Source organism: Delphinus delphis, chromosome 6 (assembly GCF_949987515.2).
Source record: "Delphinus delphis chromosome 6, mDelDel1.2, whole genome shotgun sequence".
In the NCBI taxonomy this organism is placed as follows: domain Eukaryota; kingdom Metazoa; phylum Chordata; class Mammalia; order Artiodactyla; family Delphinidae; genus Delphinus; species Delphinus delphis.
The window spans coordinates 36,934,916-37,046,522 of record NC_082688.1 but is presented as its reverse complement, the minus strand read 5'-3'; the positions used below and the strand labels follow the sequence as shown (position 1 = coordinate 37,046,522).

The window sequence follows — 111,607 nt, the reverse complement described above, 5'->3', positions numbered from 1 at the left end:
ATTTTCAGAGATGACTCTCAGGTTTCTGTCTTGGGCAACTAGGTAAATGGTAAGACTAGTAACATGTTCAAAGACAGGAAATATAAGAGAAAGCACAAATTTTGGGTGTGTGGGAGGTGGAGAATAGAGATAATTTCAGTTTTGTAAATGTAAATTTTTTATTGTAAAATGCACATTATGTAAAATTTACCATTTGAAAGTGTACAATTCAGTGACATTAAGTATGTTCACAGTGTTGCACAACCATCATTACTATCCAGTTCCAGAACTTCTTCATCACCCCAAAAGGAAAACCCATCCCTATTAAACAGTCACTCCTCAATACATGTAGATTTTGAGGCAATTGTGTGACATCCAAATACAGATGTTAAGTAGATATTTGGATATGTACTACTGAAGCTCAGAATAAAAATTCAGGCTGAAGATACATATTTTTGAAACATTAGCATACAAGTAGGGATTCTCAACCTGGGGCCTATGGAATTGAGTGAGAATCTCTGAATGTCTTGAATTGGATATAAAATGTATATGTATACATATATATGTTTATTTTTATGAAGTGTCTATAGCATTAATTAAATTCCCAAAGGAATTTCTTTTTTTTTAATAAATTTATTTTATTTTTTAAATTGTTGGCTGTTTTGGGTCTTCGTTGCTGCAAGCAGGCTTTCTCTAGTTGTGGTGAGCAGGCTTCTCATTGCGGTGGCTTCTCTTGTCGCGGAGCATGGGCTCTAGGCACGCGGGCTTCAGTAGTTGTGCATCGCAGGCTCTAGAGCGCAGGCTTAGTAGTTGCGGCACACGGACTTAGTTGCTCCACGGCATGTGGGATCTTCCCGGACCAGGGCTTGAACCCGTGTCCCCTGCATTGGCAGGCAGATTCTTAACCTCTGTGCGACCAGGGAAACCCTCAAAGGAATTTCTTAACCTGAACAAAGTTACTAACCACTGACAGACAGACAGATATATAGATATAGATATATAGATATATAGATTTTTTTTTTAATTAGGCCATAGGATGGGTAAGAAAACTCAGGGAAAGTGAATAGTGAGAAAAGAAGAATGAGAATGGGACCCTGGGTAATGTGTAAGGTACAGAGAGATCCAAAGGGTGTTCTTTTTGAGTACAAGAAACAAAATTCATGTCTGCCTCAAGATAGGTAAAGGCTTTTAAAGGCAATGTTGTTTCCTACTTGCTAGATATACGTCATTGGTTGCCTCTGTCAAATGCCCAAACACATACATTTGTGCTGTAAAATAGATTGTCTCCTTACCTGACTAGCTACAACTTCTTCCTGAGTAGTCTTATTTTTGGCTATTAGGTTGGTGGGGAGAGTATCATTTCCAAAGTCAACAGTAGAGAGTTAACTAAATTGCCATAATTTGCAACAAGTGTGTGTGTATCCAGTATAATGTGGACCTTATGATAAACTAGCAGTTCTCAAAGTATTAGACCTGAACCAACAACATCAGCATCACCTGTATTTGTAAGAAATATAAATTCTTGGGCACCACCACAGACCTGCTAAATCAGAAACTCTGGGCAGGGGCGGGGGGAGGGGGAGAAAGGGACCCAGCCTCCAGGTGATTCTGATGCATGTTAAAATTTGAGAAAAGCTGTGATGGACTATTCCTGGCCAATTTTTTCAGTCCATAAATAAAACATGGGTTCCTGGTTTTCTTATTATCTTTTATATAATAAAATCTGCGTGGCAGCATTTTGCAGTGTCTGATGAATTCCTCATGAAAAGGGTTTTTTTGAGTACTCTTGTCCATCTGTGACCTTCTCTATCATCCTGAATCATAGATACAAATATTATTTCCTACATACTATTTTCTCCTTTAGTGTGCAGTAGTTATCTTCAACAACATAAGTTGTAAACTGTCCAGTTACCTAAATGCTGTGGAAAAGAAAATATTATTTCTGTGAATACCTTTTCTTATCCATCTAGTCCTTTGTCTTGGAATCTGCCAGTCTTCTGCTGAGTCATGTCCTTGGCTTTGGAGAGTATGAAATGAATCTCACTGAAATTGCACCATTCTTTCTTCTCTACCTGTATCAAGGAATTTTCAGCTACATGGCCTTGCCTAGAGATGCAGTAGCTATGTTCAAATCCCTTACGTTCCCTAGAATTAATAGCCACAGTCAGGAAGAAATTAGAAGCCACGGACAGAATTTGAAGAGAATTGGACTTTGTTATCAAGGCCAATCAAGGAAGGTTTTCCGTTTCAGCTATTCCAAGGGTTAAGTCAGGCAGTTTGTTTTGTTTTGAATTTTATTTTTTATACAGCAGGTTCTTATTAGTTATCTATTTTATACATATTAGTGTATATATGTCAATCCCAATCTCCCAATTCATCCCACCACCATCGCCCCTCCACACCCACGTTCCCCCTTGATGTCCATACGTTTGTTCTCTACAGCTGTGTCTCTATTTCTGCCTTGCAAACCAGTTCACCTGTACCATTTTTCTAGATTCCACATATATGCGTTAATATACGATATTCGTTTTTCTCTTTCTAAGTTACTTCACTCTGTATGACAGTCTCTAGGTCCATCCACATCTCTACAAATTACCCAATTCCATTCCCTTTTATGGCTGAGTAATATTCCATTGTATATATGTACCACATCTTTATCCATTCATCTGTCGATGGACATTTAGGTTGTTTCCATGAACTGGCTCTTGTAAATAGACCTGCAGTGAACATTGGGGTGCATGTGTCTTTTTGAATTATGGTTTTCTCTGGGTATATACCCAGTAGTGGGATTGCTGGGTCATATGGTAATTCTATTTTTAGTTTTTCAAGGAACCTCCATACTGTTCTCCATAGTGGCTATATCAATTTATATTCCCACCAACAGTGCAAGAGGGTTCCCTTTTCTCCACACCCTCTCCAGCATTCGTTGTTGTAGATTTTCTGATGATGCCCATTCTAACCAGTGTGAGGTGATACCTCATTGTAGTTTTGATTTGCATTTCTCTAATAATTAGTGATGTTGAGCATTCTTTGATGTGCTTCTTGGCCATCTGTATGTCTTCTCTGGAGAAATGTCTATTTAGGTCTTCTGCCCTTTTTTTTTTTTTTTTTGCAGTACATGGGCCTCTCACTGTTGTGGCCTCTCCCATTGTGGAGCACAGGCTCCGGCCGCGCAGGCTCGGTGGCCACGGCTCACGGGCCCAGCCGCTCCATGGCATGTGGGATCTTCCCAGCCCGGGGCACAAACCTGCGTCCCCTGCATGGACAGGCGGACTCTCAACCACTGTGCCACCAGGGAAGCCCCCGCCCTTTTTTTTAAAAAATTACTTATTTATTTATTTTTGGCTGCATCGAGTCTTCTTGCTGTGTGCAAGCTTTCTCTAGTTGCGGTGAGTGAGGGCTACACTTCATTGCGTTGCATGGGCTCATTGTGGTGGCTTCTTTTGCTGCGGAGCATGGGCTCCAGGCGCGTGGGCTTCAGTAGGTGTGGCACTCAGTCTCAGTAGTTGTGGTTCGCAGGCTCTAGAGCGCAGGCTCAGTAGTTGTGGCGCATGGGCTTAGTTGCTCCGCAGCATGTAGGATCTTCCCGGACCAGGGATCAAACCCATGTGCACCTGCATTGGCAGGCAGATTCTTAACCACTGCACCACAAGTGAAGTCCCTTCTGCCCATTTTTTAACTGGGTTGTTTGTTTTTTTAATATTGAGCTGCATGAGCTGTTTATACATTTTGGAGATTAATCCTTTGTCCGTTTACTTGTTTGCGAATATTTTCTCCCATTCTGAGGGTTGTCTTTTCCTCTTGTTTATAGTTTCCTTTGCTGTTCAAAAGCTTTTAAGTTTCATTAGTTCCCATTTGTTTTTGTCTTTAACATCTTTATTGCAGTATAATTGCCTTTCAGTGGTGTGTTAGTTTCTGCTTTGTAACAAAGTGAATCAGCTATACATATACATATATCCCCATATCTCCTCCCTGTTGTGTCTCCTTCCCACCCTCCCTATCCCACCCTTCTAGGTGGTCACAAAGCACCGAGCTGATCTCCCTGTGCTATGTGGCTGCTTCTCGCTAACTATTTTACATTTGGTAGTGTATATAAGTCCATGCCACTCTCTCACTTCATCCCAACTTACCCTTCCCCCTCCCTGTGTCCTCAAGTCCATTCTCTACGTCTGCGTCTTTATTCCTGTCCTGCCCCCTAGGTTCTTCAGAATGGTTTTTTTTGGTTTGTTTTTAGATTCCATATGTATGTGTTAGCATATGGTATTTCTTTTTCTCTTTTTGACTTACTTCACTCTGTATGACAGACCCTAGGTCCAACCACCTCACTACAAAAAACACAATTTCGTTTCTTTTTTATGGCTGAATAATATTCCATTGTATATATGTACCACATCTTCTTTATCCATTCATCTGTCAATGAACACTTTGGTTGCTTCCATGTCCTGGCTATTGTATATAGAGCTGCAATGAACATTTTGGTACATGACTCTTTTTGAATTATGGTTTTCTCAGGGTATATGCCCAGTAGTAGGATTGCTGGGTCATATGGTAATTCTATTTTTAGTTTTTTAAGGAACCTTCATATTGTTCTCCATAGTGGCTATATCAGTTTACATTCCCATCAACAGTGCAAGAGGGTTCCCTTTTCTCCACAGCCTCTCCAGCATTTATTGTTTGTAGATTTCTTTTGTTGATGGCCATTCTGACTGTGAGGTGATACCTCATTGTAGTTGTGATTTGCATTTCTCTAATTATTAGTGATGTTGAGCATCCTTTCATGTGTTTGTTGGCAATCTGTATATCTTCTTTGGAGAAATGTCTTATTTAGGTCTTCTGCCCACTTTTGAATTGGGTTTTTTGTATCTTTGATATTGAGCTGCATGAGCTGCTTATAAATTTTGGAGATTAATCCCCTGTCAGTTGCTTCATTTGCAAATATTTTCTCCCATTCTGAGGGTTGTCTTTTCGTCTTGTTTATGGTTTCCTTTGCTGTGCAAAAGCTTTGAAGTTTCATTAGGTCCCATTTGTTTATTTTTGTTTTTATTTCCATTTCTCTAGGAGGTGGGTCAAAAAGGATCTTGCTGTGATTTATGTTCTAGAGTGTTCTGCCTATGTTTTCCTCTAAGAGTTTTATAGTGTCTGGCCTTACATTTAGGTCTTTAATCCATTTTGAGTTTATTTTTCTGCATGGTGTTAGGAAGTGTTCTAATTTCATTCTTTAACATGTAGCTGTCCAGTTTACCCAGCACCACTTATTGAAGAGGCTGTCTTTTCTCCATTGTATATATCCTTGCCTCTTTTGTCATAGATTAGTTGACCATAGGTGTGTGGGTTTATCTCTGGGCTTTCTATTCTGTTCCGTTGATCTATATTTCTGTTTTTGTGCCAGTACCGTGTTGTCTTTTTTTTTTTTTTTTTTTGGCGGTACGCGGGCCTCTCACTGTTGTGGCCTCTCCTGTTGCGGAGCACAGGCTCCAGACGCACAGGCTCAGCAGCCATGGCTCACGGGCCTAGCCTCTCCGCGGCATATGGGAACTTCCCTGACCAGGGCACGAACCCGTGTCCCCTGCATCAGCAGGCAGACTCTCAACCACTGCGCCACCAGGGAAGCCCCACATTGTCTTGATTACTGTAGCTTTGTAGTATAGTCTGAAGTCTGGGAGCCTATTCCTCCAACTCTGTTTTTCTTTCTCAAGATTGCTTTGGCTATTTGAGGTCTTTTGTGTTTCCATATAAATTGTGAAATTTTTTGTTCTAGTTCTGTGAAAAATGCCATTGGTAGTTTGATAGTGATTGCATTGAATCTGTAGATTGCTTTGGGTAGTATAGTCATTTTCACAATGTTGATTCTTCCAATCCAAGAACATGGTATATCTCTCCATCTGTTTGTATCATCTTTAATTTCTTTCATCAGTGTCTTATAGTTTTCTGCATACAGGTCTTTTGTCTCCTTAGGTAGGTTTATTCCTAGGTATTTTATTCTTTTTGTTGCAGTGGTAATGGGAGTGTTTCCTAAATTTCTGTTTCAGATTTTTCATCATTAGTGTATAGGAATGCAAGAGATTTCTGTGCATTAATTTTGTATCCTGCAACTTTACCAAATTCATTGATTAGGTCTAGTAGTTTTCTGGTAGCATCTTTAGCATTCTCTATGTATACTATCATGTCATCTGCAAACAGTGACAGCTTTATTTCTTCTTTTCAGATTTGGATTCCTTTTATTTCTTTTTCTTCTCTGATTGCTATGGCTAAAGTTTCCAAAACTATGTTGAATAATAATGATGAGAGTGGACAACCTTGTCTTTTTCCTGATCTTAGAGGAAATGGTTTTAGTTTTTCACCATTGAGAATGATGTTCGCTGTGGGTTTGTCATATATGGCCTTTATTATGTTGAGGTAAGTTCCCTCTATGCCTACTCTCTGAAGGATTTTTATCATAAATCGTTGTTGAATTTTGTCAAAAGCTTTTTCTGCATCTATTGAGATGATCATATGTTTTTTCTCCTTCAGTTTGTTAATATGGTTTTGCACATTGATTGATTTGTATATATTGAAGAAGCCTTGCATTCCTGTGGTAAATCCCACTTGATCATGGTGTATGATCCTTTTAATGTGCTGTTCGATTCTGTTTGCTAGTATTTTGTTTAGGATTTTTACATCTATGTTCATCAGTGATATTGGCCTCTGTGACCACTTTTTCTGGTTTTGGTATCAGGGTGACGGTGGCCTCGTAGAATGAGTTTGGCAGTGTTCCTCCCTCTGCTATATTTTGGAAGAGTTTGAGAAGGATACGTGTTAGCTCTTCTCTAAATGTTTGATAGAATTTGCCTGTGAAACCATCTGGTCCTGGGCTTTTGTTTGTTGGAAGATTTTTAATCACAGTCTGAATTTCAGTGCTTGTGATTGGTCTGTTTATGTTTCCTATTTCTTCCTGGTTCAGTCTCAGAAGGTTGTGCTTTTCTAAGAATTTGTCCATTTCTTCCCAGTTGTCCATTTTATTGGCATATAGTTGCTTGTAGTAATCTCTCACGATCCTTTGTAGTTCTGCAGTGTCAGTTGTTACTTCTCCTTTTTCATTTCTAATTCTATTGATTTGTGTCTTATCCCATTTTTTCTTGATAAGCCTGGCTAATGGTTTATCAATTTTGTTTATCTTCTCAAGGAACCAACTTTTAGTTTTATTGATCTTTGCTACTGTTTCCTTCATTTCTTTTTCATTTATTTCTGATCTGATCCTTATGTTTTCTTTCCTTCTGTTAACTGTGGGGTTTTTTTGTTCTTCTTTCTCTAATTACTTTAGGTGTAAGGTTAGGTTGTTTATTTGAGATGTTTCTTGTTTTTTGAGGTAGGATTGTATTGCTATAAACTTCCCTCTTAGAACTGCTTTTGCTGCATCCCATAGGTTTTGGATCGTCATGTTTTCATTGTCATTTGTTTCTAGGTAGTTTTTGATTTCCTCTTTGATTTCTTCAGTGATCTCTTGATTATTTAGCAGTGTATTGTTTAGCCTACATGTGTTTGTATTTTTTACAGATTTTTTCCTGTAATTGATATCTAGTCTTATAGCGTTGTGGTCAGAAAATATACCTGATATGATTTCAATTTTCTTAAATTTACCAAGGCTTGATTTGTGACCCAAGATATGATCTATCTTGGAGAATGTTCCATGAGCAGTTGAGAAGAAAGTGTATTCTGTTACTTTTGGATGGAATGTCCTATAAATATCAATTAAGTCCATCTTTTTTAACGTATCACTTAAAGCTTGTGTTTCTTTATTTATTTTCATTTTGGATGATCTGTCCATTGGTGAAAGTGGGGTGTTAAAATCCCCTACTAAGATTGTGTTACTGTTGATTTCCCCTTTTATGGCTGTTAGGATTTTCCTTATGTATTGAGGTGCTCCTATGTTGGGTGCATAAATACTTACAATTGTTATATCTTCTTCTTGGATTGATCCCTTGATCATTATGTAGTGTCCTTCTTTGTCTCTTGTAATACTTTTTATTTTAAAGTCTATTTTGTCTGATATGAGAATTGCTACTCCAGCTTTCTTTTTTTTTTTTTTTTTTTTTTTTTTTTGCTGTAGACAGGCCTCTCACTGTTGTGGCCTCTCCTGTTGTGGAGCATAGGCTCCGGACGCGCAGGCTCAGCGGCCACGGCTCACGGGCCCAGCCGCTCCGCGGCATGTGGGATCTTCCCAGACCAGGCATGAACCCGTGTCCCCTGCATCAGCAGGCGGATTCTCAACCACTGCACCACCAGGGAAGCCCCAGCTTTCGTTTGATTTCCATTTGCATGGAATATCTTTTTCCATCCCCTCAGTTTCAGTCTGTATGTGTCACTAGGTCTGAAGTGGATCTCTTGTAGACAGCATATATACAGTCTTGTTTTTATATCCATTCAGGCAGTCTATGTATTTTGGTTGGAGCATTTAATCCATTTACATTTAAGGTAGTTATCAATATGTATGTTCCCATTACCATTTTCTTAATTGTTTTAGGTTTGTTATTGTAGGTCTTTTCCATTTCTTGTGTTTCCTTTCTAGAGAAGTTCCTTTAGCATTTGCTGTAAAGCTGGTTTGGTGGTGCTGAATTCTATTAGCTTTTGCTTGTCTGTAAAGGTTTTATTATCTCTGTTGAATCCGAATGAGATCCTTGCTGGGTAGAGTAATCTTGATTGTAGGTTTTTCCCTTTCATCACTTTAAATATTTCTTGCCACTCCCTTCTGGCTTTTAGAGTTTCTGCTGAGAAATCAGCTATTAACATTATGGGAGTTCCCTTGTATGTTATTTGTTGTTTTCCCTTGCTGCTTTTAATATATTTTCTTTGTATTTAATTTTTGATAGTTTGATAAATATGTGTCTTGGCATGTCTCTCCTTGGATTTATCCTGTATGGGACTGTCTGCGCTTCCTCAACTTGATTGACTATTTCTTTTCCCATATTAGGGAAGTTTTCAACTACAATCTCTTCAACTATTTTCTCAGCCCCTTTCTTTTTCTCTTCTTCTGGGATCCCTGTAGTTCGAATGTTGGTGCGTTTAATGTTGTCCGAGAGGTCTGTGAGACTCTTCTCAATTCTTTTCATTCTTTTTTCTTTATTCTGCTCTACAGCAGTTATTTCCACTATTTTATCTTCCAGGTCACTTATCTGTTCCTCTTCCTCAGTTATTCTGCTATTGATTCCTTGTAGAGAATTTTTAATTTCATTTATTGTGTTGTTCATCATTGTTTGTTTGCTCTTTAGTTCTTCTAGGTCCTTATTAAACCTTTCTTGTATTTTCTCCATTCTGTTTACAAGATTTTGGATCATCTGTACTGTCATTAATGTGAATTCTTTTTCAGGTAGACTGTTTATTTCCTCTTCATTTGTTTGGTGGGGTGGGTTTTTACTTTGCTCCTTCATCTGCTGTGTGTTTCTCTGTCTTCTCATTTTGCTTAACTTACTGTGTTTGGGGTCTCCTTTTCGCAGGCTGCAAGTTCATGGTTCCTGTTGTTTTTCGTATCTGCCCCCAGTGGGTGAGGTTGGTTCAGTGGGTTGTGTAGGCTACCTGGTGGAGAGGACTGGTGCTTGTGTTCTGGTGGATGAGGCTGGGTCTTGTCTTTCTGGTGGGCAGGACTGCGTCCTGTGGTGTGTTATGGGGTGTCTGTGACCTCATTATGATTTTAGGCAACCTCTCTGCTAATGGGTAGGGTTGTGTTCCTGTCTTGTTAATTGTTTGGCAAAGCGTGTCCAGCACTGTAGCTTTCTAGTCGTTGAGTGGCGCTGGGTCTTAGGGTTGAGATGGAGAGCTCTGGGAGAGCTTTCACCATTTGATGTTATGTGGAGCCGGGAGGTCTCTGGTGGCCCAATGTCCTGAACTAGGCTCTCCCACCTCACAGGCTGAGGCCTGACATCTGGCCAGAGCACAAATACTGCGTCAGCCACACAGCTCAGAAGAAAAGGTAGATAGAAAGAAAGAAAGAAACGAAAGAAAGGAAGGAAGGAAGGAAGGAAGGAAGGGAAAAGAAAAGAAAAAAGAAAGAAGGAAGGAAAGAAAGAGAGGGAGGGAGGAAGGAAGGAAAAAAATAAAGTTATTAAAATAAAAAAATTATTAAAAGTAAAAAAAATAAAAAAGTAATTAAGAAAAAAAGAAAGAACAACCAAACCAAAAAACAAATCCACCAATGATAACAAACAGTAAAAACTATACTAAAAAAAAAAAACAGGGCAGACAGACCCTAGGACAAATGGTAAAAGCAAAACTATACAGACAAAATCACACAAAGAAGCATACACATACACACAAAAAGAGAAAAAGGAAAAGATATACATATATATATATATATATATATATATATATAAGGAAGAGAGCAACCAAATCAATAAACAAATCTACCAATGATAATAAACTCTAAATACTAAACTAAAATAAACATAAAACCAGAAACAAATTAGATGCAGAAAGTAAACCCCAAGTCTACAGTTGCTCCCAAAGTCCACCACCTCAATTTTGGGATGATTCGTTGTCTATTCAGGTATTCCAGAGTTGCAGGGCACATCAAGTTGATTGTGGAGATTTAATCTGCTGCTCCTGAGGCTGCTGGGAGAGGTTTCCCTTTCTCTTCTTTGTTCACACAGCTCCTGGGGTTCAGCTTTGGATTTGGCCCCGCCTCTGCGTGTAGGTCGCCTGAGGTCTTCTGTTCTTCGCTCAGACAGAAGGGGGTTAAAGTTGCAGCTGATTTGGGGGCTCTGGCTCACTCAGGCCGGGGGGAGGGAGGGGTACGGAATGCGGGGCGAGCCTGCAGCAGCAGAGGCCAGGGTGACGTTGCAACAGCCTGAGGCGCACTGTGTGTTCTCCCAGGGAAGTTGTCCCTGGATCACGGGACCCTGGCAGTGGCGGGCTGCACAGGCTCCCAGGAGGGGAGGTGACCTGTGGTCGCTCACAGGCGTCTTGGTGGCTGCAGCGGCAGCCTTAGCATTTCGTGCCCGTTTCTGGTGTCTGTGCTGATAGCCACGGCTTGTGCCCATCTTTGGAGCTCGTTTAGGCGGTGCTCTGAATCCCCTGTCCTCACGCACCCCAAAACGATGGTCTCTTTCCTCTTAGGCAGGTCCAGACTTTTTCCCGGACTCCCTCCTGGCTAGCTGTGGCGCACTAGCCCCCTTCAGGCTGTGGTCACGCAGCCAACCCCAGTCCTCTCCCTGGGATCTAAGCTCCGAAGCCTGAGCCTCAGCTCCCAGCCCCCACCAGACCCGGTAGGTGAGCAGACAAGCCTCTCAGGCTGGTGAGTGCTGGTTGGCACCAATCCTCTGTGCAGGAATCTCTCGGTTTGCCCTCTGCACCCCTGTTGCTGCACTCTCCTCCACGGCTCCGAAGCTTCCCGCCCCCCCACCGCCACCCCCGTCTTCACCAGTGAAGGGGCTTCCTAATGTGTGGAAACTTTTCCTCCTTCACAGCTACCTCCCCGAGGTGCAGATTCCGTCCCTATTCTTTGGTCTCTGTTTTTTCTTTTGCCCTACCCATGTTTATTTTTCCTTGGATTGGGACAGATCATCAAAGCAAAAGGGAGTTTCTTGCCTTTTGGGAAGTCTGAGGTCTTCTGCCAGCATTCAGCAGGTGTTCTGTAGGAGTTGTTCCACACGTAGATGTATTTCTGATGTATCTGTGGGGAGGAAGGTGATCTCCACGTCTTACTCCTCCACCATCTTGACGGTCTCCTCAGCAGTAGGTCTTTTACCTGGAAGATTCTTTGCTTGCTGCTTGGCCATGGCCACGTTTAGAAATAAAAGCTTGGATTGAACTGCTCTGTGTGTTACCGAGTCAAAGCTCACTCTGCTCGCCGCTCAACAGGCCAATGAATTGGAGACAAGGTGTTGAGGCAAGGAATACAACTTTATTCAGAAAGCCGGCAGACCAAGGAGATGGCAGACTAGGGTCCCCAAAAAACCATCTTCCCATTTGTTTATTTTTGTTTTTATTTCCATTAATCTAGGAGGTGGGTCAAAAAAGAACTTGCTGTGAAGGCAGTGCAGTATTTTAGTTGTCTCTGTCTTTCCAAGAAGATTGTACACTAATTGAGGGCATGGACGATGTCTTATTTTTGTGTCTTTGACCATGTCTTAACTAACACGTACTAGGCACTCAATAAACACTTGCCAAATTTAATTTACTTAATCCAGGAGTTAGAATATAAAGATTTAAATTCTGCCCCTATCTTTAAGCTACTGTGAGTTAACTTAATTGACCTTTGATTTCCTCATTTCTAAAACATGGAAGTTTTGCACTGCCTACTTCCCCTGTATAAGAATCTAAAGAGAGAATGTATATAAAGTACTCTTTCAAGGTGCAGAGAACTCTGATAATATGAAGTTACATAATAATTTTGGTTTGTGCACTCTATACCTTAGAGGAACAGTTGGTTCATTCTGGATTAAGGAGAGCGAACAATACAGCGTGGAGAGCTAGCAGTCAAGAGATACTGTTTCTGGTCCTGATCTCCTTTAAGTTCTTTGGGTCTTATTCTCCTTTTATCTCAAATGAGGAAGCGCAGATTAGGTTATTGCAGCGGTTCCCAGCTTTGGCGATATATTAGAATCACCTGACACTGAAAATTGCAACTCGCATAAACTTGATCTAGTTGGTCTGGGATGCATGCTGGGTTTCGAGATTTTTTAAAAACTCCCCTTGTGGAACCAAGGTTTTATTATTTTAAATTAGCAAAGCCATCTATTCAGATAAAATTTTACACAAGAGTCCAGGTTACAAAACACATACCAGTAGGGCTTCTGCAGTCACTTTTTTAGGACTTTAAGCTCTGACTACCAATTCCTTTTTCTCCTATCCCATTTTAGAACTCCTAAGGCTTCACAAAATAATGGATGATGAAATGTGTGGACATAGTAGAACAGTGGATTTCATCCTGAGCTCAGTGCCAGCTCTATCAAAGAGGAGCACCTGGGCATTCAAGGCTTTAAATTATACTTCTTCTGAATTATGTATTTGACCACAGTTCTCAGTTACTGCCATAGATGCCCACTTGACAAGCACCTCTTCATCTGGGGCCAAATCTATAAGAGGGATGTTACAGAATCATGGTCAAGAGGGGTCAGGCAAACAGGGATTCAAATCTCTATCACTGTGACTCCACCACTCTGTATGACCCTGAGCAAGTCACTTAACCTTCTTAAGCCTCAGGTTTTTCATCTGTGAAAAAGAATAATATCCTCTTTTTAGGCCCAGATGTTAGTGAAAATTGAACAAGGTGATCTACATAAAGCATGTAGTAAAGTGTCCAGCACACAGTAAATTTTGATAAATTGCATAGGTATTATTATATCAGCAGGGCCTGAGCTAACTGACAAGGAGTTTTTGTTTTATTCTTAGGTGATGTTTCTCTGAGATGAAATACATAAACCTTTTATTTCAGGTAAGTGCTCAGTTCATATCTGCTGAGATATCCCAACTTCAACAATCAATAATAGTATTTGCTTAGTACTATACTGTACCATGTTCTACCCACAAAGCCAGGAAACTGACAGCTTCTACTCTCAGAGCATTCATAGGATTGAACTGAAGCTCACCAAGAAGTTTCTTACAATTTTGGATTTCCAAGAAACTTCTTAGTGCAAGACTCAGACTTGACTTCCCTCTGACCTGACTTGAGACTATTTTTGCTGCAAAGGTGGGAGGAAAAAAATTATAAAGTTGAAATTATTATAGAAAGTCTTTGGTTATAACCACTGACGGTGTTAATTCACATTTGAGAGTAATGTTTCAGTGTTCTTTTTAGAGGGCAGTGAGAGGGATGTTCTACCTAAAGACTTGAGGCAGACAGGTAAGTGCTTTAATTTTGAAGGTATTTAAGAGAGAAAGTGAAAGGTCTGCTATGATAACCATGGTGGAAGTGTCTTTAGGAAAAGCTAAAGGTGAGAGGGTGTTTCTCATCCATGAACTTTCAAGGGGAAATAGGAATAGTCCAGCAGAGACTTTCACTGGGCTAACGGAATTAATTGGGATTATTGATATTATATAAGATGAATCATGATTTGAATATTCCTCCTAACATTCTTCGTTTTTCCATGTGAGCTTAAGGTAAGATGATCAAAAGGGTCTTGTTGAACTTGTTTCTCTTATAGAGGTCCAACTTAATAACTAATTTCTTCGATCCCAGGCCATATGCTTTGCATCCTTAGTATGATAATTTATCATATTAATATTAGTTTCTGCTATGGCTATTTTGGAGAAAGCTTGGACTTTCTACCAAGGTCTGGAACTAAACTCTTCACATAATTCCAACCAAATAACTATTGATTGTTGTGTGGGAGGGTTCTCGCCAACAGAAGGAAAACCTCTCGTAGTTTGTTGTGCACATACATGCTTTTAAAGAATTTGAAAAACAGTGAAAGAGTGATGGGAGTGTGTTTGAGGAGGAGAGGAGGTTGCTTTTGGTTTAGTAAAATAAAATCAGTTCCACTTGAACTACATTTGTTGTTATAATTTTAAAAGCTGAGCTTTGAAGGATGGATGGATGGATTTTAGCTAAATAGAGGAATATGAGGGTTATATAAAAGAGAATTAACCTGAGATTGAGAAGGGAGAGTTGTTAAAAATTTCACATGAAACCTTATGTAGTTTCAACTCTTTTTAAACTTATGTATACTCAGTGTATAAGCAAGATGTTATATACATTTACCCACATATTGCCATTAATGTCTGCACTGGTGGCTCTCCAAATCCCATGCTTGAGTTTATGAAGGAAGAACCTTTTAGTACTGGTGTTCGATTTGACCGTAATTCTTCCATAGGGAATTTTACCCTTCTTGGCCTATTCATAATCTGTTCTTGTCTCATGGTGACATCAGCACATTTGTGCCTTTACAGACATCCTATCTGGTTAAGATCTTGAGATATCCAGGCAGATCTGTGCCCATCTTTGTCTTGCTCTCTTTGTCTTTATTGGAATCTGTAGTATTTACCTAAACACATTTTTAGGGCCGAAGCTGTTTTCCTTTAATGTCCTTTAATGTAGGCTGTTGGCATAGTGCCAAAGCATTGTTCAGTAAAAGCCATTCTGAGCTTGGGGCAGAACAATTTGATTGAGGTAAGGCTTCGATGATCTGTCTCAATCCAAGGAACAACAAGTTTTAGAGTACATAAAGATTCTCAGCTCTTCTCTTTTTTAAATAACAAAGCATATTAAGAATCTTTTAAAAGCTTAGGACCCCTCCCCAGAAAAAATGCACAGGTATAGACAATTTTAGAAGATTCACAAAGTTTCTAGAGCTCATCTGTTGAGCCTTGGCTTAGAAAACAAAAAAACAAGCAAACAAGCTAACTCATCCCAAGAAGTAGATAAGCTGTATATCCTTCAAGCAATTCTCCATAAATATTGTTTCCCAAGCTTTTAATATATATTGAACATCATTAAGTTTAGAGTTATGCCTGCAGTAAAGATAGTCTGTATTCTAGAATTGTGTGCTTTATTTCTCAGATCTTTCTTCAGGGGGGTCCAAAAACAGGACCCAAACTGGGAGTCTCAGAAACAGTATTGGATTAAAAATAAGTGGACTGACAAGAGAGCTCCAAGAAAAGGGGAACCTTAGTCTGGGTAAAGGTGAATGTTGAGGGACTCAAGGAGTTCCAGGCCCAGACAAAGTTCAGTCAGGAAGGTTGAGTTCAAAGCACTAGGCCAGGGATCAAAGTGGACCTCATAGAATTAAAAGACTAGCAACATGGGGCTTCCCTGGTGGCGCAGTGGTTGAGAGTCCGCCTGCCAATGCAGGGGACATGGGTTTGTGCCCCGGTCCGGGAAGATCCCACATGCCGCAGAGCGGCTGGGCCCATGAGCCATGGCCGCTGAGCCTGCACGTCTGGAGCCTGTGCTCCGCAACGGGAGAGGCCACAACAGTGAGAGGCCCACGTACCGCAAAAAAAAAAAAAAAAAAAAAAAAAAAAAAAAAGACTAGCAACAGGAAACAGAATTTTTTAAAGAAATATTTTAATTATGGCAAAATACACACAACATTACCATCTTAACCATTTTTAAGTGTACAGTTCAGTTCAGTGGCATTAAGTACATTCACACTGTTAGGTAACAATCACCACCAACCAGCTCCAGAACACTTTTCATCTTTAAAACTGAAACTCTAGGACTTCCTGGTGGCGCAGTTGTTAAGAATCCGCCTGCCAATGCAGGGGACGTGGGTTCGAGCCCTGGTCTAGGAAGATCCCACATGCCCCGGAGCAACTAAGCTCGTGCGCCACAACTACTGAGCCCGCGTGCCACAACTACTGAAGCCCACTCACCTAGAGCCTGTGCTCCACAAGAGAAGCCACCACAATGAGAAGCCCGCACACCGCAACAAAGAGTAGCTCCTGCTTGCCACAACTAGAGAAAGCCCGCGCGCAGCAACGAAGACCCAACGCATCCAAAAATAAATATTTTTTTTAAAAAACCCAAAAAACTGAAACTCTGTATCCATTGAACAGTAGCTCCCCTTTCTCCCAACTCCCAGCCCCTGGGATGGCAACCACCATTCTTCTTTCTGTCTCTATGAATTTGACTACTCTAGGTGCCTCATAAAAGTAGAATCATACAGTATTTATCTTTCTATAACTGACTTATTTCACTTAACATAATGTTCCTAAGGTTCATCTATGTTGTAGCATGTCATAATTTCCTTCCTTTTTAAGGATGAATAATGTTTTGTTGTATATATCTCTATCTATCTCTCTCTCTATATATATAACATTTTATTTAGCTATCTGTCATTGGACATTTGGGTTGCTTCCGCTCCTTAGCTATTGTGAATAATGCTGCCATGAACATGAGTATACAAATATCTCTTCAACTCCCTGCTTTCAATTCTTTTGGGTATATACCCAGAAGTAGAATTGCTGGATAGTATGCTAATTCTATTTTTAATTTTATGAGGAACCACCATACTGTTTTCCATAAGCAGCTGTACCATTTTACATTCTCACCAACAGTGCACAAGGATTCTAATTTCTCCACATCTTTGCCAATAGTTTTCTTTTTTATGTTTTTTAAATTAATTAATTAATTAATTTTTGTCTGTGTTGGGTCTTTGCTGCACGCAGGCTTTCTCTAGTTGCAGCAAGCAGGGGCTACTCTTTGTTGCGGTGCGCGGGCTTCTCATTGTCGTGGCTTCTCTTGCTGTGGAGCACGGGCTCTAGGCATGCGGGCTTCAGTAGTTGTGGCACGTGGGCTCAGTAGTTGTGGCTCACGGGCTTTAGAGCGCAGGCTCAGTAGTTGTGGTGCACGGGCTTAGTTGCTCCGTGGCATATGGGATCTTCCCGGACCAGGGATCGAGCCCATGTCCCCTGCATTGGCAGGCGGATTCCTAACCACTGTGCCACCAGGGAAGTCCTCTATGGGCCTTTAGGTTGCTTCCATGGCCTGGCTATTGTAAATAGTGCTGCAGTGAACACTGGGGTGCATGTGTCTTTTTGAGTTATGGTTTTCTCCAGGTATATACCCAGTAGTGGGATTGCTGGGTCATATGGTAATTCTATTTTTTATTTATTCTATTTTTTATTTATTTTATTTTTATTTATTTATTTATTTTTATTTATTTTATTTATTTATATTTATTCTATTTTTTATTTTATTTTTCTTAAAAAATAAGAAAAAATTCTTATTTTTTAAGGAACCTCCATACTGTTCTCTATAGTAGCTATATCAATTTACATTCCCACCAACAGTGCAAGATTATTCCCTTTTCTCCACACCCTCTCCAGCATTTATTGTTTGTAGATTTTTTGATGATGGCTATTCTGACCAGTGTTAGGTGATACCTCATTGTAGTTTTGATTTGCATTTCTCTAATAATTAGTGATGTTGAGCAAAACAAAACAAACAAAACACCATGTAGATGGATATTCATTGCAGCATTCTTTATAGCCACAAAAAAGTCAGGCAGTAAGGAAATGGTTAAATAAATTATATCTACTTTAGAATTAAGTAGATACATGTTTATTTTCATGGAAAGGTTCCTAAGACTTACTGCTGAGTGAAAGAAGTAAATTACAGAATAATAATATATGATCCCATTTGCGAAAAAAATTCTGAAACTATGTACTGTATTTGTATAAATGTGTGTAAATGCAAAGGAAAAGTTGTAGAAAGATGAATACCAAACCATTAACAGTGATTGCCTCTGGAAGGGGGAGTGGGTTGCAGTGGTGGATATTGTGAAAAGGGACTTTAATGTTTTACTTTATACACCTCTGTCTTGTGTGAATTTTTTAAAATGAGAATGTACTAATGTATTATTTGTGGAAAAGAACTTTTTTAAAGAGAAGAAAATAACCTGAAATATCTCATGGCCCCTTACTTCTACATAAAGACAGGGTAATCTAATTCTCACTGTGTGTAGAGCCTCAGTCCCTAGGCTTTTTGGAAGGTATGCAAAGGGAAAGAAAATATGATTCCCATCCTTCAAGGTTATAGACTAACAAAGAGTTAAGATTCCCAGTGAATGGAATGGCAAAAGGGAAAAACTACATAAACATCATGGGGAAATAAATTATTTTTTTCAGATAACAAAATGTATTTTCTAATCAGCAATATTTCTATTTTAACCATTTTAGATGAAACACTTTCTAACCTTAGCAGCTTAAAATAACAAGCATTTATTACCTCACAGTTTCTGAGAGTTAGGAATCCAGAAGCAGCTGAGCTGAGTGGTCCTGGCTCTCATGAGGTTTTAGGTACGGGTTGTATTCATGTGAAGGCTAGAGCTGGAAGACCCCCTTCCAACACAGCTCACTCAGCTGGCTGTTAGCAGGTGGCCTCAGTTCCTCACCACATGGGCCTTTCCACAGGCTGCTTGAACATCCTCATGACATGGAAGCTCCCTTCTCCCAGAGCCAGTAATAACAGAGAGAGAACAAGGAGGAAGCAGCAGTGCTTTGTATGACCTAGTCTCAAAGTCACTTGCCACCATATTCTCTTTGTTAGAAGAGTCACTGGGTCTAGCCCATGCTGAAGCTCCACTTCTTGAAGAGAGGAATACCAAAGAATTTGTGGATGTATTTTAAAACCAAAGTACTGGTGATATTTGAATTCTTGCATTTTATTTTGTGTAATTTTCTTTCTTTTTACTTCTTGCTCTTGTTATGTCTGCCTGTATTATCCCTTGAATTCTTCTAATTCGCTGTGTCTGGTCTTCTTTGGAGCTATAAACCAGTCATTCTCCTTATTACAATTGTGTGTAAAATAAGTAAAAAATAGATTCTAAGGGCCTAAGAAACTATTCTGTAAGTGAAATACTTAACTTTAGTGCATAGATTTCACGTTGCTACCTTGGCTGTTCATTGGTTACTTGTTGCTTACTGCTGGCTATCTACCAAATATGAAATTTATGGGTGAGAGGTTGTTATAATACAGAGTGACTGCACGTTAGGGAACACAGAATAGAAGAGGGCTTCCTCTCTCTTTATATCTTATTTCTCACAGCTTTTCTCCCACATTTTTCCTGTTACTCCTGGTTATCCCCTAGTTGTTGGTATACATTTTGATATTAATCATAATACGGTGATTAAAAGCACAGGCTCTGAAATCAGACTACCTGTGTTCCATACTGGCTTTGCCAGTTATTAGCGAGTGATGTTGGGCAAGTTACTTAGCCTTTCTGTGCCTTAGTTTCATCATCTGTAATATGGAAATAACAATACAATGGTATACAAATCATAAGGTTATTTTAAGGGTTAAATGAAAAAAGATATGTAAGTGCTGACAACACAGTGAGCTGTGAATTAATGTTACCTCTTTGATTCTTAAATTTAATAATAGAGTTCTCCTGTTGCCTACGTAAGTAAAATGCCTAAGCTTTTAGTTCACAGACACTTGTCATCAGTTTTGGCTGCCCAGTGGTCAACATGCCTTTAATATGTTTGCTTTCATTCCCAAGTCCTTAAGGAGTTTCCAATTTAAACACTTTTGGCATGAACTAAACCCAACATAATTAGGAAACTAAATCTGCTTCTAAAAAAGTCACAGATCCAAAGCTACTTCTGTATAATATTTCATTTCCCATACCACTGTCTTCTCTCTGAGCATGACTACTTGAGGGTTTGCCACGCTGTTACTATGAGACCGACCAAGTACTAAAGATAGAAGTACTAGCACAGGCCTTGTAAGCAGGTATTTAGGAAAGTGAATACCAGTATCATGACCCTGTACAACTCCAGGGACACAGTTCCCATTGTGGTCTGTGAATGGTGACCAGTAAAGATATGCAGTGTACAACCTGGGTGGCCACATGTGGTGGCTCAGGCAAGATAGCCGAGGAGATTAGACCTTCGTTTTCTTGAACAAATGGGAGACACTGTACAGAGCAAAAAGAATCTCTGGTTAAAAGTGGAGAAATGTTCAGCCAAAGGATGGGAATGGGCCTTCTGACTGCAGGGGTTAGAATCAAAAGGCATGATTCCCAGGTCTGTTTTTCTCCACTTACTATTTCTCAGATCCTTAGTTTTCTCAACTGTAAATGGGTAATTATCTTTCCCTATATCTCAAGCTTAATGAGATGATTTTTATAAACTATGAAACCTAAACAAATGCAAATGATGAGATTCTCTTATTTCTTGTTATAGTTTTTGTGCTAAGGAAAAACAAAGTCTTCAAAAGGTTTGTGATCTGTGGTTTATTCATGGTGCACAGATTTAAAGGAGTTTCTTAAAGAGCACTGATTAATCTAGCTCTGATGATCAGATGCAAAGAGCATTACTTAATGTTCTGTATAAAGAATGAGGAGGGTTTGTGAGAGTATGAAATGAAGAGAGATGGAACAGGTGGGGGAGAAAAGTATAACAGTTGAGAGGTTTTTACTCCCTTAGTTACTGCTATAGTGAATTAAATCTTTTCCTACTAAAATAAAAGATCCAGCAGGTTTAAAGCAATAAAATGAAGTTTAATGAATTGTATAATTATAAAATTCTGAAATCCATGGGTTGGTAAGACCAAATATATCTTTTAAGAAATTTTTTTTTTCAATTTCTTGGTCATCCCTTTGAGAGAGCCAACTGCTAAGAAAACTGCTTGACCTCCAAGTGATCTAAGCAAGGAAATCTTTTTTTGAAAATTTATTTTATTGAAGTATAGTTGATTTATAATGTTGTGTTAGTTTCTGGTATACAGCAAAGTGATTCAGTTATACATATATTTAATAGTTTGCATCTGTTAATCCCAGACTCCCAACCCATCCCTCCCCACACCCTTCGCCATTGGAAACTACAAGTCTGTTCTGTATGTCTGTGAGTCTGTTTCTGTTTTGTAGATATATTCATTTGTGTCACATTTTAGAGTCCACATATAAGTGATATCATGTGGTATTTGTCTTTCTCTGTCTGACTTCACTTAGTATGATAATCTCTAGGTCCATCCATGTTGCTGCAAATGGCATTATTTCATTCTTTTTTAGGGCTGAGTAATATTCGATTGTATATATATACCACATCTTCTTTATCCATTCATCTGTCGATGGACATTTAGGTTGCTTCCATGTCTTGGCTATTGTAAATAGTGCTCCTATGAACATAGGGGTGCATGTATCTTTTTGAATTATAATGTTGTCCGGATATATGCCCAGGAGTGGGGTTGCTGGATCATATGACAACTCTATTTTTAGTTTCTTGAGGAACCTCCATACGGTTTTCCATAGTGACTGCACCAATTTACTTTCCCACCAGGTTCCCTTTTCTCCACACCCTCTCCAGCATTTGTTATTTGTAGACTTTTTGATGATAGTTATTCTGACTGGTGTGAGGTGATACCTCATTGTAGTTTTGATTTGCATTTCTCTAGTAATTAGCAATGTTGAGCATCTTTTCATGTGCCTCTTGGCCATCTGTATGTCTTCTTCGGAGAAATGTCTATTTAGGTTTTCTGCCCATTTTTTGATTGGGTTGTTTGTTTGTTATTGAGTTGTATGAGCCATTCAAACAAGGAAATCTTGAGTAACAATAAAATCCTGGGACCACAGAGGTCTATGCACAATTACTAAGCTTTGACACCTTATTTACTTTTCTGCTTATCTTTTCCCTTTGTATCTCTCATTTTAAAAAATGTTTCAAATTATATCCGTAAAGTTTTTCATAACTAGATACAATTATTCATAAGTAATAAATTTTTAATTAATATGACATATCTTTGATTAAAAAGGTTATGTGATTATCAAGGGAAAAAATGATTTGAATCTTTTTTACCAAGACTTTCACTGCTACTGTAAGACAAATGCCACTTTCCCCATTAAGCTTTTCTTGACTTCTCTACTTACAATAACTCCTCCCTCAGAACCATTTTGGCATTTTGTTTACTATCCCCTCCCCCATTTTTATCATTTTTGCATTATATCTGTTTGTATCATTAGATCTAATTATCTTCCCCATTCACACTCTTGATCATTTATGTATCTCACTATAACATGTACATGATTGGTTCTTTTTTTGTCCCTAGCTTTATTGAGATATAATTGATGTTTAACACTGTATAAGTTTAAGGTGTACAGTGTGATTATTTGATATACATATGTAAATTGCATATAAATTTGATTTGTTTGAATTATGAAATTTTATGTATTCAGCCTATGGTTAATTGCCTTTAAGAGCCTTCTCTTTGTAAACTACATTTTGTTTGGATCCTACCCATTTCCCTCTCTGTTCCATTGTGTTTTTCATCTTTCACCTGAAGTTTGTAGGAAGTAAATGGTGACTGAGAGTTCAGTTGTTCCTCCACCTTCATCTCTAAGATCTTGGAAATAAGGGAAATTAGATTTACGACTGAGAATTAAATGGTAACATCAACACAAATCAAGGCAAAGCTACCCAACAATCACCCATAAAAGTCCAGCTGGACAGATTAAGAGTTGACTAAATATATTTGTCTAAAGAATATTCATAGAAGTGCTATTAGTTAACAAAGACAACATAGAAACAGGAGAGTGAGAAGCCTACTTTGGTTGTGCCTATGCAAGTACTGTCCAAGGGAGAGATTGTAGCCCACAAACTTGAACATTCCTCTCTCTGCATTGTGGCCTGATGTTATTAAATGTTTAAAACACACAATTTAATTTCCCTACCTCTAATTCCATGTTGATCAAGCAACCTTCTGATTATGATTGTTTTCTCATATATGTGTTTTTCCAAGGAGAAAATGTCTGAATGTGCCAAAGTAAATATTATAGTCACTGGGGCAGTTAACCTATTCATTGCAAATAATCATCTACCATTCTGGTTTTACATTAGCTTCTAAAACCTTATTGATGTTAATGTGAATTATGGATTCAGTCTCAATGAGCAGCCAAAACCAAATTCCTGAGTCTAAAAACTGAAGTCTAGATCCTGGACTTTAGTAAATTCACCAAGATAAATTCCACTTTGTTGATTTTTACCTCATATATAAAAACTGTCAACTGTAACGCCTTCTCCCCATCCCCATTACAAATGCCTTAACTCACCTATTCATTATTTTTCCTCTGGATTACAAATAGTAGCGTCTTATCTCATTTCCTGGCCATCAGTCAAGCTAGACTCCATTCTGATGCTGTATCTTTCTGAATCACAAGTCTGATCATGTTAACTCACCTTTTAAAGTATGCAGTGGCATTCTGCAGTGTACTTCACTCCATGCCATTTCATAAGTTGTTCCTCACCCCTGCCTGGAAAACTCTGTCTACCATGTTCACTAAGCTAACTTATATTTGTGCTTGAAAACTCAGCTCAGGATGTGCTCCAAGAAACATTACCAGATCCGTACAATCTGTTTTAGATGTTCCACTTTTGCACATCCACAACACACTGTCCTTACCTCTGTCATACTACCCACCACACTATATAGCAATTTTTTCTTGTATGTCTCCCCTACTATCACTTCAAGGCAGTAATAGGGATAGTGTCTGATCCTTTTCTGCATTCCCTAGCCCTAGTGTAATACTTGACACCTTTGATAAAAGAATTAGTGAATCTCTCTGTAACCTTATTCACTTCATTTAAACTTCAACAAGTTTCTGCGGTCTCCTTTCATTTCCCCCAATCTGTATTTTCTTTTTAATCTTTGACCATTCATCCCTAGCCACTTTTGTTGCCACTCTGAACTTGTCATGCTCTTCCTCTGCTTCTTCAGAGCCTTATGGCCAGCCAACCATCATGTGTGTGTATGTACGTGCGTGCATCCATTCATGAATGAGATTGTCAGGTGTCACTAACTTTGTGAATATCATTGTAGTGTGTAATTCTTCCCATAGAATAAAATATAATTGAATAAAAATAAATCAATATAAAATAAAATATAACTGAAAAGGTAAGTAACCTCTGGGTCTTAAATGAAAATTACTACATAAATGATAGCTAATAGACACACACAAAAAGATCAGCCTCTTTGAGATGCAAATTCTAGGCAGTCAGCTAGGCTCACCTACTATCTTGCTGAGTACTGCATACTAACTTCACAGAGCACCCAATTCAGATTTATGCTTCCATAAAATCACTCTACAGTGTGAGCTTTCAAGGTTGCTCATGAAAGCTGACTTTACACAACTATTAAACCTGAGAATACTAGGTTTACAGAACTACTTTTATATGCTAGGCTTGATGATGTATTAAAGCAAATATAAATTGGGGTTTTTTGCCCTCAGAAAGCATACAAGTGTTTCCTTTTATTCAAAAAACTCATGAAATTATACCTTCTCTAGGAAACCCTGATTGGAAAAGGTAGTGAATGAGTGCTCTCTTTACAGATACATTTTAAAATTATTTATTCAAGTTCAGAGAAGTTCCATTGGTTGTGATTACATTGAATTTATGGCTTAATCTGGTGGACAGTTTATTTTTGCAGTGTTGAGTCTCCCTATTCAGGAACATGATATTTCTCTGTTAATTCAGGTCTTCTTCTGTGGCCATCTGTAAAACTTTGTGGCTTTTTGTATAGATCTGTACATTTATTGTTAGGCATATTTCTAGATGTTTTAAATCTTGTTGCTATTTAAATGGCACTTTTTCCATTTTTTTTCCAACTGCTTTTTATAAGTATCTAGAAAGGCTGTTTAGTTGTAAATTTATTTTGTAACTAGGCACCTTACTGAAATCTTGTTATTTCTAATAACAAGAATGATTCCAAGACTGGAAGGGGCAGTAGAAATTATCTTGTCCAACCTTCTCATGTATAGATGAGAAGACTGAGACTCAGAGTAGTCTTAAGAGGGTTGAATTAAAATCTTAGATCTCCTGAGTCTCTAATCATTGTGTTTTACAAAATACCATATTGTTGTGAAGAGGTGAGAGAGTGAGACTGAGACAACAAACTGCTGAGGTCGAGCCTCTCAAATCTATATCCTGATGTAGTCATCACCAATCCAGGGTTTACAAATTTGGTTCAATTTACAGCTTGTCCTAGGAGTGAACAGGTCCCAGGGGATCAGTTCACTCTTTTCTTTCTGGAAAGAACAATTTATCAACAAAACAGCTAATTTAGAAGTTTTACTATGGGAAATCTTGTAACGTTCAGGGCATTGCCTTCTAGTGGTCACCTCTACCCAGGAAACCAAATTCGAGATCGCAGAATTACAACAAAGAAAACTGGATGTATCTGTGTGGTATTTACATTAAGATACGGTATTCTGATAGTGTGATAGTCTGTTCTGTTCTAGTGATATTTCTTTCCAAGTAACCCTGATAGGCATTATAATCATAGAAACTTTTCCCCAGGCAGTGGTTGAAATCGTGATACATGTTTCAGTCTTTTCTGTTCTAAAAACTGTCACTTCTTCACTCTGTCATGACTAGCATGTTGGTTTTAATAAGTAGAGCTTCTCTTAGATTAGTTCTATTTTAACTTCATTCCTCCCTTTCTAGAAAGGGACCTAAGCCCCATGCTGAGATTTATTTAGGCTGTACTTTAATCTTATCGGCACATTTTTAAATCATCTCTTAAGCAGATTACTTCAGAGAATATTTCCATAGATGGTTAAACATTCATGAATGTTGAATTCTTGTTAACTTTCTTTCAAGGGCATGGGTGAGCATGTTTAAAATCTGGCTCGCAAATTCTACTATATATGTCTTTTTGGATCCTGTAGCTTCCTTATCAAGCACCACACCGCTTCCTGAGTTCAATGGTACAACTGACCACTAAGCATAACCCAGAAGTCCATCAGAAGTTACTGAAATTCAGGGTTGTCAGGATTCTCTGTTCATTAGAGTTGCTGAGGAAACCTGTAAGAATAAATAACTGTGCCCACCTGCTCAATCTGTTGTTAGAACTGCAATGAGCAGAACTGTTACTCTTGCTTTAGACAACATTTGTCTGGGTAGGCCCAACCAGTTCAGCAACACATGATTTGGATTTGTTGGACTGGAATTGAAATATGTAGAGTAAGGTTATTGTAAATCTCTGAGAGATAAAATAGAGAATTGAAATCCGTAAAAGGGTTTGAGGTTGAATAAGATTGCAGTGGAGTGCATTTAAGAATCAGGGCAAGACAGGGAGATCAGCTCAGTGCTTTGTCTCCACCCAGAGGGGTGGGATACAGAGGGTGGGAAGGAGACGCAAGAGGGAGGAGATATGGGGGATATATGTATATGTATAGCTGATTCACTTTGTTATACAGCAGAAACTAACACACCATTGTAAAGCAATTATACTCCAATAAAGATGTTAAAAAAAAAAAAAGAAAGAAAAAGAATCAGCGCAAGCAGCAAAGCTAAGATGTCCGAGATCTGTGCTGAAAAACAAGTAAGGTGCTCATAATTCGTTTTATTGGTTGCTGCTCAGGTAGTAGGTGGATCAGCCAGATTTCAGGGCTTAGGACCCTGGGGCACAGCACCCAGTACACTTGACCACATTACCACATGATGGAAGGTGATGATGAGTGAAGGGTAATATATAAGGTAGCACACTCAAGGGCTGGATGCTTGTTCATGTCAGTGCTCACCAAATGGGAAAAGATAAAGGTAGATCCTGGAACTGACTTTAAACACCACCAGATAAAATGTTTGTATTCTTTATGGCAATTGTCTTGATGAAGTTATCAGCAGGAGACATCTTGTAACATGTATTTTTTCAGAAAGGTTTTCCATGGTCTGATATTCTTAATGAACTCACCTGTTGCTGGTCTTTATTCTTTTTTTAAGTTCAAAAAAAATTTTTTTAACTGATCTCCTACTTAGAAGCCAGGCCCTGTGCTAGGGCTTTAGAGGATACAGAAATTAATCAGGCATTTCACACTTACCAATCTGATAGAGGAGATGAAATTCAAAAAGATAATTATATACAATGGAGAAAAGACAGCCTCTTCAATAAGTGGTGCTGGGAAAACTGGACAGCTACATGTAAAAGAATGAAATTAGAACACTCCCTAACACCATACACAAAAATAAACTCTAAATGGATTAAAGACCTAAATGTAAGGCCAGACACTATAAAACTCTTAGAGGAAAACATAGGCAGAACACTCTATTACATACATCACAGCAAGATCCTTTTTGATCCACCTCCTAGAGAAATGGAAATAAAAACAAAAATAAACAAATGGAACCTAATGAAACTTCAAACCTTTTGCACAGCAAAGGAAACCATAAACAAGACTAAAAGACAACCCTCAGAATGGGAGAAAATATTTGCAAATGAAGCAACTGACAAAGGATTAACCTCCAAAACTTACAAACAGCTCATGCAACTCAGTATCAGAAAAACAAACAACCCAATCCAAAAATGGGTGAAGACCTAAATAGTTCTTGAAAGAAAATATACAGATTGCCAAAAAACACATGAAAGGATGCTCAACATCACTAATAATTAGAGAAATGCAAAGCAAAACTACAATGAGGTATCACCTCACACCAGTCAGAATGGCCATCATCAAAAAATCTACAAACAATAAATGCTGGAGAGGGTGTGGAGAAAAGGGAACCCTCTTGCACTGTTGGTGGGAATGTAAATTGATACAGCCACTATGGAGAACAGTATGGAGGTTCCTTAAAAGACTAAAAATAGAACTACCATACCACCCAGCAATCCCACTACTGGGCATATACCCTGAGAAAACCATAATTCAAAAAGAGTCATGTGCCACAATGTTCATTGCAGCTCTATTTACAATAGCCAGGACATGGAAGCAACCTAAGTGTCCATTGACGGATGAATGGATAAAGAAGATGTGGCACATATATACAACGGAATATTACTCAGCCATAAAAAGAAATGAAATTGAGTTTTTTGTAGTGAGGTGGATGGACCTAGAGTTTGTCATACAGAGTGAAGTAAGTCAGAAGGAGAAAAACAAATACCATATGCTAACACATTTATATGGAATCTAAAAAACAATTTTACTTAAAAAATGGTTATGAAGAACCAGGGGCAGGACAGGAATAAAGATGCAGATGTAGAGAATGGACTTGAGGACATGGGGAGGCGGAAGGGTAAGCTGGGACAAAGTGAGAGAGTGGCACGGACTTATAAATACTACCAAATGTTAAATAGATAGCTAGTGGGAAGCAGCCACATAGCACAGGGAGATCAGCTCGGTGCTTTGTGACCACCTAGAGGGGTAGAATAGGGAGGGTGGGAGGGAGACTCAAGAGGGAGGAGATATAGGGGTATATGTATATGTACAGCTGATTCACTTTGTTATAAAGCAGAAACTAACACACCATTGTAAAGCAGTTATACTCCAATAAAGGTGTTAAAAAAGATGATTATAACACAAGAAAAACTATTAGTTTTAGGAAAATAATATCAACCAAATGGTATGGGAGTTGGGATGGGGGAAAGATTATTTCTGGATTGGGGGAGCAGAGAAACTTCATTGAGAAGTTCATGGGATTTGAGCAGGCCTTTGTAAAATAACCTTTGAAAGATTTTGACTGGTATAGAGCAGGGCATTACCCTTGGAAGGAACAGTGTGAGCAATGGCATAGATGCAGGAAAGCATGGGCCATATAGAGGGAAAAGTACATAGGCCAGTTTGGGTAAAGGTAAATAGTGGAAGAGAAAGATGAGAGAACAGTTCAAATTAGAGCATCTTGAATGTGTGGCTGATAATATATCTGAACTTCATTCAGTAACCCATGGGAAGGCATCGAAGGTTTTTGAGCTGCTAAGAAGTCATGATCAGTGTTCTGCTCTCGGGCAGCAGTGGGTACTTTATAAAAGTTGGAAGCAAATATCAGGATATTGAATCCAGGAGGAAGGTATAAAGAATCTGATGATATTAGTGGGATTAGAAAGGAGGCAGTAGCTTCAAGAGACCCTCAAATGTAATATATAGAACCTGAGAGGTGATCAGAGAAGGAATAGATGGTAACTCTTAAATTTTATGAAAGAGTTACAGAATAATAAGGCAGAGGATCAGATATGCTTAAAATCAGGGAAGGTAAGAAATGTCATTTTGGAACATGTTTATCTTGAGACGAGAGTGAGCACCTAAGAGGAAATGTCCAACAGTTTAAGTTTGGGACTAGAGAGTTTTAGGAGCCAGGGCTAGAGTTGCAGTGAGAGGACATATCATAACTCAGGGAAAGCACACACAGCAAACAGGTATAAGAACAACGCCTTGGGGGAAGAGCACCTATTATGTGCAAGGCATTGTAAAAAAAAAAAAGCTTGATATACTTTATTTTATATAATCCTTGCAACAAAGGTGAAGTGATTATCTTCATGTGCGAGATAAGGAGAAGTTCAGAGTGATTATCTCATTAGACCAAGGTCATACATTTGACAGTGTTGGTTGGCTCCAGGGTTTAGAGTTAGGTCAGCGGAAATTTACTACATCACACTGCAGAGCTGTCAAAGAGGCAGGAGGAGGAAAACCAGGAGAATTAATTGTCATGAAAACAAGGGAGAAGACTAAGTGTCTTAATGAACTATGGGGTGACTGTGGGAATAGAAAAGATGGAGGTGAGGAAGTGAAATATCTTCAGTGGTTCCCAGAAGTTCCAGCTTTTGTTGGGAATTTGTGCCAAGACCACATAGATGCCAGTCTTAGGTACATTTAGAGAGGCTGTTTAAGGACTTTGAACTGCACCTGGCCTGGCTGGAGGTTGAGTTCCATCTACAAATGTACATTTTAACTTGCTCAAATAAGCACTTACCCCAAAAGCACCAGCTGATCTTCCAACTTTGTTTTTAGCAGGAGAGACTACTTTTTCAATTTAGGATATAGGAAAATCCCAGATAAAATCAGAGTTATTCAAGTTGAAGGAGAGGGAGTACCCTTTTCCTCCTCCTTGCTCCCCTCTACCCTTAATCCACTTCAGAAAAGGGTTCTGAAACCTCCTTGCTGTACATAATAGTATTTGAAAAAAACCTGCTTTGCATTAAATTTGGAGGGGGGTGACAAAGGGAAGTGACAGGTATTGCCCTTTATTATAGATGAGAAAAGCTAGAGAACTGAAGGAAAGAGTCATTTGCTTTAGGTACAAATAATTTAGGAATCCAGCTGAGAATAGAACAGGAGTTTTCAAACTCCCCAACAGTCAGCACTCTATTATCTCACTCTTGTCCCCAGTTTTAAAACAAATAAAATTTGTTTAGAAAAGAACATAGCACTTGATTTCTAAGATTCCATTCAGCAGATATTTGTTAACTACATATACGTGCAAAACAGTTAAGACCCGCTTAATAAACACTGACTCATTTTTATAGACTAAAAGAAAGGGAAAATAAACTATCCTAAAGCATCAGTATTATATTACCGAATAAGGAGCTTTCTCTGTGAGACTGCAAAATTACAAGCGCCAGAAAGAGATTGTGTGGACTCCAATATTTGTTCAGACCCAATTTAAAGCTCTAGGCAGAAAAGAGGGGTTTTGTAGCACACAGTAGCTTTACAAAGCCTGCCTTATAGGCTGAGCAGGTAACTCCTGGGGAAGACCATGAGTTTGAAAATGAGAGCAGTGGCTAAGAAACTATAGTGTTCTGCAGGTTTTTTTCTACTCCATTTGTGTTTGAAGTTAGTTTTATATTCATCTTCACCTATTTGCTTTAAACCACTTGAAACCAAATCCAAGTTAATTGAAAGGTTACGAGGGGTCCATGAACCACCTTTGGAAGAAGCAGTTTGCAAACAAGGGTTTTGAAACTCTCTTCATTTTCCCTATCTAGAGGAAACAGAATTTCAAAATCCACAAAAAAAGAATTTGGCAAGTTCCCAGAAGCCGGGAATCAGACGTAGGAAGCTGAAGGAGATCTAGTCATCTAAATGGCTTCATAGACTAGTAGATGTTTCAACGTCTTCCTACCCCTCCCAGAGTTTTAAAGTTACTAAGTTTAGAAGATCTCTGTTTTCCTAGAGCGTTTTCCAGTCAGAAAGAATTTATGGTTGAAATAAGGAGTGGATAAGACAGGAACTGTAACTGAGAAGAGAGGTGTAGTGTAGAGTCCTGGCAGTTTTCAGGCTGTGCCGTTTAAAAGCATTTCAGGGTAAGGCTTGCTTTTTATTTTTTATTTATTTATTTTATTTTTTTAGTATATGTGCTTCTGTTGCGTTTTTTTTTTAAAAAAAAAATTAAAAAGAAAACTTTTGATAACTTTGCTAGATTCATGGGGTGGGAATTGGGTTGGGGGAGCATTGATTTCTGGAGTAACTCTGGGGATTTGTGCATCGGATATAATAGCTAACGCAGAGAAACCTTAATGGAGTAGACTGGAAGCTTCCATGATTTTACACAACTGTTTTGGGGAAAACATAGTTCTTATTTTAGTCAGGGGATGATGGGCACATCTGCTTCTATGTGAGAGTCCTTTCCTCAGATTCCCAAAAGCCTTCAAGTCAACCAGGGATTTGTTCCTTTGTTGGTAAAGAACTCTACTCTCTGGAAGACAGATTTGTTCATTGAAAGCCAATAATGACTTACGTGCATGCAGTCTATGATATTCTAGTACTAAGAGTCATTGGCTATTCTTATATCACAAATATGCCATTGCTAGACTGCATTGTGTTTTAGTTTATGTAGTTTTCAGACTGAGCTAAATATATGAAGACTTTCTCTAATACTTTGTACTTAGTAAATTTGCCAGTTTTTGTATATAATAAGTGTGGGGAGGGTATAGGATGTTGGCAGCACAGAATCACAGCTGTGGCTTGGGGGAACTTGAGGTTGGTTTGCAATGTGATACCAATCGGAACTCTATAGGCTAAAATATCAGTAGACCAGTACTCAACCCCAAGTTTTAGTAAGGTCATTCTTGTTTCTATGTTATGTGACTCAGTTCAAGGTCTAGGCTGCTTGGAGATTATCAGCTCAAGGTGGGACCTCTTATTTCTACCTTTAGATTCTCATGTCTAAGTGAAAGAGCTTTAGTTTCTATAACCATGTCATTACAGAGGGAAAAATAGTAAGTTTACAGTGGAGAGTTCTGGCAGACACCATCTTAGCCAAGCATTCTAGGTTCACATCACTAGGAGTCCATATGACAGCATGTATCCCCTGATGATGCAATGAGAAGGGCACATCACACTCAAGTTGAGGCACTTTCTACAAAACAACTGGCCAATACCCTTCAAAGCTCTCAAGATTATGAAAAACAAGGAAAGAATGAGGAACAGTCACATATGGAAGGAGACGTACAACTAAATGTAATGTGGGATCCTGGATTAGATCCTGGAACAACAACAACAAAAAAGGACATTAGTGGAAAGAATTGGTAAAAAATAAATATTTTCTGTACTTTAGTTAATAGTATTATACCAAGGTTAATTTCTTAGTTTGTAATTGTTTAATCGTTATGTAAGATATTAACATAAGAAGGTGGGTGGAGTGTATGGAAATTCTCTATACTATTTTTGCGACTCTTCTGTAAGTTTAAAATTATCTCAAAATAAAAAAATTTTTTTCATGTAGTAACCTGAATTGGGCCAACTCTTTTAGTAAGTGTTAATTAAAAATTACTCTCTGAGGAGTTCCCTGGTGGCGCAGTGGTTAAGAATCCACCTGCCAATGCAGGGGACACGGGTTAGATCCCTGGTCCGGGAGGATCACATATGCTGCAGAGCAACTAAGCCCGTGTGCCACAACTACTGAAGCCCGCATGCCTAGAGCCCGTGCTCCGCAGCAAGAGAAGCCACCACAATGAGAAGCCCGCGCACCGCAAAGAAGAGTAGCCCCTGCTCAATGAAACTAGAGAAAGCCCGCGCACAGCAACAAAGACCCAACGCAGCTGAAAAAACTAAAATAAAATGATAAAAAAAAATAAAAATAAAAATTACTCTCCAGAGTAATTATTCTTCCTCATAGGAAGACTATTTCCTATCTGGTATGTTCACTTTAATTTTTTAGTTCTTTTGTTATTATCATATATTGAATAGATATAAAGTTTATCACAAATGTGTAAGTTGGAAAGAGTAACACCATGAGCACAAATGTAGCTTGAAACACTCCGTATGCTTTTTCCATCCCATCCCCTTCCCTCTCCCTAAACTCTATCCTGAATTTGGTATTTTTAATTCCCTTGTTTCTCTTTATAGGTTTACCTTGAAAGTATTTATCCCTGACGATATAGTTTTACATGATCTTTAACTTTACATAAGTGGAATAATATTTTATGTATACTTTTGCAATTTGTTTTTTCCCTAAATATTATATTCCTGAGATTTAACAATGTTAATATGTATAACTTAGCTCACTCATTTTCACTACTATGTAGCTTTCCATTTTATGAACATACCACAAGTTACTTCTCTATTCTATCATTAATAGCCATTTGGTTGGTTTCCCAGTTTTGCTGTTATGAGCAGTGCTATTGCACACATCTTCGTATGTGGCATATTATGACAGTTTCCCTAGGGTATATAAATAAGATGGACTAGCTGGGTTATAGGGTAAATTCTCCATCAACTTTATTAGATAAGGCCAAATTGTTTTCCAGAGTGGTTTGTCCAATTTTTAATACCACCAACAGTATGTAAGTGTTCCAGTGGTTCCACTTTCTCTCTAACACAATATTATTAGACTTAAATTTTTTTTTACTAAGCTGGTGGGTGTGTATATTAAAATTTTAAAACATTGCCCTTTGTTGATTGACTACTTTGTGTCAAGTACTGTGGCAGACGTTTTCATACATTATTTAATTTAATCCTCTCACAGTTCTTCTTAGCTCCCTAATGGAAACTAATGTTGTACTTAGTTTGTAATACATAATTACCTCTAAACCTCTCTCTGGCAAATTTATTCCTTATCAGATTTTTCTCCATCTTGTATCTGCTAAATTTATTTTCTGTTTCTTAAAAAAAAATTATTCTCACTTTAGAAGAAATTTAAGGCATGAAGTGGTTAATAACTTGCCCCAAGTCACATTGTCGTTAATTAGTAGCAAACTTTGAAATGAAACCCAGTTCTCTAGCTCCTAATCCTTTTTTTTTACTCCATCTCTTCCCTTTTCCCTCCCACATCGCATTTCTTCTTCCCTTCCCTCACATTCTCCTCCTCCTCCTCTGAGTTTAACAGCTTAAATGTATTTTCCAGTTGGCAGCTATGTAATGTGATGTGCGTGTAGAGAGCGTCACAAGATTGGGTGAGTGCCTGGTTCCAGCTAAATAGTCATTACTCAGGTCCCTGGCTGGCTGTTAAGTGTCACAACCATTTCAAATTCCAAGCTGTGCTGCTTGTGTGCATTTGGCCAGGCTACCCTCTCAAAGCTGTCGATGGCCCTGCAGGGGTTGGAGAGAATCCAGAACTTCAGGACCTCCCATCCTTGGCTCTCCTTTCTCAGCAGTAGGAACCCCAAGCCTACTGTGGGGGTCCCTGAGAATTCTCAGGCAACTGAAGGTAGGACTGGGTGCCTAGAGAGTGATGCTATTAGAACTGCTCACGTTCGTTAGGAACACACAGATTCTGTTGACAGAAGAAACAGACCTTAGCTTGGGGTACAAAACTTGCAGCACAAGTGAATTTTTTCGGCCTACACAATATTTAATTTTACTTTTTAAAAACTTTGGATGCTTTTATAGGAAGCATGCACTCACCAATTGGTCACAATGCCCAGCACTTCATTTCTTGTTGTTTTATACCTAACTGCTATTAACTCCCTGGCTCCTAAAGTTATTTGATGCAACTCTGCCTAGATTATTGAAATATGAATTGTATCCTTACTGAGGTCACTTGGGACTCACTGAGGGCAGAACTGGAAGATGCATTCTCATTCCAAAGTGATCACAGTTGCCCAGGAATTTTTTTTTTCTGACAGCCAAACGTCCCTTGGCTGTAAATACTCTTTTACTTAGACTTAACACTCCCCCTCAAAATTATGGATTTTTGTCCCATCTAATCTTGTTTGGGATAATTAAGATGAAAATACATGTAATATTTTCTAATCTTGGCTTATGCATACTTAGTGACTTAGGAGACCTGAAAGAAATTAATTAATTAAAATAAACATACTTTTTTGGCCTTTTTTGAATTGGGTTAAGAATGGAGAGATAGAAGGGTTTTCTGTGTAGCATAGTCATGGGGTTTGATAAAGCATAATTTTCAAAAGGTTAAAAAACATGACTCTCATGTAAATATAAAATGGACAGATGTCACAGATTTTATTTAACTCATTAATTAATGAGGGAACCAGTAAGATGTTAAGACCAGTTCAAATAAAAATTTAGGAGCTGTGTATATATAGGCAATTTCATTAAAAAAAAGTTAAGATTTCTCAATTATATACAAAACTATTTAAAGTCCTAAAGTACATTAATCATAACCTTTGGAGTTATCTTTTCCACCAGAGAGAAAATATTTATATCTATATTAGATGAAAATCTACAAGTTAACTGCTGCCCTATGGGGTTATAGAATAGTCCAACAGAAAACTAATCAAAGGTATAAGCCCAGAACTTCACTAAAAGATCACCCAATAATTTATTTTTCCTGTTTCCAAGTTTCAGCTAATTTTTCTGGCAGATTATAGTTATCAGCTTAGATTTGGTTGCCAGGAAGTGGAATCTGTTTCCCAAGTTTTGAAAATATAACTTTATGATAAGGATGTATGAAATGAATTCTAAAATTTAGCACATGTATTTTAGAGGTAGATTTATTTTGGATTTCAGAGATCAAGTTCCAAGTTTCTTAAACATTCATTTAAGTAAAATGGTATTGGCAATGAGAAATTCTCATTCTAAATTTTTTTATTTCCTTTACAGAAATCCCAGGGAATTTTAACTGGAACTACTCTGCAATGTCTGTATTTGAAAAGGAAAGTGAGGACAAACAAAATGGAGGTAGGTGAACTCTAAGTCTGTATGTCATTATTGTTGCCTGTAAAAAGTGCACACATGCCCGCACATGTGTGTGCACTTGCACGTATGACAGATAAATAGACTGGCCAACCTACCAAACTACCATTTTAGCAAACTGACCAGGAAAGGAAATATACTTTGCAGAAGTAAATACTTTGTACTTACAATTTCAAGCTCCCTTGTTCTGTCATTTGAGAATTCTAATTTGAGTAGTTATACTTGCTCATCTTTTGTTCTTTTATCTGTACTCTTAATTTATTTTGTACTTTTATTTGGAAGTTCATCAGGAAAGCATGTGTTCCTTTTCCTCTCCCCATCCTTCACAACCACCTCCTGCTAAAAAAGAAGTGGTTAATGTGAAAAGCAGTTGCTGAGGCTAATTAAGTCATCTTTTGCAGACTTTTTGCAGACAGAGCAAGTGGATCTGGCTATGGTGTTAGAGAGGATTTCTGTACCACTTCCGTGCTTTCCTGTGGTGTTTCAAAGTACTAAAAGGAGCTGGGGTAATCACACCCAAGCCACCTTTAAGAATGAAACTGCCTGGCATGAAAAAAGAAATCTTTTTCTAACATAAAATTTTGAGAAAGCAAGCCAGACTGTAGTTCTATATTTAGGCTTCCTTTTGAGGAGTGGAGAAGGTGCAGAGAATGAAATTAGGTCACTGATTTAAGGTCACACTATACCTTCTTTACTTTCTGTCATTATGCAGTTGTCTGATTCCTGGAAGGAGCCCATTCCAAGGGCACAGGCCCTGGTTCTAGGAAGAGGAAGTCAGGGAGCTCCCAACAGAAGGAAAAAGCAAGAAGTCCTCTCCTACTCTCAGAACTGCTGAAAGAGAGAGGGTTGAGGAAAACAGGCTAACTGACCAATTTCTCCTGCATCTTCTTATGAACAGAGAATATGGCAGACAGTGTAAATCAGTGAAGCGAGAACACACCCTCACACCATACACAACAATAAACTCAAAATGGCTTAAAGACTTAAATATAAGACATGACACCATAAAATTCCTAGAAGAGAACATATGCAAAACATTTCTCTGACATAAATCGTAACAATGTTTTCTTAGGTCAGTCTCCCAAGACAATAGAAATAAAAGCAAAAATAAACAAATGGTACCTAATCAAACTTATAAGCTTTTGCACAGCAAAGGAAACCATAAACCAAATGAAAAGACAACCTACAGACTGGGAGAAAATATTTGCAAACGATGTGACCAACAAGGGCTTAATTTCTAAAATATACAAACAGCTTATACAATTCAATAACAACAACAACAAAAAACCCCAAATAACCCAATCAAAAAGTGGGCAGAAGGTCTAAATAGACATTTCTCCAAAGAAGACGTGCAGATGGCCAGTAGGCACATGAAAAAGATGCTCAGCATTGCTAATTATTAGAGAAATGCAAATCAAAAACTACAGTGAGGTACCACCTCACACCGGTCAGAATGGCCATTATCAAAAAATATACAGATAACAAATGCTGGAGAGGGTGTGGAGAAAAGGGAGCCCTCCAACACTGGTGGAAATGTAAATTGGTGCAGCCACTGTGGAAAACCAGTATGGAGGTTCCTCAAATCATTAAAAATTGAGCTACCATATGATCTAACAATCCCACTCCTGGGCATATATCCAGACAAATCTATAATTCAAAAAGATACATGGACCCCTATGTTCATAGCAGCACTATTTACAATAGCCAAGACATGGAAGCAACCTAAACATCCATTGACAGATGAATGGATAAAGAAGATACAGATATATATACACACACAATGGAGTATTACTCAGCCATAAAAAAGAACGAAATAATGCCATTTGCAGCAACATGGATGGACCCAGACATTATCATACTAAGTACAGTAAGTCATACAGAAAGACAAACATCATATGATATCAGTTATATGTGGAATCTAAAAAAATGATAGAAATGAACTTATTTACAAAACAGAACCAAACACAAACATAGAAAACAAATTTATGGTAACCAAAGGCAGAGGAGGGGGAGGGATAAATTAGGAGTTTGGGATTAGCGATTAGCAGATACACACTACTATATATAAAATAGGTAAATGACAAGGTCCTACTGTATAGCACAGGGAACTATATTCAATATCTTGTAATAAACTATAGTGGAAAAGAATCCGAAAAAGAATATATATACACATATAGCTGAATCATTTTGCTATACACCAGAAACTAACACAACATTGTAGATCAACTATACTTCAACAAATAAATAACTTTTTAAGAAAAGAAAATATAGAGGACAAAATACTTTAGGGAGCAGTAAGTTCAAGGTTAATGAAGAATGTGATAGTCAATAAAGACTGATTAATTTATTCAACAAATATTTATTGATCACCAAATGCCACTGTGCTACATGCTGGCAATACAATAGCCACAAAACTAGACAGAATCCCAGCCCTAATGGAGATTATGGTTTACTGAGGGACAGCCTTTAATTAAGTAATAAGACATTAAATAATAGCACAGAGAAATGTCAAATTATATCGACGGTAAGTGCTAGGAAGTCAAGGTCATATGGGAGGCACAGTGGTTAAGACCGTGGATTCTGGAGCCATACTGTCTAGGTTTGAATCCTAGCTCCACCACTTACTGTTATTTTTGGGAAAATCTCTTAATTTCTTTATGCTACAGCTTCTCATCCATAAAATGGGGCTACCTCATAAGGATGTTGTGAGGATTAAATGAGGTAATATTTGTAAAGCACTGGCACATGGTAAATACTAGGTAAACGTTTATGTAAAAAGTAATTTATAAGAGCTTGGTGCTCCCATTCAGGAAGATAATTAAGAACTTGAATGTTTATACATGTGGTCATTTCAAAAAGTCAAAATTTTTACCAATGAAAAGTAATTGGAACCAGTTTTCTTGGTCTGAATTCCTTCAGATAGGCTAAGTCTACCTACTGCAGTAGAGTTATTGCTTGTGCTGTTTGGAGCAGTGAGCAGTTAATCCTGGTCCATCCTGTTGGCCTGAGTCAACAAAATAACAGTGGCAAAACCAGTATTTGGCAGGTAACTCTGCCCTTTTCCAGGCTATCAGCCTGTTCTGGTTGGAAAACACATAGTACATAGAGTGGATGTGGAGTTGACTTGTTCCAGCATTTTGCTTACCTACTCTCTCCTTTCTATTTTTCACTACTTTCTTAGTTCAACCTCTCACTGTTTCAAGCATTGATTATTGCAGCAATCTTTTAAGTCTTTATTCTGCAATGTGTTCCTCTGTAAATACGTCATATTAATCTTTCTGAAATTCCAGTTTTATCACATTTTTCCCTGCTCAGAATCTTTCTGGGATTCTTTGTCAGCTACTAGATAAAATTTAAGGTCATTAGCCTGCATTAAAAGCCTGACTTTATAGTCTTGTTTCCTCCCTCCTTCAGACTCTTCCTACCTACTGTACTATCATACAACTTGTCTAGTCTCAGTGCTGAAAATTTCATTAAGTTCTTTTTTTCTGCCTAGATACGTGTTCCCTACATCTATCAATATATTGAATCTATATTCATCTTTTAGGTTTAGTGCAAGTCCTCTATGAAGCCTTCTCCAGCAACTCTAGCCACCAGTGCCCTCCACGCCCCTGGCATTATCTTTCCTTCTTGAATTCCTATAGTGCTTGATTTCTATAATTTTTAAAAATAATAGCCTTATTAAGATATCACTTGTCATAAAATTCACCATTTTAAAGCACACAACTCAGTGATTTTCAGTACACTCACAGAATTGTGAACCATGACCATAATTCAATTTTAGAAAATTTTCATCACCCCAAAAGAAACCCTGTACCCGTTAGGAATCACTCCCAATTCCCCCCACCTCCAGCCACTGGCAACCACTAATCTATTTTCTATCCGTATGGACTTGTCTATTCTACACATGATATATGCATAATATATACACATATATATAGAATCAAGTAATATATAGCCTTTTGTGACCGGCTTCTTTCACTTAATGTTTTCAAGGTTCATGCATATTGTAGCATATATTAGTACCTCATTCCTTTTTACGGCTGAATATCATTTCATTGTATGGGCACACGACTATTTGTTTATCTGTTCATCAGTTGATAGATATTTACATTGTTTCCACTTTTTGGCTATTATAAACAATGCTGCTATAAACATTTATGTACAAGTTTTTGTGTGGACTTCAATTCTCTTGGGTTTCTACAATTCATTGTAAATCTTATTAATATCCTGCCTTGAACTTTTACTTTACTGTTTTGCATATATGTTGAGTTTATCTACTAAGTTATCTACCTAGCCCAGTGCCTACAGAGTTCCCTCTGTCCTGGAGAGTTTACAAGCTTGTCCCATTTATTATACTTCTCCTTTCCCTCAGCTTTACCACCCATACACATATATTGATACAAATATCATCATTGTTATCATCACCACTACCACAACACAACAGTAAAAATTATTAATAAGTATTGATAGGTAGTTAAATAATACTAGGTAGTAAATTCAAAAGGGTGAGATACACTTGTATGTATTGACATGGAAAGATCTACAATACATATTATGAAAAGAAAAAAGCAACTAGCAGAGCAATACATATAGTAGCATCTCATTTGTTTAACAAACACATATAGGTGTTTGTGTATATGTATATGTTTGTAAGTAAATACTCTAAGGAAGGGACCCCCAAAGGATATACGCCAATCTGTTAACTGTGGTTTCCTTAGGAAAGGGAGAAGGCGTGGGAAAGGAAACTTTATATTTTTTCTCTCTATATTTTTGAGTTTGGATCTTTTACAGGTAAAATATGTTTGCTTTACTTTGGTGATTTGAAAAATAATTAAAGAAAAAAGTGTAATCGCAAAGGAAAAAAACTAAGTTGGAGAAACTAGAAAGAAAGGACAGAAGAAGAAATAGTACGAAGGAAGAGGGCATAGATATTGCAGCATGTAGGGCAGAAAATTAATCAGAGCCTTAGTAATAGAATCCTATGCAACACCACATCTAAATAAACACAAAAAAATAGACATCAATGTTGCACAACTCTGTGAACATAACAAACACCATTGAATTGTACATTTTATTTTAAACACATGCATGTATAGAATGTACATTATATCTCAATAAAGTTATTTAAAATAAAACAGACATCTAAAATTTTTAGAGCTAGTTTCTAGAATTCTGTTTATTTAGAAAATTTAAAGCAACAATTGAATTAATTTGTAGGAACTTTTCTTGACCTCAGTAAAAGTCAGGGTAGCCAGATAAAATACATGATTCCCAGTTAAATTTGAATTTTAGTAAACAATGAATAGTTTTTTAGTGTAAGTATGCCCCATGTAATATTTGGGACATATTTTGTTTTTGTATTTTTATTTGCTAAATCTGGCAATGCTAAACAAAGGGAATTAAATTTTGAATCTTTTATAGTTAAATTGTTTCTTTGGCATCACCAGGGTTTGCTCTTAGGTCCAGCTTTGTGTGAATGGCATTTTGTTTCTGATGGCCTTTATCATAACTTTCCCAACCTCTCATCTCCTATCCCAAGGAAGGTTTTATGATTGAGAAGCACTGAAAGTGATGTCTAGTAGTTCAGTCAAACATGATGGTTTTTACCTTTACCACATTGATGAGAAATCATTAGTTCTACATTTCAAATGAGGTCAGAATGGTAAAGCACCACTCTCAACTCCCATCTCCCAGTTGATGTTTCTGTCAGCTTCTCCCTTGGAGAGGAAAGGGGAAAAAAACGAAGGTCTCCAAGAGGAGTAGGGTGAGGGGACTTTGGTTTTGAGCACATTCTGAATTGTGTCAGCCAAATCAATCTTGTATGACATCCTGTTAATAAATGAGGGTTTACTTTTTTTTTTTTTTTTTTTTTGCTTTTTACTATCTTTCTTTTCTTTAGTGTCTTGTCCTTTGAGCAATTCTAGTCTTGTTCTGCTAAACTTGGACAGAAGAATTAGTGAAGCTACAGAGGATGATCAGAGGCATGGTAACAGGAGCGCTACAGTAGTTCAAGAACTAGAATTTTCATGACCTTCAAGGTTTTAGAGAGCTTCCTCTCCAGGTTGTTTTTGACACTGCAACTCTACTCACCCTCTTCAGTCATGCTGATTATCCTCCTGTTTGCTGACCTTAGAAAGATCAACAAAGAATTAGTCTTAGCTGGGGTTTCTCTTTCAGTCCAGCTGTTCTGTGATAATATAGATACTCCCACAAGGAGGAGGAGGTGATTATTCTCCTTTGGAGGGGTTTGGACAGAAATCTGACCATGATTCAACAGAATGTGTTTCTAAGCATCTATTCACTTGTGTGCTTGTTCATTCAACAAATTTGTGTTAAATCCAGGGCCTAATGCTGAGCTAACCAGTGGGATACAGAGATTTAAAGAAAAGAAAAAAGTAAAAAAGACATGGTCTCTATCTTTAAGGAGGTCTTTGTTTAGTGGGAGAAGATGGTATTAGAAGTATTATAAATGAGCTGAATGTAAACCATGAGACATAGCAATGGGTAGACTGAACCAGAAACACGTAATGAAATGGTGATGAGACAGCAAATTAGTTACTGCCTCTTCCGCAGGACCGCTGACCCTGGACTTTCCCATGATGACTCTCAGCTATGTCATTTAGCTATTCTTCATACCATTCTTTAGATAGAAATATCATCTGGTGACTGCACTCAAGATATCTTAGAGATGCAGTCTGGAGAGATGAAATATAAATGTTCTTGTGTACCCAAGACTGGAAGCCATATGGGCAGCTAAATCAACTGATAGCTATAATGTTCCCATTATGCTTTTTGACTACTAGGATAAATTGTGATCATTTGGAATCTAAGAAATTCCAGAATTCCTACTGTAAATTGATTCCAACTAATCTGAGCAGAAATTCCAGAACTTGGTCAGTTATCCTTCCCCTGGCACTCTCTTCACTGATTTTTAGAGATGGGTAAGTTTCAGTCATACGCATTAAGTGACTTGGGTGAAATCACCTAGGCCTGTTGATCTAGAATGACAGCAGGGGGTTATTGCTGAGTTTCTCTCACCAGCACCTGGGCTTCCTTGATCTGGGAGTCTGGTGGTGTAAGGAGAGGGGACCTTGACTAATCCCCTGGTTAGAGACTTGCACTCCTAAAGGTCATCTCACTGCTCTTCTGTCTTTAGTTGGAAAATCCTATTTGTGATTGCTTTCCCACTGTGAGCAAGGAGGTATTTGCTCAGAACCTCCTAAGACTGATTGCCTCCTGACCACCTGGCCTGACTTCCTTTTTCTCCCTCCCTCCTTCTTCCTCCTGCTTCTTTTTCTTTCTGTGTGCCACTTTTTCCAGTTCCCTCTTACAGAGCCCATTTTCCTTTTTAGTTTCTACCATTTCCTTCTCTGGGTGCATCTCCAATTTTCTGTAGCTTTAACTCCTAAAACTTGAGATTGGATTACATCAAGATTGCATAAGAGCTATGTTTTTCACTCTAGCATTTGATTCAAAACTCTTAAGTACATACTTAGAGGCTTCTCCTACTTTGACACTTCTCTCCTACTAACATCCCACCAAGGGATTTTCCATCACTAGACTGTGGCTTTTGTACCCTTTCTTCTTTACTGGCTGAGTCAGCTTAGTATATCCACAGGAGATAGCTGAAAGTTCAAACTCTACTTTGAGCACAGACAACTGTATCAGTGATCCTTGTGGAATCTCCTTGACATAGCATAAGATAAAGGACAAAAAAATATCATTTAATGAGTACTTTTGATGTGTCAGGTATTATGTAGACAGTTTATGAGTACCATCTCATTTAACCCTCATATTAGCAGATAAGGTAGATTTTACTATCCCGTTTTACACATGAGGAAACTAAAGCCCAGAGATGGAAAATGACTTGCCCTAAGTCACTTAACAGTTTAGTCACAAAGCCCAGTCTAGAACTGCTAAAATTTTCTGAGCATTTTTTGATGTATTGGGAATTGTTCTTAAGTGTTTTGCATGCCTCAATTTATTAATCCTCACAATAACTTTATGAGTAGGTATTATTATCATTCATTTTACAGATGAAGAAAATGAGTCTCAGAAAGGTTAAGTAACTTCCTCAAGGCTATGTAGCTGGTGAGTGAAAGACTGAGATTTGAACCCTGGAAGTCTGACTCAATTGTCCATGTTCTTTTTTTTTTTTAATTGAAATATAGTTTATTTACAATATTGTGTTAGTTTTAGGTGTACAGCAAAGTGATTCAGTTATATATATTTTTTCAGATTATTTTTCCATTATAGGTTATTACAAGATATTGAATATGGTTCCTATGTTCTTTTTCTTTTTAATATAAATTTATTTATTTTTGGCTGCGTTGGGCCTTCGTTGCTGCCCGCAGGCTTTTTCTAGCGGCAGTGAGCAGGGTCTACTCTTCGTTGTGGTGCGCAGGCTCCTCATTGTGGTGGCTTCCCTTGTTGCGGAGCACGGGCTCTAGGCGTGCAGGCTTTAGTAGTTGTGGCTCGCAGGCTCCAGAGCACAGGCTCAGTAGTTGTGGTGCACGAGCTTAGTTGCTCTGTGGCATGTGGGATCTTCCCGGTCCAGGGCTCGAACCCATGTCCCCTGCATTGGCAGGCAGATTCTTAACCACTGCGTCACCAGGGAAGTCCCGAGTTCCTATGTTCTTAACCACTGTGGAAGCCTGCCATGTTTTTAACTCTAAGTCAACTGCACATTTTATAATACCAAGTTGCCTTGCTTCGCCAAGATGTCTGACCCTTTCATTTCAGTGATTTTTACCACCCTCAGGCCAGCTCCCAGCACAGGTCTTTGTGAAACCAGGCCTTCGCTGAACAGGCTGTAGACTCAACCCTTAGTTCCCAATGAAGGATGCATTTTCCACAGTCACCAGAGGCTAGAGCTAGGTGTTTGTCCCCTTGAATTCCATAGCCATGACTACTTCAACTAGACCATCTCCTAGACTCTCCTTGTCTAAGCTAATTTTCAATCTTCTGTAGCTCTAACCTCTCATCCATAATTCACATTTTGTCACTCTTGTTTCAGCCAAACAGAAATAAACTTTGAATTAACAAAGTGTTGGGGAAAACACTTGGTCATCCCAGTCTTTTCTCAACAATATTCACAAGCCCTAGGGAATCTTGAATTAATCTTTCATTATCTCATCCAAAAATTTTTTCTGCCTTTATTATCTCAAACATGACTTGCTACCTTCTTTCCTTAAGCTTGTCTTCTTTTTCTCTCGGACTTTTAGTTTCTTCTCCTAGATGCTTGTGCAAACTGAAGTTTTAACCACTTTTCTCATTGTTCCTGCTTTTCCTTTTTTTAGAGGCATCTTATGAAAACCAACTTTATAGCCTTCAGTTGCTCTTCCCTTCCTGGTGAAAATCCTACTTTCCTTCTTCTTTCCTTTTCTTTCATAGCAGGTCGGGGATCAAAGAGCCAGAACTAGGTGTTGGTTAATGCCGTCCCCAACTTAGAAGTCTCCATCTGTCTCCACCAACTCAGGCTCTGAACTTTGGGATCTACCTGCTTTACTTTACTCCTAAACTCAAAGAGGGACGTATGTATTTAGTTGTTTTGCAGAGCCTCAACTCCATGTATCCCTTGGGGTTGCCGGGCTTAGAGAGAATAGCCTGTTGCACCCAGATAAATTGCTGGGAAAACCTGTTAGACCTTTATTAAGTTAAAAAAATAGTTAGTGATATCTAGGATTAAATTTAATAAGAAATGTGAAATTCAGTAAGAAAATATTAGAACTTTATCAAGAGGCGTAAAATAATATTTTTGAATAAATTGAGGGGCTGTGCTGGTCTGTTGGGTATGGTTGGAGGGGCAAATGGCATGAGAGAGACTGATTTTATTCACCAATGCCTGAGCAAATTGAGCATGAACATAGTAGAAAAGTAGCCTGCTTATGGATTGGAAATCTCAACGTCAGTCGAAACACCAGTACTACCCTGGTACTCTGCCCTAATCAGTCAGCCATCTGGGCCCCTGAGAAAGTCCCTGCAGAAAGAGTATAGGTCATGCAGCAGCTCTACATCCTAGACACAGCTAAATTATCTGAGCCATACATGTTCCACTGCTTTGGATAACCTAAGTTATAATGGTTAGCAGAAGCTGTTGTATCACCAGATTGTAAATAAGCCACTAACTAGTCAAAACAGAGTACAAAACAAAACATCCTATCAGTCCCATCTCAACTTCCCCTCTCTTTATTCAGCTAATCCTAGTAATCACAAGAATGAAACAAGAAAGAAATACACTAGTGCAGGAGAACAAACTATAAGCTGCATAGCTGGGTGGTAAACTAGCCCAGGGAAGACTTATAGCCACTTGTTTATGTATTGCTAGCAAGCTGATTGTACAGACATGATCATCATGCACAAAGAAATGGCTTCCTGGGGTCACACCAGTCTCCCTCCAGGGATGTAGTATGCTACTGGATGGGGGACTAATAGTGCAAAAAGGTCAACTCTCTCCAGATTAATCTGTGTAATTTCCAAATCTGTGTACTCAAATCCTGAGTAAAAGGAGGTAAACATCCCAGTTTCACCTTTCCTACAATTTGTGCAAATCTCTGAACTTCAAGCACTGCCCATTGTGCAGACTTTGGCCCCTTATATTTTCTGTAAGAAATTTAGTCTTGTGCTGATTTCATGATGTTTAGTCATTTTTGCTGACAACCAGAGGAGGAATAAAGGAAATTACATGAAGAACTATAAAAGTCCCTGTCTTATCATTGGCTCTTTCCTCAGCTTTCAGAAGTCTACCATCTTAGCCCCCTGAGGAAAGAAGTGTGATTTTCCAGACCTGACTGTTCTTCCCATGGGAGGTAGCTCTGCCTTTTCTAATAACCCACTTTCACTCTATCCACAGAATTTTAGTGAATAAAATTTTATTTGTCTTCATCTCTAGTCAAAACTCTAATCTTGGGGCTTCCCCGGTGGCGCAGTGGTTAAGAATCCTCCTGCCAATGCAGGGGACACGGGTTCGTGCCCCGGTCCAGGAGGATCCCACATGCCGCCGGAGCATCCAAGTGCATGCGCCACAACTGCTGAGCCTGCACTACTCTGGAGCCCGTGAGCCACAACTACTGAGTCCACGTGCCACAGTTACTGAAGCCCGCACGCCTAGAGCCCGTGCTCCACAACAAGAGAAGCCACCGCCATGAGAAGCCCACGCATTACAACAAGGAGTAGTCCCTGCTCACCACAACTAGAGAGAGTCCATGCACAGCAATGAAGATTCAACACAGCCAAAAATAAATAAATAAAATTAATTTATTAAAAAAAAAAAAACTCTAATCTTGAGCAAACTGGACAAAATGATTCTGAAGTTTATCTAGAAGAGAAAATAGACAAGAGTAGCCAAGAAGTCTTCTTTAAAAAAGAAGACTTGCTATCCTATATTAAAAGTTACATAATTTAAAAGATGAATGGAAGGAGGGATAAATTAAGAGTATGGGATTAACAAATAAAAACTACTATACATAAAATAAGCAACAAGGATTTACTGTATAGCACAGGGAATTATATTAAATATCTTGTAATAGCTATAATGGAAAATAATCTGAAAAAAATATATATGTGTAACTGAATAATTTTGCTGTACACCTGAAACTAACACAATATTGTAAACCAACTGTACTTCAATTTAAAAAAAATATTTTTAAAGATGGATAGAACAACGGAACTTAATAGAAAACCCAGAATTATATTCAATATGTTAGAATTTAGTACATTATAAAAATGACATTTAAAACCAGAGTGGGATAAAATATTTGCAAATCACATATCTGATAACTGATTTCTATTCAGAATAGATAAAGAATGCATAGCTCAGTGATTAAAAAGATAATTAACCCAGTTTAAAAATGGGCAAAGAATCTGAATAGACATTTCTCCAAAGAAGATATATAGGACTTCCCTGGTGGCGCAGTGGTTAAGAATCCGCCTGCCAATGCAGGGGACACGGGTTCAATCCCTGGTCTGGGAAGATCCCACATGCCATGGAGCAACTGAGTCTGTGTGCCACAACTACTGAGCCAGCGCTCCAGAGCCCGTGAGCCACAACTACTGAGCCCGCACGCCACAACTACTGAAGCCCGCACACCCTAGAGCCCATGCGCTGCAACTACTGAGCCCACGTGCTGCAACTACTGAAGCCTGTGCACATAGAGGCTGTGCTCCGCAACAGGAGAAGCTACCGCAATGAGAAGCCCACGCACTGCAACAAAGAGTAGACCCCGCTCGCTGCAACTAAAGACCTCAGGCAGCAACAAAGACCGAACACAGCCAAAATTAATTAATTAATTTAAAATTTCCTTTCTCATTAAAAAAACAAAACAAATCAAAAAAAGAAGGTATATAAATTGTTCAATAAAACACATGAAAAGATACTCAATGTCACCATTAGTCATTATGAACATGCAAATCAAAATCACAAAGAGATATTACTTCATATCCACTAAGATGGTTAAAATAAAAAACAGTCAATAACAAGTGTTGGCAAGGATATGGAGAAATTGGAATTCTCATACATTGTCAGTGAGAATGTAAAATAGTGCAAATGCTGTGAAAACCTTTTTGGCAGTTCCTCAAAATGTTAAAACTAGAGTTACCATATGACCCAGCAATTCTACTCCTATGTTTATACCCAAGAGAAATGAAAACATGTTCACATAAAAAGTCGTATGTGAGTGTTCATAACACAGGGCCTGACACCAGCTAAGAACTCAGTAAATGCTTGTTGAATCAATGAAGAATCGAAGAGGCTGTAGGAATGTTTTATTCAGGACAGAAAGATCTATTGATAATATACAGTTTTAATACTTTTCATAACATGATAATGGGCTACTTGTAATAGTTTGTAACACCTATGTGTTTTGATGTGATGATTTTGTATGTGGTGTTGTTATCAGGCTGACTCCACTAAATTGCAAGTCCCTTGAAGTCAGGACTCTGCCTTACTCATCTTTTTATCTCCCCACAGCATCCAGCACACTGGTTTCTGTGCAGTAGATGCTCAGTAATTATTTATTAATTCAAATTTAGTCAAGCAAGTTTAGGAAAGGCTGCCTTAGAATGAACCTCAGATATCTTAGACTATGGCTCTGTAATTAACTTATGAAGGAGAACTGGGTTTCTGTGTTTGGCAGTAATGTTGGTGCACACCAGCTTGTTGTCTGTAGAAACATAATCTAGGATTACTAGAAGCATTAATGGTGGAGAACTCCTCAGAAGTTACTTGTCCTCTTTCCTCTAGAAAGCTTCAACAAACACTTTAGGGTTTCTATTTTTATTGTATTTCTTGATTCTTTGAATAAAGAGACAAAATCCTATTTGTGGGCAGATACCCTCAGTGAGAAAGTGTGAGAAGCTAGTGAAGTCTTCATTAGCAGCCAGCATCCCAGGCTGATCTACAGAGGGGCATCCTTCTCATCATTTTTCTCTTCTTTTTCAGAACAAGAGAGGTATCTGCAAGCCAACAACAGAGAATTTAACAGTCTGTTCGGATATCCGGTGAGTATCAGGTCTCTAGCTATTTCAGGAGGGGGCTGGTATTTTCCTCTAATAATCCCCGTTGTCAGTGAGGCAGGAAATTCTTTGTAGATGTAGATTCTACAACATAGGTTCTACTTTCTTTCAAGCTCCTATACAATGAGGGCTGGTACAGTGAGGGCTCAGAAACCAAATTAATACGGTGACCTAGACTCAGGGGAGAATGTGTCTCAAATTTTGGGTTTTATATATATCTTCTAGAAAAGAAATATTGTAGCTTGCACAAATGAAAGCATAGTTCTACAACTTCCTTTTTTCACTTAGACATCTCTCTATGACAATATGTGTAGACCTTCCTAATTCATTTAATAGCAGCATAGTTTTCCATTGTATCAATATACCTTAATTTATTCAACCAGTTTCTTATTATCATTTTAAATGTCTCCATTTATATGCAGGTGTCCCCTCCAAAAAAATTTCTCCAGTGTTTTGCTATGATAAATGGTCCTAAGTGAGCACCATTATACTACATATACTTCAGCACATTTGTGTGAATATACATTATGAGAGTTTCCTTGAAGTGAATTGGCTGGGTCAAAAGGAAAACACATTAAAATTTTTGATACATATTGCCAGATTGCCCTCTAAAAAGATTATATCCATTTATATTTCTACCTATAGTAAAGACTGCTCACTTCTCCATATTCCTGCCAAACTTGATATTATCAATCTTTTTTATCTTTGCCAGACTCTTAGATGAAAAATGACATTTTGTTATCTATCTTTCCTTAATTTTGAGTGACAGCAATAATCTCTTCATGTTAATTAGCCTTTTGTATTTCTTTTTATGGAAACTACTGTTAATGATCTTTGCCCATTTTCTACTGGATTCTTTTTTCACTTTTTAATTTATTTATAAATAAGTAACTCATAAAAAGATATATGTTTAAAAGTCATGCTCCAACACCCTATTCTTGCCCTCATCTCTGCTCGCTATAGGGAACCACTTTTATTAGTTTCTTGTGTATTCAGCAGTGCTTCTTTGTGCAAATAAAGCAAATACAAATATATATTCTCATTTTCCCACTTTCTTAAACTATTCTGAACCTTATCAGTATATCCTGGAGATGTTTTCATAATTATAATTTCATGATAGCTTTTTCCTTCTTTTTTCAACTGCATAGTATTTCCTAGGCAGATTTAGCATCATTTATGTAACCATTTCCTTTTAAATTGACATTGGATTGTTTCCAATCTTTTATAATTACAAGCAATTTTTACATATATGTTACTTTGTGCACATGTAGATATATATATATATAGTGCTATAAGTATATACTATATATACATAGATATACATATTTGTAGTCTCTGTAGGATATTTATGATTTCTGAGTTAGAGAGGCTCTGGATAATAACAATATTTAGGATATGGCCATGGGAACAGGTTTCCCCCTCTCTACCTTCTAGAGCTACATAAGAAGCTCTATGGTGCAGTAAAACTAGGTTTTGGCATCAGACAGACCTGAGTTTGAACACAGCTCTAGTCTTTACTAACCTTGTATCCTTAGGCACATTATTTAACTTCTTTTCTTCAGTTCCCTCATCTATAAAAAGAGCATAATAATGTTCACCATACATGGTGATTGTTAGAGTTAAATATGGTTGTGAAAAAAAAAATGTTAGTTTTCTTTCATCAAGAAACTATTACCCCTTGACAAAAGGGTACAAGTTTCACTCATCTCTGTAACTACTGTTCCCATCACAATATTTGGCACATAAATGGCATTCAATAAACATATGCTGGATAGCTGACAAATAAATAAACAGGTTTGACTATTATGTACTTAACAACCATTTCATTTCCCTGCCTATCCATTGCTCATTTTCATCCTATTTCTCTGATTACTTCCATTCCTATTCCTTTTCCTCTTCTCAATCCCCTAACTACTGATTCTCATTATATACTTGGCCTTCTGTTCTCTATACCCCGCTTTAGCAGTCAAACAGGTACCCCTGCCCAAATAAACAAATAGCCCAAACCAAAATCTGCCACCTCTATCATGCCAAAAGAACCAAACACTGAGGAATTTCATAGTTAAGCAGATGTTCTACATTCTTGAGATATTGCTTCTGGTTTGACATTTAAGAGTAGAACAAAACACTCTAGTTGCCAAGTTAGTAAAGAAGTACTGCTATATTTATCTTGAACAGAATCGGGATAGCTTTTGTCTTTGTTTTCTAAACAAATGCTACCCAAATGAATAGAAACCTGAAATACATTAACTATAAAATCAAATGGAAAATCAGTAATGAAAGCCAGCTGCTTCAGTAAGGCAAAAGATCAAAAGAACTTTGGATCCAAGTATCAGAGTCATCTGGACTTAGACACCAAGAAATTCAGAGTATCTTATGATCCAAGAAAACTATTTCTATGTTAGAATAACCTACTCTCAGAGCTAGAAAGGACCGTAGAGGTCATTTAGTTAGAACTCCTTTCAAGACATACCTGTGAGCTCTCCAGGATAGATCTTGTTTAACTCTTTTTCAGCCTCTGCTAGTATAGCCCATAATAGAGCTGTGAACAGAGCAAACCTTGAGAAATACATAGTGTTTGATTGATCATTAATTGGAAAATCATGGAGAAACACGAAGGAAATCCTAGGTTTAACTTGGATCTTTAAACTCCTAAGTGCTAAAATGTTTGACCAGCTTCCCTTCCCTAGGGAAATAGACCTTAGGCAAGGCTTGACTGGGTAGCCTATCTAGCCTTCCAAGGCAAGTTTTAGCCTTAGTACAGAATGATGTTGGTTCTCTGACAGAAGAGTTCAGATGTCTTCCCAAGGTAGGACCCAGCAAGAGATTCTTCACACTTGAGCAGTATCTGTATTTCAGGACTGCAGGTGGGTTTATTCTTTCATTAGGCCCTATAGATGGAGATGGTGGGGGGAGAAGCCCTGTCCTTAGGGGATTATTTGGTCTCATTCTTCTGCTTTTCTTGAGCTCTTAGATCCAAACTCTCACATCTTAGGTCAAACGACTGAAGACCCCAAAGTAGAAAGTAAGATGGTCTTGTCAACATCTTGAGATCAGGATTGAAGAGGTAGCAAGTTCCCATTTTCACTCAGCAAAATAATAGCTTAGATGCAGGCCAAAACTATTCAGACCTCTGTCAGGACAGTTAAGGGGCAAGTGAGTCTCCAATGCTGAGAGCAACCAGTGTAGGAACCTTCAGTGGGCTAAGGTTGAAAGACAATAATTTGCTTTTGGCATCTGATATCCTTCAGCATTGAAAGCAACATGTAAAGGCACAACAAAATGGGATTGCCAGGCTAAGAAAAGCTTCACTAGAGAGCTCTGAGTAGAGCTAACACAAATGGCAAACTTGCCTGCTGTTTAGGGCTGAGAAGGACCTTGGGTCATAGGGTAAGATGAAACTGAAAGATTTCTGATTCTAAGAAAAAAAAAGCATTTGGATGGCTGTACAAGTGAACTGGGGCTCAGGGGACAGCACAATCTCAACTCTGCAAGTAACTGTGCGGTCTTGGGCAAATAAATTAACCTCAGTGCCTCAATTTCTGCATCCTCAAAAGTTGGTAGTATATTACTCCCTTCATATGGTGGTTGTGAGAATTAAATAAGTTGCTCCATATAAAATGCTTAGAAGAGTGCCTTACACATAGTAACTATTCAATAAGTGTAAGTTTTTATTGTTGTTGATTTTATTATCATCATTATTATCAATGGCATCAATAAACAAAGAATTCTATTCAGGGCATAAATAAATCCTGCCCCTCCTAAAAATGTCCCATATTGATCAGCTCTGCCAACTTTGCATACTCTAGGCCTCTCTAGGCCTCAAAGAAAAGCTCCCCACTATGTTGGGGAGCTGTGGCTTTTTCCTGTTTCATGAAGTGGTCTTGGTCCTTTTTGTTAAGACTGGGAGGTGGGGTCTTTCATTCGTCTAATTGTGCTTGTGTTCTTTTACTCACAGAACAATAGCATCAAGACCTCAAAATATAATGCCTTTAACTTCTTGCCTATGAACCTGTTTGAACAGTTCCAGAGACTTGCAAATGCATATTTCCTCTTTTTGCTTTTCCTACAGGTATTGCCTTTTAGGGCCTTTTCCACAAAGTATTTTATCAGCCTCTCTGGGGTCAGGTTATGTAATCAGTTCTTCTCCTCCTTAAACTGAGAGATGTCTTCTCTCTTTAGATAACAGGCAAATGGATGGCTGGAGTCTCAGGCCAGTCTCCTAGAGTAGCTGTGGTCAGGATTAGCCAGGGTGAAACAAGCCTCTACAAGAGGAAGGGGACAAGGTCGCCAAGTCCCGAGTAAGGGGTGCTCCCTCATCATGGCTGCACGGCCACAGTTCAGCTTAACCATAAAAGGCCACAGACTTGACTCTTCACCCCAACCTCAGCTGCCATCCCATTCCTCCTTCTTGTCCCAGCCTCCCTGACAGAAAGTTAACACACAGGAGTGCTGAGGGAGGAGAATGGTTTAGAACACAAGCACAGGGCAAGGAAGCAGAGCGGGGTAGGCACAAGTTGGGAGAGAGAGACGGATCATCTCATTTCTCCTTGTGCTGGAGGGGTGTGGGAGGTTATGTGGTTTTCCTGTGTCCACTCTTACAGCCCTACCCCCAGCACCTTCATTATCAGAGGAGAAATGGCTCTTTGCCATCAAGACAAGGGTATTAGAGTTCAGGACAGATACATAGCAATTTACCATCTCCTCTTCTTTAATCCTTTCTTAGGAGGTGTTTCCTGATTTTTGGGTGGTTGTCTGGAGGCTACAACAATGGAAAGCAACTAGGATAGTTGAATTTATTATAAATCTAGGGAGGGGAAAATGGTGGTGGGGTGGGGATTGGGAGGGAATACACTGTCCTTTAAGTTTTTTGACCCAAGTTTCTCTCCCCGTCCGTCTTTCAGTTGATTCCCCAGATCTCCTCCTTGGCATGGTACACGACTGTGGTACCCCTGATGGTGGTGCTGTCCATAACAGCAGTGAAAGATGCCATCGACGACATGGTGAAGTGGCTTCCTGGGCCTCTAGTCTCTCACTGTACCTAGTCAGGCTGTGGGGGGCAAGAAGGACTCCCCAGGACTACCTTTTGCTAGGAAGAAGCACTGAAAGGAAAGAGGTGTTTCCTTTCCCTATGTCCTTATCCATCCCGGAGGAATATGAAATTCCCTTAAGCCCAAGATTGGTGAGCCATACATGGCCAGAAAGGGGTAATGCAAGGCCTTTCTCTTTCTTCCTACTGCCACCTTTTTCCAGGTTTCCTTCCATCTCCTTTTTAATAACCCACCTCTTCCTTCAGTTAGCTCTCTCTGGGTTTGCTCTCATCCTTCTTTCTCCATTCACCCTTCTCCCATTTTTATATTCCCCTTCCCAGCTCCCTCTGTCCCCCCTGCTTTCTCCTGCTCTTATCTCCCCTTTCCACATTGCTCTTCTCCTCTCCAACTCTCCCTTATTTCCCTTTCCAACTTTCAGTTCTATCAGGTACACATAACTAGCAACCCTCTGGTTTTAGAAAGATCATGACATAACAGAGGCTGACTCCTTTCCTGGCCTTGGAGGGAGAAACTGGCTTTCAGTGAGTGCTGCATGGCTTCCTCTTTGCTTCTTTGCAGCAGGTCCAGCAAGGAAGGGTGAGGGTGAGGAACCAGCACTACACCTACTAGTGGGATTTGCGAAGTCCATCCTGTTGACCTGCTTGAAGCTTCCCTAAGAGAGTCCTTCTGATTTTGACAGGATAGATTTTTACACCAAAGTTTGAGAGCAGGGTGTTTCTCCAGCTTTTTAACTCTGTAACTCTTTAAAACCAGAATTAGCACATATAGTGGTTGAAATTTCAGTCACAACTCAGGTGTGCAAAAATATAACTTAATTTTCTGTAACTAAACTCAATGTAGCTCATAACCAGCACCTCACCATCTCAACCGTTTTTAATGAAAGCTGAAAAGTAAACTTGCCAATTCAGGATAACCCACCTAGTTACTTCTGGTTTAGAACTCAGTCTCTTTAGGATAAACCGACAAATTCAGGATTCTTTCTGCCCTCTTCCCAGTCCTACCCTTTTCTCAGGGAGTAATCTCAACTGGAAGGAGGGGATTTGTGTGAGTCGTAGCATCAGGACATACCCTTATTTGTCACCTTATTTGGTCTTTGAATGGACCTCTATTCCTCTTTCCTCACTGCGTCCATGGTAGAGGCTTCTTATGCTGACTGTGATTGTGGGTGAGGGTAGCTGTATGCTTGTGAATACTTAACTTCCCTGCACCTACCAAGGTGTATGAGATTCTAGTCCTACCCCTCATTTTGTATTCTCTCCTCTGTGGCTTTTGACGTAAGTTGTTTGTTCTCATTACCCCAGGCTTTGGCTCTTGATATTAAAGCCAAGATTTTGTCTCTTTCTTCTCTCTTGGTTCTTTTTCTGACCTCCATCCCCAGCTTCTCAGAGACAATCAGCTTCTTGGCCTGGTTTTTATGGTAGAAGGACTTGGGGTTGGGAGGGTGAAGGAGGGGGGTGAGGGAGAATTACAAAAAAGGGGAACTACATTGAATAATACTTCAAAATATTAACCTTCTACATGCAGTTTGCTTTATATCTATTTCCTGAACTTTTTCTTGTATAATTTTAGAAAAGGCACCAAAACGACAATCAAGTCAACAGTCGTTCTGTTCTGCTGCTGATGGATGGCAGGTAAGTCCTAGGGAAGCCAGTTTAGGTTGGACCAACTCTGGGAGAGGATTGGCCTTGCTAAAACTTGATGTGCTGGGTGCTTTGCAAAAGTGATTCAGGACAGTGAAAAGAGCCTCAGGTTGGACATAAGAAGAATTTGTTTCTAGATCTAGTATGCCCTGAACTTCCTATGTGACCTCAGACCTCTCTGGGCCTCATATTTCTTATCTATAAAGTGAAGATAATATTCTCTACCTTAGAGGATGCTTATGAAAATGAAAACAAAATAATATATATTAAAGCAATTAATAAATTATGACATGGTATTAATGTGCAAGTGGTTATTACTAGTACAGTGGTCAGCATGGAGACACCTGTCTTTAGAACATCAATCGACTCTACATGGCTTATTGACCATTCTACTGTAACCTTTGGTTAGGGCATCTTTTTGTTAGCAATCTAAAGAAAATATTGGTGTTGACTCCATTGCTGTAGTGTTTGGTCATATCTATCTAAAGTATTGGGTCAATGTTTGTATTTTTTGTGGGTTCCTGCAAAATTTGAGCAATTTACCTTTGGCAGGGATAGAGGGAGACAGGCATGATTTCTATATAAGGCAAAATGTGAAGATTATCATAAGAGGTACAAAAAATTATCATAGGAATTAATAAAAATGAGCAATCATAGCTGGCTAAAGGAATCAAGGAAGACTTTCTGGAAGAGGTGATATTTGTGCTGGGCCTTAAGGGATGCGAAAGAATTCAACAAATAGAGATTGTATGAAAGGAAAAGTGACCAGTGTTTGCAGAATCATGATTGCAAAGAAGTACAAATCTGAAAGAATTCAAGATTGAGGTCCAGTCTTTTTTCATGGTGACCTTACAGAATACCCAGGAGCTATATTTTAAAAACATATTTTTTAATTGCAGTATAGTTGATGTTCAACATTATACAAGTTACAGGTGTACAATACAGTGATTCACAATTTTTAAAGGTTGTACTCCATTTATAGTTATTATAAAATATTGTCTATATTCCCCATGTTGTACAATATATCCTTGTAGCTTATTTTATACGTAATAGTTTGTACCTCTTAATCCCCTACCCCTATATTGCCTCTCCCCACTGGTAACCACTAGTTTGTTCTTTATCTGTGTGTTTGTTTCTTTTTTTTTATATTCACTAGTTTGTTGTATTTTTTAGGTTCCACATATAAGTGATATCATACAGTATTTGTCTTTCTCTGTCTGACTTATTTCACTTAGCATAATACCCTCCAACTCCATCCTTGTTGCAAATGACAAAATTTAATTCTTTTTTATGGTTGAATAGTATTTCATTGTATATATACCAGCAGCTGTAGTTTTAATCATATGATTCTATTATGTGACATGCTTGGGCATCTAATTCTGTTATTTATTGTGTCTGCTGATTCTTACTCATGGTGGATTATTTCCCTAAGTGTTTTGGTCTGTTGAAGCCTCTCATAAGATACCACCCAAAAAGTCAGTTGTGATTAAAAAGAAAATTAAAAAAGAAAGGAAGGTAATAGAAATAGAAAGAAAAGATAAAACTGAGTGTATAAGAAATTTGCAAGGCTAGGGAGTTACCAAATGAATTTAGTCAAATGAACTTCCCAAGGAGCTTGAGCACTTGGATTTTATAAGATTATTAGAGAAGAATTTGTCATAGAGTGGTTTTAGAGTAGGAGTTCACAAGCAGGGCCCTAGTGGTTAGACTTTGTAAGCCAGTGCATGTTTGACTGATGTAACACTTGAGGTGAGTTGTCTATATTCCAAAAAGTGGCTTTCTTTTTCTAGAGCACATGAGTTTGAGCAAAGCTACTACTGAAAAAACTTTGTTTTTCAAGTTGTGATTTCTGTCATCTTAATTTCTCAGTAATTCTGGCTACAAGCACATCTTTAGTTAAAAGCCACATTTTTTAGCTATCAAGAGGAATGAGCCACATCTTCTATAAGTGTTCTCCCAGATATATTATTAATGAAAAATGCAAAGTACAGAAAATTATGTATCTATTATGTAATTTTTAAATGTTTATCTTGTATGGGATTATATGGATTGATATTTTCTCTAAAGAAATGCAAAAAATTACTCACAGTGGCTACCTTGGGGGAAGGAAAATTAAAATCTGGGGAGAGAAGAGACTTTACTTTTTCCTTTTACATACTTCTTTTTTTTTTTTTTTTTAATTTACTCTTGGCTGCATTGGGTCTTTGTTGCTGTGCACGGGCTTTCTCTACTTGCGGTGAGCGGGGGCTACTCTTCGTTGTGGTGTGTGGGCTTCTAATTGCGGTGGCTTCTCTTGTTGTGGAGCACGAGCTCTAGGCACGTGGGCTTCAGTAGTTGTGGCTCACGGGCTCTAGAGCGCAGGCTCAGTAGTTGTGGCACACGGACTTAGTTGCTCCGCAGCATGTGGGATCTTCCCAGACCAGGGCTCGAACCTGTGTCCCCTGCATTGGCAGGCGGATTCTTAACCACTGCGCCAGCAGGGAAGCCCTTACATACTTCTTAATTATTTGAAATGTTTTTTTTTTACCATATGCATATATTGCTTTTATTTAAAGAAAAATTATGTGCATGTATGTCTACATATACCTTTATAGAGTTTTAGAAAACTCTTATAGTCTTAAGTCAAGAGAAGTGGGCCCCATTCTTGACTGTAGCAAGGAGTATCACAAACACAGTTCGGTCCTCCTTTGAGCCTTGAGTTCATCTCAGCTTTTTTTTTTTTTCTTCTTGATTGTCAAAACAGGGCTGTGGGGAAATTCTCAGAGCAGGCATGCAGGCATTCAAGGCTCACTTTCTTGCAGGATAGTGACAGACAAATGGATGAATGTCCAAGTGGGAGATATAATAAAACTAGAAAATAATCAGGTTGTCACGGTGAGTACCTCTTTGGGCTGTGGCTTTTTCTCTTTTGGCTTGAATAGGAACCCTTTTAGCAACTTCTGTGACCACTCCTTTTGGTGACCTTCACCTTCCTCACTTTGCATCCAGAGATCAACATCTCCTGTGGTAAGAAGTTTGTTCTTGTCCATTTCTCACCATAGCTACAGGTAAAATATGACTAGTTTTTGGAGAGGGGGTGTGTGGTAGCAGTGATGGGTCCTAGACAAAGAAAGTAAACCAAATGTCTTTAATATTCTTAAGATGAACATCTGTTCCTGAGGTAATTGCTTTTGTTACACTGTAATGTTAAAAGTCTGCCTTCCTTATCTTCTCTGACTTTTCTGACCACAGGCTGATATACTATTACTCTCTAGCAGTGAGCCCTACAGTCTGACATATATAGAAACAGCAGAACTGGACGGGTGAGTGTTCCCTCCTGATAATCCATTAAGACGGTCGAGCCAGCTTAGAGTGATTTCTCACTGAGGGAGAACATGATGCAGAGAATGAAGTGCTAAAAGAGGCTAGAAATATCTAGATAAGATAGGAGGCCAGACTCTTGGGACCTCAAGTCTAAGGCTGAGCTCTTGACAGCAATAATTTAGCATCCACTGGTGCAGAATCTGGGCAAATAAACTCCATATTCTCCATCTCTAAACTGGAGACATTCTGTCTATCTATATTCAGTAATGCTGAGTGGTAGGAAAGACGTTAACAGAACTGTAAAATTTCAGAATATAGTTCCAAAGTTTCCAGGGGGGGAAATGAATATGGAGGTAATTATGTACTGATAAACCATGTTCTAGAAAGGATTTAACGTAGAAATTCATTAACGTGCAAAAGCTAAGATCTTTGGAGTATAGAGGCCATCTTCAGAGAGCTTGTCCTGTGGAGTTTTGTATCGATCTGCAGCCTTAAAACTATTCCTCTTGGTGCCCACAAACTTTTTGAAATGTGGCTTCTTTTTTACTTCTGTCTCTGTGCATTCTTGTATCAGCAAATGGTTAAGTGGGATCCCTTCATGGATCCTGTAAATATTTATGAGATGAGGAGTATGTTTACTTGGGGGTATATGCACTTTCTTACCAGGACCTGCTCCTTATTCTTGAAGGGAGCAGGTACCCCCTCCAGGTTGTCTTGTGATGTTTCTTCAGCTTTTCTAGAGCATCTGACCCGCAAGATCTCATAGGTTGGTTAAAGTAGTTGATATGTGTTTCAGGGAGAGAGGGGAATGAGTGGGCTAATACTCAGCTTCCCTGTAGAACCATCCCACCTCAAAACTTTCTTGAGAGAGGATAACAGTGGGAGTGACTCTCACGGCTCAAGCCTATAGCCCAAGCTCTATTGGTAACAACTGTTTTCTAAAGTTGGAGAAATTGGACCTGTGCTGCTGTTATGTATGTGCATTCTTTACTCTAGTGAAACCAACTTGAAAGTGAAGCAAGCCATCTCAGTTACCAGTGAGATGGAAGATAACCTGAAGCTACTGTCTGCCTTTGATGGTGAGTTAGGAAATAGGTTTGCCAACCCAAATTTTTATTAGTAGATGTCTGGTTAAAGTGTGGTACATCCATATAGTGAATTCTATGTAACTTATTAAAAACGATGTGCAAGTTGATATTTATTCACATGGAAAAATATTCACAACATATTAATAAGTGAAAAAAGATTGCAATACACTATGCATAGTATATGTAACATAAACCTGTTTTTGGAAACATATGTATGTGTATGAGTACATGTATAGAGAAAAACTTGGAAGGATGTACTACAGAAGTTTAATAGTGCTTATTTCGAGGCAGTGGGTGAATTTTACTTTCTCCTTTCTCCTTTTAATGTTGTATATGTATTTACAATGGGCATATTTTACTTTACTAATCATGAAAAAGTCAAATTATTTCCATTTTGAAACAACTACTAGGTTTGTTTTAAGTACTTTTAAAATTTCTTCAGATTCAGCTCATTTGATCTAGAAGTACTGATGGTGATAGGTTATCGTGTGGGTTGTTCTCTCTCTGGATGACCCATGTCACAGAATTACTCTTCTTTGATGCCCAGAACACTGTCTGCCTGGTGAGAAATGGGCAGCGGCTGAGAAAGGATAGGCAAAAGATGTGTGTATATTTTGAAAAGGGGATGTTCTTTCCTCTTCTCTGTTAAGCCTCCTCTGTCCTGTTAGGAAAGAATTAAGATTACAGAGTCAGGACTCTTATTCCTTCTTTTTTTTTTTTTCAGGAGAAGTGAGGTGTGAGTCTCCCAATAACAGGTTGGACAGATTCACAGGAATACTGATTTATAAAGGAAAAAATTACGTCCTGGATCATGACAGGCTGATTCTCCGAGGCTGCATCATCAGGAATACAGATTGGTGCTATGGCTTGGTAATTTTTACTGGTACGTCTTCGTGGGGACCACAGACCCCCAGCCTACTGGGTTCCGTTAGTAGCCATGTTGTGGGCACTTAGTTTTCAGGATGCAGATATGGTGCTCAGATATGTACCAGAACACTATGGCTTTGAGACAGATAGAAAGGGAGGCAGGTAGATGGATAGATGGATGGATAATTTAAGAAAAAAATGACTTTTTTCCAAGCAATGAGCTGCCAGCATATCAGCCCTGCCTTTGTTAGAGGAAGGCTTTGTGTTCCAAGACCACAGAGCATTCATAAGTCTTTCTAAACATATCTGGACACAAGAGAAGGTATACACATAGAAGTACACATAGTATTAGCATATGAAAGGGGAACATGTGAAAGGGGAGAGTATACATGTGGATTACTCCCATGAGGAAAAAATAAACACGGCGGTCCTTATGTAGAATATAAAATACAATATGAAGTGTTCATGCCAGAGAAAAGGCACATGTGGCTCATTAGCAGTGGCCCATCTTGAGATGGCATTTAGAACCATAATCCCTTATACTTATTGAGGGATTTTCTTAAGTTATAAGGTAGTGCTGGAAAATGGAGGAAGATTCTGTGCCACCCTGTGCCCTTGGTGACAGTGGGCACTGATGACAACAACCACAGTAAGATAATAATTTCCAACTCTAGTCCCAGTGGCCATTAAAAGCTCTTTAGGGCTTCCCTGGTGGTGCAGTGGTTGAGAATCCGTCTGCCAGTGCAGGGGACACGGGTTTAAGCCCTGGTCCAGGAAGATCCCACATGCCGTGGAGCAACTGGCCCCGTGCGCCGCAACTACTGAGCCTGCGCTCTAGAGCCCACGAGGCACAACTACTGAGCCCGCGTGCCTAGAGCCCGTGCTCCGCAACAGGAGAAGCCCCTGCTCACCGCAACTAGAGAAAGCCTGTGCACAGCAACAGAGACCCAATGCAGCCAAAAATAAATAAATAAATAAAATTAAAAAAAAAAATGTTGGTTCCTATAGGAGCTCTTATAAAAAAAAAAAAAGCTCTTTATTTCTACTTACTATCTGCCTTGTCATGAAGAAATGCAGAGTCTCTGTCTCTCAGCTCCAGAGAAATCTCAGCTCCCAAGCTTCCACCTCAAGAGAAATCACTTCCATTGCCTTTTCCTTTCTCCATTTCTTAATTAGAAACTTTAAATAGAGCCTGGTCCAGCAATGGGTTTCCTCAAAAGAAGGTAAAGTTCTCCTTATCAGAAAATCCCTTTTCTAAGCTAAATAAACCAGATGGTGATGAGAGAGAAGCTTGTGGCTCCTATTCTGACTTATCAGTGAAAAACTAGACTAAGGTGCAGCAAAGAGAGGGAGGTGTCAAGCATTGATGCACTTTGCAGAAGTAGTTGGGATTATCCTTAGAAACAAATTTTCCATTCTTTGAGTTATTGGCACCAAGCATGAGCCTTTCTCCAGGACTTTATCCCCTAGCATTGGAAAGAGGTTTGATAAAATGATCATAAAGGTACATTTTAACCCAATTTCAATCCTGTTGAGAATATTCAGTGATTCTAAGAGGTGATGTCTCCCTGTTTCACTTAGGACCAGACACCAAATTAATGCAGAACAGTGGAAAGTCCACTTTTAAACGGACACACATAGACCATCTCATGAATGTCCTTGTGCTCTGGGTAAGTTAAAGACTTTTTTCTGTTTCTTTACAAATAAGCATACTTCCCTTCCTTCCACAGCAGTAGCTGGTATTTTCAAGTCAGAATTTAGTTGCTTGAAAACCTCAAGCAGTTTTAGGACCCCACATACTAATGTCTGAAGCAGAAAAGAACAGAACTCATTGACAAGGGAGTCTCAAGTTTATACCTCTGTTGTGGAGGACAGTCATAACTTGTTGAAGCTTTGATACTTCAATTAGTGGTACCAGAATAGATTATGGACCCTGCTTTAGAAATTAAGACACTTTTTTTTCATAGCCAATTTTACTCATGACCACTTTAATAAAACCTTACTTGGACTAATAGATCACCTTACTTAAACCAATGATTTTCAAACTCTATTTCCTTAGAGGAGTCTAAGGTCTGCTGCAGGGGGAATAGAGAAGATCAAGAGTTTTGATCGGCCTCTTCATTCTGAAGTTTCTGGTTTAAAAAGAGCAGCTTCACATTTATCTGTCTGTAAGATCTCAGTTGGAAAATAAAGGATTCTGCTGCTAAGAAATGAAATTTGAAAAGCACTCAATATATACGATATAGCTTATATGTGGAGTCTTAAAAAAAGGGTACAAATGAACTTATTTACAAAACAGAGTCACAGATGTAGAAAACAAACTTAGGGTTACCGGGGGCAAGGGGAGGAGGGATAAATTGGGAGATTGGGATTGACATATACATGCTCCTATATATAAAATAGATAACTAATAAGGACCTACTGTATAGCACAGGGAACTCTACTCAATACTCTGTAATGGCCTATATGGGAAAAGAATCTAAAGAAGAGTGGATATATGTATATGTATAAATGATTCACTTTGCTGTATCCTGAAACTAACACAGCATTGTAAATCAACTATATTCCAATAAAAAATTTTTATAAGCACTCAATAGATAATAATCAGCTTTGAGAATAAAGTTTAAATTGAAGACTAATTAATTTATTTCCATGCTATTATATACGGGTGGCCTTTATTCTTGTTAGATATAGACAGATTAATTTCTTCACTTACACAGCTTCTCTGCATGACTGAGTGGTTCCAATGCTGCCTGTACTTGATTCCATTACTTTTTATATTTTATTTTTACTCTATTGCTTAGAAAATAAAAGTGCCCTTTTTCTGTACATTTCTCATTAATATCTGAATTACAAAGTGTGTGTTCTCTGTTATTTATTATGTTAAATGTTACAGTTCTTTTTCTATATCCTTTGGATTTAATAAATGGGATTTTAGAAAATTAGGAAGATTCATTCAACAATAGCCAGGACATGGAAGCAACCTAAGTGTCCATCAACAGATGAATGGATAAAGAAGATGTGGTACATATATACAATGGAATATTACTCAGCCACAAAAAGAAACAAAATTGAGTTATTTGTAGTGAGGTGGATGGACCTAGAGACTGTCATATAGAGTGAAATAAGTCAGAAAGAGAAAAACAAATACCGTATGCTAACACATATATATGGAATCTAAAAAAAATGGTCAGAAGAACCTTTACAATGATGTGTTAATTACTGCTGTATAGCACAGTGATTCAGTTATGCATATATATACATTCTTTTTTGGTATTCTTTTCCATTATGGTTTATCACAGGATATTGAATATAGTTCCCTGTGCTATACAGTAGGACCTTGTTGTTTATCCATTCTATATAGAAAAGCTTACATCTGCTAACCCCAACCTCCCACTCCATCCCTCCCCCTTGGCAACCACCAGTCTGTTCTCTATGTCTGTGATTCTGTTTCTGTTTCATAGATAGGTTCATTTGTGCCATATTTTAGATTCCACATATAAGTGATATCTTATGATATTTGTCTTTCTCTTTGACTTACTTCACTTAGTATGATAATCTCTAGTTGCATCTATGTTGCTGCAAATGGCATTATTTCGTTCTTTTTATGGCTGAGTAGTATTCCATTGTATATATGTACCACATCTTCTTTATCCATTCATCTGTTGATGGACGTTTAGGTTATTTCTATGTCTTGGCTATAGTGAATAGTGCTGCTATGAACATAGGGGTGCATGTATCTTTTTGAATTACAGTTTTGTCTGGATATATGCCCAGGAGTGGGATTGTTGGATCATATAGTAATTCTATTTTTAGTTTTCTGAGGGACCTCCATACTGTTTTCCACAGTGGCTGCACCAACTTACATTCCCACCAACAGTGCAGGAGGGTTCCCTTTCCTCCACACCCTTTCCAGCATTTGTTATTTGTAGACTTTTTGATAATGGCCATTCTGACCAGTGCGAGGTGATACCATATTGTAGTTTTGATTTGCATTTCTCTAATAATTAGCAATGTTGAGCATCTTTTCATGTGCCTCTTGGCCATCTGTATGTCTTCTTTGGAGAAATGTCTATTTAGGTCTTCTGCCCATTTTTGGATTGGGTTGTTTGTTTTTTTGTTGTTGAGTTGTATGAGCTGTTTGTATATTTTGGAGATTAAGCCCTTGTCAGTCATATCATTTGCAAATATTTTCTCCCATTCAGTAGGTTGTCTTTTCATTTTGTTTATGGTTTCCTTTGCTGTACAAAAGCTTGTAAGTTTGATTAGGTACCATTTGTTTATTTTTGTTTTTATTTCAACTGCCTTGGAAGACTGACCTAAGAAAATATTGGTATGATTTATGTCAGAGAATGTTTTGCCTATGTTCTCTTCTAGGAGTTTTATGATGTCATGACTTATACTTAAGTCTTTAAGCCATTTTGAGTTTATTTTTGTGTATGGTGAGATCAAGTCATATTTATTGAGAATCTAGTATGTGCCTAGTATGTGCCAGGTGTTGTGAAGATCATAAGGTTTTATAAGTCCTGGGTCCAGCTCTCAAGTATATACGTTCACTTTTGGGAGATGGGGCATCAATATGTGCCAGATGCTTTACATACATAATTTTATTAATAATCACATATATCCATCTAGGCATAACTTTTCAGAGTTAATGCTCTTTCTACTATACTTGCTATTTCCCTGGGGAGACAAAACTAAAACACATGACAAACCTGTTTAACATGGCAGATTGACCACATGTGAAGAAATTATAAATTTTTTTTTAAAAGACCCTAAGAGCTTCCGGAGAGAAATAAAATGTCATATTCAAGAATCAAAATAGCATTGGCTGGGCTGCCCTGGTGGCGCAGTGGTTGAGAGTCCGCCTGCCGATGCAGGGGACACGGGTTCGTGCCCCGGTCCGGGAGGGTCCCACATGCCGCGGAGCGGCTGGGCCCGTGAGCCATGGCCGCTGAGCCTGCGTGTCCGGAGCCTGTGCTCCGCAACGGGAGAGGCCACAACAGCGAGAGGGCTGCGTACCACAAAATAAATAAATAAATAAAATAGCATTGGCCTTCTCAACAGCAACAGCAGAAGGTAAACATCAACGCTTCAAACGTCTGCCAGAAAATTATTTGCATCCTATAATTCTAAATCCATTGAAACTATCAATAAAATGCAAGTATAAAGAAATATCCATATGTGCAAAGACTCAAAAAATTTACTTATCATGTATCCTCTCTTAGGAAGCTTCTAGTATATACTCAAGCAAAACAAGAGAATAAACCAAGAAAGATATGGAAGCCAGGAAACATGAGAACAGTGAAAGGAAGTCCTAGGATGGTGGCTGAATAGCAGGCCTAGAGAACACCAGAGCAGATTAAAGCAGAGGTATAGAGGGATCTGCAATGGGAGTCTCCAAAGAGAATGCAGTTCTCTGCTCAAGTTCTCACAAGACGGCTGCAGCAGAGAAGCAGTGTAAATACCCAGAGCAGCTAAACTAGCAGAGTAGCTGCTATGAATTTCTACATTTATGAGGTCATTCATGCAATCATTCCTTCAGAAAGTAGGGAATATTATCTCGGGTCCCATGTTCACTTTTGGGCATCTAGTTTAAGAAGGATGTTGAGACTTCCTATTTGAGCCTAATGAAATGACTGTAAGGAAGTACAAATAGCAAATAAATCCCCTGACAGAGCGTGAAGAACTGTCAGCAGACCCAAGATGCTGATGAGCTTTTGGAAGGCAGAAAGTAGATAGATTATACCGATAAATAAACCAGAGTAGTGAAAGCTTCCGCGGAAATGCATTCCTCAAGAGTAGTTCCAAGCTAGATTCAGCAGGAATTGAGAGCAGGAGTAAGATGTGGGGGTAATAATCAGGATAATTAATTTTAAAACTGCCCATGAAACAACATGGACAACACCTGGCCCTCTGTACCATCCTACCACCCCTATAGGCATACATATAGCAGTAACAAATGTATCTGACCTCTAGTCTCAAACAAGAGAACTGCTTTCCGAAGAAATTTAACAATCTATCCGCAGAGAGGTAGGGCTTCTAATGTGGGTGTTATCACTTCAGAGTAAAACCCATTTTATTTTAAATTTGGGGGACTCAAGTTTGCCAGCAAGCTCCTCATGTACTCTACGGTAAAACCAGTGAAAGAACACATTCTGCCTACCTACACAGAACTCATGGTTCCATCTTCCCATAGGGGAGTGGTCTGCTCGAGAAACAAAATTAACCCAAGGAAATAAAACCAACCTATAATGATGAAACTACTCTTTTACTCCTGTTTTTAAGTGAACTGGAAGGAAACCAGGAGCACAAAAGAGGAGGATGAGGATGAACAAAGAGAATAACTGACTCTGGAAAAAACAGATTATAATTCAGGAAGATAAAAGAAAAGAACTTTCAAAAGAATTTTACTAGTATTCTTAGAAGAAGCAATTGCACAAATAAAATAAGAATAGGCTAAAATTTTTTGTGGGGGGCCATGCCATAGCTTGTGGGATCTTAGTTCCCCAACCAGGGATCCACGCTAGGCCCTCAGCAGTAAAAGCGCAGAGTCTTAACCACTGGACCGCCAGGAAATTCCCTAAATTTTTTTTTTTAATGAAAGAATAAAAAAGGCAATCTAAGAATAACAAAAAGAATTTTGGAAAGTAAAAATTACTGAAATTAAAAAGCCAATAGAAGGGCTGAAACAAAGAGTCAAAGAATACTACTAGACTATAAAACCAAAAGTCAAAGAGATAAATACATTTTTTTAATGGAGGACGAAACCAAGAGCCCCCACATAATCTCCCAGGAGTATCAGAAAGAGAAAATGGAGGGGGCAATATTGTCAAAGAAATAATAGAAGAATATTTCCTAGAATTGAAGAAGGATATGAATTTCAGATTTAAAGCATCCATTAAACATCATGAAATTCTAGAACGCCAATGGTGTATAGAAGTCCCTTAACTTTTTCATAGGGATAAGAATAAGATACCAACAAAAAATGAGAATTAGATTGGCATCAGATTTCTCACTAACACTACTGGGCCCTAGAAACCAATAGGGTCATACCTTCAAAGTTCTTAGTGAAAATTACTTTGACCTAGAAATCTATACCCAGGTAAACTACAAATCAAGTGAGAGAGCAAACTTGTTCCTATCATGGGACCTTTACCCTTGCTGGCAATGTCTATCTAGGCCTTTGCGTGGCTTGCTTCGTTTTCAGTATTCAATGTCACCTTTTCAGAGAAGCCTTCTCTGCCACCCTATCTAAAGTGGCCACCTCCATTAAGACATTTTTTATTGTATTAACTTGTTTTATTTTCCTCACAGCATTTAGCACTAGTTAATTTGTATTTTTTCTTTTCTTAACATATCTGTTTTCCTCATATCTCCACAGGATTACAAACTCTCTGAGAGTTAAGGCATTGTCTTTTATCACCACTGTATCCCAGCCCCTAGAATTATGTTTGACACATAATAGGAGCATCATTATTATGTTGTTGAGTTATGTGTGTTGAGTTAGTGAAAAAAATGTGTTATTATTATGTGTTGAGTTAGTGAAAAAAATGAATGAATACCTGAGCTACCAAATTATGAGCCTGTAAGGTAGAAATTATGCTATATTCATCTCTATATTCTTGGGAGTGCCTTGCACAAAACGGTTCTCAGGAAATATCTTTTGAATGGTTATTAAATGAAGAAATGTTCTTGCATTAGCTATGTTCTTAACAGCTCAGCAGTTTTGTTTATGTGGTATTTTTGCCAAGACATTGTCAGTGTAGTTAGGTATAATGCATTGTCATTTCTCAAAGCTGAAGCAGAAATCCTTCCTGATTTAAACACTTCATTTTTTCCCATTTTTGGAAATGATTCTTAGGGGAAAATCTGACAGACACAGGAAGTATGTTTAGTAAAACTCCTTCCTGATAAGCCCACAGGGGAGCTGGAGTTTGGTCCTTTCCCCCTCCCCAGATCTCCCCAGAGCTCACAATGACAATGCTTTGTGAACCCTAGTCTCTTAAGTAGGACGTATTTGTGGGGCCCAGTGCTTGAAATTTGAATGATGCCAGAAATCCAGGATATACTTCTTGGGTAAGGCACAATGAAAAGCACAGAGGTGAAGGGCCAAAGGACCAAGGAGTACTCTCTTTTTACAGACTGCCTGTGATGCCTGGGAGCTCCACTGTGACCAGCAATGGCCTTAGTTCTTGACAAAACTGAGTATCTCTTTCAGCCTTTACTGGAACCACTCTTCACACACAGGTCTTCTTGGGTCTGACTGGCTCTTGTAATAAACAAGTAACATCTGGGGTTTGTAGCAAAAACCAATTTCTTGTTTCTTTCTTCCTATAGAAAGGAAGCAAAGTGAAGCTTTAGGCTAAGTACCAATAAACTCCATCACAACATGAATATTTCTTAAGAAAGAGAACATCTGCAAGGGTTTAGAAAGCCTCAGGATGGCAGGAAAAGCTCTAGGAATGAGCAAAGAGCAGACTGTGTCCTGCCCCTGCAGGCCTCTCTGAAGGGAGAGAGGCCCTGCTCTCAGGATCTTGGTCCAATAAAGCTGACTTCCTTTCTGCTGGCTCAGTTTGAATAGAAAGGGACTTCTCTGGTGGTGCAGTGGTTAAGAATCCACCTGTCAATGCAGGGGACACGGGTTCAAGCCCTGGTCCGGGAGGATCCCACATGCCGCGGAGCAACTAAGCCTGTGCACCACAACTACTGAAGCCTGTGCACCTAGAGCCCGTGCTCCACGAGAGAAGCCACCACAATGAGAAGCCCACACACCGCAACAAAGAGTAGCCCCAGCTCACCCGCAACTGGAGAAAGCCTGCAGGCAGCAACAAAGACCCAACGCAGCCAAAAATTAATTAATTAATTAAATTAAAAAAAAAAATCTGAACAGAAAGATCTGTTCTGGAGGACTCATACTCTAACAATGGAGGGATGGCACAGCACTGGAAATGATTGATGGGTAATTCTCAATTATCCAGGCAACAGGTATGGAGCAGAAAGGGTGTTGAAATTCACTCAGTAATTTTCTCCCACAGCTTCAGAGGGTATCAAATTATTTATTCTAATAATTTATAATAAACAGATTATAAATAAATTTATATTTATAAATAAATAATAATAGTTTATTATAATCATTTTACCTTCCCCACTTTTTCCCACTGGAGCTGATGGAGTCGGGCCTGGAGAAGTGGCAGGTAGAGGAATATGGTCTCAGATTTAATATTGGCCACATAGACTGTCCAAAGGGGAAGCAAAGCCAGTAGAACTCATCACTGAAGTTTAATCTGAACCATGAGGATAAGCCATGCTTTCACATGACCCATTAAAGAGAAGCATAAGGAAGGAGGAGTAAGATTAAGAAGGGTTTTATGGCCCCGAAGAAACCTTCATCACAAAGAGCGGAACTATTCAGTATGAATCTGCATTAGGCTAGGAATGAAAGCAGATTTTATTCTTTTTTATCTTGATCCTCCTGTTTTGTTCTCCTCCATCCCTTATTCAACTCTCAAATCTCAAATATTGAATGATATTAAGGAGTTATTACTAGCTTTTTAAGTGATAAAGGTATTGTGATTATGTGTTTAAATAAGATCCTTTAAAGAGATATATTAAACTGTTTGCAAAAAAAATTATATAATGTGAGAAATTTGCTTAAAATAAAAGGGAGGACAGGGGAAGAGGAGGTTTGGGATAAAATAAAACTGACCACGAATTGATAATTGGTGAAGCTGGGTGATGGGCACATAGGCGTTCATTATAGTATTTATATACATTAAATGTGTTTGAAATTTTTCATAATAAGGATTTTTAAATCTCATTTTCTGAGAATGGTCCCAGTTAGATCTTCTCCTCCTGCCTTCATACTCTTGTCTCCACAGACTTTCTATCAGTGACTCAAAGATGAGACCTAAAATTTTCTAGCAGTGGGGATGGGTTGCTTTGAGCAATTCATACCTTGTGATAAAGGGCACAGGTTTGAAGACCCCTGAGTAGACTTAGAAGTGGTTCACAATAACATCATACATGTCTTCTCTGCAGGTATGTGGGCATGTGACGCTGGTGGAATGTAAAATTGTACAGCCACTTTGGAAAGCATTTGGCAGTTTTTTGGAGAGTTGGGCATTTGTCTCAAATGACAGGATTTCCTTCTTTTCATGGCTGAATAATGTTCCACTGTAGTGTGTGTGTGTGTGTGTGTGTGTGTGTGTGTGTGTGTGTGTCACATTTTCTTTATCCATTCATCTGTTGATAGACACTTAGGTTATTTCCCTGTCTTGGCTATTGTAAATAATGCTGCAGTGAACATGGGGTGGAGATATCTCTTTAAGAGAGTCATTTAATTTCCTTTGGACATATACCCAGAAGTGGATTATATAGTAGTTCTATTTTTAATTTTCTGAGGAACCTCCATGTTGTTTTCCAAAGTAGCTGTACCAATTTACATGCCCACCAGGAGCATCACATGATGATTAGTGATGTTGAGTATCTTTTCATGTACTTATCGGCCATTTGAATATCTTCCTTGGAAAAATGTCTGTTCAAGACCTTTTCCCATTTTTTAATTGAATTTTTTTTTGCTATTGAGTTATTTCCTTATATATTTTGGATATTAACTCCTTATCAGATATGTGGTTTGCAAGTATCTTCTCCCGTTCCACTGATTGCCTTTCTATCTCGTTGATTGTTTCTTCTGCTGTACAAAAGCTTTTTAGTTTGATGTAATCCCACTTGTTTATTTGTGCTTTTGTTGCTTGTGCTTTGGGTGCCATATCTATAAAGTCATTGCCAAGACGGCTGTCAAGGAACTTTTTCTCTATGTTTCTATGTTTTCTTCTAGGAGTTTTATGATCTCAGGTTTTACACTTAAGTCTTTAATTCATATCAAGTTAATTTTTTTTTTTTTTTTTTTTTTGCGGTACGCGGGCCTCTCACTGTTGTGGCCTCTCCCGTTGCGGAGCACAGGCTCTGGACGTGCAGGATCAGTGGCCATGGTTCACGGGCCCAGCCACTCTGCGGTATGTGGGATCTTCCCAGACCAGGGCACGATCCCGTGTCCCCTGCATTGGCAGGCGGACTCTCAACCACTGCACCACCAGGGAAGCCCCATATCAAGTTAATTTTTGTGAGTGGTATAAGATAGGGGTCCAGTTTCATTATTTTGCATGTGAATATCAAGTTTTCCCAACACCATTTGCCTCCCTTGTCAAATATTAGTTGACCATATATGCATGGGTTTATTTCTGGGCTCACATTTCTGTTGCATTGGTCTATATGTCTGTTTTTATAGCAGTACCATACTGTTTTGATTACTATAGCTTTGTAATATAGTTTGAAATCAGGAAATGAGATGCACCCACCTTGCTTCTTTCTCAAGACTGCTTTGGCTGTTTGAGGTCTTTCATGGTTCCATACAAGTTTTAGGATTTTTTTTCTATTTCTATAAAAAATGCCATTGAAATCTTGATAGGGATTGCATTGACTCTATAGATAGCATGGGTAGTATAGACATTTTAACATTGCTTAACTCTTCCAATCCGTGAATATAAGATATCTTTCCATTTACTTGTCTTCTTCAGTTTCTTTCATTAATTTCTAAATCCCACTTGATTATGGTGTATGATCCTTTTAATACGCTATTGAATTTGGTTTGCTATTGAGAAATTTTGTATTCATCAGGGGTATTGGCCTGTAGTTTTCTTTTCTTATAGTGTCCTTCTCTGGCTTTGGTACCAGAGTAATGCTGGCTTTGTAAAATGAGTTCAGGATTATTATCCCCTTCTCCCCAAAGTTCTTTTCTAAACAGATTTTCTCAAATCTGTCTTCTTTCTTTGCATCCTTTCCCCTCCATGCCCTTTTCTCTCAACCTAATGACAAGAAAGTTGGGGTTATCTAGAACAATAATCTTGTTTCGGTAAAAAGGTGCCATCTTTAATCTGAACATTGCCTCCAGGCTGATTCATTTTATTCAGCTGAAAAGAATTATTGGGCCTTGTTTGCTTAAGATCTCAATCTTGTCTCTTTTTTCCTCTTTGGTGTCTAAAAGTAATAGGCTTTTCCAGTCCTTTGAGGACCCAGATTTCACGCTATTCCTTTTCATTTCTGCTTAAAATTGGCCAGTTATTCCCCTATTTCAACTCTTTCTTTTGTTAAAGTCAGCCAACACACACTAATATTCTAATTCTAACCATTTCCCTTAGAGCTCTAGCTTCAGTAGGCACATGGTCTGTCTTCCAGTTTTACCATATTCTTTACTGTAAACATGATTGCCATATTGTCAGTCTTTTATATCCATTTCCTTACCACCCACCCACCCCCAGCTGCTAAGCCAACGCCACACATTTTAGATTTGTTTTTAAAGCAGAACCTCACTTCAGTATTGGAGTAATTAAGAGATTGTGTTCTGGAACTAGTTCAAGACCTGTCCATCCTAGTTAGTAGCTAAATGACTTTAGGCAAAATACTTTCCCATTCTTAATATCAAGTTTCTTGCCTGTTATTAAAAGACGGGTATTATAAATATTAAATTAAATAATACATGTAGAGTACTTAGCACAATTATTGGCACTTAATTAATATTTACTATATTTTAGTTACTATTATCTCCTGTCAAAATCCCAAGGATGGCTCCTGCTGGGCTTTCTTTTCTGTCCTGTGTACTACTGCCTAGAGAATGTGAGCGTCAGGGCACCCCTGCCCTCCAAGAAAAGAGAGAGGCTTTGTTGAGAGAGAGGCTCCAAACGGTAGAACTGAAGCAGCATGTCTTGGATGAAATGTTAATTTAATTCTTTTTTTGATTTCTAGATTTTTCTGTTTTTAGGCAGCATGTGTTTTGTCCTAGCAGTTGGTCATTGCATTTGGGAAAGCAAGAAAGGCTACTACTTCCAGGATTTTCTGCCATGGAAAGAATATGTGTCTTCATCAGCTGTCTCTGCCGTCCTTATATTCTGGTCCTACTTCATTATTCTCAACACCGTGGTGCCTATTTCCCTCTACGTCAGGTAGGCTTCTTTGACCACTGGGGGACAAGCTGACTTCATACTTCCTACTTAATTCCCCAACTAGACTGTGAACTTTCAGAAAGCATAGATTCTGTGCTCTTTAACCCTTTACTTTGCACAGTGCCGTGCACAAAACACTCTGAGACATATCTAGAGACTGCATAAATGTTTTCTATATCCAGAATACCATCCTAGATACTATGTGGGTTATACAAAAGAAAATTATCCCAACCCTCAAATAGTTTATAATGTACATGACTAAATAAGACAAACAAACACATGAAATAGTTAGAAAAAATGCACACAAATTTGGTGATGCTAAAGCACAATCTAGGCAGCCCCTAGTTTATCAGTGAGACAGAGTCCATTCATTTGTAAATCAGTTAATTCAGAACTCAGAATGAGTTTTCCCATAGAAACAATGTGGCAAATGGTAGATAGGTGTAATTGTGACTTAAGTTCTGGTTCCTAAAAGTTGGAGAAGATGAAGGATGTTTCCTTCCCCTTTTCATGAGCACCTTGAACAAAAACTTGAAATATAGGTAAAATAAGTCTTTACTGTACTCTGATCTGCTTTTTCTATTTTCAACATTCCCTTTCACATACACACACACAAACACATTTTTTGCATCCTTCTTTTCAGGTTTCCTAAACCCTGCACTGTGGCATCCCAACCCCAAAAGCACCCAATATAACTAAATTATCTTACTAATTTAATAAATATTTATTGAACACCTACTATGTGCCAAGCACTATATTAGGTGCCAGAGAAAGAAACATGAATAATAAGACAACCCTTCCTCTAGATAAACTTACAACATAGACATGGAAACAGATACTTAAGTAAATAATTAAGGTACAATATGAAGAATGATGTAATAGAAATGTATATGTGAATGCTATGGGAGCCTAGAAAAGGAATAGGTTGGTTCTGCCTGTAGAGGCTTAGGATTTACAGAAAAAAGTAATAATCAAACTGATATTTGAGAAAAGAGTAGAATTTACCAAGCAGAAAATAGGAAAAGAATATTACAAGCAGAAAGACCAGTATGTACAAAGGTTTGGAGGTTTTTAAAAGCTTGATCTGGTCGTAGAACAGTGAGTAGCCTAGACTAAGGTGTTGGATGGTAATTTAGGATTAGATTCAGGAAAGCCTTGAATGCCAGGCCAAGGAGTTTGGGTTTTATCCTAAAAGCTGCAGAGATCTTTCCAAGGAAAGAAATAATATCATTAAATGTCTGGGTTTAGAGAGATTGCTATGGTGACTGGTATGGTGAAGGAAGGGAGAGGTCAAGACTCAACACATGAGGACTAATAAAGTCAATAATGTGGGCCTGAGCACCTCTTCCCTCACCTCAAACAAAAAATCCATGTTGCTCAATGCAGTTGTCTCAGACAGGGATTACTAATGAAGCAGCCTAAACTGCCACAAACTAAATATGAATGATGATAGGAAGGAAGCCACTTAAAAGTCTCCACTTTTAAAATGAAGACGCTTGTTAACCATAAAGAATCTATATGCATGTTATTTGGAACAGAAGTGGAATGTGACAAACACAATTGGGAAAACTCGGATAAAATGAAGAGGAGGCTATTCTAGGGAAAAGCTACCCCACAGGCAGGCTGGATCTGCCTAGAAATTTATCAGAGGGTCGTCAGCTCCTGTAAGCTGTTTCTGAGTCTCACAGATCTTTCCCTTCTGAAACAAAGTGCTATTTCAAGTCTGAAGATTCTCTCTCTTCCCCACCAATGAGTTTACACGACAGCAGCAATAACTCTCTGATTAAGCCTAGGCTACGTTTTATAAATTAGCTCTTAACTCTGGCAGGCCTTGCATTATTGCAGAATTTCAAAAATTTTGGAAGAAAGGCTGTAAAGGGAGTATGCCTCAGCAAAGTTAATCAGTATGTCTGGTAATCAAGTAAAGCCTTCAGTGATAATGGTCAAAGTCAGAATTACAATGGGTTGGCTAGTATGTCTGGTAATCAAGTAAAGCCTTCAGTGATAATGGTCAAAGTCAGAATTACAATGGGTTGGCTAGTACGAAGGGTCCTTCAAGATTGTAGGTTCCCAAGGAAGATATTCTGATTTTCATTTCTACCACCGGACTGGTAGGAAGGAAACCAGGATGATGAATTTGCTTGCCCTGCTTTGACCCAGGACCCTTCTTTTCTTGCTTTCTCCTTAGTGTTGAGATAATAAGATTGGGCAACAGTTTCTATATCAACTGGGATCGGAGGATGTTTTATGAACTAAAGAACACACCAGCACGGGCTTGTACCACCACCCTTAATGAGGAGCTCGGCCAGGTCAAATACGTGTTCTCCGACAAAACAGGGACCCTGACTCAGAACATCATGATTTTCAACAAGTGTTCTATTAATGGGAAATTCTATGGTATGCATATTTTTCTGCTTTCCCTGAGTCTTGGGGAAATATTACTTTGCAGATTGTTCTCAAGAATGATCTATCTCTAAATCTATATGCCTCTAAATTCACATTTACTTCTTAGTCTCACAACCTGCCCTGTTCACTAAGCAAAGCTCACCTAGCCCATTCAGTTCTAACCAAAAGCATTTATTTAGCACCTTTTAGATGCAATCCATTGTGTTAGATGTTGAAAATATGAAGATGTATAAGAATTAATCTCCGTCCTCAAGGAATTCCCAATGTCTGGGCAATGTTAGTTACTCTCACATTAAATCAGATGGTGCAACCAGCATATTTCTGAAGCTGCTATTCTCCTGATTCCCGCTCAGACCAATAAACACTCTAGAAAGAAGCCATCAAAGGGTATTCAGAGTTTGATGTGTCTCCCAGGCCCAGTTATTCATTTATTTCCTGCCTTAGGCATAAGCTTGTTTTTGTGATAGTGTTAAGTCCTTATATGTGTGAACATTCATGCCCACTGCACTAACTAGCTAAGGAAGGCAATCACATCTAAAACGATAGATGCCTGGGGTGTTTCTCTGGGATTATGAAAGAGCTTTGAAACTAGGAAGATGTGATAGTTGCAAAACCTTGTGAATGCACTAAATGCCCCTGAATTGTACACTTTAACATGGTTACTTGTATGTTATATGAATTTCACCTCAATTAAAAAATTTTTAAGTTAAATTTTAAAAATAAAAAAATTAAAGTCAAAATGTTAAAAAAAGCTAGAGCACTCTAATATTTTCTATTACCCCTGCCAAACAAGTTTTCACACGTATAAACTCTGAAAGCTTATTTTTGGATGGTTGATTTGGGTGAGGATCTTAATTTTCTTACTCATTGTATGACCTGACCATATACTGGGTAAGGGTAAGGATAAGGTTGAAAAGGGTCATGGGTGTTTCTACGCTTGGCATCAGACTGTCTTCCACCCCCATTCTGTCTATGCTGTCTACTGGCCAAGAATCCTAAACATTCCAGCACTACTTTCACGTATCCTCTGGGTAACTTTTCTGATTGAAAGGCTTCCGGAGGTACGAAGTCTCTCATAAATGACTAGCCTCCAGCCTCAACTCACTCACACTTAAGGAGAAGAATTGCACCCCAAGCAGCATTATTCTTACCATTGGCTTGAGGAAAGGAGCTCATAGGGCACTGAGAGCTAGGTGGCCTGAGGGGATTCGAGGAGCTTAACTGCAAGTCTAGGATGATAGAATCAGAGGGAATAAGCTTTTAAAAATCCTCCTTTAAATTACCATATGACCCAGTAATTCCATTCCAAGGTATATACCAAAAAAAAGAAAAGAAAAGAAAAAGAAAACAGAGATTTAAACAGATAGATGTATGCCAGTGTTCACTGCAGCATTATTTACCATAGACCAAAGGTAGAAACAACCCATGTGTCCATCAACAGATGAATGGGTAAACTAACGGTGGTATATCCATGTAATGGAATACTCAGACATAAAAAATAATGAAGTTCTGACACATGCTACAACATGGATGATTCTTGAAAACATTATGCTAAGTGAAATACACCAGACACAATAGGAAATATTGTATCATTCTACTTATATGAAATATCTAGAATAGGCAAATTCATAGAGACAGAAAGCAGATTAGAGGTTACCAGGGGCTGGGAATAGGGAAGAGTAAGGTTTTTGTTTAGGATGCTGAAAAAGTTTAGGAAATATATAATGGTGATGGTTGTACAGCATTGTGAATGATGTTAATGCCACTGAATTGTTCACTAAAAATGGTTAAAATGAAAAATTTTATGTTATACATATTTTACCACAATAAAAAAATATAAACCCTTCTTTAAAACCCTTGCCAAATGTGTATTCTATTTACTTACCAACAGGTGTTGTCTATGACAAGAATGGACAGAGGGTAGAAGTCTCGGAGGTGAGTGATTACAGCGCCCTGTGAAATGCATGTGGGACCTGAGTGAGGCTGCGCCGCACAGCAGCATCTTTAACACAGATTGGGATTCCCTTAGCCCCTGAAATATTACAGCTGTTATTGGCCCCATAATATCAGAAAGTATTATATAAATGAACTCTGTTTATTTGAGGGTATTTGGGTTTGTGTTTTTAAATGAAAATAGCTTATTATAAGAAGGTGATTATATATAAATAATATATAAATTTTTTAAAGTAAGGAACATCTGAAGAAACCAGCAAAGGGATGAATCCTTGAGCTCATAAAAATGATCTAGGAGAGCAAATGAACAGTGATTTAAGATACTTTTTTGGAAGACATTACATTACTTGAGAATAAATTCTAATTCTACATATGAATATTATTTTCTGAATAGTGCTATTAAAATTTCTTTTAAACACAAATTAATTAATTAATTAAAAATGAAAACAGCTTTATTGGCTTTTTCTATTTAAAAAATTATCTGTGCTCATGATAAAAAAAAATTCAAACAATATAGAAATGTATGAAGAAGAAAATTAAAATCATTCAGTCCCATTTAGATAACCAGTGTATAATCTGGGAATATTTATCCTTTCAGATGTTTTTCATATGTATATATATACACATATACACCTAGGTCTAGTAGGTAGGTAGGTATGTAGGAAGGAAGGATGGATGGATGGATCGTAGCATGCATGCTATTTTCAGCCTCCTTTTATTCACTTGACACTATATGTGGCCCTCCGTCCGTGTCAGTATATTTAGGTCTACATCATCATTTTGAATGGCTGTCGTAGCCAATTACATTGATGTATCTTAATTGATTTAGCCAATCCCCTATTTTTATTCTGTTGTCTTTTGCTATGATAAACAGCATTATGATAAGCATTCAGGTACATACATTTTTGTCTCCTCTTCTGAAAATTATTTCCTTAGAATAAAGTCCTGGAAGTAAAATTAGTTGGTCAAAGGGTGGCTAGATTTTTAATGCACTTAATAGTGCCATACTGCTCTCTGGATAGACTGCATCAATTTATAATCCCACCAAAAAATATGAGAATTCCTCTTTTCCCATACTGTATCCTTGTCAGTACTGGGTATTAATATTTCAATCTTTAGAAATTTAATTGTGAAAATCATATCTCATTTAATTTACCTTTCTTTGATTACTAATCAGATTGAATCATTTTATGTGCTTATTTTCCTTCCTCTTCCCAATCACTTTATTGCCCATTTATACTTCTTTTGTGAATTGCCTGTTCATATTCTTCGTCCTTTTTTTCTTATTTCAATGGTCTCCTTATATAGTAAAAATACCAACTTTTCCTTCATCTGGCACATATGTTACAATTATTTTTTTCTATTTTTGTCTTTTGTTTAAAGTTTTTTGTTTAGAAGTTTTTAATTTATGTAATTAATTCTATCAGTCTTTTTCCTTTATAGCTTCAGGATTTATGACATACTCAATAGTCCTAACCCACACAATTGTAAGAATATTTTCCTTTTCATTCTTCCTGTCTCTGGCTGGTTTAATTTTACTGTTTTTTCCAGTATTGGATCTCAACTTCTGTTTATGGGTTTGATTTTAAGCATCCCTTCATAGGGCTTCTTCCATTGCATTCAGGATACTACTCACCCTATTGCTTTCCTACTAGAACCAATTCCAAACCTTTAGCCACTTGACTTACGTACTAAACAGGTAACTCCAGCTCCCAACTACTGCCTCACCCTTATCCATCCAGAGAGATTGGAAATGGGGAATAAAATCAGTATTTGCCTTAAATCCTCTTCCAGGGACTTTGCTAATGACCTTGGCAATATAAACAAAGTTATAGCTTCTAGGGAGTAAATTGTTACCCTGGAGTTACCTTTCTCTTCCTCCTCCTTTTGCTACTGATCGACCATAACACATTTTCCTCTGGATCCCTGGAATCTTTGTTCTCTTGTAAGCAAATACCCACAGGCTTATCTTTTCATAAAAATGCTTTCTTCTCTCTACCTTGATTGAAAGATGACTTTCCCGGAGGATATCCCTTTTCCTCCATCTCTCATACTCCGCATACCAAAAGTCCAAAGGTATTGTCCTCATTATCCTGTGCCACTTTTCTTTCTTTTTTTTTTTTTTTTTTTGGCTGCCTTGGGTCTTCATTGCTGCGCATGGGCTTTCTCTAGTTGCAGCGAGTGGGGGCTACTCTTTGTTGCAGTGCACGGGCTTCTCATTGCGGTAGCTTCTCTTGTTGCAGAGTACGGGTTCTAGGAGCACAGGCTTCAGTAGTTGTGGCTCATGGGCTCAGTAGTTGTGGCTCACGGGCTCTAGAGCACAGGGTCAGTAGTTGTGGTGCATGGGCTTAGTTGCTCCGCGGCATATGGGATCTTCCCGGACCAGGGCTTGAACCCGTGTCCCCTGCATTGGCAGGCAGATTCTTAACCACTGTGCCACCAGGGAAGCGCATCCTGTGCCACTTTTAAACTATTACTTTTTCGCCCTCATATAATCTTTCTTCCTGTGATGCTTATGACTTCTAGCTATATTCCTTTTTCTTCTTGTCGTTGACATTTACAAATCTTCTGGCTTCTCCACTTCATTCACTGAGGACCTTGAAACCTTAGCTCATATTTCCCCTCTCTACCCAATCCCTGCTATCATCTTGGGTGGTATTGGCTTATTTACGGATGATCTAGCAACATAGATGCTTTCAGATGTCTAAAAGAATATATCTTTCAAATGACTTTTTGGACTCAAAAAAACCTATATCATCCATTTCTATGTTATCATGTCACCATCCAGAAGTGTACTACTCTGAAATTGTAAACTCCTTTGTCATGATCTCTGATCACAAACCTTATTTTTCCAGTTCTCTTGATACTTGATTCCTAGTATACCTGCTTTCTTATCAAAGGAAGATTTACAAACTCTCTGTTCTCCTTTTTCTCTGTCAACCCCTTGTGACTTTACTTCCTGTCCTATCTTGCCCCCCATCTGTACCCAAGATCATAAGCATCTTCAATACCTTACTAGTTCTCCCTTTTTTTTCCCCTCTCTGATCGCCCAACAAATCTCAACCTTGAATTAACCAAGCCATCTACCATTCTCTGTTTCTAATCTCAGAATGCCAAGCACTTTTTAGGGATCACAAGCCATTACAAATTCAGAGACTCCAAACTCTTCTGGGCTTCCGGTGCCACTTGGATAATTTTTTAATCTATTTATGGTGAGCTTAATTCTTAATTTTCCATATTAGCTATTCCAAAATTCACCACTCTTGGGCCTTCTACCACATCCCACTCCCTTCTCCCCAGTGTGCAATAGATGATATTGTTTTCTACTTTGCTGAGAAAAATCCAAACTATCAGCTAAGTACCCTTTTCTGTACAAATATCAGAACCCACCTTTACCTCCTTTCCTTCAGTCTCAACAAAAGGTATAACTTTTTCTCTCAATACTAATCTCCTCATATATTCTGATTCCATGCCTTTCTACTTCTTCAGGAACCTCAGTCAATCCTGTATTCTCTGTTTCTTAATATCTGAAACTTATCCCATTATATGATTCTTTCCCCTCAGCTCAAATCTATCCCTTCTTTAAAAAAACAAAACAAAAAAAAAAACACTTACTACATACATACAATGGAATATTATTCAGCAATAAAAAGAAATGAGCTATTAAGCCACGCACACATATATACACAGAAAAGGGAAGAACTTTAAATGCATATTGCTAAGTGAAAGAAGCCAATATGAAAAGGCTGTGTACTGTATGATTCTAACTGTATGATATTCTGGAAAAGGTAGTAGTTGCCAGGGGTTTGGGGAGGGGTGGAGAGCAGGATGAAGCACAGGAGATTTTTAGGGCAGTGAATCTATTCTGTGTGATACTGTCATGGTGGATTCATTACATTATGCATTTGTCAAAAAACACAGAATTGTACAAAGCAGAGTGAACTCTAGTGTAAACTATGGACTTCAGTTAATAATAATGTATCAATATTGGTTCATCAATTGTAACAGATGTACCATACTAATGTAAGGTGAAAATAGGGGGAAATGTGGAGTGGAAAGAAGAAAGGAAATATATAGGAACTCTCTGTACTTTCTGCTCAATTTTTTTTTATGAATGTAAGACTGCTCTAAAAAATATAGTATTAAGTTAAAATAAAATAAATGTGTTAAAGTAACCCTTAGCCCATCAACCAGAGGGAACCACTACTAATAAATGTTTATATCTTATTTTATTCATTTTTTAAAGCAGTTAGAACTTTCCCTTCATCCTGCATTACCCTCTGACTCCATCAGTCAGTCCAAAATGTTCAACCATATGTATCAACCATATGTCAGACTCTGAATAAATGTTAAAGGTTCAAGGAAAACAAAGGAAATTTGTTCCCTACCTTCAGAGTTGGCAGACTAGAGGAAAAGTGTATAAGGAAATAGACAATTACAGCAGTCTTTATAACTCCTCACCTTTCATTCATTCCTCATTCTACCCTATATAATTAGACTCTGTCCTATCATGTCCACTGAAACTAGCCAAGGTCACTAATGACTACCTTGTTGTTAAGTCCTTACCCAATTTCTCTGCAGATTTTAACACTTAAAACTCCACTTTTTCTTAAAGCTCTCTTGTCCCTTGGCTTCTGTTAAGTAACTCTCTTCTTGTGTTTTCTTCCTGTATGATTGTTTTTCTCATCTTCAGATCATTGTCATCTCATCATCAGATGAGATGTTCCCCCAGAGCTCTATTATTGTACCTCTTTTCCATCTTTATAGTCTCGTGTTTTTACTGTCTTTAACTACTGCCTACTTACTAATGACCTCCAAATCCATACATCCAAGAACCTTTTTAGCTCCCTCCCTATCCATGACCAAAGCTAAAGATATCCTATAAAAACTATCTATAGCTATGTCACAGAATCTCAAAGAGTATCCTCAATTGCTTCCTCTACCCTCCATTCTGAATTCGTTTCTTCTCATCTGATACCCCCGGTTTCCATCCTTTTGTCTAGTACCTGGATTTGCCATTCAGTCTTATTCAACTGGGTGTTTAACTTTCAATTGCAGAGTAATTCATGAATACTGCTCCTCAGATCATGCTGTACTGCAGCTCCAAGCCAGCCCTGCCTCAGTCCTGTACCCAGCCAGGTCCAGTGTTCTCAAACATTACTTGTCTGGAAGGGGATATTAGAAACTAGCTCAGATCTCTTACCTGAGCTTCAAACTATATATGCCTGCTTTCATTATTACCTTTATGTCCTTCAGGTATCGCCAGGTCAGTCTGTCAAAAATCTCCTCCTGCTGGGTATCCTATCTCAGTGAATGGTCTTACCATCTATCCCAATTAGGATACATAAAATTATTCTTAACTGTTTCTCTCTTTCACTTGTCATATCCATGTCATCAAATTCTATATTTTCAAATCATACCCTTAATTTAATATTTATTATCACTACTTTATCATTTCTCTTGTGAATTACTGACTGGCTTTCTAACTGGTCTCCTTGCTTTTCGTCTTGCTACTTCCAGTATATTCTCCATGCTGCTACCAGAGGACTATATGATCATATGACTTTCAGCAGAAAATTGTTATGGTTCTCTATTGCATACAAGATGGTAATGCAGGATCTGCTTCATATCTACCTCTCCAACTTCTCTCACATCACTCACCAGCTTCTAAGTGTCAAAGAATGTACCAGTACAAGAGCCCAGTTATAGAAGAGCCTCAGAGAATGCTATATAATGAGTTATCTTAAATTACTAAACCCACAAACTTCCCAGAGCTCACAAGTCTGTGGTTGGCCAGGTCTAGGACTTGGCTCTGGACCTGACCATACTTCCTCACTATCATGACAAAACTCCCTCTAGATGGGTTATAGAAAAGAGCCAGTATAGCCCACTACAAACTTCCGTTTCCCCAACATAGCACCAAGCAGCGCAATTGTGTCTGTACTTGACACATTGGGGCCCAGCCCAGGTAGCACCACAACTACAATGGACTGGTGAAATATCCTTGAGAGTTCTGATATGGGCTGGAGAAATCTGTTAATAACACCACACTCCAGGGTGGGCATAAGAGAGTCTCAGGACCAAATTGAGCCAGAAAAGAATGTTTACCCCAGGTGCCTACCAGCAGCCTACCTGACGTGAAGAACGTTAGTCAACATCTAAAGGAGCCAAGCTCATAGCCAGGAAAATGGTAGTGAATATTAATATTAGGTCCACAGATTGAGGCAGGGTCAATAACCTTGAGGACTAGAGGCAGAAAGGAATCAGGTATGCTGAATCAGGTATGCAAAATGGTATAAAATTAAGTCTGTGAACAAGAAGTCTGTACTGAAGCTTCCTTGTTATACAGCCTTGCCTCTGTCTTGCAATATTTCTCTCTAGCCCCCTTGTGGGGTAAAATAGGGATAGTGCAACACAGTGATGTCATTGTACCTAGCTCCCTTCCCAGTTCCCAAAATCAGGCAGAGGACAGCCAGAGACAAGACTTTTTCCAGAAACCATTTACTAATAGGGAACAGCTACTCTCTAATGTCCTCAGGTTTGATTTATCATGGATTTGGGACTTGGAAGAATAGAGCCTGAAGATGGCCACTAATCATTCAGGATAGCTGGAGTAGAAAGAGGGCAAGAAGGGTCTGCCAAGCAGTGCTAGCTTGTCTCCTGTGTGATGGATCTTCTCCAAGTGAATGGATGGACCAGGTCAGAGCTACAGAGGCTTAGAAACCAGCACAGGGTCTCTTTCACTTATCTTGCTTTTCTTTTCCCACCCTCCTAAGAGTTCTCATCACATTCCAGAAATTGCCCCCAGGTCGACCTTCTATAAAGTGTCAAGCTGCTGTTTGTTCTGGCTTATGTGTTCCAGAAAACAGAAAAGGTTGACTTCTCCTACAACAGACTGGCTGATCCTAAGTTTTCATTTTATGACAAGACTTTGGTGGAAGCAGTGAAAAGGGGAGATCGCTGGGTACACTTGTTTTTCCTGTCACTCTCATTGTGTCATACCGTGATACCAGAAGAGAAAGTAGAAGGTGAGAAGGGGCTTGAGGCCTCATGGACTGAGAATATGTCATAGAGTCTAGGCTGATTGGAGGGGGGGATGGTTTGATATCGTTTGTAATGGCTTAATCTAAAGAACTTTCTAATAGGAAGAGTTGTCCAGCAATGGAATGGATAGTCAAGATAAGTAGTGGGCTCCTAGTCACTGAATATATTCAAGTGGAAAACAACGTCTTTGTCTTAAAGAAGATTCATTCATTGGATAGGGGTCAAACTTGGTGCTATCTAGCGAGCTTAGGACCTTGAGACTCTGTAATATTCTGTCACAGAGTTTATCTGATTTATTGCCAAGATCAACCCCACTACCTCTGATAAGACTTCCTGAAGGATGAGTTGAGTCATCCTCTTGTTGCTTCACAATTTAAAGGTATCCCCATATACCCTAATTTCTTTAGTAACCAAATATGACTATGTCATCCATGAATTTATCAAAATCTTTTTCAGAAATTACTGATTTTAAATTAAGAAGACTTTTTTCCTTAGCAAACAAGAATTTAGGCAGCCAAGTAAATCACATCCTTCAAAGTCAATGTAGTCTTAATATAATACCACCATGAGTAACACCTTATATTTGTACATCACTTTATAATTTTACAAGTTGCTTTCATTTATATTACCTTCCACAATCTTCACAACAGCCCTCTGCAGAACAAGAAAAATGATCCTAGTTTTATAGCAAAGGAAACTGAAGCTAAAAGAAATTAAGTGCTGTACAGCAGAAACTAACACAGCATTGTAAAGCAACTATACCCCAATTTTTAAAAAAAGACATTGTGACGACTAAAATCCTATAGCTAAGAAAGGTATAAATGGGATAAGAACCCAAATCTCATGTCTTCTGGCCCCATGAGCTCCCACCCTTCCACAAGCCTCTCCGGGTCTGATATTCCAAAAAGTTGGTATTACTTGAAGCATATTTGGACTTGTCTATGTTTACTGCCTTGAGTGACAAGGTAGGAAACACACAAGAAAGTAATCTTATTATCCCATAGACACATCTTATGTCTGACTTAAAATTATACTCCCCCACCTACCTTATTCACAAGTATAAGATTCTGATGATGTATAACTGTTTTTAAAAATCAAATTAACCTTCAAAAGAGAAATAATCTAAAATATATCTCAGGTTATGGGGATTATTCTAAAAGAGGAGTTCCAGAAATGTCTTGAGTAATATCAGATTGAAGGATTGATTCAACAGAGTAAGTCATTTACCTTCCCAGGGTGAGAGTTTCAAAGGTGACAATACTCATTCATATATATATATTTTTTTAATTGTTTACTAAACTATCAATCTTATTACCTTATAGCAGTGTTCATCAAAGTGCAGCCAGTCCTATGCAGGAGCACTTTATGTGGGACCATATGCATGAGACTCACTCAGGAGATTTGTTAAAATTCAATTTCCTGGGCCACCCTCCCAGATTTTGTGATTCTGGATTCAGTAAGTTTGGGTGGGGCCCAGGAACCTTCATTTTTAACAATCTCCCGAGCCATCTTTACCCGCTAAAGTTGGAAAGCAACTGCCTATGTTTCGTTTGTACACATGTTCCGTGTACTTCTGTAATACTAACTCAGGTCTGTGAAATGAGTTGAGAATATGGGAAAGAATGAAAAACCTGACCTGTTCTATGCAACCTGGCCTTTTAGGGCCAGGCTTGGGTGGAAATTTTGAAGAAAGATGTCCCCTCCTGGGCTCCATCTTTATGTAAGCCACTTGGAAGACAATCTCACTTCTGGGTGGACTTCATCTGCACATCTCTATGGGCTCTGGCTGCTCTCTTCTCTCCTGCCAGGTGAGCTGACTTACCAGGCTCAGTCCCCAGATGAAGGTGCCCTGGTCACTGCTGCCAGGAACTTTGGCTTTGTGTTCCGTTCCCGCACGTCTGAGACAATCATGGTAGTCGAAATGGGGGAAACCAGAATCTACCAACTACTGGCTATTTTGGACTTCAACAGTGTGCGCAAGAGGATGTCTGTTATTGGTGGGTGCCCCTCCTAGTCGGCCCTCTCCCCTTATTTGTCTTTCATATACATTCACACGTTGACTTTCCCCTCTATCTACACACAAATGTTTTCTCCTGCCCACATGCCATTTCACAGGCACTCTGCCTCAAATACAAATACATAGCCATTCCCACTTTCTCTCTCATAATCCTTTATATTTTCTCATATACACATATGTGAGCTTATTTGTGCTAGGGCCCTTATTTAGTGATCCTGGGTAGTAGCTTGTCAGAACCCTCAAAGCCAAAATAAGAACAGAGAATAAACCCATAAAGCCTGAACTTGGAATAAGAAATGGGGGCAGACAATATAGAGGAAATTAATATTATCTTGCTCTCAGTTAGTTTGGGCCTCAGGCTGAAGAGGAAGAAAGTCATTTTTCATCCTTGGTCCTTATTAGGTGTGGGCCTTGGTCTGGAACTTGGACTTGAGAAGCTAAATGTGATTCTGTATCAGAGTCTTCCATAGGTGCTACTGAACCCATGGAAAAACTGGTTCCAAAAGGTCCTCTCTCATTCTCACCAGCCCTCACCACATCACTCATCCTGTGTGACCACTCATTGAGTGCTTAGCCCCCAAAGGTGTCAGAAACAAATGTCATGGGAACAGCCTCCTGCCATCTCTCAGTGGCCCAGACAAGTTCTTGTAATAATGGCCCTATATGGTTACTTTGCTTAATTTGCTTATCCTTAGTGAGGACACCTGAAGATCGCGTAATGTTATTCTGCAAGGGTGCAGACACGATCCTCTGTCACCTACTTCATCCATCCTGTAGATCCCTCAGAGACGTGACCATGGAACATTTAGATGTAAGTGTTTAGGTTGCAGGGGAGGGAAGCTGTGGATGGATCTGTGTATCTGGATGTGTGTCCATATATATGTCGCCATGTCAGTGTGTTTCAGTATGGGGTACATTGGTGTCTGTGTCTCTTTAATTGATAGAAGAATAAAAACTACCTCATTCTGTGGGATTCTCACTGACCACATTGGCACCTTCTGTGTGAAGGAGTTGGGTGGCCCAGGATCCCAGGGGCATGAAGAGGATTGTGTTGTCGGAACACTTACCACAGTCAGAACAGTTCATTCTATGATTCCTGGCTCGGGAGGTCCTGTGGTCACATCTAGAATTTGCTTTGCTTCAGAATAGGGCCTGCTGGACTTACCTGGTGGCACAGTGGTTAAGAATCCACCTGCCGGGGCTTCCCTGGTGGCGCAGTGGTTGAGAATCTGCCTGCTAATGCAGGGGACACGGGTTCGAGCCCTGGTCTGGGAGGATCCCACATGCCGCGGAGCAACTGGGCCCGTGAGCCACAACTACTGAGCCTGTGCATCTGGAGCCTGTGCTCCGCAACAAGAGAGGCCGCGATAGTGAGAGGCCCGCGCACCGCAATGAAGAGTGGCCCCCGCTTGCCACAACTGGAGAAAGCCCTCTCACAGAAACGAAGACCCAACACAGCAAAAATAAAGTAATTAATTAATAAACTCCTACCCCCAACATCTTCTTAAAAAAAGAAAAAAAAAAGAATCCACCTGCCAATGCAGGGAACACGGGTTCAAGCCCTGGTCCAGGAGGATCCCACATGCCGTGGAGCAACTAAGCCCGTGCACCACAACTACTGACCCTGCGTTCTAGAGCCCACGAGCCACAACTACGGAGCACGCATGCCACAACTACTGAAGCCTGCACACCCTAGAGCCCGTGCTCTGCAACAAGAGAAGCCACCGCAATGAGAAGCCCGCACACCGCAACCAAGAGTAGCCCCCGCTCGCCGCTACTAGAGAAAGCACGCGTGCAGCAATGAAGACCCAACGCAGTCAAAAATTAATTAATTAATTAAAAGAATAGGGCCTGCTGGTATGGGAGGCCCCACCCCACCAGCCATGATGGGAAAAGACTGCTTTTAGGGTATGGAGCAGAAGGCACCAGGCCTGGGCTATGTAGAGGACTGTTTGACACCGTCCTATGTTATTTACAGGATTAGAATCCCCATGGGTACCTACCTACACCACCCCACTTCCACCCTCTGGGACTTGAGATATATCAGAAAGAGAGATTGGCTTCAGTCTGCTGACATTAGAAGGGAAAACCAGATTCATGTTCGCTGGGGTTTCTACCCTTAAACCTGGATATATAAAGGGTTGGGGGAATAGGACAGGGGATGTGATGGGGAAGGGGCAGATCAGAAAAATATTTTAAAGAAGAAATAGGTTGGAGGAAGTGCTATTTTATTAGGGCCGTTTTGGCTTGGCCCCACGTTAACTCATAGAAGTCAGAGAGCAAATGGCCAAAAGGCACATGTAAAGATGTTCAGTGTCAGCCATAAGGGAAAAGCAAATCAAAAATCACAAGACACTACTTCACACCAGTAGGGTAGTTAAAATCGAAAAGATGACCAGACAATAATGAGCACTGCCAAGGATATAGAGAAATTGTAACCTTCATACATTGCTGACAGGAATGTAAAATGATGCAACCATTTTGTAAAACAGTCTGGCATTTCCTGAAAAAGTTAAGCATAGAGTTGTCATATGACCCAGCAATTCCACTCCTAGGTATATTCCCAAGAGAAATGAACATTTATATTCACACAAAAACGTGTACACTAATATTTATAGCAGCATTAGTCATAATAGCACAAAAGTAGAAACAACCCAGATCCCCATCAATGGATGAATGGATAAATAAAATATGATAAATCTGTACAGTGAATATTATTCAGTCACAAAAGGGAATGACATACTTATAAATGCTACAATGTGGATAAACCTTAAAAACATTATGCTAAGAGAAAGAAGCCAGTCACAAAAGGCCAATATTTTACGATTTCATTTATATGACATGTCCAGAATAGGCAAATCCATAGAACAGAAAGTAGATTAGTGGTTACCAGGGGCTAGAAGAAAACGGAATGGAAATGACTGCTGACGGGTACAGGGTTTCTTCGGAGGTGATGAAAATGTTTGGGAATAAGATAATAGTGATGGTTGCACAACTTTATGAATATATATATATTTAAAAACCACTTAATTGTATACTTTAAAAGGGTGGATTTTATGGTACATACATTGTATCTCAAGTTTTTGAAAAAGTCATTGAAGCGTCCCACATAGGACAACTCTTATGTCTTATACTGGTTTCCTGAGGCCACAGTTTTGCTTTTTTGGTGTGTGTGTGTGTGTGTGTGTGTGTGTGTGTGTGTGTGTGTGTGTGTGTGTGTGTGTGTTTTATGGGCTACTCTGAAAACTTGTCTTTTAACCTTCCAGAACTCATGAATTAGGGTATCTTCTCAATGAGCATATATTCCACAGACTGACTTCAAAGAGGGGTCATAAAACTATTTCAGATCTTTTGACCTGCTTCCAACCTTAACAGATACCCATAGTAGAGCCTAAAACACTACAATCTATTAACTACTGAGGATACACCTATAATAGTCAAGTTCCAGAAACCCACTCATGCAGAAGCACAGCTCCAAGCCCTCTAAGACAGGAATCCAGCAAACAGGTCACACAAAAACAAGCAGCAGTCATAATTTGGCCCCAGGGCCCCAGTTTTCCCACCACAAGAGAAAAAAAAAACATACTAGTAAGGGATAAGTAAAAAATAATGTTAACACAGGCTGCTAAAGTATTCGTTGAATGGATTAGGAATCTGTCAGTGTATTGTTAAGCTTGCCAAGTCCTCTTATCAGTATCATGCAAAATCAGTTTCTGCCATATCTCTTCCTTCTTTTTTTTTTTAAATGGCTGATGTTGGGGCTTCCCTGGTGGCGCAGTGGTTGAGAATCTGCCTGCCAATGCAGGGGACACGGGTTCAAGCCCTGGTCTGGGAAGATCCCACATGCCGCGGAGCAACTGGGCCCGTGAACCATAACTACTGAGCCTGCGCGTCTGGAGCCTGTGCTCCGCAACAAGAGGCCGCGATAAGGAGAGGCCTGCGCACCACGATGAAGAGTGGCCCCTGTTCACTGCAATTAGAGAAAGCCCTCACACAGAAATGAAGACCCAACACAGCCAAAAATAAAATAAATAAATTTATAAAATGGCTGATGTATATTTTAAATTGCTGAATATATATATATATATTTATTTATTTATTTATTGAGGTAAAATTGGTAGATGACATTATATAAGTTTCAGGGGTACACCATTATAATTTGATTTTTGTATTCAATTCAAAGTGATCACCACTTTGTCTAGTTATCACCCATCACCATACAATTGACCCCCTTCACCTATTTCACCCACCCCCCCAACCCCTTTCTCCTCTAGTAACCACCAATCTGTTCTCTGTATCTATGAGTTTGTGTTTTGTTTGTTCATTTGTTTGTTTTTTAGATTCCACATATAAGTGAAATCGTTTGGTGTTTTGTCTTTCTTTATCTGATTTATTTCACATAGCGTAATACCCTCAAGGTCCATCCATCTCGTCACAAATGGCAAGATTTCTACTTTTGTGGCTGTGTAGTATTCCATTCATCAATGGACATTTAGGTTGTTTCCATATCTTGGCTGTTGTAAATAATGCTGCAGTGAACACAGGGGTGCATGTATCTTTTTGAATTAGTGATTTCATATTCTTTGGATAAATACCCAGAAGTGGAATAGCTGGATCTGGATCATATGGTGATTCTATTTTTAATTATCAAAAAGACAAATAACAAAGGTTGGAGAGGATGTGGAGAAAAGGGAACCCTCATACACTGTTGGTGGGAATATAAACTGGTAAAACCACTATGGAAAACAGTATGGAGATATTTCCTTCCTAAGAAGTCTCTTGAGATCTTCTCTCAGCCTTCTTTTTTATAGCTTCACCTGCCAACAGTACAGAGGTTTAAGAGATAGCATTCTCTGCAGATACTGCCTTATATTAATTTTACCTGACAGCTAACATGAAGTACTCAGGAGTTACACAGAGAACTAAGAACAAAATATCAAGATGATAAATTCTGTTTCTCTTTGCTCTTATAATGCCAAAGTGAATTATTTTGAAGCTCACTATTAAGTTATTATGGGGACTTCCCTAGCAGTCCAGTGGTTAAGACTTCACCTTCACTGCAGAGGGCACGTGTTTGATCCCTGGCCGGGGAGCTAAGAAGATCCCATGTGCCGCGCACAGTGCAGCATCTAAAAAAAAAACAAAAAAACAAAACAGTGATTATGTAGAATTGTTATTCAATTCTCAACACACAAAATCTGCTTCTAACCCTCCTTCAGTTAAATATGAATTGTGCCCTAAACTACCCACACTCTCACCTAGCTTTCCTTATAACCAAGAGTATACTTCCGTAAGATAGTTAGCTATGCGTGGTTAGGATATATTGGTGGCCAAAGAGCAAAAGATGCTGACTCACCCAGAGAGCATTTCAGCAGTGGCCTCATTAACACTACTGGCAATGACTAATTAACTGAGCCACCCAGCTGTAGACAAATACACAAATTTGCTATTTGAGATGCCCATTGAATACTTGATGAACGAAGGCAGGGAGAGATGAAAATAAATAAATGTAAGCCTGTAAAAAAACAGTAACACCCTTGATTATTTGTTATAAGAATTCCTTTGTACTTTTTTTTTTTTTTTTTGCGGTACGCGGGCCTCTCACTGCTGTGGCCTCTCCCATGGCGGAGCACAGGCTCCGGACGCGCAGGCTCAGCGGCCATGGCTCACGGGCCCAGCCGCTCCGCGGCACGTGGGATCTTCCCAGACCGGGGCACGAACCCGTGTCCCCTGCATCGGCAGGCGGACTCCCAACCACTGCGCCACCAGGGAAGCCCCCTTTGTACTTTATTACTCTCTTCTTTCTCATCTTATAGACATCATTATCTTCTCTTTAGAGGGTGAATTATTATCCCAATTTTACAAGAAATAAATCTAGAAGGCGTCATTCTTTACGAGGGTCGCACAGCAAATTACCTAACAACAGGTGGAAGTTAGAATCTGCTGTCTCCCAGATGTACTCTCAGCCTTTATCCCCAGCTATGCTGGCACCATCCTTAGGACGTTTGACTGAGAAAACTGAACAGGTGCTTTCTGGTTAGGCTAGGTACTAGCCCTGTGATATTAACCAATAAACCCTATCTTGCAGGCAGATGGAGCCTGTGGGGTTACTCTGTCATTCCTTAACTCAGCCCTAACCCAGCCCAAGTGCACACATGTCTTCCAGGATTTTGCCAGTGATGGCCTTCGCACCCTCATGGTGGCCTACCGAGAACTGGACAATGCATTCTTCCAGGACTGGAGCAGGAAGCACAGTGAAGCCTATCTGTCTTTGGAGAATCGGGAAGATAAAATATCAATGGTCTGTGAAGAGATCGAAAAAGACCTGATGGTTAGTGTGAGGAAGCCAGGGACAGATTGGAGGCAGGATTGGGGGCGGGGGAGCAGTCGGGAGACTGAGCAAGGGCTCTGAGAATGGGTTCCAGCAAATCATAGGTTCAGGCTCTCTGGATACTAGATACTGGAATCCAAGCTGATTCAGGATATCTTGGATCTTTGAAATCCATAAATAAGGAAAGAATGTACTTGTAAATTTCATCTTTCTGGTAGTGTTTCTTATCCCAAAGCTGTCCACAGAAGCTAAGAAATCTGGAAGAAATCAGGGTCTGAATAATGTACAAATTAGATGATCCAGAACTAATTGATGGAATAATCAAGACAATAATGTCCACTCATTCATTCAACATATTTATTAAGTGCCTCCTATGTGCCAGGTACTGTTTTAAGCCCTGAGCATGTAGTAGTAGGCAAAACAGACAAAAAAGTAATATATATACAGTATGTTAGGTGATGACAGTTCTATGGAAGAAAATAAAGCCAGGAAGAAAGGTAGGGAGTATCAGCATATGTGTGTGTATTGTAGAGGGTAGAGTATAATTGCTATTTTAAATAGGGTGCTTAGTCTTCACTATGAAGGAGACATCTGAGCAGAGACCTGAAGAAGGTAGCAAACCAAGCAGATCTCCGGGGAATCAGTTTTCCAGAAAGAAGGAACAGCAAGAACAAGGACCCTGAAATAGGAGCAGACCTAATTTGTTAGTAGAACAGTAAGGCAGCTCATGTGGCTGGTACAGTGTAAGTGAGGAGGAGACAATAAAAGGACATGAAACAGAGAAGCAGTAAGGGGTCTTGACAGGCCCGTATAAAGACTTATAGTGAGCCATGGAAAACAGTTGAAGAGTTCAACCAGAGAAGTGATGTGATAGCTTTTAAAATGATCAGTCTGGCTGCCATGTTGAGATTATACTGTAGGGGAGCAAATGCAGACCCAGGGAGACCATTTAGAAAGTAGTTGCTTTTCCGGTTTGCGAGACAGAAATAGAGACACAGACGTAGAGAACAAACATATGGACACCAAGCAGGGGAAGGGGGGGTGGAATGAACTGGGAGATTGGGATTGACCTATTTACACTAATATGAATAAAATTGATAACTAATGAGAATCTGCTGTATAGCACAGGGAACTCCACTTAGCTGTACAGTAGAAACTAGCACAACATTGTAAAACAACTATACCCCAATAAAAAAGGAAAGAAAGAAAGTAGTTGTAATAGTACAGGTGAGAAATGATAATGGCTTGGACCAGATAGAAGCAGTGGAAGTGGTGAGAAATGGTCAAATTCTGTACACTTTTAAAAGTAGCACAAACAGAATTTGCTGATGGTTTAGATTATAGAATATGATAAAAGAAGTTAAAGATGACCCCAAGATTTTTGACCAGATTGATACAGGCTCTGCTATAAAAAGAGAAATTGCTGATACCAAATGGGAAAATTTAGAGATCCCAAAGGTCACAAATCTCCTTCCATAGTCAGTTCTGTGGTTAGTATTTCTAGTCTGTCCTTTTAGAGGCCTCGCAGAAATCAGGCAGTAGTTTGTCCAGCTGTCAGTTCCTCAGACCCAGTGCCGGTGCCCATCCCTGTGTTCAGTCGGTACTATTAGGGTATCACTGAGAGACGGCATGGTGTTGGACCAACATACTTTCAATGTAGTGTGGGAAAGGCCTTGAAAAGCTTAGAGGCCCTCAGTAGGTACAAACAAATGAAGTTCACCCAAGCCCTTTTAGAGTTGAAAGAAAAACTGGAGTTGGATTTGGGGATCCCTTGTCTGGGACCCACTGCTTTTGGAGACCAAAGCCAGGAAACGTGCTGTGAAGCAAGGGAGAAGTGAGAGTGTGTTGAGAAACAGAGGATTTAGAGGTGGCACAAAGCTTCATGTACGACTTGGGCAAGTCTTTTCCCCCTTTGGTTCCTTATATTCTATGTTTCTAAATGTGATTTCAGTGTGTGGTTGTAAAGCTGTCTGTTGAGGGGCAGAGTGTAGTGAGTTTTATACCATTGGGGTCCTCGCGCCAGGACACAGCCAGCTTGCTAAAGAGGATGCTGAGGTGCCAGTCGAGTTGTTGGGTACCACTAAATGCAGTGAGCCTCTTCCTTTGCCTCACTCACTGATATTTCTGTTCAAAGCTGTTAGGGGCCACAGCCATAGATGACAAGCTGCAGGATGGAGTACCCGAGACGATTATCACCCTGAACAAAGCCAAAATTAAAATCTGGGTTTTAACTGGAGATAAGCAAGGTAAAGGGGAGCTCCTTGCCTGACCAATTCTCTTCTCTGTCCACCTTAGCCATTTCTTCTTTTTCTTTTTCATTTCCTTTTTTTCTTAGCCATTTATTTGACAAATACCTTATAACTCAGGTCAAGCCCTTAGAGGACACCTTCACTCCCAGTCTTGCATATAATTTGCTAAGCATATATAGTACTTTATGCCAGATACTGTATTAGGCATGGAGAACACAGAGATGAATCAGTCAGACATGGCCTCTGTCATCCAGGAACTCACAAGCTAAAAACTTTCAGGGTTGTCTTTGACTATACCCTCTCTGTTGTCCCAAAGATTTACTCTCTTACCATGTTCCACTAATTCTTCTGAAAATCCTCTTAACTATGCCACCACCCTAGTTTAGCCTTTGTCCCCTGTTGGCTGTACTTCTGCAGAAACTTCTGAACTGATCTGTCTCTTGACCTTATTAATTTCAATATAGCCTATGTACAACCATCAGTTTAACCTTCCTAAAATACTGCTTTTGTGATGTTACTCCTCTACTCAAGTACCTACAGCAACTTCACATGGTAAAGTCGGACTCCACTGTCTGGACTTCAAGACCTTGATAATCTGTTGCTACCTACACATCCTTATCTCCATCATAATGTGACCATATCTTCATTATGTCCCGAACCAATTCCTATTCTATGCCCTCTGTTTGGATTGTTTCCCCATTTGAAATTCTTTTTCCCCCTAAACAAATCTTACTCATCCTTTAAGGCCTTGCTATAAGAAACTTTCTAAGACAATTGCAATCTCTTCTCTGAATTTTGATACTACTTGTAGCCAAGGTTCAGGACTTAATTAAAAAAAATTGTTTTCCTTAGTATGACTTTATTCCAAATTCAAGATTTCTTGATGTAAAGGAAAGACTACAACCTAAATATATCTCAGTCCCCCATAAAATCTAGCATAGAAACAGGCACAGTGCTGTTCAAGGAAATGTACCCAGATTGCCAGAAGTGAATACAGACAGGAATTGCTTTAAGAAATAAGGGAAGGCTTTGTAGAGAAAGCTAAGCCAGAATGATCCTAGTTATTGATAAATAACTTGCAAGTCTGTACCAGGTAGACATTTTCCTCTGGATGTTTGAATATAGTCTCCACTGGCTCACGAAAAACACACTTTGACTGCATCCATGGCAAATATGGACATATGGGCTCTGCAGGCCACTGTTTAGTGCCTTTGTACCTGTATACTGTAAAGACCCTGTTCCAGCCAAAATGCGACCTGTGTTCCCCCTTGCCCTGCAGAGACTGCTGTGAACATTGCCTATGCCTGTAACATATTTGAGGATGAAATGGATGGGATGTTTATCGTGGAAGGCAAGGATGATGAGACTGTTCGGCAAGAACTCAGGTACGATGGGAGAGCTGCCACAGCCTGTCCCGGGAACCAAGATTTCCCACCCATCACTTCACCCAGTATGGCTCCTACAGTACCAGAAGGAACAGAGAAGAAATGGGGGAGGGAAAAACAAAAAAACCTAAAATATTCGAGAGAATTTTGTGAAGAAGCATTAGGGCTCAAGGAGTTGGAGTGTGGAGGTGGAGAAGTGTTGTATGTAGATGGTCTGGGACCTAAGGCAGTGGCAGGTCTCAGAAAGCAGTTGAGTATGAGGCCCTGGGAGGTGCTCTGCAGAGGACACATTTTCCTTCCTAAGCTCTGGGGCTTCAGATCAGACACTAACCATTACTCTTGGCTTTCAGGTCAGCAAGGGAAAAGATGAAACCTGAGTCTCTACTGGAATCCGACCCGGTAAACAGTTACCTCACCACAAATCCCCGAATGCCCTTCAAAATACCCGAGGAGATGCCCAATGGCAACTACGGCTTGATCATCAATGGCTACAGTCTGGTGGGCAACACAGACCTACAACTCTGTTCTCTTCTTCCAAGGAATTTTTTCCTAGGTCCAACCCACTTCAGGGAAATTTCAAGATCCTTTTGCTATTCCATGAGTTACCCTATTCCCTCTTCCTTCAGGTACCCTTGCCTGTCAGACACCTTTCCCCAGCCTTCTCTAGGCAGGAATAACGAGGAAAGAGAAGCCAAGGGCATAGTCCTTTCTTATCCAAATTCTTCACTACTGATGTGGCCCATCACATAGGGGAAGGGGGGAAGTGAGCAGAACCAGGTCCTCCAAAAAATCACTTGGCCTTATAACCCAGTCAATTGATTTGACCCAGTGAGAGACCCTCACTGGTTTTCCACTGGAGGCTGGGTCAGGATGCCTAGAACTGACTTGCGGGCTTGGCTGCCCTTGGGAGTGGAGCACCTGGGGAGAAGCTCTGCCTGACAGGGGAGTATGGAGGGGAAGGAGAGGGCCTAGGAAGGTTCTGTCCCAAGAGTCTTGGGGCAGCCTGGAATGTGGGTGTGTCCTGGTGCTGCAGGCCCACGCTCTAGAAGGGAACCTGGAGTTGGAACTGCTGCGAACGGCGTGCATGTGCAAGGGAGTGATCTGCTGCCGGATGACACCCCTTCAGAAGGCCCAGGTGGTAGAGCTGGTGAAGAGGTACAAGAAGGTGGTGACACTGGCCATCGGGGATGGGGCCAATGACGTCAGCATGATCAAAGGCATGTGAGGGATGGAGGGGCTGTAGTGCCTAGCCACGGGCTTGCTCTTCCCTTCTTCCATGGGCAAAACTGATCTGGGTGGCACTGTGTTGCTGGCTCACTCTCCTGCATATCATATGTATTGTACATTTATAGTGTTTTGCAGCTTCATTCGTGTTCCTCTACACCTCAGTTCCCACTTGTTTACACATCATTACACCAGCCCACATCCACAGTCATGCACACACATTCAGATTCATGTATGTTAACACTCACACACACTCAGATACCCATGGCTCCAATAAGAACACGTGTGCATATTCACAGAACAACAGGCTGTGCAACTACAACGCCATCTTTCTGAGATGGCATCAAAGCCCACAGAAAGGACCCCTGGGCGGGAGTCGTGGTCTGTTCCTTTTTTGAAGGCTGTAGGGGTGAGCAATGTTAGACAGACTACAGGGCTGCCCAACCAGGGAATTAGCTGTGCAGCCTGAGGCAGGGATCTTTTCCTCTCTGAGGCAATATTCCCAAGAGCTTGCCCTGACTCCCCTGGCTGGAGAAGAACAGCAAACTTACTGATGCTTCGGACCAACAGAAGCAAATGGCTGAAACTGGTGCTAATTTCAGCTGAATGTTGTTAGCCTCCAGCAACTTGTGGTTCTGTGAGATATGGATAACATCTAGGGGTCCTCTAGTCCAACCTCTCCCCGTACTGGAAACACTAGCAGATATTCCAGCCTCGGCTTCAATACTAGGAAGTGTTCTTGCTCTTTTCCCCACTTTCTAGAACTTCATTGGCTTTTAGAGCCTTAGAGGTTTCAGTTATTCTGTTAAGCAATGTAATAGGTATATACCAGAAGATCAAAGAATTTGGCCTATATTACAACAGACTGATTAAAACTTTTAGAAACTTAAGTCTTACCTTCCATCAAGCATAATCCTTGCTTTATCCAGAAAAAGTCACCTTAAGCTTCCTGAAGAACTCGTTTCTTACTAACAAAGTATGTACATCACGTATTCCTCCCAACAGTTGGATTTTGGCTCCTTAGGTAAACTTAGGTAATTAAAAACTATGTTAGGTTGACATTCATCCTGCGTCTTTAATTGATTTAAGTGACTTCGAGAGATAACAAGAAATTTTTACCTCAGCATCTGGGCAGTAGGGAAGAGCCCAGATGGCTATAGTAGGTGCAAAACCATCAAGGACAGTTTTCTAGTACTAGCTGTACGTGGCGTTCTTGAGTGGCAGCATCCGAAACAAAGGGCAGATGAAGGAGTTGTTGTCTGACTTGTGGGGGAGGGGCAATCCACTAAGGAGAAAAGACTCCATAAGTGAGTGCCACCTTGAGCTGGGCCCACCAGTGTTTTTCAAATGTAAAATAAGGGGCTTATGCAACATGATCTCAGCCTTCCTTTTACACTTCCCGGCACTTCCCAGGCCGGGAGCCCAGAAGACAAGCTCTGTGGCTGAGAAGTTTCTGGGGTTTCTTTGCAGCTGCCCACATTGGAGTCGGCATCAATGGCCAGGAGGGAATGCAGGCCATGCTCAACAGTGACTACGCCTTCTCCCAGTTCCGCTATCTTCAGCGTCTACTCTTGGTCCACGGCCGCTGGTCCTATAATCGCATGTGCAAGTTTCTCAGCTACTTCTTTTACAAAAACTTTGCCTTCACTCTGGTGCACTTCTGGTATGCCTTCTACAGCGGGTTCTCTGCACAGGTAGGAAGTCAAGTGGCATTCCCCACTCTCGTCAACTGGGTCTTTTCTAATCGCCCCCCACTTCAACCAGTTCAAACCCCTTTTCTCCTCTAGAGACGTGTGTATGACGTGCTGTCATCTATCCATTAAACTCCTCACCCATGATGATCCCATCTCCTAACCCGACACTTAACCTTAGATTTCTAAACACTAACTTTTCTGTCCTGGCTCTGACTTGGCCTTGACTCCTACCAACAGAACTCTCCCTTGAGATATTTTCATCTTTTCCATGACACAGAGACCTAGAATTTCCAAACGTATGTAATGGGGGTGGGGGTGAGATTCGTGGATCTGGGAGGGTTTTTAGGGTCCAGAGTAATCTTTATGGAACAGGCTAAGTCTCAAGGGGCCTTTGGGTCTTGCCAGACAGACTAGTTCTGGCATTTACCTGTAGCCATACTTGGAAACACAGCTTCCCTTTACTTCTCCTTCCTCACCCAGACATACCACACTGCCAAACACACCCTATCTTTCCTCTAATGAATATGAAGCCTCCCCCACAAGTGGGGAGAGGTGACACTTGGATGTTGATGTTCTACGAGAAGTCCCTTTTCCTATGAGAAGTTTTTCAGGAGTCTCTCAAGGATTCCCAAAGAGAAACAACCTCAGGAATGATTATCTTGGGAGATCCCTACTACCTTTGTTACCTTGGGCTCCAGGGGAAACAGACCAGTCAGCAGACAATAGTAGGCTTGTCTACCCCTAGTGTCTAACAAAGCCAGCCTGGTTTGTGGGAGGTGTATGTGTATGTATGTGTTACTGCTGACCTCTTGTGGTTAGTAAAGAAAGGAGCCCTCTCTAGGCCCAGAATGAAGCACCCAGCTGGGGAAGGGTCATCGGGTCTGTTCTGCTTGCCAGTGTTAGAAAATGTCCAGGGTTATAGAAACTACTGAATGCCATAAGCAGATAAAGAACCCAGAGGCTTACATGCCTGGGAGTGCAGGGCTACACCTAGCATTCCCTAGCAGCCACTCTGGGTCCTTTCTGTGTAGGGAGGAGCAGTACAGGTCATGGTGGGGTTGGTCTAAATCAGCCTTGTCAGGTTGGCCACAAACAAGTTTGATGTGGACTTACCCCAGCCTGGGACCCAGGGACCAAACAGAGTCTGGGGTCAGCCTTCTCAGTCAGATTTCGGAAATCCAAATCCTGCTCTAGGTTGGTATGGTGATGGGTAGGTGGAGGGCAGAAGGGCTTCTCTTGGACCTGGGAGGTGGAGCTGAGACTTTGGAGAAGAGAAGAGTCTAAGAAATCTCCTTGGTATTCTTCCAGACAGTTTATGATACCTGGTTTATCACTTTCTACAACCTGGTCTACACCTCCCTCCCTGTCCTGGGCTTGAGTCTGTTTGACCAGGTAAGATCAGCAGCAAGCCTGTTAGGGCTGAAGCCCCTGGGCCCTTGAAGAGTATTCCCAGGAGTGAGGAGGACAGCAATAGCCAAGCTCTACAAAGTCAAATGTAAATGGAATAATTTACAGAGCAAGGGAGGGAGCTGATCACCTACAGAGGTATCATTGGATAAAGTAAAGAATCCTCTGCCACAGAGAATAAACATCAGTTGTAGAAATCCAGGTTTTCCTGTGTGAATTTTATCTTTGTAGAGAGAAACACAGAAATTGTGCTGCAGAGTAAATCGAGTGTGTAAAAAAGTGAAAGGAAATAGAGTTATTGGTGCAGGACTAGGTAAAGCAAGGGGCTTCAAGAAAGGAGCGACCCATAGAGAGATAATGAGATAAGCCAATTCAGGGAGGCCTAGGTGGGAATCCTGAAGGCCAAACATGGGAGTATGGGTATATGATGCCTTGAATCATAGGGAGTCAGCCTAGGGGATACCATTTAGCCCTCTCAGAAATTCCCTGGGCATTGAGGGTCCTGGTGCCCTACCTCTCCCTCCTCTTCTACCCAATCTCCAGTCCTAGGCACATGGAATAGAAAAGGGGCCTCCAAAGAGAAATAAGGTAGCTGAAAGAAGACATCATGGGATCATGGTTTCTGGTCTCCATCGGGGTAGGAAGGGAAATTCTCCGTAAAGTAGCTGACAGCCTCAGAGCAACAAGGGGGGTGAGTTATGTCATTCAACAGTCCTATCCAGCTTCAATGGTCTAACTCTAGGGATCCACAACATCTCAAAACAAGCCTCCAGCTTTGTTATCCAAAGTTTTGGATTTAGCAGATAAAGATGATCCAATGTCATCCACGCAGAGAATTCCCTCACCTGAATTCCCAGTAGCTATGGGAATGGGAGCAGCATCACAGAACACAGATACCTCTAAGGGACTAACTTGTCTCCATTGGCTTCCCACTTTCTTCCAACTGGCTTTTGACACAAAGGATATTCAACTAAAGGAACACTTAAAACTGGGGACTCATGTCCCAATTGCCTTCCCCATCCCAAGCTCCAGTCCTCCCTTCAGCTATTCCCAATCCTAATTGCCCCCTTTCTTAACTCCACATCTTGCCCTTCTAGCTTTCTTCCACCACGTATATCCTTGCCTGGAGAGTAGGACTTTAGGAAGGGTCTGTGGTCACTGCTCTGTTCTCTGGTTCCACTTCTCAAGTAATCCATGAGGAAACTCCTAGGCAGCCTAACAGCAGACTCAGTAAGGGGAGAAGCCTCTAGTCTGTTAGAAATGGGATCTTCTATGGAGAGACCCTGAGCCTTCCTTCTTACCCTCTGGTGCTTCCAGGATGTGAATGAAACATGGAGCCTACGTTTCCCAGAGCTGTATGAGCCAGGCCAGCACAACCTCTATTTCAACAAGAAGGAATTTGTGAAGTGTTTGATGCATGGGATCTACAGTTCCTTAGTGCTGTTCTTTATCCCTATGGGGACCGTTTACAATTCAGTGCGCAGTGATGGGAAGGAAATCTCCGACTACCAGTCCTTCTCCATGATAGTGCAGACCTCCTTGCTCTGCGTGGTCACAGTGCAGGTGTGGCCAGTGGTGGGGTAAGGGGATTGGGTGGGGAGCCTGTCTGGAAGAGAGGAAGGGAAGGAGGGAGGGAAGGTGGGAAGGGAGCATCCTCCTTTACAAAATTGGAGAAGGGAGGTGGCTGACAGGTCCCAGGTTGTAGACTAATGAACATAAGAGGGTGCTTTTCAGATTGCCCTGGAGACAACCTACTGGACAATGATAAGCCACATCTTCACCTGGGGTAGCCTGGGCTTCTACTTTTGCATCTTATTCTTCCTGTACAGTGATGGCTTGTGCCTAATGTTCCCCAACATCTTCCAGTTCCTAGGTAAGATTCTGCCCAGTCTGTGGCAAGGGGCTGGGGCTGGGGGTGGTAGTGTGAACCAAGTACATTTGTTTAATAAATGTTTACTGAGCAGCTATTACTATGTGTTAGGCTCTGTCATATATATATCATATATATATTATATATATACATATCATATATATATATATGATTATGACATGGTCTCAGCCCTAAAAGGACTCAAAATCTAGCTGGGTGAAATATTTTACCTCATTAGAGTCTCTAAGATATTTTTAAGCTTCTTACCTAATTTGGTCTCTACAAGCATCCTGTGAGACAGACAGGGCAAGGATTATTACACCATTTTAGAGACTGGAGGTTTTTAAAAAATAACTCAAATCTAGGTCTCCTGGTTCCCAGTCCAATGTCCTTTCTACTGTGGCATACTGCCTTCTTATCTCCCACATTAATTTCCCTCTCTCTCATCTCCACTGTGATGAGGACAAAATACAGACAGAGTCGACGTGTAGATGTAGCTGGCTTCTACCTCCTGTCAAGCCACTCATTTTTCCCTTCCAAAACCCTCTACCGCATTTTTGTGTCCAGGCCAATGCTCTAGGATTCCTATAACCTACCCCCACCTCTCCTGCCCTGCCCGGCCTTTAGAGGGAGACAAAGGCATGTGAATTCACAGTGACTTTGGCTGCACCAAGGACCTAACCTCAGTGCAATCCTTTCACATTTATATTATTTCTCAGGAGACTAACTGTCTCCAAATCAATAACTTCTTTCTTTGGACTGAAGAGATAGACCTAAGTTCTGGCTGACAGCCCCCTTCCTCTAGGCTCTGGTTCTGCCTTTCCCTTCTGGCTCATTGTTTACAGGTGTGGCCAGGAACACTCTGAACCTGCCGCAAATGTGGCTGGGTATTGTCCTCAGTGTGGTCCTCTGTATGTTGCCTGTGATTGGGTACCAATTTCTCAAACCACTACTCTGGCCCGTCAGTGTGGACAAGGTGAGTGGAACAGGGAATCTACCCAGATATAATTCATGACCCTCTTTGCCTTTGCTTCTGTGGATTAAAAACCCTGTCCCCCATGCTTTGGCTTTAGATTATTGACAGAATTCATCATTGCATGAGACATCCACTGCCACACCCAAGCCGGACCAAACGGAAACATGCAAGCTCTCAACGTTCTGCCTATGCGTTCTCCCACAAACAGGGCTTTGGGGCCCTCATCACTTCCGGCAAGACAATGAGGGCCAACATGTCCAAGAAAAACAGCTTTCCTTTTAAAAAGTAGAGGCCTTTACAGAAGCCCTAAAGGAGTCAGTCATTGCTCTTCCTCCCTTGTATTCACACAACTTAATAAGGAGAGATTAGAATCCCTGGAAACCAGCATAAACCTGTTCTTCCACTCTCACTCCAGGGGCTCAGCCTCTTCATTCCCTAGAAGGCTATGCCCAGGTAAGGCAAGGAAAGGTAAAGGGCCCCCAGACATCTGTCAGAGTTACAGCATTTCAAGAAAAAGCGATGTCAGGCCTCCCTCTACCAGCCCTTCCAAGTTTTAATCCATACAAGCAAATGTGGATATAATGGGTGAAGAGGGGGAATGTGGGGAAGGGAAAAGAAAATAGGACCTAAGAATCTTAGTTTGGGCCCTATTTCCCATACCCAGAGCAACCATATATTTTGCCAGGGCTCCCCACAAACATATTCACCCAGGTACCCTTCTCAGGTTTATCTGAGGGATTCAGGGCCTGGGTAGCAAAAGGAAGAGGCAGCTATGAAAAGTTGGTCATAAGAAGCTAAAGGAGAGTTTCTGGACCAAAGAAAGAATGGAGGTGGTTCCTGCCTTGATAGGACAGCTCAAGATTTTGCCACCTTCTCTTCTCTTTGACCCCTTTGACCCAAGAACTGATACCTTTTCAGGCCTCAGAACTGGGAGGGGGAGACTGCAGGGGATTTAAAAAAATCTTTTCTTGAGGGACATAAGCCATAATTGGTGAACATTTGTCTTCATTCCATAAAATTATTTTGAGAAGAAATTGTATGTACTTGGGAAATTGCTTCTAACAAGTTTATAGATAAGTAATAAATTGCTGATTTTCGAGTAGAGAGATTTGTATTGTCTGTTAGGGCCCCAGTGATAATAACTTAGGCCAAGCAATATCATTGGTCTATAGACCCCTTTTGAACGAGACCAGTATTTCCCTCCCCCCCCAACTACGTTTTCACTTCCATTCCAGTTTTTCCCCCTGCTCCTAAACTCTATCTTGGCCTCAGTATGACCACATCTTTTAACCATATAGCTCTATCCTCTTTGCACACCTTAAATATTAGTTCCCAAAGCTCAGCCCTAGGTTCTCTGCTCATTTTTCTTTGTACACGTTTCCTGAGTGACAACTTCTAATCTCATGACTTTATTTACCAATAGAAAGAAGATTCTCAACTCTCTCTCTATCCTAGATCTCTCTTCTGAGATCCAGATCCATTTATTAAACTGACTCTAAGACCCTTCACTTAGTTGAATCTCAGGAAACTCACCAACCTGTATTAAACATTTTCCCCCAAAATTTCACCCCAGGATGTCACTACCATCATCCCATTCACCCAAAGCAGAATGATGGGAATCATACAATACTCTTCCTATATAGTCTGATGTCTAATAAGTCATCAAGTAATGTAAATTCAGCATCTTCATCATGTCCTGTTTTCAGTTCCCTCCATTATTACTACCATTGTCCTCGTTTAGACTTTGATCATCTCTGACCTGGATTACTGCATAAAATCTCCCCTCTCATCTTCCTGGCTTTCCCCTATCTAAAGTATCACCGGTACCATTTCCAGAGTTATCTTTCTGAACTGCAAACTTGATCATGTCAAGCCCCAGCTCAGCACCCTTTAAGAATTTTGCACGCCTTCAGGATCAAGGTAAAATATGAACATATTATTATTAGGCCCTCTCTAGTCTCGTCTTCTACTTCTCCCCCATCTGCATTCACTCCAGTCATGCTATTTCTGGTCTTCATGTGGTCAAGCATGCTGTTCTCATATCCTAAAATGCTTTCCCTCACCCCCTTCTTCATCAAGCAAATTCCTAGTCACCCTTCAAAACTCGGAATATTTGGAACTAAGTAGAGGTGATGGTTGAACAACATTGTGAATGTACTAAGTGCCCGTGAACCGTATACTTAAAAAGGGTTATGAGAATGTTTTATGTTATGAGAATTTTACCTCAATTTTTTAAAAACTCAGATTAGGCATTGTCTCCTGCAAGAGCTTACCCTAATTCCTCAGTGTGACTTTTGTATATCTGTCCTATTTATTCAATTGCTCCCCTGTGTATACCTCTGTCAGTGACACTTATCACAGGGCATTGTAATCATTGATTTACTTATCTATTCATAACATATAATGGGCCTTTAATAAATGTCTACTGAATAAATGAACAAATAAAATGAAAGAATATTTAAATCTGCTTCTTTGACTAATTTTCTTGTTTCCCTGAATAGCACTACCACCCAGTAGCTCAAACCAAAAAACTGGAAGTCTTTCTGGACAGCTCCCTTCCATTCCTCTAATCCAATCCATTCTGTTACCAAGTTCCATATACTCTGTCTTAGAAATGTCTTCAAGTCTTTCTCTTCCTATTTGTTCCCAATCCCATTGATTTCATTGTTTCTTGCCTAGATTATGCCAACATCCTCCTCTCAGGTCTCCCTGCCTTTGATTGTGCTTCTTTCCAATCCATGATCCACACCACAGAGAGTGATTTTTCAAAAATACAAATCAGATCATGTCATTTGCCAGTTTAAAGTCCTTTAGTGAATCATCATAGCTTTCCTGCCTTGGTGCTGCCTACCTCCCCAGCTTCATCGCCACTTTCTGCTGCACACACTAAATTATTTGCAATTCCCCAAAGGTTCCATTATCTTCAGAAACCACTGTGCCTTGGCCCTTTCTGTTCTCTCCTCTTAGAATATATTCTTTCCTTTATCTAGCTAATGTGTATCTGATCTTCAGTCTCAGCGGCTTTGGTCACTTCCTCTGGGAGCCTTCACTGACACCCAATTTCCTGTCAGGTTTAGATACCTGCCAAACACTAAAACTAGTTTATGACAGTATTAGTCAAGTAAGAACCTTCTTCTCCCTCCACCCTGCTCAAACCCTGGAGAAAGAAGATTAGCAAACTGGGGCATGGAAAAGAGATAGTGGTAAATGATAGACATCTACTAAGCCCCACTGAACATGGCCACCTGCAATAGGGCCAAGCTGAGAGATGGGAAACGCTTTATTTTTAAAGTAAGAAGTTTAAAAAATAATTTCATTAGTGTGGACATCTTAATTATTCAAGTGAAACTTAAAGTAACAAGTACTGATTGCTACCTAAAATTGACCAGGAAATTCATGAAGTAAAAGTCTCATAAATAGGTTAAAAGAGTAGAAAACAAAATAAAATGGTTTTATAGTTAAACTGACCCCACAAATTCCATTCTTTCAAGGTTCCAATTACACACACACACACACACACACACACACACACACACACTCCCTTTCATCACATTCACCCATATACAACAAATATTTATTGAGCATCTACCATGTCTGGGCACTGTTCTAGATGCTGCCAATACAGTGAAAGACAACAAAAAAGGTTTCTGCTACCATGAAGCTTATGTTCTAGTAGAAGAGCCAATGTCAAAGTAAACAAGATCATTCAGATAATAAGTGCTATGAAGATACTGCAACAGCTGCTTTAACAGTGAGAGGCTGTGAGGGGGGAGGGGTAGCTAATTTTATATTTGGTAGTCAGAAAAGGACTTTCTGAGGAAATAACATGTGACATGAGACTTAAGTGACTAGAAGGATCTAGCTTTGCAAAAATCTAATGGAAAGACATGCCAGGCAGAGTAAGTAGTGTAAAGTCCTGAAGACAGGAGCAAGCTTTGTATATAAGAAACAGAAGCCTAATGTGGACAAAACATGGTGAGCAAAGGGGAGTGTGGTTAGATAGGTCTGATGAGAAGCAGTGGAGGGCTTTAAGGCCAGTTTGAAAAGACTGGTCAGGCTATTCTATGGGCAATAGGAGTGCAAAAGTGACATCAGGGAGACTATTTAGGAGGCAGTTACAGTTGTCTAGGCATGGAATGGTGGTGGCTTAGACTAGGGTGGAAGCAGTGAAAAAATAAGTGGATGAATAGAGGATATATTTTGAAGATAAAACCAAAGGACTTTGTGGGTGGGCTACAGAAGATGCAGGTACTGGTTTATCAAATGAGCCCATTGACTTACTCAATGGTGCTAAATCCATAGATTACTGACTCTTCCCACACAGCTCCTGATGATGGGGTGGGTCTAGGTCGTCCCCTATTTGTGCCAGTTGACTCCACTACTCCCAGCCACAACTGGTGAAGAGTGGATATATAATCCCAATATACTTGCTCTCTCTGGGAATTAGAATTCCAAGAAACTAAGTCAGTGATGAGAATAGTTACTAAAAGGTCATATAGTTTCAGGAAGAGAGGCCTCCGTTTTAAAGTGGCCATGACTTGCTATAAGTATGAAGATAAGTACGCCAATGTGTCTAGTCTATAGAGAGAAGAATAAAGCAGATGTCCAAAGGGAAACAGACAAGACACTGTTTCATTCCAGGAGAGCACCCCATGAGGGGTTTTCTGAAGTTGAGTTGGTGATGAGATCTTTTCACTTGAGCTAGATGGGATAGCTGCCAATAGCAAAAACAGAGAGGTGATTCCAACTTACATAGGCTTATACTTGTTCCTCATCTACAGCTTCTCAGGAACAGGGAAAGGTCACGGGACCATTTGGCTCATCCTTAACATCTTTTTCTATAAGAAACTGTGGGGGAAATAACCATATTTACCACTGCCAGAAACAGAGAAACAAGGGAGCACTGTCCTAGCCCCAACATTTCCCTGTAATTCTAGCTCCAAATCTTCTAAGATATGTACAAAGAGTTTTGGAGAAAACTCAGCGTTTGGAGGATCCTGAGAGTCATGCTAGACTATTCACTCTACTTTACCCCCACCCCCCAATGACACATTAATCATTAAGTCCTATAGATCAGGGGTCCCCAACCCCCGGCCTGCAGACTGGTACCGGTCTGTGGCCTGTTAGGAACCAGGCCACACAGCAGGAGGTGAGTGGTGGGCAAGCGAGCAAAGCTTCATCTGCCGCTCCCCATCGCTCATATTACCGCCTGAACCATCTTCACCCCCATCCGTGGAAAAACTGTCTTCTACGAAACTGGTCCCTGTTGCCAAAAAGTTTGGGGACCACTGCTATAGATTCTATACCCTTAATCTCTCTTAGATCTATCTCCTCTTATCTAACCCCTCAGCCACTGTCCTAATTCAGACCCTCCCATTTCTCATCATAATTACCACAGTCTCCTAACTGGTCTCTTTACTTTCCTCTAATTCAATATCTACATTCCAACTAGAGTGAGATTTCTTAAGTTCAAATCTGTTCAAATACTGATAATAATGCAAAATATTTTTGCCCATAACAATGCAAATAATTCCTATTCCCAGTGATGCAAATTAATTTTGTCTGGTAGAGAATTTACATTTCTAAAAGTCAAATACTCATGTGAACCAGTCTTAGTGTCTTACTGGTTCTCTCATTAATTAGTGAGTTTAATATAGATTTATTTTATATTTGTATAAGATTCATGATTTTACCTTTTTGAAAAATTATCCCTTAACACAAATAACGGGAAGTAACCCCCACTTGCTGAAGCCAAAAATGAGACTATATGAATGGATCAAAGGATATGCCATCAACCTAGGGCAACAATCAAGCTCGCCTCAGTAAGAAGCAGAACCAGCTGCTGGGGAGTAGAGTCTCTTTATGTCTAGACTTGACTCCTCTCTAGGCCACAGATTGATACTTCTCAGCAAACTGGTTTTCTCTGCTACTCAGGCCATTTGACAAGTAAAAGATGGTCACTCGGCACTCTCAAATTTCCATTATAAGTCTAACAATGAGTAAGGGTGTAATTCTCTCTCCCCCAAATCCAAATTTTCAGGGAAGGGATTCCAATTGGCCTAGTTTAGGCTAAGTCCCCACCCTGCACCATTTAACTGCACAAACATCCAGTTTTCCATTGGTCTCCCTGGCTGGTCCTAGCCCTCTCCACTTTGCCCCCAGAATTGTAGTTCGAAAATTCATATTTGATTTACCATTCCTGCCTTCACATAAAGTGTCTCTCCACTGCTTGCTGGATGAGTCCCAACTCCTTAGCATGTCATGGAAGGCTCTTCATTATCACACCCCTGACCATCTCTGCTGTGCTCTCTCCATCACGTCCCACATCTCAATCATATCAGTTGTTTTGCCCCTCTGTTCTTTTGCACATGCTGATTCCTTCACACCCTTTA

At 39.6% G+C, this 111,607-nt stretch overlaps 1 protein-coding gene across 1 annotated transcript; it reads left to right on the top strand.

The window, feature by feature from the left end:
• Positions 1–34,616: 34,616 nt before the first annotated feature.
• On the top strand, positions 34,617–106,279 carry LOC132427647 (phospholipid-transporting ATPase FetA-like). The gene is made up of 28 exons (XM_069540804.1): positions 34,617–34,740; positions 36,066–36,179; positions 49,636–49,694; positions 53,668–53,781; positions 54,614–54,712; positions 56,330–56,391; positions 59,202–59,274; positions 59,632–59,702; positions 60,700–60,782; positions 61,516–61,674; positions 63,240–63,328; positions 74,463–74,659; positions 76,848–77,056; positions 78,957–79,000; positions 85,881–86,046; positions 87,871–88,059; positions 88,775–88,890; positions 94,246–94,410; positions 96,545–96,656; positions 97,939–98,044; positions 98,395–98,542; positions 99,078–99,261; positions 100,739–100,962; positions 102,271–102,354; positions 103,687–103,932; positions 104,104–104,242; positions 105,085–105,215; positions 105,313–106,279. Exons 1-28 carry the CDS (start codon positions 34,617–34,619, stop codon positions 105,502–105,504), a joined length of 3,699 nt encoding a protein of 1,232 aa, XP_069396905.1. The 3' UTR covers positions 105,505–106,279.
• The last annotated feature ends 5,328 nt before the right edge of the window (positions 106,280–111,607 follow it).

Bases quoted from the DNA above. Each gene is read 5' to 3' on its own strand.
- LOC132427647 (XM_069540804.1), top strand. From the start codon at position 34,617: ATGGCCCTGCAGGGGTTGGAGAGAATCCAGAACTTCAGGACCTCCCAT. The intron at 74,660-76,847 runs GTAGGCTTCTTT...CTTTCTCCTTAG, and splicing joins CCTATTTCCCTCTACGTCAG to TGTTGAGATAATAAGATTGG. The intron at 94,411-96,544 runs GTTAGTGTGAGG...TTCTGTTCAAAG, and splicing joins AGATCGAAAAAGACCTGATG to CTGTTAGGGGCCACAGCCAT.